Source organism: Alnus glutinosa, chromosome 13 (assembly GCF_958979055.1).
Source record: "Alnus glutinosa chromosome 13, dhAlnGlut1.1, whole genome shotgun sequence".
In the NCBI taxonomy this organism is placed as follows: Eukaryota; Viridiplantae; Streptophyta; class Magnoliopsida; order Fagales; family Betulaceae; genus Alnus; species Alnus glutinosa.
In genome coordinates, this window is record NC_084898.1 from 590,759 (window position 1) to 734,937 (window position 144,179).

The following is a 144,179-nucleotide window of genomic DNA, read 5'->3' on the forward strand; positions in this document are numbered from 1 at the left end:
TGTACCTTATGTTTTATTTTTCTTAAATCACATCTACCTTATCTTAGATGACCAAGAGTTTTGTAAATGACCAAATGTATGAGCTCATGAACACCACCTTGCTATAAAGAAGACTTCATAATGACCCTTTAGTAATATTCTTCATGGAAATTACATAAGATTCATACCAAATGTCCATAGTTGTAAAATGAAGTGAAAAATGGTTTTAAAAATGAGTAATGAGTTTGGATTTTAGATTTTAGATTGGGTCATAATCTTTTATAACCAAAAAAGTCTTATAATATGGTTCTTTTGAGTGATAAATTATTTCTAAACATTAACATTTAAAGTGATGTTAAAACTACTTTAGGAAAATATGATATTTCTCGTATATGACAAAAAAAAAGAAAAAAAAGAAAAGAAGAAGGTTTGAATTAAATCTGGAAAATTAATTTCCATGGCATGTTTGAGTGGTTGTTGATCCAAAATTTATTAAGTGAATAGCCTTAGGTGTTTTGGGCCAATGGCCCAAGTAGGTTAAGTGAGGAAGCACTAGTTTAGACCTATTTAGTGAGTTTTGGGCCTTAGTACTTAACCTAGTTAGGAGGATGTCAAAATGGACCATTCTTGACCCAAGCCCCCATATATATATATATAAAGGTTAATTAATTAATTAATTAATTATTTATTATTAAAAAAAAATATTTTAATAAGGGGAAAGGGTCAGGATGGTTGTGTAAGAGACGACATACTCCTAATTAGGATATTTGAGTAGCTAGCTCTGGGCTAACCCATATGAACGTTATTGTTCAGGTCTTAGCAGATTCTCGCATACCTTACCACATTAGCGAGGTAAGTGGTACTCCTTACCCCTTCCAAATGTATTTTAATTCTAAGGATTCTCAACTCTTTTTACTATACATGTTATGATGGATTATTTTAAAAGTTTAACTACTCTGCAAACTGCAAAGTAATGTTTTATTATTAGGGTTAAGTACTCCTTTAGTCTCTGAGTTTTGGAAACTTTATTTGCATCACAGATAATACCTCAGTTTTGGGAAATGACTGAATAAGTACCCCGGTTAACTTCTCCGTCCAAAAACTAACGGACCGCCACGTGTCAACCTCAAAGGTTGACACATGGCACTATATAAAAAAATTAAAAATCTTTAAAAATGAATTAAAATAATAATAATATTAAAACAAAATTTAAAAAAAATTGGAAAAAAAAAGGGGGGTTTTTTTTGTCAAGGGGTGGCCGAAAGCCACATATGGACGCTGCTTCTCGAGTACTTAGATACTTGAAGTCTTCTCCTGAATAGGGTGTTTTCTTCCCATCTGATTCTGATCTCAAGCTGAAAGCTTTCTGTGATTCGGACCGGGCGAGTTGTCCTGACACTCGTCGTTCAGTTACTGGATTTTGTGTGTTCCTTGGAGACTCTTTGGTGTCATGGAAGTCTAAGAAGCAGCATACTGTCTCCAGGTCATCTGCTGAAGCCGAGTACAGATCTATGGTTGCTGTCACATGTGAGATCTCTTGGCTCCTTGCTTTTATTCGAGATTTGCAGCTTCCCCACTCTGATGCAGCTTTGGTTTTTTGTGATAGTCAGGCTGCTATTCACATTGCAGCCAACCCCGTATACCACGAGCGTACAAAACACATCGAATTAGACTGTCATATTGTCCGAGAAAAGATTGACCAAGGCATCATCCGAACTCTTCATTTGAAATCTGCTCATCAAATTGCAGATCGACCTCATGACAAAAGCTCTCCACCCACCAGTTTTTCAAGGGTTGCTATCCAAGATGAATGTTCTTGATTTATTCCATTCATCACATCCATCTCGAGGGGGCCTATTAGATAATAAACAGTTTCTGTTTAAGTTGTTAAGTAGTTCGCTTAGTTCGTTTGTTATCCACGTGTAATCTTATTATTAGTTCAATTCTTGTATAAATACAAAAGTCTTTGTATTTGAAATCAAGTTAATCAATTCAGATATTCATTTCCATAATCTCAAACTCTTTCTCTCTGTTTCTGTTCTTCTCTTCTTCCTTATCTTAATTACATCCGAATCTCTAGATTCTGATATGGAGCAATCCTCATGGAAATTGATTCAGCTGCAAAGATTGGACCTATTGGTCATTGATTATCTTTGTTACAATATGGAAAATGTAGCGATATTGTTTGTAGTTGATCGTGGACCCTACTAGCAACAGATGGCCAGATCGTGGCTGACAAGCTAACTGCTAAACACCACATGCACGGTAAGATCTGTAAGAAAATGCAGAATTCTGAGAAGCATATATATGATCATACAGCTCAGTTTCTGCTCTTCATTTACTTCCCATGTTTGTGGTTGAATATTAAACAAGCACTATATCCTGCAGCTAGCCCGGCCATCGATGACTTTTCTTACTACTCAACAGCTCATCTCTGTTCAGCTTCAATGCATGTCGACGTGTTATCGTTTTCCATACTATAACACACCCACAAACACTTTCGTTTCTTGTTTTATTATCAATCTTAAAGCATCGGGAAGCCAAAATCATGCTGCATATTAAAGAAATAGGTCAAAACACTGTTTTCTGTGTTCTTCAGTTGGCTTATTTTTTACAACTTTGAATTGGGTTTTTGCAACTCGCTCATCTTTATTCATGTGTTGGTGGTAGTTGACAAACAGAATAATACGGGGCAGAGCAGTGGTCAACCCCATTTCTTCTAGGGAAGGCACTTTGAAGAGTGTGGAAAGGGGTTGACTTCTCTTGATCGAGGGAGTTAAGAGCTGTGTCAGAAACCTTTGCTGCTAGCTAGAGTTGACCTTTCTTTATTGTATTTAATTAAATGCTAGGAAATATTCTAGAGTACTGATGCATCTTCTACTATCTGTTAAATAGTATACAGGTTCAAAGCTTTGGCTGTAGCAACTATACATCAAGGACTTCTATCACTCGATCAAGACAGATCGAAAGCTTTGGTTTTATTCTAAAGCCAACCCAAACATAAGGGTTTGACTTCTCAAGAATAAATTCACGATCAGCATCGATAAGAAGCCTAATCTAGCTAGATCTTATTTTCCTTCATTCATAGTGATTTTCTTGAACACCTTTGCAAATTAAGTATTTATTAATTTGTGTGCGTCGCAAGATCATCATTTCTTTAACTACAATGTTAAAATATTAATTAAATGATCAAAATTTATCATTTTTTATTAACTTAAACTTTTAGAACGAGTGATATATACTCATTTAACATACCCAACATAATCGGATTTCTTTGTTTCAAATTCTACTCTTAAAAGAGGGCTCAAGTTCTTGACCAATTTTCACTACATGCACCTCTCATATCAACATGTCCAAGTGTACATTTATTGAGATGATGGGTCGTTATAAGATTCGACTGAAATTTTTCAATTTTCTTCTTTTCAACGGGAATCAAGTACGGAGCGACACTTGATAGCTTAGTAAACCTGGTAGCATACAGCTGCATGCTCCATAGTCATGTTGCCCTCCTCCAAGTCTCCTGAGCCCATGAAACTCCAGAAGTTCGGTAGGGGTGGCTAGGATAGTTGTCTGACCACCCCTTAATAACTCATTAGGCAATGTCACATGAGCGCGTAAGCTACCCGTACATAAAATACAGGGATAGATGGCATTTTTCTTTTTTTATAAGTAAGCTAAGAAATAAGAGCAAAGATTAAAAAATAAAAGGATCCAACGTATGGTCTAGTACGTACATAACATGTCTAAAAGGACAGGTTGCAATTTATTTATGCGGATTACATGTTTTGGATCATTCAGGTTGCAATTAATCATCCCATTAATTTATAGGTCATTAGGGCTTGTGGTTGTAAAGCTCCCGGATATTCATAGGAAAGCTAATGCTTTCATCACCATCGAGTAACACTTTGGCAATTATGATATTCGCAGCTTCTGTTGGGTGATATGCATCCCAAAACACATACTTTGATCGATCTTCACATAGAGCTGATCTAGAGCTTTTGTTTGCATTTCGGTCCTCAATGCAAACGAATGGCGGTGAGTATCCTCCGCAACAGGGTTTATCGGCTTTCTCAAATCCTGTCAAAAGATATATAACTACTAAATTAGTGGGCTGCTTGAAATTAATTCTATGGAAAATCAATCAAAAATTAATGCAATTATTAATCTAAGAATTAAGCTCAAGCTTTTAGGCGAACCGTATTGACGATAATTTAGCATGATCCTCTGAAAAACATCATAGGAATTTGCATATACAAAGATGGCTTCTGGTCCCAACTGCTGATTTAATCGATCTAGCGTTGTATTCAGCTTCTTGTTGTACCCTTTGATCAATCCATTCACCTTAACCGAGCATTTTCCACTAGCTAGAAGTAAATTGGTCGCACGCACAAATGGTATGCATCCTAGTGGTCCAACCCCAACCACAACGAATTTTCTAGCCCCCAATTCGTGCAATCGCTAAACAAAAAACCATAGGGTAATAAAAATGAGCAAGGCTCGCATTATGTTTCCGGTGGATGTTGTGAATACACGACGTAAGTTGGGTGTGTTATATTAGTAATGGGGATGTGCGACACCCTTAGCATACGTCTTGTGTACACAAGCACGCACAACACAAATCAAATTCATTAAAAAAAAAAAAAAAAAAGAGTAAGACTTGCGTCGTGTGAATACAGGACGTAAGTTGGGATAGGAGTGTGATATTAGTAATACCGTCAGCTTGTGTCTTGTGTGCACAAGCATGCACAAAACACAAATCAAAGCCCAAAAAAAAAATATGAGTAAGGCTTGCATCTTGTGTACGTCCTGTGAATATTGTGAATACAGGACGTAAGTTGGGGGTGCCGTATTTGTAATTGAGAACACGTGACACCCCCGGCTTACATTTTATGTGAACAGGCGCAGAACATAAATCAAAGCCATAAAAAATCACCAATTTGGGGAAGAAATATCAAATGTTAACAATTGCGTACCTTAAGCTGTGAGGTGAAGTTAGAAACCATACAATCTTGGAAGGAGGAGGGGGAAACCTTGATACCTCCAAGAAAGGGTATGGATGGTTGGAAATAGTTCAATATGTCATTGGACCCAGTGGTTAGAGAGAAGATTGCATTCTTCAAGAGTTCCTTTGTACGAGTCTCCCCCATTACACTGACCATGTAGCTTCTACTTTGTTCGAAATAGTTCACTTGCTCCCTTAATGGAATTCTTCCTATCTGTGTTAATTGAATTAAAGAGAAATAGAAGTGTTATATTCTAGTCTGTAATTTAGAAACTCAAGTTAATTTTCTTGTAAAGGAAATAATTAGTCCTATAGTTAACATGTACTTACGAACAATAATCCTGTTTCATCCAATATGCCCGAGGCTCCGGAAGCATAATTTATTCCTCTGCGAATTGCATCAGCTTGAGTATTTGGGGCTAGGTAAGGTGGAGGAAATGACAAAGCTCCAAGGGCTTGACCTGATTTCACCACATGCACTCTAAGCAAACTTAACTATGTCTATAAAGGTTAATCAATAGAGAAATTAATCAGGTTATAGGCATGCATATTTGAACCACATGCATACCTCTTTCTTAAGAAAGTATATCATAAAGATAAGAAAGTTTATCATAAAGATACTGCATGCTCATATACATTTATCATACTTATTTCATATCGACTGATCATGTAAAATTAAGAGATAATTGCATCAATGGTCTCTGGGGTTGGCCTAAATTACGAATCACTTCCTGTGGTATAAAAAGTTCATAGAGAGTCATTGTTGTAAACTATAATTACGAATCACTCCTTAAACTCGTTTTTTCGTCCACCAAGTTAACAAAATCCGTTAGACAACCTCTAAATATTATTTGTATTGTAATCTACTAACGGACTTTGTTTACTTGGTAGACGAAAAATAGATTCAGGGAGTAATTTGTAATTATAGTTTACCACAAGAACTCTCCATAAACTTTTTGTACCACATGGAGTGATTCGTAATTTAGGCAAACTCTAGAGACCAGTTGTGCAATTATCCCAAAAATTAATTTGTGTGATAAATATGTGTGAAGATGAGTAACATTACTCATACCATAAAATCCAATGACAAAATATGTTACAAGCCAGAGACGGAACTAAGGGTCAGCTGGTAGGGGCAATGGCCCCTCGCTTGCTTCCACTTCTAAAAAAATGTTAATTTTTTTTTTTAATATTTAAATTGGTTAAAAAATATTAGGATTTTTTTTTTTTAATTTTTTTTTTACCGTCCAGCCCCTTTAAAATTTGAATTTCTAATTTTGTCCCTGGTTACAACATAGGATAAGAGAAGTGTTACGTACTACACTCACATCACACCCGTATTTAATTTATTGGGACGTGTGACCATGTTTATCGGCCATTAAATTTTTATTTTATTGAGAAGAACGGATCTAACAAGAAAAAGAGGTGCAATATATACCATAAACTTAGGATAATGACCTTTAAGAAGAAAGAAAAGCATACCATAAACGCATACGTTAAATATCATTTTCAAGGACAACGAAGGTCATGGCACATGACCTTGGCATTAATGGCTTTTAACTTTTGGCAGTTTTCTTTTCCTAATCTTTTTTCCACAACACATAAATGTTTTACGTACATATATAATACCAAATTTCAAAGAATAGTCTTAATCAAAGTAGTGGAATGGTTAATAGCTTAGAAGAGTATTCTAAGGTTTAGATTTTGTTTTAGAACATTTTATGGTATATATGTGTCACATCAATTAAAATTGTGCCACACCATCATCGACGGCTCAATAAATTAAAATTGAGGTCTAAAGCATAAAGTTAAAATAGACCTTGTTAATTTCAAAATACTATATTAAATATTAAATATTACTTTAAAAAACTAATTTTAATTACCTATTTATAAATGCAAAATTACTAATCAATTAAATTTCCATGTTCAACTGTTGTTAATATATATATATATATATATATATTTCTCTCTATAGAGAACATAACTAATCTATTGTGTCCATATTGTAAAATAAACGATTGTAAATAGTAGGATTAACTAATTAAGTTGTGTTCTAAAATCAACGACCAACTAAATTCAACAGCGTCCGATGATTAATAAGTATAACACATAAAATATCGAAGAAATAAAGAATGCTAGAAGCAAAAGATTAGAGGTAAACAAAGAAAATAAGAGAAAGAAAAAACGTGGATCACGTTTAGTTTGAATTTTTTTAGGCTTTTAAACATTCGATGTCATTTTTTGTTTTACTTTTTTTTTTTTTTTTTTTTTTTTTTTTTTTTTTTAAATTTAATTTGAGGCATTTTATAAATTAGGAGCCTTAGACAGTAGCATACGTAATTGGACTAACCATAGAGCTGGCCGGCCTTGCACATCATTTAAAATTGTAAATAACTATAGTAACATATACACCATTAAAGGTGCAAAAAATAGATCATCTCTATTTCAAGTGCTAATTATATAGCTTTGGAAATATATATGCCTTCCTAACGAAAGAAAATTTTAAATTAGCAAAAGGGTTCAAAATAAAGAAAAAAAACTCAATTAATGCCTAACATAATGTTTTAAAGGAGCACAATGGAGCAGTACTGCAAGGAATTCAAACACTTAATAGGATTACCGACTATGTCTGGTATGGTTCGACCATTGGTGAATCTTCCGGTGGGCTGCCCACCAGAAGGCTTGAAGTCAATGCCGTAAGGAGGTGAATCCGCCTTAGAGAGGGTGAAAAGATAGTCGTTGTTTCCAGCATCGACGAGGGAGTCTCCAAACACGAAGGAAGTAAAAGAAAGACAAGGCAAAATATGCAACGACACAAAAACGAATACAAAAAGGAAGATGAAACGCTTTGAAATCCCCATTGTTTTGGGAATTAAGCAGACTCATGTAGCTTTAACGTTGTTAAATAAAAAATCCGATGGTTTGATCAGTACGTCGGTATTATGACATAGTGCTCAGAGAAGCACCATTCGCATGGCCTGCCAAAGCAGGTTAGAAGATCGTTGAACAAGCCTCCTGGTAGACCGGGTCCATGAAAATAATTTATTACTCACAATTACTTAGACGACCCGCGAACCTGACACAAAAATAAAGGGTTAGGTTAAGAATTTTAATCTGTTTTATTAAATGAGTCGAGTTATGATTGACCTGTATATATATATATATATATACCCATTTTTCGACACGAAATTATTATTTTTTTCTTTTTATGAATAAGAATCAATTTCACTAAAACACTAAATCTGAGTACCCTCCATTATCTTATTAATTAAGTGAGCTCCCACAAGCAAGACTGATGGGGGGAAAGGTGTATATATTCATCTGTCTGCTGTTGGCCGGGCAAGCGAGAAATTAATATGAATGAACCTTTTGAGAGACGTGATCAGTGGGTCATTACATTAATTTCATTGCCGTCCTAATTGACCTGTACGTGCATGCATAATCTCACAACCATAGGGCCACATCTTTATTGATTTAAGTAGTTAATTGGTTCGCACATAATCTACGCCTTCACCGATCAAAGTCTATAGATTCCTCATTCCTGCCTACCCAATTAAGAAAAGAAATTAATTAAGAAAGAATAGTCTATACATTCCCACCTTTAATTTATTGATCTAAATATTAATTGGCCCGCACATAATTGGCGCCTTCTCCGATCAAAATCGATCTATACAATATTCCCACCTGCAAAAATAAAATAAAAAATTAAAAGAAAGAAAAAGAAAAAGAAGGTCTATAAATGCATTTCCATTTAGTCTTTTCTTTCATAGTTATTATACCTTTGAATTGGGTGGGAAACCATATTTGCTTCGTGTCGAAACATTAATATAAGATACGATCAATTTAATTAAACCAGTTAGATCATCAAATCCGAACAAGTTTAACCTGTTAATTTTGTATTGAGTTCGTGTCGGGTCAAAAATTGACAGCCCTTAGGTTGCAGGGTCGGGTCGTGCCGATATATTGATATATGACTATATAGGTCAACCCTAACCTGATTCATTTAATTACACTTGTAGACTCCTTAACCTTAACCCACTAATTTCATATGGGTTGTGTCAGATTTCTAAGTCATGTAAAACATCATCAACATTATATATGTAAAAGCTCGTTGATCCCCTTCTACCCCCCCCTCCCCCCCCCCCCACCCTTTTTTTTCCTTTTTTTTTTGTTGGGTTTGATTGTCTTCTTTTCTGTTTTGGTTGTTTTCTCTATATATTTGCCAAAAACAAAAACAAAAACAAAAGCAAAAACAAAAATCACTAGACAAAGGTTTGCTTCTAGACATCCATAGATTTACAGGTCCCAGTGGATCATATTATAGTGCATGTTTCAAATATATTGATGATTTATACAAGGTTATACATGACACATTCATTTTTCATTTGAAGACACCACAATTAATTAACTGTTATTATATATTATCAAATCTGCAAATACCCTTTCTCCATTCGCAAAGGAATCAGAAAGGAAACCAGAAAAAGAAAGAAGAGAAAAATGAGTAACAACATTCAATGTCATGCAACATCTTCTCTTTATTAGGTTCATCCTTCACCGGCATCTGTTAAATCCTGTCAAAATTTTCAAAATACTCATTTTTTTTTTTAGGAAAAAAAATATTAGGATTTAGATGTTAGTCAGAATTTAACGGAATTTGTAAAAATACCCAGCCTGAATCTTTGAAAAATTTTACAATTTTTTTTTTAAAAAAATAAACACAGAGGTATTTTAGAAATTTTGGCAGAATTTAACAGCAAATCCTAACAGAGTACCATTAAGTAAGACGTTTGGAAACTTGGATATACTAGGCAGTGTTTCTTTAAGAATTCCTGTAAAGAATTCCATTGTGCTAAGAGAATGTTTATTAGGCATAAACGTTTATCTGTATCTCTCTTAGAGTTTTTTGTTTGTAATTGTTGTAACCGTTCAACTGTTGAAATCTAACTAAAAATGAGCTACATTTAAGAGATCAATAAAAGCTCCACAAAGGTCTGGGAGAGAGGCAGACAAGTATACGATTGTTATAATTCAAGAGAGTGACTACTGCAAATGGTTGTGAGTATGAATTTCTTGTAATTAGCTATTTCTTCTGATAATTGATTTCCTGAGTTTGGCTGCTCCGGAGTGGTTTTTCTCTTTGGTGCAAAGAGTTTCCACTTCGTAACCAAATATCTGTGTTAATTCTTTTTACTGCTTTACATATTTGGTTGAGGTTACTTAGGAGTCTAAGTTTAATTTCAATTGATATCAGAGCAGATTCACCCATTTTGGATTAATTTCCTGAGAATGATCCTAGACTCCTCTTATTATGTCTCTTCTTCTAAATTCTGTTCCTTTCTTTGACAGATCAAATTATGGCTATTGGAAATCTCGCATGAGATTTTTTTCTAAAATCAATAAACGTTGGGTCTATTGTTGAAACTGGATGGACTCCAACAGTGACGCCAATAGCTGAATGACCTGTTCCTTAATAACAAACTCTTGTTGTGAATGACAAAGCTATAAATGCTATATGTCAAGCACTTTCACCATCAAAATTCTCACGAATTTCTCATTGTGAAACTGCTAAGGAAGCATGGGAGGTCCTAGAAACCACATATAAAGGTAATCAACTTGTAAAATCTGCAAAACTTCAAATGTTGGTTTCTCAATTTGAAGGAATTAAGATGTTGGAAGAAGGGTCTTTTAATGAGTTTTATACCAAGATAAGTGATTTGCGAAATTCTATGATTAATCTTATAAAGAAAATTTCTGATGCTAAACTTATTAAAAAGATTTTAAGATATTTGCCTGAAAGATTTAGGATAAAGGTTACCACTATTGAGGAAAGTAAGGATCTTGATAATATGAGAATTTAAGAATTGGTTGGATCTCTTCAAATTTATAAATTTTCTTTGCCTCCCCTTAGGTAAACTAAATCCGTTGCTCTCAAGACTGCTAAAGAAAAATCTGAAAAATCCTCTGATGAGGATGAATTAGATATGTTTGCTAGAAATTTTAGGAAATTAATGAATTCTAGTAACAAAAAATTTAGGCACAAGAATGCTAAATTTTCTAAAAATTCTAAGGGAGATTCCAAATGAATTGATCGAGAAAAATTTGAATATGAAAAAAAGGAACCACGTGGTCCTAGGTGTTTTGAATGTTCAGGTTGTGACAATCCACATCACCTAGGTATGGAAATTGGGATGTGCTTATATGTATAAACACACTCTTCTTGATACAACGCATTTTAAAGTCGTGATGACTATGAATCTATCAAAACTCCGCAGTTAAGCGTGCTTCGGCGAGAGTAATACTAGGATGGGTGACCTCTTGAAAAATCTGGTTTGGGAGAGTCAAAATCAAATAATATTATGTCATTGGGGGTGGGTCGTTACAAATGGTATCAGAGCCATTGCCCAGCCTGAGATGGGGACAGCTTGCACAAGCTCATGAGGATCGCCAGTGGGCACTCACTAGGACGCCAAGAATAGGGTGATCCTATGAGGGTCGCCAGCGAAGACGCTGGGTCCCAAAAGTGAATGATTGTGACGTCCCATAAGTGGATGATTGTGACATCCCATATCGCCTGGGTATGAGAATGGGGATATGCTTATATGTATAAACACATTCTTCTTGACATAACGCATTTCAAAGCTGTAACGGTCATGAACCTATCAAAACTTTGAAGTTAAGCGTACTTTTGCAAGAGTAACACTGGGATGGATGACCTCCTGGGAAGTATGATTTGGGGGAGTCAAAAGCAGACAATATTGTGTCATTGGGGGTAGGTCATTACACAAGTTATGGTCATACTCGTGCTGATTGTGGAAATTTGAAGCAGTCCAAAGGTAGTGCTTTTAATACTACCTTAAGTGATGATTCTGACGGTGATGAGACTCCAGGTAAGGACTCAAATTATTTAGCTTTTACTGCTTCATATGATAGTCCAAATGAATCTAATAATTACTATTCTAAAAATAGTGGTTCTGAAGATGAACAAAATGATCTTCAAAGAGTCTATAATAAATTGTTTGTAAAAGTCTTTGAGTTAAGAGAGGTAAACAAACAGCATGTTAAAAGGCTTAATGAATTTGAAATTGAAAGAAGCAGACTGATTGAAAAAGTTAAGTGTCTAGAAGATGAATTGATCGAATCACAGAGGCATTTGAAAAGTTTTTCTGGTGATAAGTTTGTTCAAATGCTAAAAGCTCAAAAGTGCTCATCTGCTAAATCTGGCTTAGGATTTGATAAATTTGCTGCATCTTCTTTACATGTTGCTTCTACCTCCAAAACTGTTTTTGTTAAGCCTGAAATTTCTGAGACTCATATTAGTTGTTTGGATAAAGGTAAGAATGTTATTGTTCATGAGCATTTTAAAACTGAATCTGAAATACCTGTTAAGAAGCAATCTAAATCTAAGTTCATTCCTACTTGATTTCCCTGTGGTATTGTTGGTCATACTCGACCATACTGACGTCAGTTTCACTCTTAGAAGTCTTGGACTAAGAAACATGATCCCAAGAAAGGTAAGACTGATAAAAAATCTTTCATGCCTAAATATGTTCCCTGGAAAAAATCCCATGAGTATAAGCACGATAGTTCCTATTCTACGAAAAGCTGTGAGGGGTTGTTTTACAAGATCGATGATGGATATTTTGAGTAGGTTAGATAAATTGGATAAGGGTCACAACATTGGACCTAGTGTTAAAAAGGCTTGGGTTAAGAAGGTTGATATCATTCCCCCTTGGATTCACCTAGAGTTAGGTGATCACATAACATGCCTAGGATAATTGGTCTTGTTTTTATCCTAGAGCATGTCAGGTTCTATGCATTGTATCTTGCTAATATTGCCTTACTTAGAAGATCGTTGAACAAGCCTCCTAGTAGACCGGGTCCATGAAAATAATTTAGTACTTACAATTTTTTACACGACCCGCGAATCTGACACAAAACTAAAGGGTTAGGTTAAGAATTCTAATCCGTTTAATTAAATGAGTCGGGTTATGATTGACCTATATATATATATATATATATATATATATATATATATATATATATATACCCAATTTTTTGACACGAAATTATTATTTTTTCGTTTTATGAATAAGAATCTATTTCACTAAAACACCAAATCTGAGCACCCTCCATTATCTTATTAATTAAGTGAGCTCCCACGAGCAAGACTGATGGGGCAAAAGTGTATATATTCATCCGTCTGCTGTTGGCTGCGCAAGCGAGAAATTAATATGAATGAAGCTTTTGAGAGACGTGATCAGTGGGTCGTCATTACATTAATTTCATTGCCGTCCTAATTGACCTGTACGTCCATGCGTAATCTCACAACCATATGGCCACATCTTTATTGATTTAAGTATTAATTGGAGCGCACATAATCTATGCCTTCACCGACCAAAGTCTATAGATTCCTGCCTACCCAATTAAGAAAAGAAATTAATTAAGAAAGAATAGTCTATACATTGGCCCACCTTTAATTTATTGATCTAAATATTAATTCGCCCGCACTCCTTCACCGATCCAAGTCGATCTATACAACATTCCCACCTGCAAAAATAAAAATAAAGAAAAAGAAGGCCTATACATGCATTCCCATTTAGTCTTTTCTTTCATAGTTATTATACCTTTGAATTGGGTGGGAAATCATGTTCGGTCTGTGTCGAGACATTGATATAAGATTCGTTCAATTTAATTAAATCGGTTAAACCATCAAATCCGAACAAGTTCAACCTGTTAATTTTGTATTGGATTCATATCGGGTCAGAAATTGACAGCCCTTATGTTGCAAGGTCGGGTCGTGCCGATGTATTGATATTTGACTATATACTTTCTTTCTTTTTGACATGTCCACACAAGAGGGGGAGGGAGGATTCGAACTAGTGACATCTGCTTCATGAGGCGTGGTCTCCAGCCAATTGAGCTACCTATTGGGGACCGATATATGACTATATACGTCAACCCTAACCTGACCCATTTAATTACACTAGTAGACCCCTTAACCTTAACCCACTAATTTCATATGGGTTGTGTTAGATTCCTAAGTCATGTAAAACATCGTCAACATTATATATGTAAAAGCTCGTTGATCCCCTTCTACCCCCCTTTTTTTTGTTGGGTTTGATTGTCTTCTTTTCTGTTTTGGTTGTTTTCTCTATATATTTGCCCAAAATAAATAAATAAATAAATACAAAACAAAACAAAACAAAACAAAACAAAAATCACTAGACAAAGGTTTATGTCTAGACATCCATAGATTTACAGGGTCCCAGTGGATCATATTATAGTGCATGTTTCAAATATATTGATGATTTATACAAGGTTATACATGACACATTCATTTTTCATTTGAAGAGAAAAATGAGTAACAACATTCAATGTCATGCAACATCTTCTCTTTATTAGGTTCATCCTTCATCGGCATCTGTTAAATCTTGTCAAAATTCTCAAAATATTTATCTTTTTTTTTTTTTTTTTAAGAATAAAAAAAAAAGAAAAAAAAATGTTAGGATTTAGATGCTGGTTAGAATTTAACGGAATTTGCAAAAATACTCATACGTAAATCTTTCAAAAAATTTTTAATTTTTTTTTTAAAAAATAAACACAGGGGTATTTTAGAAATTTTGGCAGGATTTAACAGCAAATCCTAACGGAGTACCCTTAAGTGAGACGTTTGGAAACTTGGATACACTAGGCAGTGTTTCTTTAAGAATTCCTGTAAATAATTCCATTATGCTAAGAGAAGGTTTATTAGGCATAAACGTTTATATGTATTTCTCTTAGAGTTTTTTATTTGTAATTGTTGTAACCGTTCAACTGTTGAAATCTAACTGAAAAGGAGCTACATTTAAGGGATCAATAAAAGAACTCTCCACAAAGGCCTGGGAGAGAGGCAGATAAGTAGGCGCTTGTTATAATTCAAGAGAGTGACTACTGCAAAGGGTTATGAGTATGGACCTCTTGTAATTAGCTATTTCTTCTGATAATTGGTTTTCTGTGTTTGGCTGCCCAGGAGTGGTTTTTCACTTTGGTGCAAAGAGTTTCCACTTTGTAACCAAATATCTGTGTTAATTCTTTTTACTACTTTACATATTTGGTTGAGGTTACTTAGGAGTCTAAGTTTAATTTCAATTAGTATCATAGCGGATTCACTCATTTTGGATTAATTTCCTGAGAATGATCCTAGACTCCTCTTATTATGTCTCTTCTTCTAAATTCTGTTCCTTTCTTTGACGAATCAAATTATGGCTATTGGAAATCCCGCATGAGATTTTTTCTAAAATCTATAGACGTTTGGTCTATTGTCGAAACTAGATGGACTCCAACAGTGACGCCAATAGCTGAATGACCTGTTCCTTAATAACAAACTCTTGTTGTGAATGACAAAGCCATAAATGCTATATGCTAAGCACTTTCACCTTCAGAATTCTCATGAATTTCTCATTGTGAAACTGCTAAGGAAGCATGGGAGGTCCTAGAAACCACATATGAAGGTAATCAACTTGTAAAATCTGCAAAACTTCAAATGTTGGTTTCTCAATTTGAAGGAATTAAGATGCTGGAAGAAGAGTCTTTCAATGAGTTTTATACCAAGATAAGTGATTTGCGAAATTCTATAATTAATCTTGGAAAGAAAATTTCTAATGCTAAATTTAATAAAAAGATTTTAAGATATTTGCCTGAAAGATTTAGGATAAAGGTTACCACTATTAAGGAAAGTAAGGATCTTGACAATATGAGAATTTAAGAATTGGTTGGATCTCTTCAAATCTAAAAATTTTCTTTGCCTCCCCTTAGGAAAACTAAATCCGTTGCTCTCAAGACTGCTAAAGAAAAATATGAAAAATCCTCTGATGAGGATGAATTAGATATGTTTGCTAGAAATTTTAGGAAATTAATGAATTCTAGTAACAAAAAATTTAGGAACAAGAATGCTAAATTTTCTAAAAATTCTAAGGGAGATTCCAAATGAACTGATCGAGAAAAATTTGAATATGAAAAAAAGGAACCACATGGTCCTAGGTGTTTTGAATGCTCAGGTTGTGACATTCCACATTACCTAGGTATGAGAATTGGGATGTGCTTATATATATAAACACACTCTTCTTGACACAATGCATTTTAAAGCTGTGATAACCATGAACCTATTAGAACTCTGCAGTTAAGCATGCTTCTGCGAGAGTAATACTAGGATAGGTGACCTTCTGGGAAGTTCGGTTTTGGGGAGCCAAAATCAAATAATGTTGTGTCGTTGGGGGTGTGTCACTACAAATGGTATCAAAGCCATTGCTCAGCCTGAGATGGGGGGAGCATGCACAAGCTCGTGAAGGTCGCCAGTGGGCACTCACTGGGACGCCAAGAATGGGGTGATCCTATGAGAGTCACCAGCGAGGACGCTGGGTCCCAAAAGTGGGTGATTGTGACGTCCCACATCGTTTGGTATGAGAATGTGAATGTGCTTATATGTATAAACACACTTTTTTTGACATAACGCATTTCAAAGCCGTAATGGTCATGAGCCTATCAGAACTCCGCAGTTAAGCGTGCTTCTGCGAGAGTAACAGTAGGATGGGTGATCTCTTGGGAAGCATGGTTTGGAGGAGTCAAAAACGGACAGTATTGTGTCATTGGAGGTGGGTCGTTACACAAGTTATGGTCATATTCGTGCTGATTGTGGAAATTTGAAGCAATCCAAAGGTAGTTCCTTTAATACTACCTTAAGTGATGATTCTGACGGTGATGAGACTCCAGGTAAGGACTCAAATCATTTAGCTTTTACTGCTTCGTATGATAGTCCAAATGAATTTAATAATTACTATTCCAAAAATAGTGGTTTTGAAGATGAACAAAATGAGCTTTAGAGAGTCTATAATAAATTGTTTGTGAAATTTTCTGCGTTAAGAGAGGTAAACAAACAGCATGTTAAAAGGCTTAATGAATTTGAAATTGAAAGAAGCAGACTAATTGAAAAAGTTAAGTGTCTAAAAGATGAATTGATCGAATCACAGAGGCATTTGAAAAAATTTTCTGGTGATAAATTTGTTCAAATGCTAAAAGCTCAAAAGTGCTCATCTGCTAAATCTGGCTTAGGATTTGATAAATTTGCTGCATCTTCTTTACATGTTGCTTCTATCTCTAAAACTGTTTTTGTTAAGCCTGAAATTTCTGAGACTCATATTGGTTGTTTGGATAAAGGTAAGAATGTTATTGATGCAATCATTTTGCTTACCAAAATATATCAATAATAAAAATTACCACTCGCAATAGGACGAATCCTTATAGGATAAGGCTATAGAGAGGGTGTCGAACCTCAAGGACTACAGGGGTATTATTATCAAGCATTTCGAGATTAAATATAACTTAATTTAGAAGATGTTTGATTTGATTTTGTTTTCTAAAAATAAATACATAAAAGTAAAAGACATAAATATAAATAGAGTAGGGATAGGAGAAAGAATAGGGGATTGATTTCACCACTCACCGCATAACAATGGTCAATCATAAATTAACAAGGAAAATTCATACTGTGCATGATATAGGGCTTGTCTCACTCGAGTAGTCAATAAATTACCTCTAAAAAATAAGTATAATCCATCTTCGGTTGGCACGAACCGTTCACCTAACCACTATGATGCAGTATGACCAATCTTCCCTAGGTATGGATTAGCTATGTCTTTAATAGGATACACACAATCAATAGAAAAGTATAACCCATCTTCAGTTAGTACGAATTGTCTACCTAAATTACACTAAGGTAGGGTGTAGTATAATCCATCTTCCCTAGGCATGGCCTATCTAACCCTCTTGTTCATATGCCAATTAAAACCGTTGTATAACAATCATTCACATAATCACAGAAAATATGAAAGATTGAGTTCAATCAATATAAAATACTTTCTAAGACAAGATAAGAAATTCATAAAGATTGAAAATAAACATTAGGATCAATTCTCACAGTTATACAACCATCATGCATATAGAAAATTTCAAATTAAAATACAATCAAACCATTGTTACTTGGAAAAGGGCTACATCAACACCCTAGTACGAATTTAGCTGCTCATCGTGGTGCTGGGATGGCCTCCTGCCATGTTCTTCTCCTCTTTAACTTATCAAGCCTCCAATAAGAATTTACTATCTAAAACTAAGCACAAGCACCAGCACCAGCACCAAGCATAACTTCTCTTGAAGCTCAGGAGTATATTTATAGAGACTAGGAGAGGCCTAGAAGCTCTTGGAATTCCAAAAAAAATCGTCTCTTGAGTCTTCTTGTCAAAGTAGGAGATTGGAACTTCAATCCAAGTAGGAAAAGGATTCCAAATTCATCCAGAAGTGCGGTCTTTTATTGCAGGGTGATTTTAGTATAGCAAACATTAGAATTAGAAAAAAGATATTTCTGACATATTTGTTGTATTTTTTATTAGCTTTCCAATGCCACCAATGTTATTGCAATCAGATAATGGAGCCAAAAGTTATGATTAAAACACTGAGACATGTGCAAAATTCAAATTTGAATCCAATCCGATTTTGACTCTTAGTGGAGAAATTTCGTTTTAATTATTCCCTTGATTTGATTAAACTTAACCACATCATATAGGTCTTCTATTATGATTGGTTGAGCTTAAACGTCTCTTATAGGTCTTCTCAAAATGTGCTTTAAGCCCAAAATTAATGGAATTAATTGCATCTTTATTTACAACTTGAAAACAATAAAACAACACAAAATCAAACAAATAACAATGCTAAGGAATTAACATATATAAGTTAAGGGGCTTGAATGTGCAACATTCGACTCTTATCAGTTATTGTTCATGAGCATGTTAAAACTGAATCTAAAATACCTGTTAAGAAGCAATCTAAATCTAAATTCATTCCTACTTGATTTTACTGTGGTATTGTTGGTCATACTCGACCATACTGTCGTCAGTTTCACTCTTAGAAGTCTTGGACTAAGAAACATGATCCTAAGAAAGGTAAGACTGGTAAAAAATCTTTCATGCCTAAATATGTTCCCTGGAAAAAATCCTATGAGTATAAGCATGATAGTTCCTATTCTAGGAAAAGCTGTGAGGAGTTGTTTTACATGATGAGGGATATTTTGAGTAGGTTGGATAAATTGGATAAGGGTCACAACACTGGACCTAGTGTTAAAAAGGCTTGGGTTAGGAAGTTTGATACCATTCCCCCTCGGATTCACCTAGAGTTAGATGGTCACATAACATGCCTAGGATAATTGGTCTTGTTTTTATCCTAGAGCATGTCAGGTTCTATGCATTGCATCTTGCTGATGTTGCCTTACTTTTATTATTTTGCATATGCTTTGCATCCAGTCTTGAGTATTTCTTGTGATTGATCTAAGTTTCTCTATCTCTTTGCTTCTAATAGTTTGATCTTGTTTAAGAGAACAGTTAGCATGTCTAATTTTACTTTCAGAGTTATTTTAATGCTGATCGGGCTGGTAATAAGGATGACAGAAAAAGCACATCGAGCGGCTGCTTTTCTGTTTTGGTTGATTTTTAGGTGATATCAAACCTCTTAATGGAGGCAGGTTTGATTTTCTTAAGCTCTCCTTTATTGCTTGTGACATGTTCTAAACATGTCTTCTCACATGCTAGGAATAAGACTCAACTGTGTTCTTTAGCCTTAAAGCATGTCTTTTTATTTGCTTTGTTTGTTGCCTTTATTTATTTATTTATTTTTTTTGTGAAGTTTTTTTTTTTTTATAAAAGGGGGGGGGGGGGGGGGGGGGGGGAGATGTAGTGTATTTTTTTTTTTTCTTTGGACAACTTTTCTGATATCTCATGTCTTTTTAACTAATATCTCAGTCTTTGTACTTTGATGAAATATCCTTACATCTACATGAGATAATACAGTTTGATATCTATATTAGTTTTCTACTGCATCTGAAACTTGATACTTTATTCCGCTCACACTATTGCTTTTGTGCACTATCAAAGCTCCCTTAAGAAATTCTTTCTCTCGTTTTACTCAGAATATCCTTTTTGAGAAAATTTTGGGTGTGTTAGTCAAATTGACAAACTCGCTAGTTGAACCTAGAACCCATAAATTCTAGCATCCTCTCTACGTTGCAGCACCAAGAAAGAAAGCAATAAATTCTTAGAAAACATGAAAAATAAAAAGTCCACTACTAAATATGCTCTTAAAAAACTCTTGCGCTTGTCCCTATAGAAAGAGTTAGTGATCAAATTATTGTAGAAAGAGACGGTTACTAATGGATTAAGTAAAAGAAAATGTGTTGTTTCTTAGGGGGGGAGTATATCAAATGAGAGTGACTAGGCCCTAGTAAGATAAGGTTTGACTTTAGACTGATAAAAACTTCTTCTTCTTCTTCTTCTTCTTCTTCTTCTTTTTTTTTTTTTTTTTTTTTTTTTTTTTTTTTTATAGGAAATTTCGGTGTTATAACCCAATTTGTGATCTTTTTATCTTATTGGCTAAGCTTTCATACATTACACGCATGGCATGAGTTGAGTAAATTTTCTATTTTTTTGTTTTTTTTTAGAAAAAATTTGCTCATGATTACTTAACTCTCATTTATATTTTTAGATATTTTTTAGTTGCTATTTGATTGTTTTCTCAGTTTTAAATACATGCGTATTTTGGAAGCTCACATTGGAAAATAAAAAATTTACACTGATTTTCTGCCAGAATTATTTTATTTTATTTTATTTTTGAGCTTTGTCCGGACAGCCCTGACCTGTGTCCGAACACAAGTGTTAGTAAATTCACTATTGAACGCATGTTCGGACACGTGTTCCCTCTGTCCAGACACGTGTCGGGAATTGTTAAATTTTGCAGCTGTTTCTTCTTTTGGCACTTGTTTGGCTTGATTTTTTTTTTTTTCAAAATCTTCCTTGGCTCTCCGATTTCTCTTGTGCTTTATACTTGTATTCACTTGCTAATTCAAATTCTCAAAACATCAAGGTATGCTCATTACACTATATCTTCAATCCTTTTGGGATAACTACATTTTCCCCCCATGAATTACTAATTTTTGCAGAAATCCCCCATGAACTACCAACTTGACCAAAATAGAGCATTCAACTACCAAAGTTACTCGTCTTTCCCCATTCCGTCAGTCAGAGGTGTTAAGTCCAACGATCAACAGCTCATGTGCGGGTTACATGCCTTCTAAGCATTTTTTCATGCCCATTTTGCCCTCAGTTGCGGTTTTGAAAAGACAAAAAATACCCTCAGTAATAAAACTGTCAGAATTTGAAAATACACCCCTGTTGAATTAAGCATATGCCCTTACTTTATCATCCAAAATGTTTGAAATGCCCCGTGAAGAATTACCCTAAGCACCCATTGGGCCACACAACTCGTCTTCTACATACTTGGAAAAAAAAAACCCCGCCTTCTACACTCAGAAACCCGAGAAATCTTCTAGCACCAAAGATTTGCACTTTGAACGTGACGAACGGTGGATTCGCACTAAAAAGTCAGAACAAACCTAGATTCGCACTAAAGTTGCACTTGTTTCAAGTATCGTCCGAATTCACTCTTTCATTAAAATAAAAATGTGTTTTTTTCTTGGTGTGATAAAGTCGATGGGTTTGTTGATTGTTAAAGCTTTTGGGATTTTTTTTCATGTAGTGGTCTCGCCTGATTTTTTTTTCTGTAGTGGTCCCGCATGGTTGTCGGTGGTCCCCTTTGTTTGTTTGTATTTTTTTCTCTTAAGTGGTCCCGAATGTCTATGGATTCGGGAGAAACACCCAAAGAAAAGAAACACCCACAAAAAAATATATATATATATATCACAACCGAAGAAAAGAAACACCCACATAAAAGAATCACACCCGAAGAAAAGAAACACCCACAAAAACTGATATACCGTAATGTTGAAAATAAACCTATAGCATTTTTTATGTATAAGAAAAGGAAGAAAGGAACAATAAAACATAGATATGTCATTATGTTTTAAGTAGAAAATGCATTAAAAACAAAAAGGGAAGAAGAAAATCTATTGGGGACAAAATTTTCCTTTATCATGGATTTATGGGCTTGACTCATAAGCTGTTTCCAATTTCAATTGAATCTCACTAAAACCTTCTAAAAAGATTCCATATTCAGACTGTTTAATTCTTGAGCTAATGCAGTTTATGTTACAGTAGGAGGTAATTAGTTTTCCTTTATGAGTGTCGTGTTAGGATACTACAAATTTTATTATAATTCACTTATAAATTGACATGCGACATTTACCAGTACACCAACTGTTGTCAAATAAAGTTGAAAACTGCTATGAAGGGGATTGATCCTTAATCCCCTTCTCTCTCTCTCTCTCTCTCTCTCTCTCACACACACTCTTTACAAGTACTGCCATTATGTTGAGATGCATGTGATATGCAGTTAAATCCCCCATGAAAGTATATTTGACTGACTTTTTTACTTTTCCAGAAATATATGTATACTAGACCTGGAGTTATATATAAGTATGCAGCTTTAAAGGATGACATCATCCTCAAATAAACAAGTGATTATTGTTGTTTGAAGAAATAAATTTTAAATCCCACAAAATGACTAACAATGGACTGTGGACCATATCAGAATTTTTAAAATTCTAGGTGTTGAGTTTTCTAGAGATTGTGGGAAGATAAAAGTAGTTAGAGGAATTTTATATGAAATAGATATTTAGTACTCTAAACTAGCTCCCTATCTTCAACTGCTTATTTTGATGTCCAAAATTTCTCATTTCTTCTCAAAATCTATGTCCTTTCCAATTTTCAAACAACTGCTATGAACATTATTTGAAAGTCATAATGTATAGTTAAGAAAAATACATCTAATCTAGGGTTTGATAACACAATGATATTTTCATATGTAGCTAATAGGTAACCATATGTAGTGCTAGTTAGCCCTAACAACAAAAAATCAAAAACTTAAAAACTTAAATTAACACAAACATGAATTCAAGTTTGTCTCAAAAACTTGGTGAATGAATCTGTACATAGCAAGTTGATTTGTTTGTTATCTGATTCTCAGCAAAATTTGATTTGTTCTTCAAATCTTTATTATTTCTCTATTTTTGGTTAAATACTGTTACTCATACACAATTATTTATGCACAAATACTCATATTAATTAATATGTTATATGTGCAGAGTCAAGCAATCGACATATACAATGGCAAACAATGATGTGATTTTTAGGGTTCATGATAGGGGCCGGTTTGATCGGCAACATAGGTGCATGTATGTTGGAGGAAATATAGGGTTGTACGAAGATTCTTGTGACCTGAATTGCTTGTCTTTAATTGAGATCAAAACAGTAGGTAAAAAGTTTGGATACCGACCAGGTGACTTGGTTTACTATCGTGAACCCTATAAAGAATTAGATAATGGGTTGGTTCTATTAACATCTGACAAGGATGTCGTTAAAATGGCTGATGTCTTTTTAGGTAAAAAATTTGTTGTGTTGTACACGGTTTCTTTTGCAAATTATGGTGATGAAGTAGGCCCAAATGAGGGTGAGGGTGAAGATGGTGAGAATAGTGGATATGAGGAAAGGAGGAGGAAGGTTTTAAATGACCCATATTGGAAGTTAGTGATGAGTGATGATGACGATGCATGTGATACTGTTGATGAACCAATAGCTAGTACATCAACCCGTGGAGATGAGACTTCCACATTTAGAGATGATTGGCATTATTTTATTGATTTTCATGAGGAGGCTGGTGGTGAGAATGATGGAGATAGCGGTGAGAGTGATGGAGATGGTGGTGATGAGGAGGGTGCCCATGAGGAGGCAGCTCAATCAAAGACCACTCATGTTGGTGGCTCAAGCGGTTTAACTACTTCGGATGGACGATTATTGGATGACGATGAAGAGGATGAGGTATCCTCTAAGTTGGTCAGAAATGATATTTTGGTAACTCCTCCTAAAAGTGATGAGGAGTATGAGGCGATTAGTGGGGCTCAGTATGTTACTAGGACTTCTCAGTTTGAAGATGTAGGCATGGAAGACCCGCATTTAGATGTGGGCATGTCATTTGAGTCGACAGTTCAGCTCAGGAAAGCTGTGAGGGAATACAATTTTAGGGGGAAGGATGTATTATTCACAAAAAATGATAGGGACCAGGTGATTGGAGTTTGTAGGAATAGGGTCATGGGTTGTCCTTGGAGAGTTTATGGTTCATTGGTACCGGGTGAGATGACTTTTATGCTTAAGTCACTGAACCCTAACCACCAGTGTACAAGATGTTACAAGTTTTTGATTGTAAATTCTAGGTGGATTGCAGGTAGGATGGTCTACAAATTCAAGACACAAACACACTATCTACTTGCAGCTCTCTGTGAGGATGTAAAAAGGAGATGGAATGTGAAAGTCAGTTTTAGACAACTATATAGGGCTAAGGAGAAGGCTAAAGAACAGATAGAAGGTAAGCACCAATAGCAATACAAGTGGTTATGAGATTATTGTGCAACTGTGAGGCAAACGAATAGAGGGAGTACAATGTTGATGAAAGTTGAAAGGCCTACTTTAGATGTCCCACCTACTTTTCTACGGTTGTATATGTCTTTTGTAGCATGCAATGACTGTTTTAGACAGGCTTATTGGCATGCGATAGGTGTTAATGGCTGCTTTCTTAAGGAACGTTATGGGGGGCAACTATTGGCTGCTGTTGGGAGAGATCCGAATGACAACATTTATCCCATTGCAATGGTTGTAGTTGAAGCTGAAATGAAGGATAGTTGGAGTAGGTTTCTAGAGACATTAGTGGCTGACCTTGGTCCAAATGGATCTAACGGGTGGACATTCATCTCAGACAGGCATAAGGTATGTTTGTTTACTTAGTTTGAATATTAAATTATTGTTTTTTCTACATACATTTTCACTTGTGCATTGACATTCGTGGTTGGAGTTAACTCTGTTGTTTTTTTTTTTTTTTTTAATTATTTGTCTTATGTTGTTTTGTGTCTGGGGTTTGATTTCAACTTTCAAGGCAGTGCTACCAAGGGTCCCGCATCGCATATGTATGAGACATAAGTATATGAACTTTAGGGGTGATGGGCACAAAGGATTGGTGCTGAAGGAAACCAAACAGCTGTAAGTAAATACAACTTTACACATATACCCCTGGAGGTAAATAGGCTTTGAATTACTAACTCATCATGGCTTGCACAGGCAGGGAAGCCCACAACTGCCCGTGTTAGACAGAAGACATTAGACCTTAAATCTGGTGCTGCAGAATCTACCAGGAGGTCTGGTAGGTTGTTGGCAACATTTAAGGAGCCCAATCCCAACAAAGAGATACCAACTGTTGACCTCACAAATGATGCTGGTCAACCAGCAACTGCACCAGTAGTTGTCACTCGGGAACTGATCAGGGCATCCGGAGTTGTCATTCGAGAACCAGCAAGGATGTCAACAAGAGTTGTGGTACCAACAATGGAGAAATGTCTACAGCGAATGGAAGCTAAAAACAAAGGAAAAAGACCAATATGGCAGCCTTGATGGGCTTTTGGAAACTGTGTTTGGTTGATGTTTCAGTTTGTTGGAAAATAGTAATTACCTCTATTTTGGTGTTGTTTGTTGTTGGAAGTATAAAGTGACAAATTTTGGTGGTTGTTGTGTTTATGAAGTAACATTTGAAGTGACAATTTATGTTGTTGGTTGTGTTTATGATGTAACTTTTGTTGTTATTTACTTGTTGTAATTATGGACTATGTTGGTTTGGTGTTGTACAATGTTGTTGGATACAATTTGTTGTTGTTGGTTGTGTTTATGAAGGAACTATTTGTTGTTGTTGTTGTTGTAGGTAATAGACTTGATGGGTTTTTGAGAGGACCATTTCTTGGTGTTGGTTGTGTTTGAAAATTAGCTATTTATTGATTGTGCTTATGAAGGAACTATTTGTTGTTGTTGTTGTAGGTATGGACTTGATGGGTTTTTGGGAGGACCATTTGTTGGTGTTGGCTGTGTTTGGAAATGAGCTATTTGTTGATTGTGTTATGAAGGAATTATTTGTTGTTGTTGTAGGTATGTACTTGATGGGTTTTTGGGATAACTATTTCTTGGTGTTGGTTATGTTTGGAAATGAGCTATTTGTTGATTGTGTTTATGAAGGAACTTTTGTTGTTGTTATTGTTGTAGGTATGGACTTGATGGGTTTTTGGGAGGACCATTTCTTGGTGTTGATTGTTTTTGGAAATGAGCTATTTGTTGATTGATTTATATGTGGTGTTTGGAAATGACACTTTTTTATTTTTCTTAAAATCCTGCTTAGGTTTGTTGATTGATTTATATGTCTTGTGATTTTTATACAACTATTGTAATTGTTTGAGAGCAAGTTGCTGAATTTACAGGGAAGAATGAATCGATTTACAATCACCAATACCAAATTACATGCTATATAATGCTATGGAGTAATTACATTTTTTCCCCCATAAACTACCAGTAATTGTTAAAATGCCACTATCAACTTACAACCCTCACCAAAATGCCACCATGAACTACCATATGCTACCAGCCGAATTCCTATTAATGCTACCAATTTGTTGTTTCATACAATAACATACTCCATGAACATACCATGATGTAAATCTATGCCTTATATATTCATTACACGTTTACGAATACACTATTAATTATAAAGTTACAAACCCAATTGTCATTCCAAACACACTCGTCATTAGAAGGTTACAAACCCACTTGCCATTCCAAGCAAACATATTTAAGAACAAAAGACAAGATATTTTTTTTTCATGGTAGTTGTTTGTAGGAAAAATGTCCATTACATGTACCATAATAGTTGCCCCAAAACACACCTACAAAGACAACAAAAAAAATCCAAGAAAATGCCAAAAGTTGACTATTTGTCTTCGAAACTTTCACATGCATGTCATATCGAACTGCTTCAATCTCTAGCTTGGCCTTCAGTTCTGCATCCTCTTTGTTCAGCCTCACATCCTTGTGTTGCAGACGATCCAACACTCATTTCGCATAGTCACACATCTCAGTATCTTTTCATTGGAAGAATTCACACGAGCGACCAGCCTATTCAAATTATATGTCATATATAAATAAGGGTTAGTTCAAAATTCAACAAAATCATACATTCTAAAGTCAAGACATCCATCAACTTTGCACCTTACATTTAAACATACCTTCATTTGTTTACCAAAGTCTACGAGAATTTGCTTATGAATGCAATTTGTGCTACCCTAAGCTATAATCCCCCATATCACAGATTTGAAAGCAAAATATATGCAGAAATTCTACCTAAAAGATGGAAATCTAAATTGAAGAGTATAATACCTTATATTAGCACAATGATGCAAAATTTTTAAAAACATGAAAGAATAAGAATAAAACCCTAGGCTAGGTTACCTGAGCTTATTAATTTAAGAAACATGAAATTCTAACTTAATGTTTGAGTTGAATATAATTTATCCACCACAACTTTAAAATGATATGCATACCCAAACAAATGAAAATATGGCTTGGATCCATCATGGTTTATCAAGGTTTGAATGCATCTAAACAAATGTTTGGACTTTGTCATAACACTTAAAGAAACTGAAGTATATGCTGAGTCCCACAATGACAAATCAATATGGTGCTTTTGTCATCGGTATGTTTAATGTTACTTCTTCTTTATTTTTTATTATTTTTTTTCCAGTAGGTAGATAATACAATTTGTTATGTTTTAAAAGGGCAAAGGCTAATTCATCAATATTAGCAGTCAATATTAGCAGGATTACTTATGTTCATCTTGTAAACGCAAGTGTTTAAAAATTGAAACACATTAAAAAATATATATATCATGAATGTGTTATAGTCTGTATTGTACAGATGGTTAACCCCAAACATATTCATTCACCCCAAATATCACTAATTTCAATTCAAACTACATATTGTCCGATAGCATACTTGAAAAATATCACTCTATTCTCCAACAAATACTGATAACAACTAATAACTTTTTTTTCTTAAAAAAAAAAAAATAGTCAATGAATCAACTCCAGAAACGACATTCAAAAACACATGAAAAATTCAAACAGTATTCGGCTCATAGAGATAGTGGTTAAAAATTCAAACACATGAAAATCGCTCAAAAACAGCTCAACTTCAAAAACTTCACTTACCCAATGTCCAGAAACAAGAAATAAGGAAAAAAAAAAATCTAAACTTTCAAACCCTAAAAAAAATTACCCATTGTCTACAAAATAAAAGAGAAGAACCCATCACTTCCGTATAACACAACTGGCCAAAATTATCTAAGATCTAAACTTTCAAACCCTAAACAAAAATTATCCATTATCTACAAAATAGAAGGGAAAAACCCATCATGTCCATCGAACACAATCGGCCGAAATTATCTACAAATTTTTTTTTTTACCTCATAGTTAACACAATCATAGAACAATCGGCCGAAATTATCCTTAGCAAATGAAGTATTAAAAGGTGCAGGTTCTCCACAATGGCACATGGGCTCCCCAGAGGTTGCTTCGCTCTTCAGTGAACATGACATTGTTGGTCCTCAGAAAGTTGCCTCCTCCTCTTCTATCGGGCTCTTGCTGTTTGAAGTTGAAATGGGAGACAAGCTTCAAAAAGAGACATGCAGCTTGTTTTGTTTTGTTTTCTTTAATTTTTTTTTCCTTTTTATTTTTTTATTTTTTATTCATAATTGTTTAACGTCAACGGCTAAGGGCAAAAATGGCATGAAAAATGCTTAGATGGCACGTGACTCGCACATGACCCATTGACCGTTGGACTTAACACCTCTTGGGGAAAAGCGAGTAACTTTGGTAGTTGAATGCTCTATTTTGGTTAAGTTGGAAGTTCATGGGGGATTTATGCAAAAATTGGTAGTTCATGGGGGGAAAATGTAATTACCCCAATCCTTTTTGTTTCATGTTTGAGGCATAAATTTTTTTTCTAGGGTTTATGAATTTTTTTTTTTTTTTTTTTACATTCTTGAGATTAATGGATTGAGTGATTATCTAAAAATGTTTTTCTGTGGTTGGGATTTTCATATTACTCTTGAGATTTTAGGGGGTTATTTGCATACACTTGATTTTGTTATTCTAAAAAATGCTTGTGCATACCATGTGTTCGATGAAATGCCTAAGTGAAGTTTTTTTCCTTGTTTGGCATTCTTTTTGGCTCTATTTGTTTATTAGCCCTTCATGAGACTAACATGTGTTTTCATTATAATTTTGAGGGTTTTTGGGTTTTTTGAGTGTTTTTATTTTTTTATTTTTTATTTTTTTGTATATTTCTTTTGTGTATGATTCTAGAATATGTCTGCTTCCTATATGGGTCATGGGCTCTCCTGCAAAAGGTCTAAGGCAGAGGCGGCTGCTGCTATTTAACAAATTGGTCACAGGAAGATCGTGATTGAGCGTGGGGTTTTGAGGATGATCTATCTTCTTCTGTTCCCTCTACTCCTTCGACTTCCTCTTCCTCTACTGAGCCATCAAATGCTGCAATTTTTAGGCTCCTGACTCAAATGAATGATCGGCTTCTCTCCATGGATGATCGATTTTTTACTATGGATCAGCGCTTACAGCTCTTAGAGGCAGATGTTGACAAGATCAAGATTAATGTGTGGAACACTCTTTATAACATTCTTCCGAAAGACCCGCGGGATCAAGTGCCATGACACTTGTTTTTATTTTTGTAATAATGGTTTAGCAATTTTTATTATTTTCTAGCTTATGATACTTTTTGGATATTCTGGACTATGGAACTTTTTACGGGGCTAATTTACTCTGTTTTATCCTTTGTTCTTTTGTGACAAAAATTGGGAGTAATTTTAATTTTAATAGAGTAACCGTTTTTGTTCCAGAATAGCCAAATGGGGAGTTTGTTGGTTTTTATTATTGGATAAATTCTGTTGACAAAAAGGTTACTATATTGAGACATAAATTACTCAGAAGGCTTTCAGAAGAATCTTGAAGGAATATTGTTTAAGAAAGGAAAAAGCCTAATCAGAAGAAATATTGTAAGAATATTAATCAAGAAAGGAAAGAGCTGAGCAAGCAGAGTATCGAAGAATATTAATCAAGAAATGAAAGTGTATTGATTTGAAAAATATTTTGAAGATCAAATTGATCCAAAAATCCGGATTCCCTGCCGCATGTTTGGACAGCGCGTCCGGACGGGATACCACATCGTCCGGACAGTTGATTGATCTTCCCTTTCTTGGAACTTGGAAAGAAATCAGAAACTGATCGAGTACTGGGAGGCGTCTGGACATGCTGCTGAAACGTCCGGACGGATGCAAGCTGGCACAGAACCTTCTCGATACAGTATGGGGTCCGGACGGAATGAACACTTCGTCCGGACGGATGATGCTAGTCTGTCTAGCGTCCGGACGGGATGACACGTAGTCCGGACAGATGGAACAGTGGACAGATGGTCGTCCGGATGGCTGACAGGGAACTTGAATTTCTTCTGACTTGCAGACTCTGAATAGTGGAATCCCTGTTTACAGCATCTTTACATTTAAGTGATTTTGTCCAAACACAGAATGAGGCCAAAATACTAACAAACTCCCCCTTTGGCCATTCTGGGACAAAAATCACTTGACCGGTTTGGAAATACATTCCCGGTCGAAAATAAAAATTACTCCCCCTTTTTGTCTCAAAGGGACAAAGGGTAAAATAGAGTAATAAAAACTAACTGTCATAAAAATTACTCCTCCTAACGATCTCAGAAGGACCTGGGAAACAGAGTAATATTATCCACAGACAAAAAACTTTCTAAAATTCAAAACAATAGGAGAATAGAGAAAAGTCTGCAAGTGGCCCAAAAGAGAGGAACAAAAATCCTCCAAGTATCAAATCCCAAGACTTTTGGAAATTGAACATCCGACTTCAACAATAGTCAGTTTTCCAAAGGTTGCATCTGTCAAACATTGTGCTGGCTGCCGCTGGATGTCATATTCCTGAATCAAAACCAACCAGAAGTACTTCCAAAAATTCCATTAGATCCTGTTAGTTCCAAAAATAATGTGGTATTTAAGACGGCTGTCAAATGGATGCCAAAGAGAAATATAAGCAATGCAACTATTCATAAGGCATAAAAGATCAGCCCAGCACACAGACAGAAAAGGATTTTCATGCACAATATCTCATGAAAATATCCCAACAAATGTTCCAATATTCTAAAAACACAAAGACTTAAAAAAATAACGGAAGACTCAATGAAGATCATGGGATGAGAAGAGATGTGCACAGAATGCCAAAATTTCGGAAGAAATCCACGAGAAAAACACACAACATGCCATAATAAATCAATAAAAATGCAAAGATGTGTGTATGGCAGAAAAAGAGACGCAAGTCTTAAACCTGTAGAGATCCCATCCAGACGTGTCATTTAACTATTCGGACGGCTACTGCTAGGCAAGACTGCGCTCATCCGGACATAAGATAAGGTCCGTCCGGACGCTTCACACTGAAAATCTGAAACTGGAGAAAAATTTGCAGAAAAATATTTTTCTCAAAAGTTAGCTTCAGAACACGCATGTATAATTAACAGATAAAACAATCAAATAGCATTGCAAAAATATGCAAAGATATAAATGAGAGTTAAGTATTCAATAAGCACAAATTTCCTTGCAGATAGAAATTTTAAATAGATTACTCAATTCATGCAATGCGTGTGTGTGAAGACTTTCTCAATAAGGTATGAAATTCACTGATATGACAAAAAGCAACCAGATTTTCCAAACAAGAGAGAAAATCAATGAAAGATCAGCCAAAAGTCAGACCTTATCTTACTAGGGCCTAGCCACCCTCATCTGATACACTCCCCCTAAGATGCAGCACCTAATTGTTTTACTTGAACCATGAAGGACAAAGTAAAATTTTTACTTGCACGTAGTGGGCAAGGCATATAGCAAACTCAGCACATAAGCAGTGAATATACAATTTAAAATGGCATAATGTATATGATTTACTGCTTGATTCTTATGGTGCTGCAATCCTAGAGGGTGCCAGAATTTTTAGGATCTAGGTTCAACTAGCATGTGGTCAATTTGACCATCTTAATCAAAGACCTCTTCTCTTATCTAGAATTTTTAGAAGCAAAAAGTCAGAAAAGGAAAAGATGTACCTTAAGGGAGTCTTAGATAGTGCACATTTTCATCGCATGAGGAAAGTAACTATCTATCATTAAGATGCAACAGAAAAACTTAGCAGATATCATGCATAAACTCTCAATCATATATAAGCAGATTTAATCAATGCACAATGAACTGAGATATCAGGCAAAACACATGCAAAAACTGAAAAGCTATCAAAAGAAATGAATAAAGTTCCGCATCTTCTCCCCATTTTTTTTTTTGTTGAAAAACAATAAACAGAAAAACAACAAAGACATGCTTATGGAAAAGGAAATGACATCTAATCCCAGCATGTAAGGTAAACCAAACCTGTCCTCATGGAGAGAGGTTTAAGAAATACCAAGACAGAAAAGCAGCCGCCCGACGTGCTTCAACTGTCATCCCCAAAAGAGAATATCTGCAGATGTTTCTCAAGACAATAAGAGAAAATATGGGGATAAAATAAACGGTTCCTCAAACAGAATGCAAGGCATGAGTACGATATGACAAGATAAACAATGCAATGCAAACATACCTGACATGCACTAGGATTTAGGAACCAAAATCCTAGGCATAGGAGACCTCACCTACTAGGTGAGTCCACTCCCCCTTAAGGGGTGAATTGTCTCATCCTCCCTTACCCATACCTTCTTTACCTGTGAGGCAGGGGTGTGAGCCATGTCCCACTTGATCAATCTGACTAGGACATTCTTCATCATGTTGACAAGCCCTTCATTGGTCTGATTCTTCTTGGGCTTGTGAGGCTTCACTTTGAAGCATTCGGCTTTGAGGATAATGCCGTTGTTGCTGAAAAACATGATGAGGCTTAGAAGGTTTAGAGCTAGACTTACCTGTCTTTTGCTCTGTTTTCCTGATCCGAGGCTGCTGATGTCGGATTTGAGGACAGTGTGGCCTGATGGGTCCAGAGACACCAGAATGATAGCAGGTAGGCTGACTTCGTTTGCTGAAATGCTTCTTGAAGGGCTCTGCAAATTTAAGATTAGCATTTTCACAAACAACAAAATCCTTACCTCTTTGAGATGTATGCCTCCTATGGGGCGGGACATATTTATCTGAAGATGTTTTCTCAATAACGCCCTTTTTGGAGTCCTCCTGCTTCTTCCAAGGTCTGTGAGATTTTAACACAACACAATTTGGTCTAATATGACCAATTTTTCCACAATTATCTAAGCAAGAATTTTTAGAACATGCTGCATCTACTATCACATGCTTAATACCAACAGAGTCTAATTCAGAATCAGAAGCATGTGAAGTAGAAGTATTTAAATCAGCAGTCAAATCAGGCTTGTTCGAAATATCTGAATGAATACACAGCATGCTTTTCAAATTATTACTTGAGAATTTTTTCAGGAGATCTTCAGATTCTTTTAATTTATTCTCAAATGTATCAATATTGTCAAATAACATGGTATTCTCAGATCTCAAAGAGTCAATCAAAGCATGAGATTCAGATAACTGAACAATCAAAGACTCTTTTTCTTGCTTCACCTTTTTAAGCTCTTTAGAATGTTGAGCATTCTTCAATTTATTAAAAACCTTAAAGAGCTTAATATCAGAATCTTCATTAGAAAACTGAGAAGAATTCATGATAAAAGGTGTAATAAAAAAATAGAAGTCACAAGAGATGAGGATCACACTCAGGAAATAAATCCTAAACAGAGTGTATCAGCTCTGATACCAATTGAAAAACGGAAATGACTTCTAAAAATAAAGTGTGTGCATAAGTGTCAACAAAAATTAAAGCACAGCGGAAAGTAAATGACACACAGATTTTTGTTGACGAAGTGGAAACCCAGTTAAGAGAAAAACCACTCCGGGGCAGCCAAAGCCAAGAATTTCACTATTCAGAAGACATAGCTAGATACAAGATAGTAATACTCACATGTACCGATGCAGTGGTCGTACCTTGATCTCTGACGTGTAACCCAACAAGAACGCTTCCCAACCAGATTCACCTACCTGATGGGGTCTTCAATGGAACTCCTTACCTTAGAGCCGACCTCTAAGATAGACTTCGGTTTACAGCACAGCACACTTGTAAAACGGCTTCAGAGGGATTGATAACTTCTCTGAGCTCTAATGGAATTCACACCGAATTCTTGCAGTTCTTAGTGCCCAGGGGCCTCTATTTATAGGTTGGGGGCTCAAATGAGCGTCAGGCAAAATATACCTAGGCACCGTCCGGACGGTGGACATGGGCCGTCCGGACGGATAACTGTGCGAACAGATTTTTCTGAAATTTTTGCGGAGAAATCTTTCTTGTTTAAGGACATCGTCCAGACGAGATGGCACATCGTCCGGACGGTCGCACTTCCGCTGCAAGTAATTTCCTTATAAGGCACTCGAGCGTCCGGACCATGGGGGATGAGCGTCCAGACAGCTATTCTTCAACACGCAATTTCCATATCGGTAATGTGCGCGTCCGAACCATGATAGGCAGTCGTCCGGACGGTTGAAGTCGAATCGACAATTTCCTTCTTTGATGCATGTGCGTCCGGACCACAGCTGTCAGACGTCCGGACGATCATATTTGAATTGCGATTCTTGCCTTACAGAGACGCGCGTCCGGACGATTGATTGATCTTCCCTTTCTTGGAACTTGGAAAGAAATCCCGGACATGCTGCTGAAACGTCCGGACGGATGCAAGCTGGCACAGAACCTTCTCGATACAGTTTGGGGTCCGGACGGATTGAACACTTCGTCCGGACGGATGATGCTGGTCTGTCTAGCGTCCGGACGGGATGACATGTAGTCTGGACGGATGGAACAGTGGACAGATGGTCGTCCGGACGGGATGGCTCGATCGTCCGGACGGCTGACAGGGAACTTGAATTTCTTCTGACTTGCAGACTTTGAATAGTGGAATCCCTGTTTACAGCATCTTTACATTTAAGTGATTTTGTCCAAACACAGAATGAGGCCAAAATACTAACAACATATATGGTTAACTGTTTGGTTGAGGTTACATATGAGTCTAAATTTATTTTCAAAGACATTGATATAAGATTCAACCAATATAATTAAATTGGTCAGAACATCCAATCCTAACGGGTCTAACCCGCTAATTTCGTATTGGCTTCATGTCTGGAATTGACAGTCCTTATGTTGTAGAGTCGGGTTGGGCTGATGCATTGATATATGTAGGTCAACCCTAACCCGACCCATTTAATTAAACCGGTCAGACCCCTCAACCTTATCCCACTAATTTCGTGTTAAGTTCGTGCCGGATTCCTAGATCATGCAAAACATCGTCAACCCTAGATCATTGATCCCCTTCTGCCCTTCCCCCCACCCTTTTTTTTTTTGTTGGCTTTGATTGTCTTCTTTTTTTGTTTTGGTTGTTTTCTCTATTTGCACTCCCGCCCCCCAAAAAAAAAAAACCAAAACAAAACAAAACAAAAATCACCAGACAAAGATTTGCATCTGGACATCCATAGATTTACAGGGTCCCAATGGATCATATTATAGTGCATGTTTCAAATATATTGATGATTTATACAAAGTTATACAAGATATATTATCAAATCTACAAATACCCTTTCTCTATTCGCAAAGGATAAAGGAAATAGGAAGGAAACCAGAAAAAGAAAAAAGAGAAAAAGGAGTAACAACATTCAATGTCATGCATCATTTTCTCTTTATTAGGTTCATCCTTCACTGGCATCTGTTTGGTTGCCGTCATAATTATTAACTTGCTTGAAAGTGAGGGTTTAAAATAGGGTTGAAGGACCTTTCAAAAATTGTGTTCTTTCTCACGTTTCTTGAATTTACCTCAGTACGTTATCGCTTTCAACCGCCCTTACAGAAAAGATCGCGTCATTATTTGGCCAACTTTTTACTATTTATGCTCCGTTTGTTTCAGCGTAAAATGATTTCTGGAAAATGGTTTCGACATTTTACGGTATTTGGTAGGGGCGAAAATAATGGTCAACGAAAAATCATTTTCGGTTTGACCGTAAAACCTTCTTTAATTTTTAGAAAATGATTTACGATTTTAAAAACCGTAAATCGTTTTTCGAAATTAAACTTTTCGTTATTGCATGCACGTTTGATATCCGATTGCTAGAATCTGGCAATGGTCGGTAGGAGTGAGCAAATCCCCGCAATCCCCGCACCTCCCCGCAATCCCCGCCTCGCCCCTCCCCGCAAAGACTAAAACCCGCACCCATGGTGCAGGCCACGAGGCCTTATTTGGGCCCCCCGCATGGTGCGGGGCGGGTTGCGGGGGGAGCCCTTAAAATTTCGCGGGTCCCCGCCCCACCCAGCAGAATTTGAAAAAAAAAAAAAAACGAAAAAAAAAAAAGACACATTTTGGTCGAGAAACTTCACTTTCTTAATTCTTTTTTTACTCTCCTTTCCTTCGGTCCTTCAGTTCTAACCTAACCGGCTAGTTTTGTTTGCCCATTTGATTGGAAACATGCAGGTACTCTTACACCGTTATTTACTGCATTTAACTTCATCACAGGGCTATATTTCTAATCTAAATTAATTGTTCCATGATGCAATTAATTTATGTTGTTCTAGCAGTTGAACGTGGAAATGATTGACTAGATCCTTAAGAACAAGATTTTTATTTTTCCAATGCCTCTATTTTTATTCTGATTGACTCTTTGAAGCTTCAGAACCTTTGCCTTCTTATGTCTTTTGCTTACATTAGCTGAAGAGTATGAAAACTGCTTGTTTGATTTCTTTAACAGTATATAGGAAGAAAGATATCTTTATAATCATTAAGCTTTATAGGCTCTGTTTAAGGTACTTGACAAGTACACATTTGCATGGGCCTACAAGGCAACAATTTTACCTAAAAAAATTTGTATTATTCCTTTTTCAAAAAAAAAAAAAATCTGTATTAACCCGTGGGGATCCCCGCCCCGCACGGTTTCAATAAGTTTTTCACGAGTTGCGGGTTCCCTTTGGGGAACCCGCACCCCTGCGGGGCGGGGTCAAAAAAACCCCTTCTCCGCCCCATGCTCAGTCCTAATGATCGGTCGTCGAAATCCAGGGGGCACCGGAATCCGGCAACATCCAGTCACCGGAATATTGCCGGCGCCGGAATCCAGCGACATCTATCCACCGTCGCCGGATGCCGGCGGATCAGATTCCGGTCGAATCTGGTCGGAATCCGGCCATGGTCAGAAGCTGGCCGGATCTAGCCAAAATGGCCGAGATTTGGCCGGATTTGAATGGATCTGTTCACTGATTCGGTCGGATCTGGATGGATTCGGCCACTGATTCGGAGGAGTCCGGCCGGAATACGGCAATTTTGGCCAGATTCGGCCAACCGTGTTCGCCGGAATCCAGCAACGGCGACTGGACGTTGCCGAATTCCTGCGACAGTTGTATTTTCTTCTTTTGTAATTTTTTCGTGCAAACCAAACGCCGAAAAATATTTTCTAGAAAATTATTTTTTTTTGAAAATGATTTCGTCAAAAATATTTTACGACGGAAATCATTTTATGTCGAAACAAACAGAGCATTAGTTGCACATTCTGTAGTACTGTATATCTTGAATTTGTTGTTAAGAAGCCCATTCTTTTTTCAGTGTTTTATCCTATATGTTATATGGTCTAAAGAAAGTTAAAAGGAATTAGAATTATGGTTGAAAGGCTAAAGAAAAGTAAACAAAAATATTTGCCAAATGAATTAAGTAAATACTGACTATGCTACCGTCTCTATTATCTAAATTTATCATGTAGATAACCTAAGAATTAATCCGTGGTGCCACTAAAAATCTGTAGTATAATCAGTAAATATTCAGGGATGAAACGTACCGGAAATTCTGATAGAGGAGGCCAAATAAAAATACTAAAATTGAAGACTAAATTAATATATAAAATAAAAAATAAAAATACGTACCCATTCAATGTTAACAAAACACAAACAAAATATGAGGATGTTGAATGGATAACGATCGATTATATAAAGTTTGGGTGAGAATTTTTATTGAACTTTCAAGAGTCAAGGTAATTGTTTAGTTAACTAATGAACTTTCACTCATATATTTTTTGAAATGACTCTTATAGAACACAGTTAAAAATTGAGAAAAATTTTAATGGGTTCAAAATTGAGACTTTCACGTGCGCCGTACAGGGTTAACCGGCCAAGTATGTTAGCCGCCAAACTATTAATTTTCACCTAAATACAGTGTACATAATTTCACTTTTTTAAGGGAGTTTTTTTTTTTAAAGAAAGAGAAAAGAGATGACCATGGCCCCATCCGACCTGATCCGTCTCTAATCAGTATAACGCGCGTACTGATCAAGTAAAATAAAAGGAATTTACTTGTAGTCTAAAATATGGTATAATTACACCATTGATATTTGGAGTTGTTCTAAATTACGAATCACTCCATGTGGTACAAAAAGTTCATGATAGGTCCTTGTGGTAAACTATAATTACGAATCACTTCCTGAACCCGTTTTTCGTCCACTAAGTTAATGGAGTCCATTAGTTTGCCACATCATAGCCAATAAGAAATCGACACGTGTCTATTACAATTAAAATATATATATAAATAAATAAAATTATTATTATTATTTTTTTAAAAAAAAAATGGTAAATAGTGAAAGGTGGCTGCTGGTTGGACGGCCACACCCAAAATGGTTGTCGCGCGCCTACCATAGAAGTGGTGCACGGCCATGCATTTAGGGGTGGCCTTCGGGCCAACGCTAGGCCCATGGAAGGCCACGTACCACCCTCAGGCATGGCTAGGGGTGGGTACGCCCAGGTGTTGGGTCGTGACCTCTTTCTGGCATATCTAACAAATATAACAATAAATGATTCGTAATTTAAGTCGACCATAAAGTCTAATTATATAATTATTTCTTAAAATATTTAGGTGCATTGGCACATTATGAATATCTTTGACATACAAAGTTAATTAATGCTGCAAACCAAAAATATTAGCTTTAGCATAACGTAATCAAGCATTAATTAGTAGTACTACGTACTATTGTATGATATATATCAGAAATGTTTGGTGACAAACATAACAATTTTATCCATTCATTTTCGCTTTTTTAAAAAATAACCAATTTCAAAATATTTTAATTTTTTTCACCTTTTATATTAAATTAATAATTTTTTATTACTATTTAAATAAAAAAAATTCACTATAATACAATTTTTTTTTACTTTTTCATATAAATTCTTTTTACTTATTACTACTATAAAAAAAATAAAATTATACTCAACAACCTTTAATCCTTTATCAAACAAAACCATCATGACTTGCCGCACCACCCACACTAGGTGTAGCTAACATATTTTCAAGACACAAGAACAACTGCACGTGTGGCGAAGAATATAATGTGGTAATTAATATAATTAATTATTATTGTTGACGAAATATTTGCTTTAACCTACAAATTATATAGGCATTTAAAGAATGGCATGTGTCCTCCTATATATATATATATATATATATAGGCTTTTAAATAGTGGCATGTGTTCTCCTTTCTTGATCTTAAAGCTTTTAAAGCGACATTTGTTTTTAACATTTTTCACTCTGTTTTTAACATATTATATATATATAAATGGTTAGAGTTCTTGCAATTAACGTGAACGTATGATCAGCCATACCCGGCCATATATATCACAATTTTCCTTGATATATCCCGCAACAGATCCAGCAACTGATGTCATCTAAATATAGTGATCATTGTTAGGTGAACAAAGCAGGAAAAAAGAAGAAGAAGAAGAAGATGTATATAATGTTTAAGCGATATATAGGCCTGAACTCCTTGGCATTATATCAAGACACTTGGCACAATTACTTGTTACATGTTAATTAATCTATGATCGTCCTGCCAGCAATCACATATATAGTATCTGTTGAATCATGGGTCCAACTAGTTATTATTTACAAGTATTTTAATTCCATGATATTTACAAGATTAAACTTTGTACATTCAGATAAGCCTAAGATTATACTGTGTTAATACCCGACAGAGAGGGGTGTTGTGCTGCTGTAGTGCAGCAATCAGTGCCAAAAAAAAAAATAGTCTCTAATATTACTCCTTCAAACGACAACTTAATTGATAAAAAAATATCAATATCTCCCTAATGACGAAAATACCCTTAATAAAATAAAATTAAAAATAAAAGTTCTTATAAAAAAAACTAAAACTAAGAATTAAAAAAAAAAATGAAAAAAAACAAGGGATGAAGATTTAAAAAGTTTTCTTTTTCTAAAAGAAAAAGAATTATAATTTTTAGTTTTTTTTTTTTCAAATTTATAAGATAGGTTTGTCTTATTCAAAAAATAATAATTAGGGTCATATTTTTTTTTTTTTTTTTTCTTTTGCTAACCTTGAGAGACATTGACAATTTTTTGTAGATTGGGGGGACATTGTAACGATTAAAAGTTTGCAAAAACATTGTCCATTGGATATTAGTTTAAAGGGTATGCAGACTTTTTCCTATATAATACCAAAATATAAAATTAAGAAATTAAAATTGATGGGACTAGGAAGCTTTTTTAAATTTAGATAACAAAACTACTTTTTATCTTTTTAGTCAAATACACTTTACAATAGCTTCATTTATCGTTTCCTATATCAATTAAATATTATTTCTTTACAAAGTATAAGTTCTTACCAATATATGCGTGCTCACTTTTTCACAAAATTTAAACACAATCTTCAATAAAAGGCAAAGATATGAGAGATGAGAAAAAAAAAAAAAATTGTATTAAAATAATGAATAAAGAAGCTTTTTTAGTTCCTGATGCATTGGGTACGTAGAACTGTAATATTCTCGATACTCAGAGAACCAATAAAATATCTGTTGTGAGTGATTTTTTTTTTTTTTAATATTTTCTGTGTATATATATAAGAAGGAGAAGAGGATATAAGAATGCTCTGAGTAGTCAGCTCGTCAACTGGTAGACGACTAGACGTCCTTTGTCACGATGACTATCACAATTAATTCAAAGACTTCCTAGTCTTTTACGTGTTGAGTAATGATTCACTACCACCTAAATATACAACTTTTCACCACCTTGTCTATGTGGCAAGGTGGTCCCTCACTTTAATTTATTTTTAAAAAATAAAAAAACTCAAAAAGTAGTGGGGGACCACCTTGCTACATAGGCAAGGTGGTGAAAAGTTGTATATTGAGGTGGCATTGAATCATTATTCTTTACGTGTTACACTGTTTAAGCAGTCATTTTCTACTTTAAAAGTCTTCCAAGTCTTGTAGTAATCTTTACGTCAAGCTCCGAAGGCAATTTAAGCAGCCAATCCTTTTCAAGGGATTAGTGTTTCGAGTTATAAGCACTAAAGGCTCAAACACTACCGCTTTTAATGTAATTTTTAAAATTATTATTGAATCAAAATTCAATAATAATTTTAAAAGTCATGTTCAACGATGAGAATATAAAAATGAAAGTGCGTAACATTCCTATTGTGAAAATTAATCATTGAATGATTGAAATCACATATTATGGCTGAAATATAAATAGGGCAATATAGGGAGGTTTTCTCACTTTTAAGCGTGCAAAAGATGTTGCTATCAAAATTGGTATCTTTGATTGATATATATATATATATATATATATATATATATATATATATATATATATATATATATATATATATATATATATATATATATATATATATATATATATATATATATATATATATATATATATTGGAAAAATATGGTGCAAGACCTTTCTATTATGAAAGACAAAAGTAACTAGGCCCAAGATTAAGAATACCTAATCCCATCAAATATCATTTACTCTATTGGAAAAATATGGTGCAAGACCTTTCTACTATGAAAGACAAAAGTGACTAGGCCCATTGGAAAAATATGGTGCAGGACCATCAAATATCATTTGTTTTATTTGGAAAAATATGGTGCAAGACCTTTCTACTATGAAAGACAAAAGTGACTAGAAACACTACAAAAAAAATTGTTTTTCGCCACTTGCAGGTCGCCACGTGTACGGTCACTGTACACGTGGCAAACTGTTGGCCGCGTGCAAGTCGCCACGTAAATACACGCGGCCAACCCGGTTGAGACTAACTGCGCAATTAGCCTCGTGTATTTTAATACGCGCGGCCAATTGGCCACGTGTATTAAAATACTCTCGGCCAATTGGCCGCGTGTATAATAATACACGCGGCCAACAGTTGGCCGCGCGTATTAAAATACACGAGGCTAATTGGCCGCGCGTATTTTAATACACGCGGCCAACTGTTGGCCGCGTGTATTATTATACACGTGGCAATATGTTTTTTTTAAAAAAAAATTAAAAAATAATTTTTTATTTAATTTAAATCTGTATTTAATTATTTTTTAAATAATTGATTGTATTTTTAATTTAGTTCTTTATTTTTAGAGGAAAAAAAATATAATAACTGGAAGAAAAAAAAAAAAAAAAAAGAGGAAAAAACACGTACGATCAAGTTCAGTAGAGAGAGAGAGCGAGAGACAGAGAGCGAGAGACAGAGAGAGAGAGAGAGAGAGAGCGAGAGAGAGAGAGAGGGAGAGAGCGATACACAGAGAGAGAGAGAGAACACACCGTGAGAGAGAGAGAGAGCGAGAGAGAGAGAGAGAGAGAGAGAGAGAGAGAGAGAGAGAGAGAGAGAGAGAGAGAGAGAGAGAGAGAGAGAGATACAGAGGAGAGAGAGAGAGAGCGAGAGACAGAGAGAGAGAGGGAGAGCGAGAGACAGAGAGAGAGAGAGAGAGAACACACCGTGAGAGAGAGAGAGAGAGAGAGAGAGCGATAGAGAGAGAGAGAGAGAGAGAACGTGTATATTTAACTTCTTCTTTTTTTTCTTTTTTTTTTTTTTTTTTTCCGTTTGAAATTCTTGTTCAGTGGCGCGCGGGACAATTCCCGCGCGCCACTGCCTTCAGAAATTCTGGAAGCCACGCGGCCAATTATATTATATTATATATATATATATATATATATATATATATATATATATATATATATATATATATATATATATATATATATATATATATTTAATAAAAACAATTAGCCACGTGTATTTAATACACGTGGCTACTTGGACGCGTGTAAGAAATACACGCGGCCATATACAAAATTTAATAAAATTTGTTTTTATTAATATATATTTGATAAAAACAATTGGCCACGTGTATTAAATAGTTGGCCGCGTGTAAAAAATAGTTGGCCGCATGTAAAAATACACGCGGCCAACTGTGATGCGCCCCCTTCTAGCCACGTGTACTGTATACACGTGGCTAATTGGACGCGTTTCTACAGTAACAGGTACTGTAGACACGCGGCCAATTGTAGAGTTTTTTGTAGTGAAACCGCGTTCCCACGTTGTACAGATGGCTTATCATCATGGCTTAACCTGAGCATTTGAATCGTTCGGCACCCAAACACTAGATGAGTCAAGAAATTAAGCCTAGTTCCCATATAGAAGGATGTCCAATTCCCCCCCACTTATTTTGGCTTAAAATCATAACGGTGGAATATATATATATATATATATATATGCAATATTATTAATTTGTAGTATATATTTGAGGACGGTGACTGGTTGGTAACAAAGAGAATGGGTGTCATGTGGCTAAGCCAGCATGCAATAAATACTAGTCGTTAGGCTCCGGAGACCTACTCATTTACATTAATGAGTTAGTCTACTTCTGATCAGTAATGAAGAAAGAGTTCCAACTTCTAACCTAGTGGATGAGAAAAAAAATAAAAAATCTAGAATTTGTGAATCATGGGCAAGAAAAGTGACCCTTTTCTGATCTCTTGGGTATAAGAAAGAAAGAAGAAACATTTGTTTCTTTGTTATATATAGACTAATTCTATTGGAAGAAGTATCGTATGGAAAAGAAAACGACCCATAGGGCGAAATATTTGCTGAGGAGAATTTGTTTCTTCAATTGGGGGTGGGGGGGGGTTCAACTACCACCCGACCTTCTCCTTGGCCAACAAACGAGGTTAAATGAAACAATGAATTCATCTCTCTCTCTCTCTCTCTCTCTCTCTCTCTCTCTCTCTCTTTAAGATTTGAAGTTTGATCGAGAGAAAGCATTCCCACACGCTTTCATTCCATGCGACATCATTTGGGAGGTAGCTGTTTCCATGGCCCATTTTCAGAATACCCAAAGAACCAGAAACCCATTCGGTTGGCTTTCTCTTTTTCTTAGCATAGCATTTGCCTTCCAAGAGAAGATGGAGCTATTTACACTGAGCCTATCGGTACTTCCAATGACACTGTCAACTTATTAAGGCAATGGCTGCCTTCACGTTTTCATTGTAATTCTCTCTCTCTCTCTCTCTCTCTCTCTCTCTGGTTCAATTCTTGGTGGTCTTGTTTAATGGCTGCCATGGGCAAAACCAAAACGGTTTTAATAGTTACTGGCAGAGTTATAAACGAGGCTGTGAGCTTCATTGTCTTCTCTTTTCTAGACCTTCTCGATTTCCTTCTTTGCTTTGTTTACAAGTTAGCTGACTTCTTCATTGAAGCCGAATGGAAGCCATGTTACTGCTCGTCCGGCAAAGAAGCCATCACTTGCAGTGGGAAAATCTTGGTCTCCGAACAAGGCGGATCCAAGATTGTTTGCCTTAGCTCAAGCAAGCTACAATTGGAAGAGATCTCCGACACCCTCTACACACGTCCTTCCTTGGTGTCCGAGGTGTCTAGCTTGACGGTTACCGAGCTCAAACGGCTCAAAGTGGCCGACAGGACCACCATCGTACAATCTTGTGAGAAGATCAAGAAGGGCACCGTCCGTTCATCGTTCACGGTTAACTCCACCATTGTTGAAATGCTTCAAGGAAAGATTGGACGGCACGGCCAATTACATCCCATCCCAAGATGGTCCGATTGTAATTGTAGATTTTGCACTTCTTGGACCTCCTCTAGCAAAGAAACTCTATTTGTTCGAGCTGAAGGACGCAAAGGTAATAACACAAACACAATTTCATCACCAACAACATTTTCTTGATGAACCCACTAATTTCTTTTTGTTTTTTTTAAGCCAAATCCATTCTTTAATCAGAAAATAACCTGCTTTCTTCTCATAAATAAGCTCAAAGTTCATATATATTTACATTGTTTATGGTGGTCAGAAAAAGCACGAGAAGATGTGCTGTTCATTCATGGCTTCATTTCATCATCAGCATTTTGGACGGAGACATTATTTCCAAACTTCTCCAGTGTGGCCAAATCAACTTATCGCTTATTTGCCATAGATTTGCTTGGATTTGGAAGGAGCCCTAAGCCAACCGACTCCCTTTACACGCTAAGAGAGCATGTAGACATGATAGAGCGGTCCGTGCTCGAGCCAAACAAAGTTAAATCCTTCCACATCGTGGCTCATTCTTTAGGCTGCATTTTGGCTCTGGCGCTCGCAGTTAAGCACCCTGCCTGCGTCAAATCATTAACACTACTCGCACCTGTAAGTAATTCCTGTTAATCAAATTTCTTTGTGGGTATAACATATAGTATATGTTTATGATATTCTTTTTGGATATATAACATGGCCGGCAGCCATATTTCCCGGTGCCAAAGGGTGAACAAGGTGCGCAATATGTGATGAGAAGGTTGGCTCCAAGGCGTGTGTGGCCATTGATTGCGTTTGGGGCTTCAACTGCATGCTGGTACGAGCACATCAGCCGGACGATTTGCCTGCTCATATGCAAGAACCACCGGTTGTGGGAATTTCTCACCAAACTTGTCACTAGAAACAGGTAATTGATCACCAACCCCTCTACCACCTTTGACTGTGTCAACGCTTTGATCAACCTTTGCATTCCCATCAATAAATACCAAACAACCCACCGCCTTTTTCTTTTTTTCTTCAAATTAGTGTATTAAAAGTGGGAAAAAGAAAAATGGTAGTAGAAGAAGAAGACGAGAAGGCTATAAAAAATCCTAGGCGCTAGGCTACAGCCACTTCCATATGGCTCATATATCTTCTTATGATCCTGTCCCTTGGACTCTCCCATTTAGGACAGTTGGATCGGGCTTGGGTCCAGTTCCAGACTGTTACGAGATATGTCACAATCTCAACGGTTCAGTTCTAAGGGGAACTGGACCCCGGCGAGAAAAAGAGAGCTAGTGGGGGCAGATCCATTATGGTGCAGTGGAACACAAAGTGTCCTATTGATATATGGTGGGGTTGCCCGTATTCAGTACACTAGAACACAGGTGTCCTATAAATCAATTAGGTTGTACGTATTCAGCAATATTTTCAGCAACTTTATTGTTCAATTGTTAGCAATTTGCAATAAATATGAAAGGAAAAATGATTATTACACTCACATTACACAACTCCAACTCCAACGCTCACACTGGGTCTCACTTCCTTGTGTCTAGTGTGAGTGTTGGAGTTGTGGAGTGTGAGTGTAACAATCACTCCTCGTATGAAAGAGTATCGTAAAAAAAATAATATTAATTTCATTTGAAATACATACGAATTTTGTCCTTAGGAGATAGATAAAATCTCGAGCAATTTTACCGTCCGAAGAAAGTTAATATGAGGCTCACGTGTTCAAACAAATTTTGGGTTGTTCATCAACTTGTTTGGATATGTAAGCTACAAAGAGACATTTACCATTTGAATTACCAGCAATCCGGACAACAAATTACTAAAAATATCTAGACTCCATGATTAGATTATAATGCAAGTGCCTTTGCAAAAGGACTGCATTGGCTTTTACGATTGAGGAAACGTCACATTTTGATTGGATAGTTTGAAATGAACACAAAAATAGCAATAAGGAGGAATATAAAGAGGGATTGTGATTTTTAGCAATTTGAATAGTATATTGTTAGTGAGTTCATATGAGACTTATTTGTCCAAATAAACTTTGAACTGATTGACCAGCGACCTATATATTCAGACAGGTAAATTTTATGTGGATTCTCTCAAATGCAATTTGAACAACAAATTATTAATTAAAGACCCTTGTCATGTAAAGAGGCCTCAAACGTAGTCATAAATAAGATCGATGGTTATTATGCATTTTCAATGACGAATATCTAGATTTCGTCATTGAAAGCAACACGTACACATATGGAAGCTTACAATTTATGTTGAATCTTGATCAAAATTGGCTTGATTCTCCGTTAATTCATACTTTAACCTTGGATGAAAAATCTTGGATATTTCTGTACCTAAAAGCACGGTGCATGTTGCTAGTACTGACAGATATACACATAGGCCAAATTGAAGTTTCTTATTACGCGCCATTCGGGGGCCGGGCTTAGGTCAAATGTTGGTGAGAAAGTCACCACTCACAACTAACAGGGAGAGAATTCAAGACTGAAATTAATTTGGCTCTTCATTTAATTAATGTACGTTGTTGGGAGCTTTTTGACAGAGACATGCATGTATCTACTTATGTCATAATTAAGCATATATGACGTAATTAATTAATTAATTTTGGTGAAATATAATCTTTGACAGGATGAGGACATTCTTGCTTGAAGGTTTCTTCTGCCACACCCACAACGCTGCATGGCATACCCTCCACAACATCATCTGCGGCACCGCCAGCAAAATCGACGCATACATGGATGCAGTCAGAGAGCAGCTGAAGTGCGAGGTCACCATCTTCCATGGCAAAGATGATGAGCTTATCCCAGTTGAGTGTAGCTACAATGTCCAGACCAGAATACCTCGTGCCCGTGTCAAAGTGATTGAGAAAAAAGATCACATAACTATCGTTGTAGGAAGGCAAAAGGCATTTGCAAGAGAACTAGAGGAAATATGGAGGAACTCATCAAGTGGTTAATTATTAAAGAGACCTCCTGGCCTTTTTTCTACTTTCTTTCTTTTGGTCTAAATTAAGTCACCATAAATTCTAGCTCATCCAGTCAAAAGTTGATAAATGAATGAGTAGCCTGAGGTTGGCGGGTTATTTACTGCTTCTTCAAGTGTGAAGCCTCAGTTAGGCCCATGAAATTATTATCCACTATCATTTTGAGGTGTGAAAATACTTGCTTTAATTTTATAAAGATGTACTTAATTTCATAAAGTTAATAAATAAACATTAAGTTGAACATCTGGCTTATTTCCTCCGCTCGGATCGATCGGAACCAGTTTACGGTTACGGTGCCTCCTAAAATGATCATTTTCGTTTCATTTGAAATAGAGAATTAACCATTTTACGATTCAGATTTTGTTTTGTTATATTTCATAGTGTCCTCTATAAGGATTGTCTCGGTTAATTTAAATTGAAATAGATATGAACTATTAGACTGTTTATATATGTTTTTTTAAAATCTCACAGTTTATATGGTGCTGCGTCATTTAAAAATTTCAAATGGAGTGACAACATATATATATATACCATACAATTAAATCCATAAAATCAAATCTGGAGATCATGTTCCTCGTTTGAACCTTTGCTACCCCTTTTAATTTTGTCTTGGACAGAATTTTAATTGTTGAGTTGGTTGAATGGTTGAAACAATAAATCTTGATTACATGAAAGAGTTAATGTACAGCTGACACCCTTATGGCAGATAAACAGCAGTGCTACATAAATGAATAATAATTAACTTCCTATATATTCTTGCTCCCAATATGTGGGCAATTTCTGCTCTAAATGCCTTTATTGATTCCTAATTTTTTCATCTATTCACAAAAGAAGATATCAATTCTCTCCATATTATCAAAGGACAACAATAGTTCCTCCACCATCAAGAACCAGTACTGAACCAGTATTTTTCCTTTTGCTTTTGCTAAAGACTGAATATTTTTCTAATATATCTTTTTTAAAATATTTTTGGGTATATACCAATTGATCATCAGGATTCAAGCATGCATCCAATCATGTTCATATGCCATTTGGTCACAAGCTTCACATTTTCGAGTACCCTTTTAAATTAATTTTTATATTATATTTTGATTTTTTGATTTTTTTATTTATTTTTTGTGCTTTTGCGATTCATTGTTATTATATATTGCTAGTAATAAATAATTTGTTTAGAAATTTCCTTTTCAGATTTAATTAAGCTTTTGATCAAAACCATCACATGAGTGAGCCGGCATCCTCGATCTGTGATTAAATCTGGATCTATGATGAAGCACAGGGGATCACTGAATTCCTGCCTGTGGACAGCTAGCAATGGATATAATTGCAACTTGAAGCATTTATTAGGCAAGGAGAATTCTAGGCAATCTGGTAGGTGTGTAGCTCCAAGTCCGGTTAGGTTGTTTCTCAAGAATTTTAGATCGAACTGACCGTTTCGGGTCGGGGCGGGACTAAAATTTAGGTAGGAGGTAACACTAAAAGGATTTTTTTTATTTTATTTTTAAATTTGCGGGGTGTAAAAATTTGATTTGAAAGGGTTACAGAGAGTTTTTTTTTTAAAAAAATAAAAACCCTCCAAACCCCAATGCCGTTCCACCCCTGATCTCATGCTTAGAAATCAGATCAACAATCGAACTAAAATTTACCTCGGGTTAGTGTCATGTAGTTATGAAGAACTCCTCCATGTAACTAGTTCTGTTAAAACAGTTTCCGGTAGGTGATGTGTCGATCAAATATTTGCCTTGTATGCTCCTGGTCCACCTGAAAAAGAAGACTGCGTCGGGGGGTTCTGACAACCCCGCTCCAATGCTTAAGTGAGTATATGGTTCTGAGAGTAAATGTGCAGAATAATGCCAGAAAGATTAATTAGCATGTACTTTAATATCTGAGAGGGTTCTAGTATTTATAGAGGTTGAAGAGCAGTTCAATTAGCCTCTCAATTCGTACACGAGGCGGTTGGAGGAGACGTGGCCCTGGATGAACGGATATTTCGGGTTTCGCTTACCTCGGAAGCACCATCAAGTTTCATGTCGTGCGTCGTGTCCCTTAGATTCCGGGTACTGCCGAGGCATACGCGGATGTGGATATCAACTAGTATTTGGGTCGGCAATTCGAACCAGTTGTAACAGATTGGGCCCAAGTGGTCTTAACGGGTTCGGGTGGATTATGCTCTCTTTAATATTTGGACCTGGTCGGGTGGACCAGAGTGGGCCAAGTTCTCGGGTTGGGCCCGGTACCCGAGAAGGTCAATATTCTTTCCAACAGCTACCCCCTAATTCTCTTACACAAATTTTGTGCTTAAGAGAATTTATGCACAATCAACCGTTATTAAATCGCGTTTTATTTTGAGACTGGGCCGGAGGAATACTGCCGAGAACAATAGACTGGCTCTATACCTGGATCGGTGGCATAACTGGATATTTTCATTTTATTTGTTGCTTCAACCGAGTGGCATCAACCCGAGAACCTCTGGGAGCCATTTTCGAAAATCTCGCACTTTTTATAGAGTCCCGCGCTTTTCTAATTTTAAATTCCAAATTTCAAATCTTCTTCTCTCATCGAAATCCGCAAGCCTCGGGATTTGTTGACGTACGCCGACTGCGCATTAAATGCAATTGGACGTTGGTTCATCTTTTGAGGCGCGTTGCAGCTGTCAGGCTTGCAACCGGGGGCTCTTCCGCTGCCGGTTTGGAGGGAGGAAATTTGGATGAGACCCTTCGACTACCGGTCACTGGAAACCGGCCAACCCGGGTTACCTGCTAGTATCAATACTCATTCCACACTCTGCCCATTTTCACCTCGAATTTTCTTTAGACTTCCAATCCTCTCTCGACTTCCTCCGAAATCATACCGCACATCATTTCCTCATTCTCTCTTACCAAATGTCTAACGCGGAGGAATTCGAAATAGTCGACATTCCGAAGCTTGAAGAAGAAGATGCTCTGTCAGACGATGAGGTGATGCCCGAACGGGGTGACAATCCCGGTTCAGGGAGGGATATCCTCCGGCCTCTTAGGCCCCTCGATCGTCGAGGGGCTTCAAGGATTCGTATTGGCCTATTGGGGACGAGTTCCGCCTCCGGAACAACTATGACATTCTTCCGCCAGTTCTTCTCCACTTCCAGAACCCAGTCACCCTGGAGATCCAAAGGGGTGACATAGTTATTTACGAGAAGATGCTTACAGCCGGGCTTCGACTTCCTTTTCCTGACATAGCTCGGGAGATGGTGTTATACCTCGGGGTTTCCCCGAGTCAAATCGCACTAAACGCGTGGAGATACCTCTTCGCGTCTTTCATCTTATAGCGTACGGTGCTGGAAGCCCGGATGACGATTCCGAAGTTCTTCAATATATACAGAGTCAACTATAAAAGGGAAGGTGTTGTTGAGTTCACCGTCCGGGAGAACCTGATTTTCATTTTCCTCTCCCAGAGTTACTCAAACAACCGGGGATGGAGATCTGAATTCTTTAGGGTCTCGGGTGAATGGGAGTCGGCTACACCCCTGGCGGAGGACCAAAGGATGTCTCAGGAGTGGAGACCAATCCAAATTGACCTTAGGGAACCTCCGGCCCTGAATGCAACCGGGAGGAGGAGGGTTGCCACAAAGTTGACCTTCTCCCAAATGCCGACCAACATCTCGAAGATTGATTATGACAACATTGTTACCGATGAGAACATGCGAAAAGTTCTCAAATATCAAATTCCCACCGGCAAAGTTTGGTACGACTGGAAGGGAAAAACAATGGTGAGGAAATCCGGGAGCGAGGCTGCTCCTACCCCCCGAGCTAATGTCTCGGTGGCTTGCCCCAAGCCAAAGAGGAGCGCTAAGCCGAAAACAGACGCTCCCAAATTGAAGGTCGCGAAGCAGACCATTATTCCGAGAGTGGGTGACCACACCCCAACCGTCTCTGTCCGTGAAACCGTTCCCCAGAACAAGTCAATCAGAAGTTCAGGAAAAGAGCTTCCAACTACTTCTTCCCCGACTGCCCCACCAGAATCCTCTACACTTGCGAAGGATTTGGCGGAAGCGTCCGGGAAAGAGGTCCCCAACGCTTAGTCCGAGGATCGCCTGGCCGGAGTCGACAGTGCTCCCGACTCCGATGTGATTGAAATTGACGGCGAACCTGAAGAGCTGGAGAGGGAGGTTCCTTCGGTTCAAAATGCGGCCAAACGTAAAGGAAAGGAGAAAGTGCAAGGGTCAACAAAGAGGACTCGCTTTGCCTCGGATCCTCGGGAGTACGCGCTGACTCGGGCCAATGAAGCCGAGCTTCTTTTTGGTCACCCGCGCTTTGTTTTGCCAACAGCGCCGGTTACAAAGGAGATCCCGGCAAAGCCTTCCCTTCCAGACTCCGATGCTTTAGCTGTGCCATTTACTGGGGAGCCTGTGGATCAATCACCCGTTGCCAAGACCGAGGCTCGCTCGGAGTCTAGTGCAGGCTTGATATTTGAGGATCGACTGCTGGTGGAACCCAAAGCCTCGCTAAGTCCCGGAAATGCCTTGAGGACCCAGGATCATATGGAAACCGAGACAGCGAATTTATTAAAGCCGGTTCAAGAAGGATCAAATCCGACCGAAGCGGTGGTTTCGCCAAAGACCAACAGACTTGGGGAAACCAACGCCTCCCGACCGGGAGCGTTAATAGACTCCCTAAGGGAGGACTTACTGGCCTGTCCCTTAGAGGCTTTGAAGGAGGTACTCCCAGAAGGGTCTTCATCTGTGCTAGGGATTGGGTCCCGGGAAGAACTTGCAGAGGCTATACTTCACGCCCAACTTCAGGTAAGTTGCACGCCTAACTTCTCATACCCATTATTTTCCATTTCTTACCCTTTTTTTTTTTTTTTTTTTAAATGGTATAATAAGGACGGTTGCCCTGTGGCGAACCCACCGGGAAGCTTCCGCGAACCAACCCTCTTTGGCGGCCAAGGCTACCGAGATGCAGTCCCGAATTCAGGAGCTGGAATTCGACGTGTCTAGGACCGAAGATTTGGAGTCCTGGATCGAGACCTTAAAAAATGACATTCAACTCCGAGATCGGACAATTAAGGCTCGGGACAAAGATCTGGTTTTGGCTCAGAAGTAGGCAGAGGAGGCTCGTGTCCAGGCCACTGAAAATGAGAAGACCCTCGACCGGGTGTTGACTAACCTTATTGAGGCTAACGAACGCAAGGCCGCTCTGACTGCCCGGGTGGCTGAGATGGAAACGGAGAAGGACTCGCTGGTAGCCGAGAAGCTAGCTTTTGCGGAGAAGCAAAAGGAAGCTCGTGCTCCGTGCAAGAAGCTTCGGAAGAAGATTCACCATTACAAGTCCAAGTCCAAGCTCTTGAAGAAACAACTCGATTTGGTTCCTTGGCTCCGAGGCCTTAGTTGGGGCCAGGGGTCAAACTGGGGTTTCGAGAGCTTGAGAACTATGCTCCTTCATCCGAAAATTTTCGAAGTCGATCTAGAGACTGTAACTCCCGACCTCATTGAGATGCCAGAGAGTGCTACTAATGAACTTCAAACCTTGGGCGTGGAGTTCTTTCCGGATGTGACAGATTGGACCGAGGACGCTCCCAATCCATACCATGATGACTTGACATCCGGGCCTTCTGTCTCGGACTGTACTCCCGAAAATGAAGATGCCATGGAAGTTGAAGCTGGTGACGAAGTTGACTCGCCAGGCAGTCCAAACTTATAAAAAATATATATATTTTTTTTTTTTCGGTTGTATTTTGAATTGAGATTTTAAATTTTGCAGCCGGGTTGGCATATAAATAGAATTATCATTTTGAGCGGGTTTGATTTGAACCGAGTCATCTTCCAATGACTTGGACAAATTTTGGATCTGTCCGAGTCATAACCGAGGAATACGATCGGTGAGTGTGTTTCGAGACGGTTGTCTTTCAAACCGAGGAACACAACACTTGATTTGATTTGAGCTAGTTTGATCCGAGTCACCCCCCAATGACTTAGACAAATTGTGAATTTGTCCAAGTCATAACCGAGGGACATGATCGGTGGTTGTGTTCCGAGACGGTTGTGTTTCAAACCGAAGAACACAACACTTGATTTTATCTGAGCTGGTTTGAGCTTGTTAGATCCGAGTCACCCCCCAATCACTTAGACAAATTTTGAATTTGTCCGAGCTATAACCGAGGAACATGATCGGTGGTTGTGTTCCGAGACGGTTGTGTTTCAAACCAAGGAACACAACACTTGACTTGATTTGAGCATCAGTGGTTGTGTTTCGAGACGGTTGTGTTTCAAACCGAGGAACACAACACTTGATTTGATTTGAGCTGGGTAGATCCGAGTCACCCCCAATGACTTAGACAAATTTTGAATTTGTCCGAGTCATAACCGAGGAATACGATCGGTGAGTGTGTTCCGAGACGGTTGTGTTTCAAACCGAGGAACACAGTACAGTTGATTTGATTTGATCTGGTTTGATCTGAGAAATAAGTTGTATAAAATTTGAGCTGTACAAACTCTAAATTTGAACTTACTGAAATCATAATCGGTTACATGTGATTCACATAAAATACTTCTTCAAATGCTCGGCATTCCATGCTCTCGGTAGTACCCTGCCGGTTGTATCAATCAAATGATATGCCCCCTTGCCGTGACACCATATCACTTTGTATGGGCCTTCCCATTGGGGTCCGAGCTTTCCTTCAGTTGGATCTTTGGTCATCGGGCTTACTTTCCTCAAGACCCAATCCTCGAGTTGGAACATTCAAGGATTTACTATCTTATTAAAATGACGGGCGGCTCGGTCCTGGTATGCTGCCCATGTGACCTGTGCTTCATCTCTTCTTTCTTGTAGCAAATCCAGATTGAGCTTGATCCCTTCATCATTTAATCCTGGATTGTAGTGTGACACTCGGAAGCTTGGTGATCCGACTTCAGCAGGGATGACCGCTTCGGAACCGTATGCTAAAGAAAAAGGAGTAGCACCTGTGGGAGTTCGTGTTGTGGTACGATAGGACCAGAGCACCTCGGGAACATACTCGGCCCAAGCTCCCTTCTTCTTGCCGAGTTTCTTCTTTAGTGTTTTAAGGAGTGTTTTGTTGGTGGCTTCCACTTGTCCATTTGTCGGTGCATGAATCGGAGTGGAATAGTAATTTCGAATTCGAAGTTCCGCACACCATTTACGAAACGGTCCGTAGTCAAACTGCTTTCCGTTATCGATGACGAAGGCATGGGGAATGCCGAAACGGCATACGACCGAGCTCCAAAGAAATTTTATCACATTGGCGGTGGTGATGGTAGCGAATGTCTCGGCTTCAGCCCACTTCGTGAAGTAGTCTACAGCGACAAGAAGGAATTTCCGTCCTCCTTTTCCCGGTGGCATGGGTCCGACTATGTCAACCCCCCATTTCGCGAATGGCCAAGGCGAGCTGATCGGATTGAGTTTTTCAGGGGGGTTTTTCATCACCCGAGCAAACCTTTAACACTTGTCGCATTGTTGAACTAGCATGAACGAGTCCTTGTTTATTGTTGGCCAATAATACCCGGCTCTTATTGCTTTGTGTGCTAGCATCCGTGAGCCTGAATGGTTCCCGCAAACTCCTTCGTGTATTTCCTTCAGCACATACTCTGCCTCCGAGTTTGTGAGACACTTGAGAAGTGGCTCGGTGTACCCTCTTCGATAAAGTATTCCTCTAATAAGCACGTACCGAGCTGAGTGCGTTTTTACCTTACGAGACAACAGTTTGTCCCTGGGTAAAGATCCGTCTCGGAGGTACTGAATTACATCAGTAGCCCATTCTGGGTCGAACGATCTTTCTTCGGTTTCCATCACGTCTAACTTAGGAGTAATTGATGGTTCGGTTTGTATCACCACCCCGTAGGCTGATGTTTTGACATCGGGTCCGGTACCCGAGCCCATCTTGGAGAGGGCGTCTGCCTGTACATTTTCCTCCCGGGGAATTTTTGTCATGGAGGTCCTGTCAAAGTTAGATTGATGTTTGCGTACTTTGTTGAGGTACTGGATCATTTTTTCTCCTTGAGCCTCAACAATTCCCTGTATGTGGCTTACTACTACTTAGGAATCGCTTCGGATTTCTACGTTCTTCGCTCCCATTTCCCGAGCTATAGAGAGCCCGGCCAACACGGCCTCGTATTCTGCTTCATTGTTAGTAGTAACAAAATCTAATTTGATCGTGTACTGAAATTTTTCTCCATCCGGGCTTATTAGAGCAACGCCGACTCCACTTTTCCAGTTGGCTGAGGAACCGTCGACATATACCACCCATGTCTCTTTCTTGGGCAGCTCTTCGCTTTCGAGTGTATTGTTGAATTCCAGAAGGAAGTCAACTAGTACCTGACCCTTGACGGATGTTCGAGGATGGAATTCTATGTCGAATTGCCCGAGCTCTACTGACCAGTTCACCAGCCTGCCCGAGAGGTCTGGTTTTTGCAATATTTTTTTCATTGGATACTCGGTCAGTACCCGTATGGCATGTGCTTGAAAGTATGGCTTGAGTCTTCGTGCTGAGACAATCAAGGCGAATGCTAACTTTTCTATCTGGGGGTACCTCTCCTTGGCTCCATGAAGTGCTTTGCTGGTGAAATACACTGATTTTTGGACCCCGGAATCCTCGCGAACCAAAGCAGAGCTTACAGCCGAGGGCGATACCGCCAGCTAGAGATAAAGTATTTCTCCTTCATCCGAGCGGCTCAGGAGCGGGGGATTGATCAGGTATTCTTTCAACTTCCCAAAGGCCTCCTCGCACTCACTATTCCATTCAAACGCTTTTCTCAATATCTTGAAGAACGGGAGACATTTGTCTATAGATCTGGAGATGAACCGGTTTAAGGCTGCTATTCTTCCGGTCAATTGTTGCAGTTGCTTGGTCGTTTGAGGTGGTTGCATACCGAGGACTGCGTTAACCTTCTCAGGATTTGCCTCGATTCCTCTTTGCGAGACCATAAACCCCAAGAACTTCCCGGAGGAGAATCCGAAAGCGCACTTTGCCAGATTGAGCTTCATCTTGTGACTCATCAACGTCTCGAAGGTCTCCCTCAGATTTGCTGTATGGCTGGCGGTTCGGATGCTCTTGACAAGCATGTCATCGATATAAACTTCTATGTCCCGCTCGATCTGATCTCGGAACATCTTGTTTACTAGCCTCTGGTACGTGGCCCCTGCATTTTTTAGACTGAACGGCATCATCTTGTAGCAATAAAGGCCTCGGTCGGTAATGAAAGATGTTTTTTCTTGGTCAATCTCATCCATGTGAATCTAGTTATACCCCGAGAAAGCATCCATGAACGTGAGTAGTTCATGCCCGGATGTAAAGTCTACCAGCAGGTCGATCCGAGGCAAAGGGAAGCTATCTTTGGGACATGCTTTGTTGAGGTCAGTGAAATCGACGCACATTCTCAATTTTCCGATGGTTTTTTTGACTAACACCACGTTGGCCAACCACTCCGGGTAATCTACTTCCCGGATAAACCCGGCCTTCAGGAGCTTCTGTACCTCCTCGGCTACAGCCTGATTCCGTTCAGGAGCAAAACTTCTTCTTTGCTGTTTAACTGGTCGGTGACTTGGGTTGACCATTAGTTTGTGGACAATCACAGATGGGGGTATTCCTAGCATATCTTCATGGCTCCACGCAAAAACGTCTTGGTTTCGTCTAAGGAATGCTACCAACGCCATTTTTATCTCCGGGGAAAGCTGCGAGCCTACACGGATCGTCTTCTTCGAGTCACCGAGCTCGAAACTTTCCAACTCTTCTACCGGCTCCCCCAACGGTGATTGCTATTTTTCGTCGTCTTTTTTCCTCTCTTCGAGTCTTGCAGCTTCTGGGAGCTTTTTCAAGCTTGTGTTGTAGCATTCTCGAGCCATCCATTGGTCTCCTTTTTCGACACCGACTCCTTCTTCGGTGGGGAATTTCATGCTCAGGTGGGGGATTGAAGTTACCACTTTAACCTCATTGAGAGCTATTCTTCCAAGGATGGCGTTGTAAGCCGATGGACGGTCTATTATTAAGAACAGAACCATTATCGTATTTTGCCTCGGGTACGTTCCTGCTATCACCGGGAGCTCAATAGAACCGAGCGGGAGCACTTGTTCCCCTGTGAATCCCACAAGTGAATGTCTTGCCAGGATCACCTTGTTTCGATCTATCTTCATTTGCTCGAAGACTGACCTATAGAGGATGTTATCCGAGCTTCCTGTATCAATCAAGATACGATGTATTTTATGGTTGGCAATGACCAAACTTAGTACCAGAGCATCGGTATGGGGAAGAGATACCCCCGCATAATCATCATCCGAGAACCCGGTCACCTAGGCATCTCGTTTCTGGGACTTTGGAGGTTTCTGCATCAAGTATACCTCGAAATCTTGTAAATGCCTTGCATATGCCTTCCGTGCCGAGTTAGACTCTCCTCCTCCTCCAAAACCCCCCGAAATCATCTGTATCTCTGGAAGGTTTTCTTGTGGTGCTGGTCTGGCTCGGCTCCTGCTTCTTTCTCGTGCGAACTGAGGGTCCGGCCTGCGTTCTGGTTCCCTGCCCCTTTCCTGATCTCTTCCTCGGTCATTCCGAGGATTGTTCCGATTCTGATGGAACCGATTGTAGTTTTCCTGGGGGCAGTTGCCGTGCCCCGGATCTTGTTGAATTCTTTGATCTGCGAGGAAACGTACGAGCTTTCCAATTTCTATAAAACGTTCTATCAGAAGTCTCAAGGAAATACAAGCTTCGGTGCGATGCTCGGTGGTATCATGGAAAGCACAATACTGATCTGCATTGGGTGAATTCGAGTTCACCAGCACTGGCCTGGGCTTCCGGTACATGGGGTCTAGCTTTATCTCCAGGAGAACATCCATGATGGGAGCATTGAGGGGTGTCCAGTTATGACCCCTTAACGACTCCTGATCTCGCTTTGGCCTAGCCTCCTCTTCTTCCGGAACACGCTTGGGCTCTTCTTTCCGATGATCCTTTTTCTTCTTTTTGTTCTCGGAAGTGGAAGTGCGATTCTGATCGGATCCTAGCAGGGCTTGGAGCATTTCCTCTTGGTTGATGTACTTCTCGACTTTATTCATGAAGCCGTCTATATTCTGTGGAGGCTTTCGGGCTATATCAGCCATAAGAGCTCCATCTTTCCGTATTCCCTGGAAGAGGGCTCCATATATGAAGTCATCGGTTGCGGTCTCAGCTTCGAGCCTCGCCTGATTGAATCTCAAGAAGAAGTTTCTGAGAGACTCCTCGGGTCCCTGGTGTAAGGACATCAAGGATCCGGATGGCTTCCTTCTAACCCTCTCGGCCATGAACTGCGTCAGGAACATCCTCCCGAGGTCATCGAAGTGGCGGATGGAGTTTGGAGGAAGCTTCCGGAACCAGTCACGAGCATTACCCGAGAGGGTCAGAGGGAAGGCTCGACAAGCTACCATCTCAGGCGTTCGATGAAGGTCCATGTGGGTGCGGAAATTGTCCAGATGCTCCACAGGATCTTCAAGGCCTGTATAAAACGGAATCTTAGGGATTTTAAACTTCTCGGGGAGACGAATGTTGGCCACATCCTCGGTGAATGGAGAAGTGGTTTTTTGTAGAAGATTCTCGACTAGGGAGGCTTTTCCCTTGTCATTCCGTTCTATAGCTGCAGTCAGAACATTGCATCTCTGTTCTAGTCGGGTGATCATGCCTTGCACCGCCCTTTCGGCCTCGATTTGAGGAGGGGGAAGGTGCACGGGAATCTCTTCTTCTTGGTTGTTTCTTTCTCCGGATTCCTCGACTCGGCTGCCTCCGGGTCTTTCGTCCTCCCGTCGCTCTCCGATATGACTATTGTGGACCTCTTGGACTTCTGGATCTGTGACTGCCCGGTGGATTTCCGGAACCCGAGCCTGGAGAATAGCCTTCATTGTAGCCAAATCCTCAATACTTTTGGCCATTTGCTCAATTTTCTCATTCATGCGGGTGAGTTGGGGATCGTTTGAGTTTCCTTCCTCTCGGGTGTTTCTATCATCCCGAGACGCTCTGTTCGCTTCTGATCTAGTGTTCACCATAGCGGATTTGTAGTAGAGAAACAACACAAGTCGTTCCCACAGACAGTGCCAAACTGTTAAAACAGTTTGCGGTAGGTGACGTGTCCATCAGATATTTGTCTTGTATGCTCCTGGTCCACCTGAAAAAGAAGGCTGTGTCGGGGGGTTCCGACAACCCTGCTCCGATGCTTAAGTGAGTGTATGGTTCTGAGAGTAAATGCGCAGAATAATGCCAGAAAGATTAATTAGAATGTACCTTAATATCTGAGAGGGTTCTAGTATTTATAGAGGTTGAATAGCAGTTCAATTAGCCTCTCAATTCGTGCATGAGGCGGTTGGAGGAGACGTGGCCCCGGATGAACGGATATTTCGGGTTCCGCTTACCTCGGAAGCACCATCAAGTTTCATGTCGTGCGTCGCGTCCCTTAGATTCTGGGTACTACCGAGATATACTTGGATGTGGATATCAACTAGTATTTGGGTCGGCAATTCGGGCCAATTGTAACAGATTGGGCCCAAGTGGTCTTAACGGGCTCGGGTGGATTATGCTCTCTTTAATATTTGGACCTGGTCGGGTGGACCAGAGTGGGCCTAGTTCTCGGGTTGGGCCCGGTACCCGAGAAGGTCAATATTCTTCCCAACAAGTTCCATCATGGACGGAACGAGAAATTCTTATGAGCAGGGATTAGGGGTAAAAGAAAAATTGTTATAGTGATCAGTAAACTAATTTTTTTTTTCTTATAATTTTGTTTTTCTTTTTCAGAATTGAGGGGGGCCATGGCCCCTATCACCCCCTAGTTCCATAATTCCCTGGTTCCATGGTTTCTTTCTGGCTTGAGAGTATATATATTCACCCTGTTAAAACATATTAGTAAGTCAATTAATTTGTACGTGTATCTTTCTTTCAATCTATCCATTGAACATGTATATATAATTAAGTAAATACATACATATAATACCTAGATCGAATTTATTTATGTAATTGCATGCGATATGCCATTCAAAATGGAACCTTTCATCTCTAAGGCTCATGACTAGACGTTGCTAAACATCATTTCTGTTTGGTCTTTTCGAAAAGCTCATAACAGTATTTTCAACTAATTAATCAAATTGAAATGAAAGCAATTAATCTCGCTCATTTCATCGATCTCCTTCTTATACTTTTTCATTTTGTTTTCTTTTCCTTCGTTTGTTTTGTTATGTGCTTTTTTAGTGTTTGTATCACTTTCTTCTTCTACTTCTTCTTTTTTCTTTTTTCTTTTTTTCTTTTTTCATAGTAACTGTCATAATCACAGCACAAACTCTACCCAGTCAGTCCACAAGCATTGTCTTGTAAGTGCAAACGCGCCTCACGCAATTATATATGCTACTGTTTGAAAAGGGAAAACGTGTATCTTGGCCTAAGCTATATATTCGTCAAGCCTAGCTAGAAATAATACAGTTAAACCTATGCACATGGAGTACTGATCGAAGATCCAAATGCGAGTGGAGGGGGGGATGTTCTAATTATTGGTATGCCCAAGTCCATAAGCAATTGAATAATTTTTCACTTGATTTTCTTTTATTATTTCAATAATATCATTAGAAAACACAAAATATTCTTGCTTTCCCATCAAACTCATTATTTCAATTCATAAAGTAACATTTCTTAGACGTAGCGAAAGATTAAGGTAACTAATCAAAGAGCAGCATTTTTTATTCTGCAAGAAAAAGCGTCTTCGTCTTCTACCGAAAAAGATAAAAACAAGCTCGTAGGCTAAAAAAAAAGATAAAACTCCACAGAGTATTTGAAAGAGAATTATCTGATTTTATAATAATTTAATGGCTTGAGTTTTTACATAATAAGTAAGCATATTTATAGAAGAGAAATACTTATAGAGAAAGTAAACATAATACTAGTAGTAATAGTAAACCTATTCTTTGTAGCAATAGTAAACCTATATAGTTTTAGTGGTAATAGTAAACCTAATCCCAGTAAGAAAAATAAATAAATAGGCAAATTTAGTCATAGTAAGTAAATGAAATAAAGTCTTAATTCTAAATAAGAAAAATAAAATAAAATAAAATCCTGGCTTAACGATTAAGTCTTCTTTTTTTTTTTTCTTTTTTTTTTTTCTGTACTTTCATTGTCTGAAAACAAGTAAATTTCTAATCAAAGGGCGATGTTCCTATATTATTTTTGAAATTTTTTTTTTCGCAAAAAATATTAGTAAATTCTGTCTTACATCAGACACTCCCACTTGAAAAAAATCCGTCCTCGAGTTTTCTTTGCGATATGTCACGCATGGCTCTTTTGAAGAAAGATACTTGAAGAAACCTACCTGAAAAGTGAAAACGTGTATCTTGGCCTAAGCTATTCGTCAAGCCTAGAAATAATATAGTTAAACCAATGCGCATGGAGTCATGAAGATCCAAATGCGAGTGAAGGGGGGATGTTCTAACTGGTATATATATATATATGCCCTAGTCCATAAGCAATTGACTAATTTTTCACTTTATTTTCTTTTATTATTTCAATAATATCATTAGAATTAAGACACAAAATATTCTTGCTTTCCCATCAACCCATTTTTTCAATTCATAAATTACCATTTCTTATTATTTTATTCATCCTTTTCCTCCAATACTTGCAGCTGTCACTTGGATCGATCTACCACTTTTTAAGTTAATCTGTTCCTTAAGTATGAACATAATGATTTCTTGGCCAATTTCTCTTGATATGTTCTTTAGAAGATAATTAAGGATGAAGATAAGAACAAACATAAAAGGAAGCTATTTCCTTATTTGGTTTGGGCCGTGTCACCCAACTTTGACTACATCGAGCTTTTCAGAATTCAGTAGTAATAATAATCAGAAACGACAACGCATTGTGTAATTAATCCACCTCTAATATTGTGGGCTGTTGGCTGACCTAGGAAAAGCAAAAACATCATATTACTCACTCATCGTGGGTAATATTGTCCACACGACTTGCTCTCATGCAGGTTGGTGAAAGAAACAACCTAACAAATGCTAGCTGTAAGCTTAGAGATTGGGGAGGACCACCGACCAAAATACCACAACAACATTATTCATTCATATGGTTATACTTGTGATAGTACTGATTGCTCTGAATAGCATGATCGAGACAACTCCATTTAGTTGCCATGATAAGTAGTAGTTTGGGAGATACGAGAAATGCATTTGGTACACAGCAATAGGTGAGTTTGTAGAATATATAGCTAGATTAGCTTAGAATGAGAATTATGTCTAGAAGCATGAGCTTTTTAAGACTGAAGGAAATCAAATCTAAATACCCTTTCTTATTTCCAACAAGGTAAATCGAATATGGAATAGGCTTTGTTAAATTTTACCAATAGAGATAAAAATGGACAGGTCATGGCTGATCGAGCACACATGCCAAAATTAAATCAAAGGATCGGGATTGGTTGCAATTCTTTGTCTGAATTGCAATATACCCGACTACAATTGTAAGAGGCTCTCGATGGAGTTCACATATCCGAGTAGATGTTCAGACAATCTTAAATTTGTTTGGGCGTGTGGCCCTTCTCTCAATATCTTGCTTAATTATAAGGAAGAGACAATTATAGGAAATCCCCAATTGTAGGTAACCCCAGTCCTAAACTAAAACTTCTACCCCGAGCTATTTGGGTTTCTATATATTGTATATGTTTTAAGAAGTGGTGGCAATTCAGGTTCGTGTCGTGTCAAACTATGAGTATACTATTATATGGGTTAATCCAAACTCGACTTATTTAATTAAACGGGTCAAATTTCTTAATCCTAACATAACTCGTTAAAATGAACAAATGACACAACACAACTGGCCCACATAACCATTTAATAAACAAATCAATTAAGTTGGGTTGATTTGAGCATGACACATTTCAAGCTGTTTTGACATGTTTAATATAAATTGATTAATTAAATTGACTCAAATACTTAATACGGCCTGATTACCACACAATTTCATACCTTATAAGCATAAATTATATCAACTATACACATTTACAACTAGATTAATGACAATCAATATCCAATTAATCATAACCATAATTTATAAACATAACCCAACTTCTTAGTGTAATATCCAACCAGATAATATTGCAATTCAATAAAGTTCATCTCCACAAACAAATACATAGCAATAAAAGAAAGTAAGATTACATGTCTAATTGGATTTACACTTTAGAGTTTGCTAACAAAGTATGCGAGTCATCTACGAGTTAAGTGGGTTGACCCGAAATTGAGACCAATTATTAATTAGGGTCTTAACAGGGTTGATCCGGTTTGACACGAATTATACTTTATTAAACTATAATCTGCTAATTTCATGTTGGGGTTCATATTGTATTCGTGGATCGTATTAAAAATTGTGACCCTAAATTAAGTGCAATGTCTCTCCAAAAAAAAAAAAAAAAAATTAAGTGCAATCTGAAATTTATGGTCTGGTGGAACTTAATTTCGGCCCATGGATGCTTCGTCCAAGATACTCTTTTATGGGTCTATAAACTTTTAGAGTTACATGGATAGAGATGTGGGTCTTGGGCCTTGGCTGCTCCAACTTGGAGTACTATTGGAATTGGGCCTTGGCTGCTCCAACTTGGGTCTTGGGGCTTGGCTGCCTTCGAAGGGTCTTTCCCAACTTCTTGTTCATATATGTTCAGGCGCGAGCTCGATCTGACCAACTCAATGGTGTTCTCATTTCAGTTGACACTCAAAAGTTTATGATTAATTCGAATGACAATCAATTTTCGTATTCTTTATTTGTCTCCAAATAAATTAAGTCGACAGATATTTGGAAATTATTGTTATATATATATATATATATATAATGTTGATGTGAAGTCATGACAAGAATGTATAATATATACAATATCTTGTTATTTGTCAATTAGAGGTGATTTATTGAGATAAACTATGTTAAATTAGATCTTATTTCAAAAGGTTTAAACTATTAGAATATAATGAATTTAATCAGTAAGTCTAATAATAGATTGATGTAATGGGCTCAAGCAAAAACCTGTCTAGCACTTTATATTGAGTCAAATCATGAGCTAAGCTCCATCTTTCTCCATAAGATCATAAGTTGATAATTTGGCTATTCCAAAAAGTTCGAGTTTTTAATCATTTTTTTCTTAAATTTTATTACAAATAAAATCAACTAATTAAGGAAACATTCCAAAAACAAGATTGAATCTTGATCTTTTGCTAAAAAGTGAGATATATGTTCACAATTCTGTACACTCCATTTTCATTTTGATAGCAGATTCTCAAATATTGTTTAATAACATTGAGAATACATGTCTTAACCTTGTTAATATTGATTTATATTAAGAGATTTTCAATTCAAATTTTATGCAGTTGTTATTCTTTTCTCTCTGTAACGCTCCGCTTTTACAAAAAGCGTAAGTGAAATTTTTTTTGATTTCCACGTGACATTACTAACTCATCAGAGTTATAAATTAGCAGCGGAATATAATTTTTTTTTTTAACAATGACACATCAGAGCTGACTGAATAACCTCAATATACAAAAATAATAGCATTTTATTCTGATATAATAATTACATCCAAAATAATAACATATGTGCCACAAGTGGCACTTAATAAATACATGACTATTGTCTTTTCCAACATAACAAATATTACATTTTAAAATAATTATTCCAGTAGTCTTAACCTTTGATCCACCCTGCAAAAACTCGCATGAGATTGTAGTTATCACTACAATCTCATGCTGTGGTTAAGTGAGTCAACAGTCCTTGACCACAGTGAAATACTGCATTATTTAAAAGTACACTAAGCAATCAAATGATGACAGTTATATAGATATGTGCACAACCTTATATACTTCTTGCTTTAACCTTAATAAGAACCTATGTTCCATTCATCTAAAGCCTATGCTTTACTTATTATGAACTTATGCTCCGTTAGATTGAAGCCTATGCTTCTTTCATTACGAGCCTATGCTCAATGCTTATTAATGGAAGCCTATGCTTCATTAAATCTCTCAGGGGGCCTATGCTCCCACTGGTAGCCTATGCTCACCAGCTTTGTTATTATTATTTCTTCAACCTTTGGTTTATCCGTCAGTCTTATCAGTGTATTGATGCCTTGGTACTTAAACTTCGGTTTACCCGTTGGTCTAGTCAATTGTTTGACGCCTTGGTACGTAAACCTCAGTTCATCCGTTGGTCTCCTCAATCACTGACGCCTTGGTACCTAAACCTCTGGTCTTTTCATTAACCCATTTATAACTCATAACTTTACCACAATATAATCATGCAAACAACATCATATACATAATTACAACCAGAACATGTTAAACATACCAAATGTCAAACCATATGCATACAATTAAATAAAGCAGACTTCAACATATAATCAAAAACCACCACACGTATCATTCACAGTGAGTAAGAAATACTCACAGTAATTCTTCTGGCTTCAGGAAAACGTTCACAGATATAATCACTGCAATATATACACATATAATACAAGTAAATAGTGAATTAGTATAATTCACTAAAAATTCATTTTAATCCTATTATAATTTCTGACCTTTAATTCTTAATATAATTTCATATTTAAAATTATCTCCATAAATACAATTTGTCCAATTACATTTTATTACTAATCTTTTATGCGAAATTTATTACGGCATTTATTAAGACCTTTAAATATCTATTTATCCACGTAGATCCCGTAATACCCATTTTATAAAAATAGATATAATAGTTAAAACTCACAATTTTTATAATAAAGTTTCGCAACCCGAAATAATAAAACACTTTATTAAAATAATATTAAGGCAGGCGCTGTTTCAATAATTCTAACTATCATAGATATAAAATAATTTCAATTATAAAAAATTGAGCAAAATAACGGCATAAGTATTAATAGTGCCTAATATTACTTTAATATATTTGGGTAGCGTACCGGTACTTTTGAAAAATAGTGACTTTTTTACTCGGGCATTATAACGATGTATTTATTAATTAAATACTCTGCTTGAACATGATTTAAAACCAACATTAAAATGTTAAATACTTAAAATAATAAGAATCGTAAAATCACAAAACATTAAAACAAAACTTATAAATTAGAAATTTATAAAATAAATTAAAGCTTCACCAAATATCTCAAAATGATATTTTGAGATATTAAAAAGTCTCTTTATTTTATTACTTTTTATATTTTTCTTTTTCTTTGCCTTTTGCTACTTTTTACCTTTTAAGTTGAGTAAGTTGACTAACAAAAATAAAAGGTGGACTTGCGTGGAAAAGAGAACGATATGGTCCATCAAGAATTGTTCCTTACTTCCTTTTTGTTTCTTGTTTTTCTTTGTCTTCTTCTAGACACTTCATGCTTTTATTATCCTTTTTGTTCCTTTTCTTCTCCTCTTTTTAACCCACTGGACACACACACACACACACCCATATGGTTCTAGAGCTTCATTTTTTCTTCCTTATCTCATTTCTTTACTTTGTTTTCTTACATGCACACACACAGGGGAAGAAAAACAAAGGACTAAAGGGAGAGACTTACGGTGAGAGAGAGAGCAAGAGGTTTGATTTTTTTGCAGCTTTAAGAAGGAATGAGCTGTTGCTCTGCTTTGGTTTCTTCACCGATTGAAGGAGGGGGAAGGTTTCTGGGTCTCCTTCTCAGTTTCTTCTCTCCATCTCAGGGTCTCTCACTCTCTCGTTCAGTCTCCCTGTGTCTCTCGGCAAGAGAGAGTAAAGGGAAGAACGGGAAAGAAGGAGAACAGAGAAGAAAGAAGAAGGAGAGAGTTGCTACGGGTTGGAAGAGAAACATAGAAGATGAAGAGTTTCTGGTTTCCTGCTGTATACAAAGAAGAGGATGGGTTCTTTGGGGTGCTCTAACTGCTTGCTGTGCCAACAGAGAGAGAAGCAGAAAGAGAGAAGAGATCGAGAGCTTTTTCTGATTTCTTCACGTACTACACTAAAAATGGAGAGAGTCTCGACAAGAGGAAGAAGCTTTCGGCTTGGTGTGAGGAAGACCCATCTCCAAGCTTCCTTTTATAGGAGACCCGAACGGTGAAGATCAATCCCAACACAAAAACAATCTACGGATAGATGATACACAGGTGCTTCAACAATGATTATAAGATAAGAATATAGCTTAATATCTCTTATCTATATCTAAATGGGAGTTAGTTTCTAACTTTAGAAACTTAGTTTGCTGTTTTCCTGTAACTAACGAAGCTGTGTGTGAACTGGGTTTACATGTGAGAGCTGGGCTGTCATGGGCTGGGCTGATTTGATCATATGGTAATAAAATGGGCCCACAAGATTATATATTAATTTTCGTCCTATTCAGAGATATAATGTTTCGCGGATGTTTTCGGGTACTATATGGAGTCCAAAAATTATGAAATTCAGAGGTTAGTTAGAGGACTTCGAGACGAGCGTTCTGGCTTTTGAATCAACCAAAACAGAGTTCGTTTGATCCTGTTTTCAATATTCCAAAGTTTGAGGTTCGTTTGAACTCTTATTAATCCAAAACTATAAAAGTTTCTTAATAAATGAATATTTATTTTCATAAATATTCATATTTATTCTTTTGCTTTATTACTAGGTCTTAAATCATATTTTAAGATATTTTATTCAATATCTTAAAATACGAGGTATTACATCCCTCCCCCCTTAACAGAATTTCGTCCCCGAAATTCGTAAACGTTATATCGCAAAAAAAAGTTTACATTAAGGAAAGATTTAGATTACTAATCTTTATGTCTACCAATACAAATATCATGGGAAACATTTTTATTACTAATCATTAGTTATCCTAACCTTGATCGTTACGGGAGAGAAACGACATAAGAAAATAATCTTCCGATCGTTTGTTTCATTAGAAGTCATTTATCTTATTCTCCTATTGTTAAAATTTCATCTACTATTTTAGAAAGAAATTTATCATAGACAAAAACTCTGACAATGATAAGCGGTTGTTCTTGACCTTACAAAAATGGTGTAAGAAAATAATATTTTATATAGTACCATGATCTATTTTATGGGTCGATTTACTGACTATGGCACGAACGAGTACTAACCTTTATATGGTGTCTATTTTCATATTTGCAAATTCCTCTCTATCAACATCATCAAGGACAAGAGAATATACTCGTGCTTGGGCAGGTTCTTGTTGATATCCACCTCCTTGCGGCCTTGGTTCTTTAGGAGGATTCATGGGACAACTTTTCAGGAAATGGCCAGGCTTACCACACTTAAAACAGTTTGGGCTTCCCATTCTATAGTCTCCCATGTGCGGTTTTCCACACTTGTTACAACGAGGTTTCTGATTTCTTGATACAGGCGGGGAACTTCTATCGGCATCCGGCTTAGAATCATACCCTATTGTTGGCCTCTTTTCTGAATGTGATGTTTGTTGCTTTAGTCGTCTCTTCAAGTCATTGGCTGCTGCTAATTCATGGATTCCTCTTTCCGCAAGAGACCCTACTTCGAGACGAGCGTTCTCGCTTTTGAATCAACCAAAACAGAGTTCGTTTGATCCTGTTTCCAATATTTCAAAGTTTGAGGTCTGTTTGAACTCTTATTAATCCAAAACTATAAAAATTTCTTAATAAATGAATATTTATTTTTATAAATATTCATATTTATTCTTTTGCCTTATTACTAGGTCTTAAATTATATTTTAAGATATTTTATTCAATATCTTAAAAAACGGGGTATTACACTTTCATCTAAGAGCTCAATGACGTTGAACCTATGAACTTGGGCTAGCATTCAACACTCAAAATTTTACTTAAAAAAAGTTCTAAGTTAACACTGAAAATTTTGTATTTTTATTTTTTATGAAGAAGAGTACATGAGAATTAATGTTGGTGCAAGAAACACAAAACATTTAAGCACATACCAACGTTAGCTTTAAATTTAAGAAAGAACAAGTGCAAAATATACCATGTTCCTTTCCTTAAACTGGCCGTTTATTAAGCATCTGAAATTCGACTCATCAGAAGCTTGTCCTATTTTCTACGAAACCGAAAGTGCTCATCATGTAGGATGATTAACCCCCATGAAGTTAAGATAAACTAATTAATTCTGCATTCTTTGAAGAATAGCAGTTCTCATGACCTCCTCACTTTTCAATCCATCCGGAACTTTAACCACAACGTTTTGAAGCATCATCTCCTTCACGTTTGATATGCTTGCATGATGAATTTGAAACTCAAGATCTTTAAGCGCGTTCATCAATCTTGCAGAAGGGTAGTTCACGCCGGGACACTGAACTCGGATCAACGCTTCTGATCCAACAATCTGCACCTTCATTTCCATTGTAGTTACAGTGAAACTGCTTGATGATTGCCGCCTTGTGTGACCAACCATGGCGTTGATTCTTTGATTGTAAAAAATATTGGCCTTTTGGGATGGTCGTTCTTTAAGTTTGGCCTCCAAGTCTTCAATTTTTGCCTTGAGATCATTGATGTATTCTACTGCATCAGCGAGTAGAGATGCTTTGTCCATCTTTGAAACATTGGGAACCACTGACCGCAGCGCATAGAATCGACGGTTGAGCTTCTCTCGGCGCTGCCTCTCCGCTTCCACTTTGTGCCCAGTGATGATTGGCTTTCTTCCTCTTTTCTTCCTCTGCTCGGACGCAAAAAGACTATTAGAGTCAGAAGGCACCGAGTCAGGCGATGAACGGCCAAAACCCGCCGGCCCTTCTTTTGCATCACCCTCTGATTGCACCTTCTCTTGCAACTGAGCTTGTGATGACGTTGCCATATTTAGAAGATAAATATCAGAGATGGAAAATTGTACCTGTTAAAATATAAATTAAATTATTAAATTCATTCATTCTCATCATTTTAAGCTTTTAAGATTATTGGTTATCCTTGAACACGTTATCATGACATAAGTTATGAAATTCGTATCTACTATTGATTGCTTATTTTAATTAAATATTACATTTAAGCTTAAACTTTTAAATAAATAATGATTTTAGTAGCACCTGATTGTCGTGGTTTTCCTCGTTGCAGACCGGAGAAGAAGTAATAGTTTCAGAACCAAAAAGCAACTTCACTAGCCGCACCAAGCTCCAATCTTCGTTGATGACATCGGTAGAACCCAATTCAACGACCCCACGAGAAGTTGAAACACAAACCAATGTCCGAAAGCCATGCATACGAGCTTCTTCAACTCTCTCGCACTCGTAGAATTGAAGCTCGTCGTACCCTGTCAACCAAATGTACGCCCCGCAACTATACGCGCGGCCGAGAACGCCATCAGGCAGAGCAAATGACCGTGTCACAGAGACGGTGTAAAACCATTCAGAGTCAGTGATATGGCCGTCCACTAGCCTATCTACGTCCATGTCTTCATCAAAAAGAACTTGGAATCCTTTGGTGATCGCATTGTTTTTGGTTTGGTCTTCTTCGGCTTTGGAAGCGACGCCGGCGTCCTTGGTGCCACGGAAATGACCATCGCCCCAGGAGAAAACAACACGACCGTCGCTGTCTTTGGATGTTTGCCAAAAGATGGCGTAGACCCACCATTCAGGCCGGCTTTGAACTATGAGCTGGAGGTGGTGTTGAAGCGTGGGTGAGGCTTCATGCAATTGACCAGCGGCAATAAGCGATGGTGAAGAAGAGGAAGACATAATCTCTTCGATTTTGGTTCTATTTGTTGCTCCTTATCTCTAGTGTCTTTGACAGATCGAGTAGGCAACTGATAATTGAAGCGAATGTTAAAAAGTATCAAAGAGGACGAGAAGCAGCAAAGAAGAAACTAAACGACGACCGATGCCATGCGTTCTGAAAAAGATGCCACCGGTATTTAATCTCGGAGTTGATTACCTTTTTACTGTTGGGGTAAGAAGTAGCGAGGAAACTACCACGTGATAAACATTTAGGAGTCAAGAGCGGCCAATGGGTGAGTTTTTGTGGGTCGTCACAATTTCTTGAAAACATTGGTTGTGGACAGCCACGTTTTCGTGAAGGAGTAGTACTTCATCGTCCTTTTCCCGTTCGGTTAAAGGCTGGTTGAATTTTGAACAAAGAGTATACTTCTCCTGCACACTTTGTGTACTAAGTGTGATACTTCTCCTGCACACTTTGTGTACTAAGTGTGCGTCCAGCAAATTTACACTGCAATTGCCCGCAATGGAGTATAGATGCATGTTTTTGGCTTCATTTGAGGTGGCCGGGTTTAGCTTTAATTTATCTATCTAATGAAAGGAAAATTTTATAGGTAAATGGTGATTATCAGTTCTAGAAATCACTTTTTTACCATATGATTATTTCAAAATACCGACGAGACAGTTTTAATAATTAAATCGTTTTATTGAATAAAACGATTTACAAATGTATTAGACAAGTTGAATTAGCATATGATGGCTCGTGGTACGTACGTATAAGATACTTATGCATCCAGACAATTTATAATTGACTATTCAATTTTTTATTTTTTTATTTTTATTTCATTTTTTATTTTTTTATGAATAAAAGCTTTCATTGTGAAGAAAAAGAGAATAGAATACAATTATGAAATAAACTCGTATTTTTGAAATATATTGTTTGTACAATGAAATGACCTATTTATAGTTAAATGATGCCAAAAAAATAAGAAAAATAATGTAATTACATTATACAATAATATCTAATAATATCATAATTGATGGGAAAATATTTCCGTGATATGTTGATAATATTACGAAAATATTCTTCCACAAATATGGCAAGTATCTTATTATTCTAACATCCCCCCTCAAACTCGATATGATGAAGTCAACATGAGTTTGGAAACAAGATCACGTAGCCGACCAGGAGGATGAGATTTCGTGAAAATATCGGCAAGTTGATCTTCAGATGAAACAGATCGAAGATGTAGAATGCCCTGTTGAAGATGGTGCCGAATGAAGTGATAATCAATCTCAATATGCTTGATGCGCTCATGGAAGACGTCATTGTGAGCAATTTGGATGGTGCTTTGATTATCACAATAAAAAGGAGAACTAGACGTCTGAGGAGCACCCATGTCTGTCAAAAGCCATCGTAACCACAGAAATTTAGCTGTAGTATTGGCAAGTGCACGGTACTTTGCCTCAGTAATGGATCAGGCAACAATAGTCTGCTTCTTACTACACCAAGAAATAAGAGAGGTACAGAGTAAGAAGCAATAACCCGTGGTGGAGCGACGGTCAGTAGGATCACTGGCCTAGTCCGCATCAAAGTAAGAGCGGAGCTCAAGAGAGGAGTATGAAGAAAAGTGAAGGCCATGAAACAAAGTCATAGCGTAAGATACGAAGAACAGCAGCATAGTGAGTAAAGCGAGGTGCACTCATAAACTGGCTAACCAAGTGAACCGTATAGGAAATGTCTGAGCGAGTAACAATGAGATAGATGAGACTACGGACCAGTTGTCTATAGAGAGTAGCATCTGGAAGAGATTTACCATCAGTAGCAAGAAGCCCAATATTAGGTTCAAGTGGAGAAATGCATATTTTGCTGTCCGTCAAGCGTGCTTTGGAAAGCAAGTCAAACACATATTTAGCTTGAAAGAGATAATATCTATCTGAATCTGAAGTAACCTCAAGACCAAGAAAGTAGTTAAGCTGCCCTAAGTCCTTCATCTCAAAATTCTGACTTAGAAAGTGTTGAAGATCTTGAATACCAGAGAGATCATCCCCTATAATGATCATGTCATCAACATAAAGAATGATAAGAATAATACCAGCACTAGTAGTCCGAAGAAAAAGTGAAGAGTCATAGGCACTAGGGACAAAGCCCTGCTGAGCAACAACACAACTAAATTTAGCAAACCAGGCTTGAGGAATTTGTTTGAGACTGTAAAGAGCACGACGAAGACGGCAAACTGTGTGAGAAGGATGGTCATAGCCAAATGGAGGATGCATATAAACTTCCTCAGCAAAATCACCATTCAAGAATACATTTTTGACAACCATCTTAAACAGTTGCCAATGACACGCAGCAGCTACTGTAACGCCCCGCCCCACCTTTTACAAAAAGACGTAAGTGAAAATTTCGATTTTCACGTGACATTACGACAATCATCAAAGTTAAATATTGGCAGCAAGAAGTTTTTTTTGTTTCTTTACAATGACACATCAGAGTTGACAGAATAACCTCAATATATAAAATAATAACCTTTGTTATGATAATATAAATATGATAAGTGCTTAAAAGTGCATATTTTCTCTATTAAAATAAGCATTATCATATTATGTTTTGTTATAATTCTTGCATTTAATACTTAATTGTGGAATAATGTTTAATTATTAAATTTGAGCTTAAATTGATATAAATGCATTGAATTATATTTCTTTTTGTAGGAATTGTTGTAGCTTTCAAGCGACTGGACCACTTGGTGGAATTGACAAATAAGCTAGGAAATAAGATTGAGGCAGCAGCTCTACACGTTATTGGTAAAAAGGTTTTGGAAGAAAATCCTTCAAATTCCAAGATTTTAATGAAGTCGGCAAAATCTTTATTTATGGAAAGAATCCAGAATGAGCTCGTCATCTTATTTTCGTCATAACTTTTGGCTCAAAAATCTGATTGCGTTGATTTTGGTGGCGTTGGAAAGATAATGAAAAATGAAACAAATAAGTCTGAAATAGATTTTTCCTGATTCGGACTTTTGCCATGTCCAAAGCAATTTCCTTCCATACACAAGTTGATTTTCTTTCCATATATAATTGGTGATGGACGTGTGGAGCACAAATCAGAATGACTTTACATGATTTCTTTCCATGATTTTTACCAAGTCACACATATTCAAGATCTGATTCATTTCCATACTTGGGCTGCTGTGCAATTAACGCAAGACTTGATTCTTTCCTTAGCTGGACCACCAAGAAAGTACCAAAAAGACATCGCAAGCACTATAAATACCATGTTTTGGTCAGAGACGAAGCGAGAGAGCCGAGGAGAGAAGCGAAGGAGGAAGCGAAGAAGCGAAGGGGGGAGAAGCAAGAGGAGAGGGCAGTTATGGAGGCTCTAAACTGGTTTTATTGTTTGAGCGGCTAAATCTCTAGCTAAGGCTAGGGGTGAAGCCTAGTTTTTTTTATTATGTATTCTTGATACTCTTATATTATTGATTAAATTTGGGATTGATTTTTATTTGAGAGTAATTTAATGATACAACTTTATTTTGATTCATTATGATTTTTGTTTATATCCAATGCTTACTTTGTTTGATTTGTTATGATTCGAAAATATTTTGAATGCTTAATTTATTGTGTCATGTTTATGAAATCAAGTTCTCAATCAACCCATGTTTGATCTATTGTATATTATGTGTCAAGAATATGTAATAAATTGCTAGGTGGATACCTGAAGCCTTAGTGTTTTCTTTTAATTTTTCTTTTTATTAATTTAGTTTAGTTAATTTTAGTTTAGTTTACCATTTATCCATTGCTCCACTTTTTAGCGGAAAAACCAAGTCAATTTACTTTTCTGCACAATAATAGGGATTTTACTTAGTATCTACCATTCCCTGTGGATCGACCTCATACTTACCGAGAATTATTACTTGCGAAAACCTACACTTGGGTTTGCACCCTTTGTGGTCCAACAAAATACATCTCAAATAATAACATACGTGCCACAAGCGACACTTAATAAAGTATTAGTAATACCAAAATATCATAGCATCAAAGAGACATATAAAAAGAGTTTGACATATGTACATGAAAGGATAGACTAAGCAGGGTAGTCCATCACATCCAAGAGACCACAACACATCCATCTAAGCATCCGGATAATCCTGATACTCTTCATCTTCAAATCCTGTATTAATAAATAATACAGATAGAAACAATAATACAAAAATACTTAAATGAGTCCGCTGTTTCCAATAATATAATGAATGCTGATATATTTATAAAATGCAACATAATGAAATAAATTAAAATAAAGATTATATATATATACAATTTATAGCCTATTGCAATTCATAATCATAGATTGAATAGGTATATGTATATATAAACAAATTAAGAAATGGCGTGACAGTTTTATATACAGTTATATCTTTGAAGCACTCCTCTCGTGATGGATCCTTCGGTCCGTATTAGCGTGTTGATTGGGATTCTACGGTCCCTCTTTTACGAATTATCTCACCAAGTTTTATTAATCTTTTACTGAAATCCTGTGGTTCCAGCATAACTAAAATCCTACAGTTTCAGTGGCTTGTTTATTATTCTTCTTTTCGATACTTCTACATTGACTGCACCTAGGCAACCTGTGAATCTTCATGTACCACTTTGAATCTAGATCCCCAGCTTGTTATTAAACATATTATTAAAATAATAAAATATGCAAAGTCACATGCGCAAACAAGTAAATAAAGCAGTTAGCACAATTTTTTATTTTTTATTTTTTATTTTTTATTTTTTATTTTTTATTTTATTTATTTGTTTTTTTGTCTAAGGAACTCCCAAATAGGTTGATCAGATTCACCTATAGGAATCTCAGGCAACCGACTTTGAATTTGGACAAGTTGATCCGAACGAGTAGCCGACCAATACCACTCTCCATTTCTAATGATAGAAGAGACACAGGCATCCACATGACTACCTACATCATACATTGCTCTATAACCATATTTCTCCAAAAGACACCCATCCGGATGCCAGTGATCCCACCAAAGAAAGACTTTGCTTTCGCTACCTATGAAAAACCAAATACATTTCTGAGCAAATTCTCTAAGCTTTAACAATTTCTTCCAACTCCAAGAACAAGTGCTTGGAATGGGGATATGCCAAAAGCTTCTCCCCCTTAAGCCAAGTTGTCTCCACCCAAGCCACCTATAAAGAGACTGCTTGAGTGAACAAACTCCAGATGTGATTTAGCATAGCTGCCCTATTCGAATATTTGACTGTAGATCAAGCAATCAATCGACCAAGTAGACCCTATTCTTCAAATTTTTAAACAAATGAGTCTCATTAGAGCCCACAAATTGCAATTGCGCCAGCAATTTAAGGTGATTATGATCTTCTACAATTATTTGTCCATCTTTGAGAGAATTCGGACAGGTGATTGTAAGAGACCATTTATGAGACCCACCTGACCGGATAAATGGTTGGACAGCCCAATGTAAGAGTGAATTTTGAGTTTATTGAGATTTTAGATTTTGAGTAATTTTTTTTACTACTTTTTGTACTTTATTTACATGTGGATGTAAACTTATTAAAATGAACTGTTATCTTAAAAGCTTAAACTAATAATTAAGAATGAATAAATTTAATTATTTAATCAATATTTTAACACTCTTTCTCACGTGTGTGGGTTCAAACTCCCTTTTAATTGGTGAGGCTTAATACGTGAAATATTTAATTGAAATGTGAGTGAATAATAATAGAGTCAGAGTTCAAACTCATGACATTTGACTCTGATAACATATTAAATTACTACATATCTCAAAAGTTTAAGATCATTTAATCAATACAAACTTCGTAAATCTTAGTGTCATGTTTTGTTGTGTTATTTGTATTAAATTGATGGGATGATTACCTTTTGCTCTTATGATCTCACGTTTACTCGAGGTCAAAATCTTGTTTGTGCATGAAAAAAGAACTAAAGTAAACTAAAGTAAACTAAAGTTGATAATATATATATTATTGTAGTAATTTTTTTTATTTAAATAGTAATAAAAAATTATTGATGTGATATAAAATTAAAATGTTTTAAAGTTAATTATTTTTTACAAAAGTGTAAAAGAAAAAAAAAAAAAAAAAAAAAATTTTATTTTCTTTTACCAAACAATTCCTAAAGGAAACAGAAGTTGATAATTTTCAACCGTTCTTTTGATTCTAAAACTTCACTTTTGGAATATATGATTCCAAACGTAATCCCTCACATCTGCATGAGTCCATGACTGCATGCATTTTTTGATTTCTTCATCTCTACGCACAATGACTTTAGGGGCCTAAATCCTAATTAATTATGCTCTTTGCGGCCACCGAGATTCCTAATTAAGGAGTTGCCGCCGGCCTCATGACATGCAGCAAGTGTTGGAAAAGTCAATCGCAGCAAAAGTTTTGATTCGCACTTGATTTTGGTACATGGACCATGGTCACGAATCGCGGCAGAAATAGTAAAGAATCAATGAATATATTGATCTTCCCAGCCTGTTTTCCTCTTTTCTTGCCATGGCGGAATTATTAGCGGCACGGCATCGTGAAAATACAGTTATCTGCGCCTACCCATTACTCACACATGTAAATACTGTAAACAAAAATCGATATCTGCATATATATATATATATATATATATATATAAACAGATACCGGTTTTAAAAAATGCATGCGGCTAATAATCGCATTTACATTCTTTTATATATTTAAATTCACTAAAACAACATCGTTTTAAATTTGGTAAGTTTAGGACTATTAGATTTTATTACGTCTTTTTTACTATCATCTCAAAGTCATACTTTATTGTATTTATTTTTCTATTTTATTTTCTTTTATTTGGTAATTCAAATTTCATTTACTCTATGAGACAGTAACCCTTTATGAGGCTCTCGATAGAGTTCACATATCCGAGCAGGTGTTCGGACAACCTGAAATTTGCTCGGGCATGTGGCTCTTTTCTCAATCTCCTGCTCAATTATAAGGAAGAGACAATCACTACAAAAAACCTTACAATTGGACGCATGTCTACAGTACCCGTTACTGTAGACACTCGTCCAATTAGGCACGTGTCTTTTTGACATCGTGGCTAACTGTATAATCTCCCCAATTGGACACGTGTAAACATAACAAAGTTAAAAAAACCTATAATTAATACTATATATATAGATATGCATGTGTAATACCCCATATTTTTTTTAAATATGAATATTTATGAAAATAAATATTTATTTACTAAGGAACATTTACCTTTATTGTTTTAGTTTAATTATAGTTCAATGAAGGTTTAAACGGGCCTTAAACTTTGAAATTACGAAAATGTGGTCAAATTAACTCCGTTTTGGTCGATTCAAAAGTCAAAACGCTCGTCTCAAAGTCCTCTAACTACCCTCCGAATTTCATAATTTTTGGACTTCGTTAAGGATACGAAAACACCCGTGCAAACAACTACCACTGTTTTGGACGAAAATTAGCATCAATAAATTTGTAGGTTCATTTTATTTCTAGCACAGCCCATATGAATCAATATACATCAGCCCACCTAATTCAAACAACCCAGTACAGCCCACACGTTACCCAGCCCAATCCAGCTTAGTTTGATCACAAGAGGAACTCAACTACTCAAGTTAGGAAATTAGTTCTTAAGTTGTCCAGGTGTTGCGTTTCCCCTCAACCTACGGACGTCATGCCTCAGCTCACAACTTGCTGCCCACGAATTCTTCCTAGCCATAGATCAGACCCCACCCATGTCATCCTAGCTGTCCAAAGCTTCTCCCTAAAGAGATACAGCCCTCTTTCGTCCACCTCTCTTTTCTTCTTCCTTCTTGGATCCTTGACAACGCAACACTCATCTAAACTTGCTGCCCAAGGAGTTGAATCTCAGCCTTTGATCTTTCTTGCTCCCCAAGCTGAATTCCAGCCATCAGATGAGATCAAAAGGGGGCCATCCAATTCGGAATAAAAGGAGGCAAGCACCCCCTCTTTTCACGCCAACTTCTCCTTCTTAATTCTCTCGGCTTCCTATGTTTTTTGCAGCAATGAACCAGCAGCACTTATCTTCTTTACTGCTCAAAAACAGCAAGTAAAACTCTCTGTTTTCTCTCCCAAAACAGCAGCTCTTTCACGGACAGCAACTCCTCTATCCCTTTTCTGGTTTTGTCTCATGTATAGTAGCAAGTGAAGACCCTTTCCCTCTGTTCTTTTGTTGTGTTTTCCTTACTGAGTTGTCAAACTCACCCCTTTTTCCCCCCAAATCTTTTCAGATGACATTGTAGACCGGAGTCTTTTCTTTATAGATGGCATAGACCCCACCCTAAGAGCAATAGATCGATAAAGACAGGTCTAACTTTTGTATTGTACATATTTATTTTGAGATGTAATAACTCAAGAACTACTATGTATATGTTCTTATAATGAAATATAGTTATGCGCTATTCCTAGGAAAATGTGTACATGTTTTAAATTATAGAGATGTTTTATAGCTCAAGTTCGCGTTTCCCTTATATTCCAAAACAGGGGCGTGACAAGATGGTATCAAAGCAAAGTCAACCGTAAGTTGACTTGATGTAAACCTAGGGAACGACATGGAAACCTAGACTTCGGATAGGTTGCACCATTACGCTTATGATTCAAAATTTTTTAACAAAATAGGAAGCTCTAAATCTGGACACGTTGCAGAGTTATGGAAGACGGAGGTGAAGGATCATCGCAAGGCACGAAAACCGAAGCTACCCCCAACGTGGCCCAAATGTTCCAAGAAATGGCTAGGCAGTTCATCACAGCCGTAACCGATTTCAGTGGTGAGGTACCTCGTGACGTGGAGCAAGGTTGCCCATTCAAAAGATTTGAAAGGCTTAACATCCCTATGTTTGACGGAAAACAAGGTCCTGTAGAATCTGAAAATTGGCTAGTAGACGTTGAAGAAATATTACAGTTGGCAGGATGTACAGAGGAACAGAAGGTATAATATACAGCTTACAGACTGTCTGGTGAAGCTAAACGATGGTGGAATGCCAAGAAAGTACTACTAGTTCAAGAATTAGGAAGTGAAAGGGCAATCTCTTGGGAACGTTTTCAAAAGGAGTTCCTTCAGCATTACTTCCCTAAAATCCTCAGAGACGCTAGAGCACGGGAATTTATGGACTTGACTCAAGGGAATATGACGGTTGCTCAGTACGCTGCTCGTTTTAATGAATTAGCTCGATTTGCGCCATACTTAGTAGTAGAGGAAGAAAACCGAGTGAGGAAGTTCGAACAGGGCCTCAATCACCAAATTCTTGATCGAGTCGTATGTCTTGAAATTAAAGATTTTGTGGAATTGGTCAACAAGGCCTCTCTAGCTGAGGATAGCATTAAGAAAAGTACTTTGGCAATGATGGATTCACGGAAGAGAACAGCACCCCCAATAAACGATGATCAACCCTCTTGGAAGTGAAGGCAGAATGGAGGCAACCAAGGAGTTAATTTTATAGGGGACAGACCAGCCCCATCCAACGGCATATTCTGCCCGAAATGTAACCGTCCTCATCAAGGGCAATGCCATATAGGAAGCAACGTATGCTTTTGGTGTGGGCAGACCGGACACTTCGTAAGAGACTGCCCCACAGCAAGGGTAGGAGCCAAATCCGAGCTGAAGGGAAATGGACAAAAGCAGGGTATACACTCTCACACTAGGCAAGGCGGAGACAAATAATAAAGTGGTGACAGGTACTCTACCCCTATTTTTTTTTTTCTAGCAAAGTATTAGTCACACATATTTAAATAACGTAAGATTAGGCTCCACTTCCGAAACTGTTTAAATCGCGTCGATCATAGGCATTGAATTGGAACGACGGACTACCTAGGATAACTTGGCACAAGGTTCCACTTTTATGGTGTAGTTATGATAGATACTACTCGGGTTGTAAGTATTGGATAAAGGTTAGTACCCCGCCTAAGTTGGTAGATCGACTTATACAATAGATCATGGTACAATATAAAATATTATTTTCTTACACCCTTTTTGAAATGATAAGAGCAACCGCTTATCATAGTCGAAGTTTTCGAGTATAGTACGTTTCTTTAGATTTAGAAATCTAAATCTCTGTTGAAAACTTCATAGTTTTTGAATTTCGAGGACGAAATTCAATAAGGGGAAAGATTGTAATACCCCATATTTTTTTTAAATATGAATATTTATGAAAATAAATATTTATTTACTAAGAAACATTTACCTTTATTGTTTTAGTTTAATTATAGTTCAATGAAGGTTTAAACGGACCTTAAACTTTGAAATTACGAAAATGTGGTCAAATTAACTCCGTTTTAGTCGATTCAAAAGTCAAAACGCTCGTCTCAAAGTCCTCTAACTACTCTTCGAATTTCATAATTTTTGGACTTCGTTAAGGATACGAAAACACCCGCGCAAACAACTACCACTGTTTTGGACGAAAATTAGCATCAATAAATTTATGGGTTCATTTTATTTCTAGCACAGCCCATATGAATTAATATACATCAGCCCACCTAATTCAAACAACCCAGTACAGCCCACACGTTACCCAGCCCAATCCAGCTTAGTTTGATCACAAGAGGAACTCAACTACTCAAGTTAGGAAATTAGTTCTTAAGTTGTCCAGGTGCTGCGTTTCCCCTCAACCTACGGACGTCATGCCTCAGCTCACAACTTGCTGCCCACGAATTCTTCCTAGCCATAGATCAGATCCCACCCATGTCATCCTAGATGTCCAAAGCTTCTCCCTAAAGAGATACAGCCCCTCTTTCGTCCACCTCTCTTTTCTTCTTCCTTCTTGGATCCTTGACAACGCAACACTCATCTAAACTTGCTGCCTAAGGAGTTGAATCTCAGCTTTTGATCTTTCTTGCTCCCCAAGCTGAATTCCAGCCATCAGATGAGATCAAAAAGGGGCCGTCCAATTCGGTATAAAAGGAGGCAAGCACCCCCTCTTTTCACGCCAACTTCTCTTTCTTAATTCTCTCGGCTTCCTATGTTTTTTGCAGCAATGAACCAGCAGCACTTATCTTCTTTACTACACAAAAACAGCAAGTAAAACTCTTTGTTTTCTCTCCCAAAACAGCAGCTCTTTCACGGACAGCACCTCCTCTATTCCTTTTCTGGTTTTGTCTCATGTATAGTAGCAAGTGAAGACCCTTTCCCTCTGTTTTTTGTTGTTGTTTTCCTTACTGAGTTGTCAAACTCACCCATTTTTCCCCCCAAATCTTTTCAGATGACACTGTAGACCGGAGTCTTTTCTTTATAGATGGCATAGACCCCACCCTAAGAGTTTAAGGGACTTAAAAAACAACAATCTTTTCTTTATTAAATACACGTGTCAAACAGTTAGACACGTGTATTTCAATACACGTGTCAAAATGTGCAGTTAGTGACTTCCACATCAGACACGAGTCGCACGCGTGGCAAAACGCACGTGGCAAACTGTTCGACACATGTACAGTACCCGTACACGTGCCGAACTGCACGTGGCGAATTTCACCAATTTTTGTAGTGAATTATTACAAGAAATCTCCAATTGTAGGTAACCCCGATCCTAAACTAAAACTTCTACCCCAAACTATTTGGGTTTCTATCTATTGTAAATGTTTTAGTAGGGGTGGCAATTCGGGTTTGTGCCGTGTCAAACCATGGGCATATTATTATATAATTTATTTAGGTCAACCCAAACTCAACTCATTTGATTAAATGAGTCAAATTTTTCAACCCTAAGATGACTCATTAAAATGAACGAGTAATACGACACGACCGACCCACATAACTCGTTTAATAAATAAATCAAGTTAGGTTGATCTGAACATGACATATTTCAAGCCATTTTGACCTGTTTAATATAAATGAGTTAAAGTGACTAAAATACTTAGTATGACCTGATTAACATAAGTTCACATCTTATAAGCCCATTTATTAATAGGGTCTTAATAAGGTCAACCAGGTTTCAAGTGAATTATACTTTATTAAACTGCGATATATGTGAAACTTATGGTCTGGTGGAACTTAATTTCGGCATCAACGCGCGCAAGCCCATGCATGCTTCGTCCAAGATATAAAAGAGTATAATGGGCCTATAAACTTTAGAGTTACATGGCTAGAGATGTGGGTCTTGGCTGCTCCAACTTGGAGTACTATTGGAAGGGTCTCTTCCAACTTTTTTTTTTTTTTGAACAGAAGAATAAACTTCCCATTAACAACTGAAAAATACAAAGGGTCTTTTTTCTCTTTCTCTTTCTCTTCTCCTCTCTACCATCTCTCGAACCCTTGACCTGGTCCAGGTAATAAATGCCACCGACCAAGGGTCTTTTCCAACTTCTTGTTCATGTTCAGGCGCGAGTTCGACCTGACCAACTCAATGGCGTTCTCATTTCAGTTGACACTCAAAAGTTTATGATTAATTCGAATGACAACCCATTTTCATATTCTTTATTTGTCTCCAAATAAATTAAGACAGATATTTGGAAATTATGGTTATATATATATATATATATGTTGATGCATGTGAAGTCTTGACAAGAATATATAATATACATAATATCCTTCAATTCAAGTCAATTAGAGGTAATTTATTGAGATAATAAGGTAGAACATAAGATCTTTACTCTAATATTATGTTAAATAAGATCTTATTTTAAAAGGCCTAACCCTAATAGAATATAATGAATTTAATCAGTAAGTCTAATAGATTGTTCGAATGGGCTCAAATAATAACTTGTCTTGCACTTTATATTGAGTCAGATCATGAGCCAACCTAGCCTCCATCTTACTCCATAAGATCATAAGTTGATAATTAATTTGGCTATTCCAAAAAGTTAAATTTTCAAGGAGATTCTCATCAAGGCTGTCATCCAAACTATTCCTATGTAATGCATGAGCGTCTTCCTATTATAATTACTAGTGGGTTTGTGTAAGGAGGTCAACTCCATAATGCAAAAGTTTTGGTGGGGGGCATAAAGAGAATAATTCTAAGATCCACTAGATGAGCTAGAAGAAGCTGGGTTTTCCAAAATTCAAAGGCGATACAGGCTTTCGCGACTTGAGGTGTTTTAACACAGTTTTGCTTGCAAAAGAGGGTTGGCGAATTTTGAAAAATCCTTCAAGCTTGGCTAGTCAAATTTTGAAAGCTAAATATTTTCCTAGGGGATCTTTTTTGGAGGCTAGTCTAGGGAGTCGACCTTTTTTTGCTTGGCAGAGTATTTTTTCTGCTAAAGATCTTATCAAGGATTGCATTGTATGGCGGATCGGAAATGGGGAAGTAGTCCAGATTTGAGGGATAAATGGCTACCACAACCGACTACTTATCAAGTTCAATCCCCAAAGACGGTACTTCCCAATAATGCTATGGTGTGTACTCTTATTGATCCGATTACCAATTGGTGGGATGGTTTATTACTGAATTCTATTTTTTGTAAAGAGGAAGAGGAGGTTATTTCATGGATTCCAATTAGTAAGTATGGACAATCTGACTTTATGGTATGGAAAGGTACCTCTATGGGCGAGTTCTCTATGCGGAGTGCTTATCATTTAGAGAAGGAGTGTCAAGAGGTTTCATTGGGTTATTGTTCATATACTTCTAGGTGAAACCATTTTTGGAATCTGATTTGGAGTATGAAGGTTCCGCGTGAATCTAGTTAAGATGTTTTTGTGGAGGGCTTGCCACAACGTCTTTCCTACCAAAGATAATTTAAACAAGAGAGGCTTGGGATTGGATCCATTTTGAGTTTTCTGTCTGACTGAAAGGGAAACTTCTACCCATATTCTATGGGACAGCCTTTCGAAATCTAATATGTGGAGCATTTGTGGGAGAAAAATTCAGAAGAGCTGCTTTGTTGATTCGACATTTGCAGATGTTTTTGAGCATTTAGTTGAGTTTTATATGTTGAAGTTTCTTGCAAGTTGTGGTTCAGACGTAATGGAGTACGTTCTTCATGGTGAGGTTTTTCAACATCCACGTGTTTAGCTTTGTTCGGCTTTTGGCTATATTGAGGATTATAGACATGCCATGGTTCGTGAGGAGAATACAACGGTGACTGGGATGGATCATGGTTCTGCAGGATTAACACGTTGGAAATCACCTCCTTTTGGACGTTTTAAGGTTAATTAGGATGCGGCTATGGACACTCATAATGGGAAGATGGGGTATGGTCTTATTGTTAGGGACTTCTCTGGTAAGGTACATGTTTGCCGTTGCTAGCTTTACGACTTACTCAATTTTGAAACCGGTAGTAGTCGAAGCCTATGCTGCATTGCGAGCGGCGAAACTTTGTAGGAATTTAAGGTTCACAAATATTATTCTGGAAAGCGACTCTCTTCAAGTTGTAACGGTCATAAAAAATTATGGTGTTAGTTGAACCATGTATGGGCATACTTTGGAGGATATTAAATTGGTCCTTAGTTCCTGTGAGTATTGGGAGATTTGTCATACTAAGCAGTCAAATAATTGGGCTGCACATTTGCTAGCTAGGATTTCGTTTGATTGTATTCTTGATTGTATTCGAAAAACTGTAGCATCAGAGCTTTCGACTCTGGTTATGTAGAGCATTATGCTCTTGTTTGTTTTCATGATATTAATAGAATCAGTATCTCCTTTTAAAAAAAGGGAAAGAGGGTGGGGGGTGAACATACCAAAAACAAGATTGAATCTTGATCTTTTGCTAAAAAGTGAGATGTTCACAATTCTGTATACTCAATTTTCATTTTGATAGCAGATTCTCAATTGTAGAACAACGTCGAGAATACATGTATTCATCTTGTTAATATTGATTTATATGAAGAGTTTTTCAATTCAAATTTTATGCAGTCGTTATTATTTTCTCTCATATAGGAGTTCAATGTTGAACCTATGAACTTGGGCTAACATTCAACACTCAAAATTTGACTACAAAAAGGTTCTAATTAGAGAAGTATGTCAACACTGAAATTTTGTATTTGTATTTTTCATGAAGAAGAGTACATGAGAATTAATGTTGGTGCATGCAAGAGACACAAAACATTTAAGCAAATACCAACGTTAGCTTTAAATATAAGAAAGAAGAAGTACAAAATATACTATGTTCCTTTCCTTGAACTGGCCGCTAAGCATCTGAAATTAATTCGACTCATCAGAAGCTTGTCTTATTTTCTACGAAACCGAAGGTGATCATCATGTAGGATGATTAAACCCCATGAAGTTAAGATAAGCTAATTAATTCTGCATTCTTTGAAGAATAGCAGTTCTCATGACCTCCTCACTTTGCAATCCATCCGGAACTTTAACCACAACGTCTTGAAGCATCATCTCCTTCACGTTTGATATGCTTGCCTGATGAATTTGAAACTCAAGATCTCTAAGCGCGTTCATCAATCTTGCACTAGGGTAGTTCACGTCGGGACATTGAACTCGGATCAACGCTTCTGATCCAACAATCTGCACCTCGATTTCCATTTTAGTTACAGTGAAACTGCCTGATGATTGCCGCCTTGTGTGACCAACCATGGCGTTGATGCTTTGATTGTCAAAAATATTGGCCTTTTGGGATGGTCGTTCTTTAAGTTTCGCCTCCAAGTCTTCAATTTTTGCCTTGAGACCATTGATGTATTCTACTGCATCAGCGAGTAGAGATGCTTTGTCCATCTTTGAAACATTGGGAACTGCTGACCGGAGCGCATAGAATCGATGGTTGAGCTTCTCTCGGCCCTGCCTCTCCGCTTCCACGTTGTTAAGAGGGAATTCTCGCCCAGTGATGATTGGCTTTCTTCCTCTTTTCTTCCTTCTTTTGCATCACCCTCTGATTGCACCTTCTCTTGCAACTGAGCTCGTGATGACGTTGCAATATTTAGAAGATAAATATCCGAGATGGAAAATTGTACCTGTTAAAATATAAATTAAATTATTAAAGTCATTCATTCTCATCATTTTAAGCTTTTAAGATTATTGGTTATCATTGAACACGTTATCATAACATAAGTTATGAATTCGAAATTCGTATCTATTAGTCCTTGCTTATTTCAATTAAATATTACATTTAAGCTTAAACTTTTAAGTTAAATAATGATTTTAATAGCACCTGATTCTCGTGGTTTTCCTCGTTGCAGACCGAAGAAGAAGTAATAGTTTCAGAACCAAAAAGCGACTTCACTAGTGGCACCAAGCCCCAATCTTCGTTGATGACATCGGTAGAACCCAATTCAACGACCCACGAGAAGTTGAAACACAAACCAATGTCCGAAAGCCATGCATACGAGCTTCTTCAACTCTCTCGCACTCGTAGAATTGAAGCTCGTCGTACCCTGTCAACCAAATGTACGCCCCGCAACTATACGCGCGGCCGAGAACGCCATCAGGCAGAGCAAATGACCGTGTCACAGAGACGGTGTAAAACCATTCAGAGTCAATGATATGGCCGTCCACTAGCCTATCTACGCCCATGTCTTCATCAAAAAGAACTTGGAATCCTTTCGTGATCGCATTGTTTTTGGTTTGGTCTTCTTCGGCTTTGGAAACGACGCCGGCGTCCTTGGTGCCACGGAAATGACCATCGCCCCAGGAGAAAACAACACGACCGTCGCTGTCTTTGGATGTTTGCCAGGAGAAAACTGGATGCACTCTCCCTACACTGGAGAAAACAATTGCACTATCCTTAGGACAGGAACTACATGCTACAACCCAAGTCTATACACAAAGAGGAGACCAGCTATACAGAAACACAAAGAACACAACCTACTGCAGAAAACAGAGAACCTAAACAGCAAAAACTAAATCAAAGAACTCAAATTCCATAGTTTAGCAAGCTTCTCATTTTGAGCAGCCCTCTTGAACCTCCCTTTAGCCATCACCCTGGTTCGGACCTCCCATCTAATATTCTTCACTATCACCGCTTCTGTCCTAGGGGTGTTTCCATGACAAAGATCATTTCGGAGCTTCCATAAATGGTAGATTGATGCAGCTAAGCATAATCTGCAGAGATTAGCCATTAAGCTTCTGCCGGTGAACTTAGCTTCATACCAGTCCTTCACTTTCTCCCATTCAATTTCAGGTCTTGTTATACATCCCTCCATAGCAGCTCGCCATACTCTACGGCTGAAACTACATTGGAAGAACAAATGCTCAATATTTTCCTGAGTGCTATAGCAGAAACGGCACAGAGTGTCTCCACCAAATTTCCAACCACACATTTTTTCTTTAGTGACAAGGGCACCTCTAAAAACCAACCAAAGCATAAAAGCATGGCGAGGTATTGCCAATGGAAACCATACAACCTTAAACCAAGTAACTTCAGTTTTTTTTTTTTTTTTTTTTTTTTTTTTTTTTTTTTTTTTTTTTTTTATTTTTTATCTAAGGAACTCCAAAGTTTCTGTGCATGAGTACAAGCCTTTCTTGGAATTCCAAATAGGCTGATCAGATTCACCTATAGGAATCTCAGGCAACAGACTTTGAATTTGGATAAGTTGATCCAAACGAGCAGCCGACTAGTACCACTCTCCATTTCTAATGATAGAAGAGACACGGGCATCCACATGACTACCTGCATCATACATTGCTCTATAACCATATTTCTCTAAAAGACACCCATCCGGATGCCAATGATCCCACCAAAGAAAGACTCTACTTTCCCTACCTATGGAGAACCGAATACATTTTTTAGCAAATTCTCTAAGCTTTAACAATTTCTTCCAACTCCAAGAACAAGTGCTTGGAATGGGGATATGCCAAAAGCTTCTCCCCCTTAAGCCAGGTTGTCTCCACCCAAGACACTAAAGAGCATGCTCAAGTGAACAAACTCCAAATGTGATTTAGCATTGCTGCCCTATTCGAATATTTGACTGCAGATCAAGCAGTCAATTGACCAAGTAGACCCTATACTTCAAATTGTTAAACAAATGAGTCTCATTAGAGCCCACAAATTGCAATTGGGCCATTAATTTAAGGGGATTATGATCTTCTACAATTATTTGTCCGTATTGAAGAGAATTCGAACAGATGATTGTAAGAGATCATTAATGGGACCCACCTGACCGGATAAGTGGTTGGTCAGTCCAATGTAAGAGGGAATTTTGAGTGTATTGAGGTTTTAGATTTTGAGTAATTTTTTTTTACTACTTTTTGTACTTCAATTTTTTTTTTTTTGGAAAACACAGATTGCCTGCTTTCATTGAAACAACGAACCCAAAGGGTTCAATTACAACATTTAAGGAATTCAACGACTCCCTAAACATAAAATCAGAACTAAAATCTGATTTGGGAGCAAACTACCTAAAAAATACTCAAAGATTACAAGAACATACATTGGAAGCTACTCTAAACAAATACGCATCACTACTAAAAATAAAAGAGGGCTGATCTACACTATGAAGCGAAAAAGTCCAATAATATCCAAGCATCTACAAGGCAGCTTGCAGATCTTAACTAACAAAGAACCAAAAAATCTACATCTAAAGAACAAAACAAAAACAACAAATGAAAAACCAGCAAACAGAGGCCCGGTGAGGGGAGGGGGGAGCCGCCAAACAGGAAACACCAGAGCATCCGAGAATCGTCGTCAGACGGGGGAGTGGAAGGCGGGAGAGTGGCGCGTGGCTGTCACGCGCCAGGGAGAATCCAGGCGCGTGAACGCCACGCACCGATGAGGAGAAGGCGGTGAGAGACACACCGAACGTCGGCCGACTTGGAGGACGCCGGTGAAACCAATGGTGAGGCCTGTGATGTGCAATAATGGCGAGAGAAACGTAGATCTAAATCCGAAAATTTCGACCCAAAACCGCTCCAAAAATGACACAAAAACACGGTGAAATCGGCCCCAACACAAGAAAAAGCACTGCCTGCACAAAGAGACAACAGAAAAAACAAAGAAACAAACCAACAACCTCCACCGGGTCAAAAAACCGGGAGGAACAAAACTTCCAAAAGCCCGAAAAGCTTGGAGAATACGACCATTCACCCTTGGAAACAAGCCCACGGGGGAACAAAAGCCACCCTAACCCTAAAGACTAAAGGGAGACACGAGCACCCGGAGAGGAAGGCAAGAAACCTCCCCCTCCGGGCGAAACAACATGCACAGGAGGGGCTCTCTCTTTCCCGGGGGGGGAGGGGGGGGGGGATTTGAGCGAGAGAGAGTTTTTTTCATTTACATATAGATGTAAACTTATTAAAACGAACTGTTATCTTAAAAGCTTAAACTAATAATTAAGAATTAATAAATTTAATCATTTAATCAATATTTTAACACTCTTCCTCACGTGTGTGGGTTCAAACTCCCTTTTAATTGGTGAGGCTCAATACATGAAATATTTAATTGAAATGTGAGTGAATAATAATAGAGTCGATCAGGGTTCAAACTCATGACATTTGACTCTAATAACATATTAAATTACCACATATCTTAAAAGTTTAAGATCATTTAATCAATACGAACTTCGTAAATCTTAGTGTCATGTTTTGTTGTGTTATTTGTATTAAATTGATGGGATGATTACCTTTTGCTCTTATGATCTCATGTTTACTCGATGTCAAAATCTTGTTTGTGCATGAAAAAATAACTAAAGTAAACTAAAGTTGATAATTAAAATATATATATATTATTGTAGTAAATTTTTTTTATTTAAATAATAAAAAAAAAATTATTGATGTGATATAAAATTAAAATGTTTTAAAGTTAAATTTTTTAAAAAAAAGTGAAATTTTTTTTTTGTTTTACCAAACAATTCCTAAAGGAAACAGAAGTTGATAATTTTCAACCGTTCTTTTGATTCTAAAACTTCACTTTGGGAATATATGGTTGACGCGACGACCCGGCCAAGTCGTGGGGTTCCAAACGTCATCCCTCACATCTGGACTGCTTGCATTTTTTGATTTCTTTCATCTCTACGCACAACGACTTTAGGGGCCTAAATCCTAATTAACTATGCTCTTTGCGGCCACTGAGATTCCTAATTAAGGAGTTGCCACCGGCCTCATGGCGTGCTCAAGAAATTCCATACTCTACCACGTCAGCGAGTAGTCATCTTCTTTTACGGTTGTACCTTTTAGGCAGGTCTTTAGAGATGAAAATTCTCAACAATTTTATTGGTCGGACAGTTAATAATTTAGAAGTTAAAGTTTTTATGAAATTCCCGTATCCGCGTAAATCTTGTACAGTCCATCTGTCCTCGATTGGATCGGATAAATAAATTCCTTTAAAAAATTTTGTAAATTGCTGAGAATTCAAAACCGTTTGGACAGTGCACATAAAACATAGTCGGAGGTGTGTTTGGTAACATGAACTTGTTTGACAAATACATGTACAGAACAGAGTAATGGATTGTTAGTTTTGAAATTAGTAAAAAGTGATGATATGATATAAAATAAAAATAATTTGTATAAAAAAGTGAAAAAGTTTTGTTTTGTAGTGAATTTTTTTATTTGAATAGTAATAAAAAATTATTGATGTAATATAAAAAATGAAAAAAGTAAAAATGTGTTGATGTTGATTTGTGGTAGAAAATATAAAAAAAAAAGTGATAAAAAAATTATATGAACAGTATCAGCATTATGCTGTTCTGTTCTGTAACCTATCAAACAAGTCCATAATTTTAAAAAATAAATATCATTCTAATTTTAACTTTTTTTAAAAATAAATTATATTTTATCCAACTCATTTTAAAAATTTAAATTTCAAAATTTAAAATTTACGTATCAAATAAAAATTAAATTTTAATTTCAAAAATTTAACAATATAGTGTATGAGCAGTTGTACGTCTTGGGATTTGCAAAAACACGTTTTGTCCTTTAGCAGCAAGACAGCAAGTGTTGGAAAAGTCAATAACTGCAAAAGTTTTGATTCGCGCTTGATTTTGGTACATGGTCACGAATCGCGGCAGAAATAGTCAGGAATCAATGAATATATTGATTTTCCCATCCTGTTTTCCTCTTTTCTTGCCATGGTGTAATTATTACTGGCTGGCTGGCTGCTTGGCCACGTACAGTGGAGTAACGTTTTTTACATTATAAATGAGAAATGTTAAGGGTACTAAACTTTTATAAAGAGAGTTTTATTAACTGACGTGACATGTTATATAAATACAAAAATACCCTTCATCAGTTCTAAGAAAAATGGGTCAGATCCTCTTCCCATAGCCAGATCCAGTTCTCACCGGCGACCCCGTTCTATGGCCAAAATAGCCGGATCCCGTCCAGCCGAGCGGGATCCAGCCGTTCCCTGAACAGAACGGCCGGATCCTGCTCGGCTGGACAGGATCTGGCCGTTCCCCGGACAGAACGGCCGGATCCCGCCCGACTGGATGAAATCTGGCTGTTCCCGGCCAGAAAGTCCGGATCCCGGCCAACTAGCGGGGATGGCCGGGATTTGGCCCTTTCCCGACTAGACTGGCCGGATTCCGGCCTATTTGGCAGGGGATTAGGTCGTCGAGGTGAGTGGTCGGGAATTTCTGGCGATATGCTGTGTTTCCGGCATGGTATATTCACCGATAGATGGAAGGGGCAATTTTGTCTTTATGTACTAAAATATTTTTTAATTCATTTTACTATTAAACTGATGTGGAGCCACTTATGAAGTTCAACATCAGTTAGTAAAACTCTTTTGGTAAAAATTTAAGTACACCTAGCATTTCTCGTTATAAATTACACAAGAGGGTGAAAATGCCGGTAAATAATATCCATATATATTTGCTATCTGTACCTAACCATTACTCGCACATGCAAATACGGTTAGCAAAAATCAATATCCACATATGTGAAAGCAGATAACGGTCTTAAAGAATGCATGCGGCTAATAATCGCATCTACATTCCTTTATATATATATAAATTCACTAAAACGACATTGTTTTGAATTTGGTAAGTTTAGGACTATTAGATTTTATTAGGTCTTTTTCACTATCATCTCAAAATCATACTTTATTGTATTTAATTTTCTATTTAATTTTCTTTTATTTGGTAATGCAAATCTCATTTACTCTATGAGACAGTAACCCTCTATGAGGCTCGCGATAGAGTTCACATGTCCTAACAGGTGTTCGGACAACCTGAAATTTGCTCGGGCACGTGGCTCTTTTCTCAATTTCCTGCTTAATTATAAGGAAGAGACAATTATTACAAGAAATCCCCAATTGTAGGTAACCCCGTTCCTAAACTAAAACTTCTACCCCGAGCTATTTGGGTTTCTATCTATTGTAAATGTTTTAGTAGGGGTGTTAATTCGGGTTTGTGCCGTGTCAAACCATGGGCATACTATTATATAATTTATTTGGGTCAACCCAAACTCAACTCATTTAATTAAATGAGTCAAATTTTTCAACCCTAACATGACTCATTAAAATGAACGAGTGACACGACACGACCGACCCACATAACCCATTTAATAAATAAATCAAGTTGGGTTGATCTGAACATGACATATTTCAAGCCATTTTGACCTGTTTAATATAAATGAGTTAAATTGACTAAAATACTTAGTATGACCTGATTAACATAAGTTCACATCTTATAAGCATAAATTATACCAATTATACGCATTCACAACTAGATTCATGATAATCAATATCCAATTAACCATAACCATAACCATAACCATATATAATTTATAAACATAACCCAACTTCTCAGTGTAATATCCAACCAGATAATATTGCAGTCTAATAAAGTTCATCTCCACAAACAAATACATACCAATTATAAAAGAAAATAAGATTACATGTCTAATTGGATTTACACTTTAGGGTTTGCAAACAAATTTTTTCTTTCTTTCTTTCTTTTTTTAGGAAAAAAAAAAAAAGAAAGCATTTTAATTTTTTTCCGGTTATGCGGATCACCTAAGAGGTAAGTGGGTTGACCCAAAATTGAGCTCATTTATTAATAGGGTATTAACAGGGTTGACCCGGTTTCACGCGAATTATACTTTATTAAACTATAACTCGCTAATTTTATGTTGGAGTTCATGTCATATTCGTAAATTGTATGAAAAATTGTCCGCCATAATTTTAACTGCGCGCAATGTGAAATTTATGGTCTGGTGGAACTTAATTTCGGCATCAACGCGCGCAAGCCCATGCATGCTTCATCCAAGATATAAAAGAGTATAATGGGCTTATAAACTTTAGAGTTACGAGAGCTTCTACACATCCTCCCCATACCCGTCTTATCACCCTTTTATAATAAAAATCATTTTTTTTAAGAAAAAGAAGGTGATAAGGGGGGGATCTTTAGCATTTCCCTAGAGTTACATGGCTAGAGATGTGGGTCTTGGCTGCTCCAACTTGGAGTACTATTGGAAGGGTCTTTTCCAACTTTATTTTTTTGAACAGAAGAATAAACTTCCCATTAACAACTGGAAAATACAAAGGGTCTTTTTTCTCTTTCTCTTCTCCTCTATACCATCTTTCGAACCCTTGACCTGGTCTAGGTAACAAATGCCACCAACCAAGGGTCTTTTCCAACTTCTTGTTCATGTTCAGGCGCGACCTCGACCTGACCAACTCAATGGTGTTCTCATTTCAGTTGACACTCAAAAGTTTATGATTAATTCGAATGACAACCCATTTTCATATTCTTTATTTGTCTCCAAATAAATTAAGACAGATATTTGGAAATTATGGTTATGTGTATATATATATATATATATATATATATATGTTGATGCATGTGAAGTCATGACAAGAATATATAATATACATAATATCCTTCAATTCAAGTCAATTAGAGGTAATTTATTGAGATAATAAGATAGAACTTAAGATTTTTACTCTAATATCATGTTAAATTAGATCTTATTTTAAAAGGCCTAACCCTAATAGAATATAATGAATTTAATCAGTAAGTCTAATAGATTGTTCGAATGGGCTCAAGCAATAACTTGTCTTGCACTTTATATTGAGTCAGATCATGAGCCAACTAGCCTCCATCTTACTCCATATATAAGATCATAAGTTGATAATTAATTTGGCTATTTGAAAAAGTTAAATTTTCAAGGAGATTCTCATCAAGGCTGTCATCCAAACTATTCCTATGCAATGCATGAGCGTCTTCCTATTACTAGTGGGTTTGTGTAAGGAGGTCAACTCCATAATGCAAAAGTTTTGGTGGGGGGCATAAAGAGAATAATTCTAAGATCTACTAGATGAGCTGGAAGAAGCTGGGTTTTTCAAAATCCAAAGGCGATACATGCTTTCGCGACTTGAGGTGTTTTAACACAGCTTTGCTTGCAAAACAGGGTTGGCGGATTCTGACAAATCCTTCAAGCTTGGCTAGTCAAATTTTGAAAGCTAAATATTTTCCTAAGGGATCTTTTTTGGAGGCTAGTCTAAGGAGTCGACCTTTTTTTACTTGGCGGAGTAATTTTTTTGCTAAAGATCTTATCAAGGAAGGCATTGTATGGCGGATCGGAAATGGTGAAGTAGTCCAGATTTGAGGGATAAATGGCTACCCCAACCGACGACTTATCAAGTTCAATCCCCAAAGACGGTACTTCCCGATAATGCTATGGTGTATACTCTTATTGATCCAATTACCAATTGGTGGGATGGTTTATTACTGAATTCTATTTTTTGTAAAGAGGAAGAGGAGGTTATTTCATGGATTCCAATTAGTAAGTATGGACAATCTGACTTTATGGTATGGAAAGGTACCTCTATGGGCGAGTTCTCTATGCGGAGTGCTTATCATTTAGAGAATGAGCGTCAAGAGGTTTCATTGGGTTATTGTTCATATACTTCTAGGTTAAACCATTTGTGGAATTTGATTTGGGGTATGAAGGTTAATTCCGCGCGAATCTAGTTAAGATGTTTTTGTGGAGGGCTTGCCACAATGTCTTTCCTACCAAAGATAATTTAAACAAGAGAGGCCAGCTTGGGATTGGATCCGTTTTGAGTTTTATGTCTGACTGAAAGGGAAACTACTACCCATATTCTATGGGACAGCCTTTCGACATCTAATATGTGGAGCATTTGTGGGAGAAAAATTCAGAAGAGCTGCTTTGTTGATTCGACATTTGCAGATGTTTTTGAGCATTTAGTTGAGTTTTGCACTTATGAGGAGTTGGCTTTATATGTTGAAGTTGCTTGCAAGTTGTGGTTCAGACGTAATGGAGTACGTTCTTCATGGTGAGGTTTTTCATCATCCACGTGTTTAGCTTTGTTCGGCTTCTAGCTATATTGAGGATAATAGACATGCGATGGCTCGTGAGGAGAATACAACGGTGACTGGGATGGATCATGGTTCTGCTGGATTAACACGTTAGAAATCACCTCTTTTTTTACGTTTTAAGGTTAATTAGGATGCGGCTATGGACATTCATAATGGGAAGATGGGGTATGGTCTTATTGTTAGGGACTTCTCTGGTAAGGTACGTGTTTGCCGTTGCTAGCTTTACGACTTACTCAATTTTGAAACCGGTAGTAGTCGAGTGGCGGAATTTTGTAGGAATTGGAGGTTTACAAATATTATTCTGGAAAGCGACTCTCTTCAAGTTGTAACGGTCATCAAAAATTATGGTGTTAGTTGGACAATGTATGGGCAGACTGTGGAGGATATTAAATTGGTCCTTAGTTCCTGTGAGCATCGGGAGATTTGTCATACTAAGCAGTCAAGTAATTGAGCTGCACATTTGCTAGCTAGGATTTCGTTTGATTGTATTCGGGAAACTGTAGCATCAGAGCTTTCGACTCTGGTTATGTAGAGCATTATGCTCTTGTTTGTTTTCATGATATTAATGAAATTAGTACCTTCTTTTAAAAAAGGGGAAGGGGGGGAGGGGGAGAACATACCAAAAACAAGATTGAATCTTGATCTTTTGCTAAAAAGTGAGATGTTCACAATTCTGTATACTCAATTTTCATTTTGATAGCAGATTCTCAATTGTAGAACAACATCGAGAATACATGTATTCATTTGTTAATATTGATTTATATTAAGAGTTTTTCAATTCAAATTTTATGCAGTCGTTATTATTTTCTCTCATCTAGGAGTTCAATGTTGAACCTAGCTATGAACTTGGGCTAACATTCAACACTCAAAATTTGACTAAAAAAAAGTTCTAATTAGAGAAGTATGTCAACACTGAAATTTTGTATTTGTATTTTTCATGAAGAAGAGTACATGAGAATTAATGTTGGTGCAAGAGACACAAAACATTTAAGCAAATACCAACGTTAGCTTTAAATATAAGAAAGAAGAAGTACAAAATATACTATGTTCATTTCCTTGAACTGGCCGCTTAGCATCTGAAATTAATTCGACTCATCAGAAGCTTGTCTTATTTTCCACGAAACCGAAGGTGATCATCATGTAGGATGATTAAACCCCATGAAGTTAAGATAAACTAATTAATTCTGCATTCTTTGAAGAATAGCAGTTCTCATGACCTCCTCACTTTTCAATCCATCCGGAACTTTAACCACAACGTCTTGAAGCATCATCTCCTTCACGTTTGATATGCTTGCATGATGAATTTGAAACTCAAGATCTCTAAGCGCGTTCATCAATCTTGCAGAAGGGTAGTCCACGTCGGGACACTGAACTCGGATCAACGCTTCTGATCCAACAATCTGCACCTCGATTTCCATTTTAGTTACAGTGAAACTGCCTGATGATTGCCGCCTTGTGTGACCAACCATGGCGTTGATGCTTTGATTGTCAAAAATATTGGCCTTTTGGGATGATCGTTCTTTAAGTTTCGCCTCCAAGTCTTCAATTTTTGCCTTGAGATCATTGATGTATTCTACTGCATCAGCGAGTAGAGATGCTTTGTCCATCTTTGAAACATTGGGAACCGCTGACCGGAGCGCATAGAATCGATGGTTGAGCTTCTCTCTGCGCTGCCTCTCCGCTTCGACGTGATTAAGAGGGGATTCTCGCCCGGTGATGATTGGTTTTCTTCCTCTTTTCTTCCTCTTTTCAGACGCAAAATGGCTGTCAGAGTCAGAAGGCACCGAGTCAGGCGATGAGCGGCCAAGACCCGCCGGCCCTTCTTTCGCATCACCCTCTGATTTCGCCTTCTCTTGTAACTGAGCCCGTGATGACGTTGCAATATTCAGAAGAGAAATATCAGGGTTGGAAAATTGTACCTGTTAGAGTATAAACTAAATTGTCAAATTCATTCATTTCTTCCGGTTTAAGATTTTAGAATTATTGGTTATCATTTAGCACGGTATTACGATATAATTCATGAATTCAAACTTTGTTTCTGTCATTAAACTTTTAGAATAAGTAACAATTTTAACGGTACCTGATCTTCGTGGTTTCCCTCATTACAGATTACAGGAGAAGTAGTATTTTCAGAACCAAAAAGCGACTTCACTAGCGGCACCAAGCTCCAATCTTCTTTGATGACATCGGAAGATCCGAATTCAACGACCCCACGAGAAGTTGAAACACAAACCAATGTCCGAACGCCATGCATGCGAGCTTCTTTAACTCTCTCGCACTCGTAGTATTGAAGCTCGTGGGACCCTGTCAACCAAATGTACGCCCCGCAACTATACGCGCGGCCGAGAACGCCATCGCCCAGTGCAAACGACCGTGTCACAGAGACGGTGTAAAACCATTCAGAGTCAGTGACATGGCCGTCCAGTACTAGCCTGTCTACGTCCATGTCTTCATCAAAAAGAGCTTGGAATCCTTTCGTGATCGCCTTCTTTTTGGGTTGTTGTTCTTCGGCTTTGGAAGCGACTCCGGCTTCCTTGGTACCACGGAAATGACCATCGCCCCATGAGAAAACAACACGACCGTCGCTGTCTTTGGATGTTCGCCAGAAGATGGCGTAGACCCACCATTCAGGCCGGCTTTGAAGTATGAACTGGAGGTGGTGTTGAAGCGTGGGTGAGGCTTCATGACCAGCGGCAATAAGCGATGAAGAAGAAGAGGAAGACATAATCTCTTCGATTTTGCTTCTATTTGTTGCTCCTTAATTATCTCTACTGTCTTTGACAGATCGAGTAGGCAACTGATAATTGAAGCGAATGTTGAAAAGTATCAAAGAGAACGAGAAGCAGCAAAGAAGAAATTAAACGACGACGGATGCCATGTGTTCTGGAAAAGATGCCACCTACGAAAGAGGTATTTAATCTCGGAGTTAATTACCTTTTTACTGTTGGGGTAAGAAGTAGCGAGGAAACTACCACGTGATAAACATTTAGGAGTCAAGAGCCAATGGGTGAGTTTCTGTGGGTCGTCACAATTTCTTGAAAACATTGGTTGTGGGCAGCCATGTTTTCGTGAAGGAGTCTATCTTCCTCTTCCCAAATGGGAAAAGGCTGCTGGTTGAATTTCGAATAAATTTACAGTACTGGAATGTCCCGCAATCGAGTATAGATGCATGTTCTTGGCTTCATTTGAGGTGGGTTTAATTAGCTCTATCTATCTAATTAACGAAGGGAAATTTTTACAGTTAAAACGTGGTTATCAGTTCTAGAAGTCATTTTTTTATCATATAATTATTGAACTAGACGATTTGCTAACGAATTGGACATGCTGATTTAACTCGATGGCTCGTGGTATAAAATACTTATCCATCTGGATATATAATTTCTAATTGACTACTTGAATATTTTATTGTAGATCATGCAGTCAATGGATCAGGTAGACGCTATATTTCGAACCGTTAAACAAATGGGTTCCATTGGAACCTACAAATTTTAGAATTATTTGTTCGAATTTAAAAGAATTCAGATAAGTAATTGTAAGAGATAATTTATAAGACCCGATCATTAAACCAGATAAGTAGTTGAACAGCTTAATTTTTATTTGATCAAGTGAGTCTTATAAATATTCTCTCAAAATTACCTGCTTAAATTTTTTTAAAATTAAAACAAATAATTATAAAAAATTCTTATCTTAATAAGGTTGGAAAAGAGAGATTCTTATAATGTGCATATCATGACCCTACAAGGGCCCCCTTTCATTATGCTGAAAGTAGTAATGGGTTTAGTACTTTAATCAAACGTTGTACGATGTAGCGTCACTTGACTTTCACGTGGGGTCCAGTTATTTTTTGCTTATGGTTTTTTACTTGGATTGATCTTCTTCTTCAATTTTGGCCGATTTTTATTTTATTTTTTTAGAATTTTATCCCTCAAATAAAACTAATTAAATTTTTCAAGTTCATTTGAACGGATCAGAAGATCTTTGTCCAAAATACAAAGAGTAGACATTTTCTCGTACTTTTGTAGTGCATAACAACTACGGAGTTAGAAAAAGTTTGTCTTTTGTTACGTTTCTTTTTTTTATGTAAGAGCGAATTTAGAGTGTATTGAGGTTTTAGATTTTGAGTATTTTTCTCTTATTTTTTTGTTTTGAACAAATAGCATATGTTATTATATATTACTAATTTATTGAAGAAAACCCAATGGCAAATTACAAAAAATAAATGTATAAGATCCCCTACATCTTAAGTCAGATAAATCTGACTTAAACCAGCAACCTAATCAAAACACAAACATTACATGAACATCATTGAGCCACTCTTTACATTTAAGCACAATCAACAAATAAAATAGGGCAGATCTAACACCTATGCCAACAAATAGTCATGTAACATTTGGGCATCACAAAGACAGACTATGAATAGAAAAAAAATAAAACAAAACAGCACAACGTCGGAAACGTCATCACCAGTGATGGCGCGTGTTCTACACGCGCCACCACCAAGGACCGTCCTCTGCCTCAGCCGACCGCCAGAACCACCGAAACCACCAAATAACCACCATCCACGCCCTATAAGACAAGCCGTGACCCTCACGCGCCGATCCAAATTCTCTATTTTTTGTACTTCATTTACTTGTGGATGTAAATTTATTAAACCCAATTATTAAATCATTATTTATCTCAAAAGCTTAAACTAATAAGAATGAATATATAAATTTAATCATTTAATCAATACTTTAACATTACTTTTCACGTGTTGGCTCAAATTTCTTTTTAATAGGTGAGGCTTAACACGTGAAATATTTAACTAAAATGTAGGTAAATAATGGAGTTAAGGTTCAAACTCACGACTTTTAGCTCTGATACCATATTAAATTATGTGCCGCTTGTCTCAAAAGCCGAAGCTTATTGAAGCTAACATGAACTTCATAAATCTTGGTGTCATATTTAGTTGTGTTATTTGTATTAAATTGATGGTACATTTTTCCCCTATGAATTTACGTTTACTTGAGGTCAAAATCTTGTTTGTGAAAGACGAAAGAACTAAAGGATTTAAGGGAACATAAAGTTGATAATTTTCCACCTTTTTTTTTTAATTCAAAAACTTCACTTTTGGAATATATGGGTTAATTTCCACAAGTCATGGGATCCAAACGTCATCCCTCACATCTGCATGAATTTTTTTGATTTCTTCATTTCTGCGCATGCGCACAATGACTCTAGGGTCCTAGATCCTAATTAATGATGTTTCTGACACTCAGGTTCGTAACTAAGGTGTTTCCACCGGCCTCATGGCGTGCTCAAGACATTCCGTACTCTATCATATTCCCTCAAATTATTTAAATGAATCCAAAAGAATTCAATCAGATAATTATAAGAAATTATTTATACGGTATATTTGACCAGATAAAAATTAAGCTACTAAACCACTTATCCGACTAAGTGCGTCTCATAAATAGTCTCTCACAATCATCTGTCTAAATTCTCTTAAATTTAAACTAATAATTTGAAAGGATCATAATCCGCAAGTAAGTACTCATCTTCTCACACGGTTGTACCTTTTAGGTAGGCCTTTAGGGATGGAAATTTTTAACAATTTTGTTCTTCCCATCGTTAATAATTTAGACGAGAGAGTTTTGAGAGAACTTCACTTATAACTCCTGATCATTTATCACTTTTAAATAAATATACTCAAACTTTAACAAATGTCATATTAGAGTATCCATATTTTAATTTTTTTTTTTTTTTAATTTCAACCCTCTGTTAGAATTTTTCTTCAAATCTTGTTAAAATTTTAAAAATGCCCATTTTTTAGAAGGAAAAAAAAAATTTGCTAGGATTTAGGTGTTAGTCATAATTTAACGAAATTTACAAAAATATCATTACCTGAATGTTTAAAAAAAATTATATATTTTTTTTTAAAATAAACACATGAGTATTTTTATAATTTTTCGTATAAGCCTACCTAAAAAGGTAGGCTTTAGGATTGGAAATTTTCAACAATCTTATTAATTGGATTGTTAATAATTCAAACGAGGGAGTCTTAATGAGATTTACATGTCCGAATAAAATAATATATCTTGGTACACAGACCATCTGTACTCGATCAGACAAATAGATTCTATAAAACATCGCTGTAAATTGCTGAAAATTCAGACCCGGCCGTTGGACAGGGCACGTGAAACATGGCCTAAAAACATTCCAACGTATGAGCAGTTGACGTCTTGCGATTAGCAAAAGATGCTTTGTACTTTAGCAGCAAGTAACGAGACTCACGCGCGACTCCCGGCAACATGCGTGAGTCACGACCCGACTCGGCGGAAATGGTCGAGAATTAATACAAAATATATTGATCTTCCCGGCCAGCCTGTTTTCATCTGCTTTAGCCATGGTGTAATTATTAGGAGGCAAGATTCGCAGGGGACGAAACCGTCCCCCACCCGGAACTTTTCACTAAAAAAAATAAATTTTTTATATAAAAAATAAGTTTTGATGTCTACTTTTTGATAAAAAAAAATATATATATATTTTTTAATTAAAAATGCCGGTTGAGAGACGGAAAAACATCTACATAAATCATTTTCCAATTATTAGTGGCTGGCTGCATGTGCAGGTACAGTAGAGTAACGTTTTGTACGCTATTACACAGTACTATATTAATAATGCACTAGTTAATAGTCCTATGATGTTTTTGGACGTTTTTAACTTTTAAGGCTAAGGATTCTGCGAAAACAAATTTGAATCGAAAATATAAATATCACTTACAACATGTGATGCGGGATGAGGGATGAGAAATAAGTAATTGGGACTTTTAGTTTTATTTAGGTTTTATGAATTGATTAGCTTCTTTTTTTCTTTTTTGTTTTTTTATATACTCCAATGGAGACATTTTTTTTTTAAATCTTTGAAACAGCCTTCTTCATTTCTGAGAAATACTCCCCAAAAGGATTATACAACCAGAGAAAACGATACAGGAACAAGAGCACAAAATACAATTACAACGCCCAAAAGCGAGAAACAGAGCGCGAAGGTCATCGTAGTGAATTAGAGATAAAGAATTTTTACCCACAAAACCAGAAAAAACCTGGCTTAAAGCAGTTAACAAACGGTAGACTGTGAACACAAGCAAGAATATACAAACAAAAAACCCAGCATATAGGCACAGGGAAAGGAACGACCGCTGGAGTCGGCGCGTGTAAAGCACGGGCCTTCTCCGGGAACCCCTTTAGCGATGGACGACCTTCACGAGCTTAGATCGACAGCTTCCGAGACCAAAGAAAACAGTTGTAGCCCACACGCACATAAAACAGAAGATTTAAACCACCGGCGCGTGCGGGTCACACACCGACCAGAGACAAACCGCACGACCTCATTAAGTGACCATCCAAACCAGAAAAGGCCGGCTACCGCACCTGGACAGTTCTTGTTGAAGAAAAGCTAGCCGAGAATAAAAGATCTAACTTTGAACATATCTTCACCGGAAATCTACCAACACCCACCGTTCTTCACGGGCCAACGCTTGAAAATCACTGCTTGTAACAAGAAAACTACAGAAAAATAAAAGAAAAACTCAACATTCTCCACCAGTTCAAGTATAGGAAGGATCAAAAACTCCAACATCCTAAAAGCTTCGAGACAAGACCACTATCTCTGGAAAAACCAAGGGGGGAACAAAAACCACCCTTGCCCTAAAGGCCAGGGGGAAGCACCAGCACTAGACGGGGAAGACGTGAAGCCTCCTCCCTCCCCCCCACCAGCGAACGAAGCTCTCGGGTTTCTCCCTCTCTCTCTCTCTCTAGAAACTTAAGACGTTCTCTCTCTAGAAAAAAAAAAAGGGGAAGACCCAATGGAGACATATTACAATTGATGAAGAAACAGATTTTGTTCTTGGAGTGTTATGGTTACTCTTCTCTTGTGGTGAGATATCATTCCTCTGGTGTGACGCCAAATTTCTTTGTTAACCGGTGAGACACCAATTCTTTATCTTTCTTATTCTGTTTGTGAGAAAATCATTCCCATACTGCATCAATATGTTTTTCGAGTGTGTGAAGCATGTAGAATAAAGGTATCGAGTTACTGTTATTCTATACTTAGGACTTAAATAATGTCCAATATTCTCAGTCTAATTGATAGGATCCCCATAATATTTCCCTTAATATTATTCCTTAATATTTTCCATAATTATAATGTTTGCATATTATAACAATCTCTTTATTTTAGTCATTATTCTATAATATTATTTTCTTCGAATAAGTTGGCAATTCAATCAAAGAAGTTTATTCACAAGAGATTCTATAGATATGAGTCCCATCCTAAATGTGAGTGTGTACAAAGTGTAGGAAAAATGATATTTGTACAACACATCTTGTACACACACTCACAATGGGTGAGACCCATACATTTGGAATGGATCCCACATGCATAGGTCCCAAATCCATTGAGTGGGTGCACAATGTGTGTACAAAATGAGTGCGTACAAATAACACGACTTTAAGCCCCGTTTGGCAACCCCTTCCCTTCCCTCCCCTTTTTTTTTTTTTTTTTTTTTTTTTTCGCTTAGCCCATAAAAATATCAACTTCAAAACAAAAATTGTCGATAAAGGTCACCATATATTTGTAACCACTGATAGATAACCTTTTTTTTTTGTTCTTTTTTTTTTTTCACTTTTTACATCACATCAACAATTTTTTATTACTATTTAAATAAATAAAAAAAATTTACTACAATAATTTTTTTTCTTCACTTTTTCATATAAATTCTTTCTACTTTATATCACATAAATCACTTTTTAATATCACTCAAGAAAAGAAAAAAAAAATCCTCATACTTGAGGGGAAGGAGTTGCCAAACAAGGTCTTACTATAAATATCGATCTAAAAGGTGATTATTACACAACAACCGTACATAACAATTACACAACTCTACTCACATGGGGTGTAACCCATGTAGTAGGTCCCACTCACATGGATCCCACCCCATATAAGTAAAATTATGTAATTGTTGTGTATGGTTATTATGCAAGAAATATTTTCCATCACGCTTCCCGATAGAGACTCAGATTGGTCCGTTTGGGTGTTGAATTTTTTAAATTAGAATTAAATTTTTACTTTGTTTGCGAATTTCAAAATTTGATTTTTTAGAAAAAGTAGAATAAAATTTGATTTGTTTTAAAAAAAGTTGAATAAAATATAATTTATTTTTGAAAAAATTGAATAAAATATAATTTAATTTTTTTAAAAAAAGTAAAATGAGAATCACATTCTATTTTTAAAAGAGTAATAATTCACTACCACCTAAATATACAACTTTCCACCACTTTATCTATGTGGCAAGGTGGTCCCCCACTTTAATTTATTTTTAAAAAATAAAAAAACTCAAAAAGTAGTGGGGGACCACCTTGCCTGCAAGGTGGTGAAAAGTTGTATATTTAGGTGGCATTGAATCATTATTCTTCTTAAAATTCTTAAAATTCTGTTCTCAAACATATCATTGCACGCGGTGTGTGGTCTTGATCACTGACAAACTGCAGTGATCACACGGCACATATAGTCAAGAATGCATAATTGAAAGGACATAATTGAAAGGACATATATTCATCTTTTCTAGTCTGGCCACCAAATCTGTGAAGGGACAAATTCTGTGTAATTAAAAGGACATATATTCCAACTTCTGGTATCATTTAATTGAAATCTTCCATTGACTTTACTCTCTTTATATTTTGATTATATGTGAGTTTAATAGATTAGGTCGTAGAAAATTTATCCATAATTATATTGGCCAATTCCCATTGGGTAAGGAGTTTTTCAGAGACCTTTGCCTGAATTTTTAGAGAATTCAAGAGAGAATGAGAGAGGTGAGTGCGGGTTTTGAAGTGTCCGAACAGTTAGATTTTGCACCCCGAGCAACATGGAGACATGTTTTGACCCTCCGGAACCTAGTCTCCTCTTTCGCATAGTCTGATAAGGAATAATTGAATGCTATATATATATCAACACTATGAGCAACGAATAGAAGATCTTGCTCATATGCCTGAGGAGGGTAGAGAGTTTTGATTAAGTCAACGTTGTACAAACAAAGAACTCCATGAAGTGTCGCGCGGTTGCCTTGCATGTACGTCCCAATTCTGTCTCTTTTCTGAAGCATATTAATGCCTTAGTGGAGAAGGAAAGCATCCACCTGTTGGAAATAAAAAGATGTGCAACGACACAAATTGAAGAAAGCAACAAAAAAAAAAAAAACAGTACGAAAATTCACTGAAATTTTAGACAATAAGGCGAATATTAATCTGTCTCTTAGAGAAATAATGTCTCCAACTTAAACGATAAGTTTTGCAAAAGGGAATACAACAATTTTGTCCTTATGATATAATACTGCCCGAATGTAATGTGCAGATTGTAAATTTTGAACACTATTTTGAATAAGAAATTCTGTAACAATAGAAAAGAAGAAGAAAAGGAAAAAGATTAACCAAAAAAATGCTGAAAAAATATCTTTTAATATAAATTGCAGAAAACAGTTTATAACTGTTGAAAAACAATTTCTAATTATTGAAACAGCAGTTAGAAAATATAGTTTCTAACGGTTGAGAAAACAATTAATTATTCAAAAAATATTACTGTTAGAAAAGCACTTATACACGTGATCATAAAATAATAAACTCATGTGTGACGATGCGCACGTGTGAAAAGTGCGTCTAAAGTCCATTGGGGGTGTTGAATCCGAATATTACTCGAATTCACTATGCGAATTACGAGGTTTGACTTTATGAGATAAAATTTGAAAAAGTTAAATAAAATATAATTTATTTTTGAAAAAAGTATAACATTATTTCGAATATTATTTGAAACAAACACACTAAAGCGTCAAAGCAACACGCGTACGTATGACTACCAGGGTGAAGCAACTCGCACATGTGTACTCAAAATCCTACCTACTATAATAGCAATATAATGCTTATAAATTAAAGCACACAAAAAAATTCATAATTTTGCAATGTGAAACAAAGAATAGCTAGTTGAAAAAGTAGAGAAAAAGATTTAGAAACATAGTAGACTTAAAAACAGCCCCAGCTAGGTGAGAATTAACAAGAGTTGCTGCAAGACAGGGACGGAGCTATAAGCTCTTATGGGCAGAGGTCAAAGGCCAAAAAAATTTGTTAGTAGGAATCAGTAAGCTATTTTTTTTTTTTTTTTACCTTATAATCTTTTTTTACCTAATATTTTTTTTTCTTTTTTGGAATTGAGGGGCCATCGCCCCCCCCCCCCCCCTTAGAGCCGTCCCTGCTGCAAGATGATTTGGACTGAGAAAAGTGAGATGAATGAACAACATGCACAATTCTCTCATACGTTGTCGTCTCTCTATTTTAAGGGACGGTGCGCAAAAGCTGAGCCAAAATTGCCCATTAATTCAGATGAAAAGGCAAGCACGCCACAGCAGCAGTTACATTTTACATGTACTGAAAGAAAAACTAGAATACACATGATTTATGTGGGCGGCTTCAGTGACGTGCCATTTCAGAATCATCGTAAGTTTTTTCTTTTGAAAACAACGTTGTACGGTATCACATATTACACATGCTTATTTAATTTCACATCCCACCAAACACCGAAATAATTATGGGCCCCGAATGTTCCGCAATTTGTACACCTCAACACGACGAGTGGAACTTTGAAAATACTATATATGTTAGCCGCGTGGAGATATTCTTACCGGCTAGCCTAATCAAATTTTACTAATTAAGAATTATTTTTTTATTTTTTATTTTAGTCGTTCATTATTTTAAAGCACTCACACTAATCTCATCATTTTAGTTATCTACTATCACTATTTCATTTAAATAATATTTTTCAAAATGGAGATTACGTGTGTGATGAATGAGAGAAAACAGTGCCCACTATTATTGGTGAGTACTGTTCTCTCACCAAATTGGTGAGGTTGCTGGAGAGCCATTTTGAACACTTTCACCAAATTTGCTCATCAAAATAACCAAAAGTCTACTAGCTAGGAATGCTTAGTTACCTCACAAAATAGCTTTTTAGTGAATTAATTTGATGAAAACACTAAAAAATCACTCACAGCAGCTTCATCACTTTAACCAAAAAGTTTTGGTGAGTGAAAATATTCACCAATTTTGATGAGTAGTATTCACTTACCAACTCTTTTACCAATTTCGTTTCTCCTTTCTCTTTCACATGATCACAACACATTTTTTTTTTCTTTTCTTCTTTCATTTTCTTCTCTCATCTCTCATTTCTCTCACACGATGATGTCACTATTTCATGGACATGAAGATTTCTTTATTCCTGGCATAAACTTTGTGGTTCTTTCATTTATCTTTTCCTTCTTTTTTTCTTGAATTTAGTTGAGAAGCAAATGAAAACTTCTGTAAATTTCTTAGCAATGATCTAATCTCAAGATAAAAATGTATGGTAGCTTGTTGTATAAAAAGATTAAATAGAGAAAGAATAAAGAAATCTGAAAAAATATTATTTAAATGGAATAGTGATAGTGAATAGTTAAAATGGTGAGGTTGCTGGGGGAACTTTAAAGAAGTGGCTCACCAGAATAGAGAAAAGTAATTTTTAGCTACTTTGGTGAGTAAAATTTGGTGAGACTACTAGAAATGCTCTTAGCTAGGGAGAAAATTTAGCAAAAGCTAGCACTTATCGAAGTGGGTCAGTGAGAGATAATTTCAATGTTTTAGTCAATATATATGAATCTTAGGAAAAATAAAAGTAGTGTGTAAAGGAAAAAGACGAAAGTCCCATTTTATCTAATGTCAGCCATCCTTACTATTAGACATGTGTACGCCTTTATTGAAAATTTCCTTGTTGCAAATATTTCATTTCCTACATCGTACTACCCTTATCATGGGAGCGATTACTACCGTGACAGATGATGGGATCTAGTGTTGTGCCATGTAGCGATTCTCAGTTAGTTGGTTGATGGATTGAGTATTGGGTCTATATATAGGCCTAACATACTATAATACTATATTAGGAAAAGTGTTGTTAAGAACACTACAGTTTTTACTATAAGAAATATGTGATAAACTAATTTGACAGTCCATACATGTCCAGTTACTACGTCAGCCACTAAACAATTAAATTTACTTTTTAACTTTTATTGCTTAACTTTTTTGACCATATTGTCACCTAAGTTTATAATTAAGATAACTATAGTAAAAATTGTATTACTTCGAGCATTTTCCTCTTAAAAATGGTTTCTTCACACTTTCATCTCTCATGAAATAAATCTTAATCCTATAAGATTCTTTGCCTACATCAACAGCAATTTGTAGGATTGAACACAAGTTAGAATTTTGACCGTTATTATAAGTGTGGACCTTAACCCAATGAATAGACTCTATGAACGTTTTCATACTATCTTTCTTCATAAAGTGGCCGGATTCAATCACACGTGCATAAAAGAAAGAAATTACAATACACAAATATCATTGTCCTTTTTAAAACATTTTGGAAGAATATATTCGAATTGTAATTGATTTGGATAGTCAATTAATTAAAAGAAAATCTCAATAAAGTTTATTTATCGAAACAGAATTTTGAATTGTTCGAACACCTGCTCAAAGAAATAATTCCGATCGAAATAGACCCTAAACCCTAATTTTGAAGGCAATATGAATTAAATTTTGAGGTTTAAACTTTTGATTCAAAATGTTATTAAATTCCCATTTTCTTTTTTGTTTCTTTCGTCAATTGGGTTCTAAGGATTGGATAATTTGTCAAACCGACCCAATTGGGCTGAGAAATATTTCATGGACCAAAACGAAATATTCGTAAGCCCAACCCAACACACCCCCATTGAAGTGGTTCTGGCAAAAAGACATAACATAACAGCTTTAGTTCACGTTTACCGAATTTTTGAACTTGAAATTGTTGTCGTTTACCGAATTACTACACAAAATGACACCATTTTTTATTTATTTTTTTCCAATTTCCTTATTGTCGAACGACAACAATTCTTATTGATTTGTTAAAATATTAAATAAATAATGGTTTGCTGAAGTGCTACACAAACGACACCAATTTTTTATTCTTTTTTCCTTACAGTCAAACAACAACTATATTTATTGTCTTTGTTAACTTTTACTTGTTAAAATATTAATTAAATAATTTAATTTATCATTATTTATTAATTTAATTAAATTTTTCTCATAGACAAAGTTGAAAGAGCAAAAACCAAGGGGCCATAGCCCCCCTTGTCCATTAATACTTCGGTCACTGTCCGTAAGTCAATAGTCTATATAAAAAGACAAAGCAAAGTTTTTCTCCTAAATTAAGTTAGGTGAATTTTTTCTTCAATCTGTATGACAAATGTTAAGAATGCATATGATTTCCACACGTATTTTAAAAAAGATTACATAGCAATTTAAGAAGGGAGAGACGACCCACTTTTGTCTTTCTTATGAAAACGATTTGCTCCAAACAACACATAGATTACATTAGAAGAAGGCTTGGTTTTGACAGTATTTTTGTGGTTGATCCAGTTGGTAAGAGCGGGGGGCTTGCTTTTTTGTGGAATTCGGGGTCCAATCTAGAAGTGTACAATTATTCCAGAAGACATATCAATATTGTTGTCAAGGATGGGGAGAACAATCCTCTATGGAAGCTCACGGGTTTTTATGGCAATCCTAATCTAGCTAGAAGAGCTGAATCGTGGGAGCTTTTGCAATTCCTGAACACTTGCCATCCGGTCCCTTGGTTATGCGCGGGCGATTTTAACGAAATTGTAGAACAGGTGGAAAAGGAAGGTTATAACCTTCGTAAGGAATCTCAGATGAAAGGCTTTCGGGAGGCTATTGAATTTTGCCGCTTAGGCGACTTGGGTTATTTGGGATCTATGTATACATGGTTAGGGATGTAAACGAAGCAAAGCTACCCGTGAGCTCGCTCGGGCTCGGCTCGATAAGGCTCGGCTCGTGCGCGACTCGGTTATTAAATGAGCTACTCGTGGACACAAAATTATACTCGATTATTAAACGATACATACCCGTATAAAACCTGGCTCGCTCGTTTAAAGTTCGTGAACATACTCGTGAAAAGGCTCGGCTCGCTTATTAGCTCGACTCGTATATATTTATTAATAAATGTATGCATATATATTGATAAAAATAAATTATTTAGTATATCACTTATTAATTAACAATAATTAATTATTGTTCTACAATATATAATTTAATTATAAAAGATAATTAATATGATTATATCTTATATGATTTAAGAGACTAAGACTCTAAGTCTAATAATTAAATATCTAATGATTGTTGAATTAACAATAAATTGTTAATCATATGATTTAATGAAAATCTTGATACTTAATCATATTATTTAAATAATCATATCATATACAATGACAATGTAATTGGTATAATCCCAAATTAACCAATTGATTAGCAATAAAATTAGCAATGTGTTTCTTATAATTACAAAATAAGTATAATTATTAGAATTTATTAGATTATATATATATTGAGAAATCATAGATCTTTTATAAAATCATCTAGGAAAGTCTTGCTCTGCAAGTAGATATGATCATATGTATTATTACTAGAATTTATGTGAAATGCATATGGTCTAATAATTTATATGATATTAAATCTTATGTGATATAACACATTATATCTTTATTATATAACATAAAAATGATATCAACAAATACTTATTTTGTATCATTATATAATTAAGTGTGATCCAAGTTTTAACAATGTATTATGATTTAACAACAATAGCTAGATGATATGATCTAACAATTCATTTTATTAAATTTTAAGTATGATCTAATAATTTATATGATATTAAATCTCATGTCATATGGCACAATGCATAATGTAATAATGATATTAATAATACTTATGTTGTATTATTGTATAATTAAGTGTGATCCAAATTCTAACAATATACTATGATCTAACAATTTATATGATATTAAATCTCATGTCATATGGCACAATGTATAATGTAATAATCATATGATCACGACATTCTTACAAATATAATTTCATATTTAACACATGAATTACAAAGTCAAAATTATTTACTATACAACAACACTACCAATAGTAAAAACATCAAATTAAAAATCAACGTATTTCTTATAATTACAAATTAAATACAATCATTAGAATTTATATCATTAGATTATATGATCATTCGTATAATCACTAAATTTTATATGAAAGGCATATGATCTAACAATTTATATGATATTAAATCTTACGTGATATGGCACATTATATCTTTATTATATAATGTAAGAATCATATCAACAATACTTATTTTGTATCATTGCATAATTAAGTGTGATCTTTTATTATTTTTTTTTTTAAGAACTTAAGTGTGATATAAGTTCTAACAATGTACTATAATCTAACAACAATAGGTAATATGATTTAACAATTCATTTGATTTAATTTAAGTATGATATAATAAATTATATAATATTAAATCTCATTTCATATGGCACAATGTATAATTAATGTAATAATCATATCAACAATATTATATCATATAAATGTTATTATTATATACTAAGGAAATTAGGATAAGTAATTAAGTATGATCCATTATTTTCATATCATATTATAAATAATCTCATATCATATTATATGAATTATAATTCATAACTATATATAATTAAAAATTAAGCTTTAACAATATGATCTAATCAAGTAAATTATATAATAATCTATCAATTCATATGAATATGATATAAAGATTCATATGTGATATAATTAAGTGTGTGTGTGTGTGTGTATATATATAAATTATAGTCATATAATGTCACATAATTCATAAATTCTAACTCATAAGTATACAATTCATATTAATGTAAGCTATAAAGATTAGGAACTAATGGTAACTAGATCACTTTACCACAAAAAATCGATATTTCTTTTTTCGAGCCGACTTGAACTTAATTTTTAATTTTTAAAACTCGTAATATGAGCTCGAGCTCGATTTGAGCTCGTGATAAATAAGCTCGAGAGCGGCTCGAGCTCGGCTTGATCTCGTGATGAAAAAGCTCGGGCTCGTGATAAGAAAGCTCGAGCTCGTAATAAATTTAAATGAGCCAAGCTTGGACATGCACTACTCGCCCGAGCTCGGCTCGTTTACATCCCTATACATGGTCCAATCGGAGGGCAGATGGATCCTTCACCAGGGAAAGATTAGATCGTGCTATGGCTAATCCGGAGTGGTGTATTTTGTTCCCCTCTTTTTCTGTCTTGACTATGGCGGCGAGAACGTCCGATCACAGCCCTATTCTGGTTAGTTTTTCTCCTCGTCAGTTGGACAGGCAGGGCCAGGGTCCGGTTAGAAGGGGCTTTAAATTTGAAGCTAGCTGGATGAGTGATGTGGAATGCGGGGATGTTATAAGCGCAGCCTGGAGCGATGATAACACTGGAGAAATTCCCTCGGAAGGGATTCAGAGGAGACTATTATCCTGTCAAAGAGCATTGTTGAGCTGGAGCGGGCAGAAATTTGGTAAAGTGGAAGATGATATCAAGAGGAAATCTGAGCAATTGGCAGCTCTCCAACGAAATGAGTCCCCTGCTTTGGCTGTTCAGATCAAATCACTCCAGCAAGAGATTGAGGAATTGCTTGATTTTCAGGATCTGAAATGGAAGCAGAGGGCTAAACAGCATTGGCTTCGCTAGGTGACCGGAACACAGCCTTTTTCCACTCATGGGTTCAGCATAGGAGGAAAACAAACCCCATCAGGAGCGTGGCTGACGAGCAGGGTAGAACATGGAGGAAGAACAAAGACATTGGCAGGGTGTTCCTAAGTTATTTTGAGGGGCTTTTCACCTCCCAAAGTACTGGTTTGGTGGAGGACTGTACAAATCTGATTGGCACCCGGGTCACCAATGAAATGAACATCTGGCTTCTCCACAATTTCTCTGAGGAGGAAGTTCAGAAGGCGCTTTTCCAGATGCATCCTCTTAAGTCCCCTGGCCCGGACGGCTATCCGGCAATCTTCTACCAGAAAAATTGGTCCATGGTGGGCAGAGATGTTTGTAAAGCTGTATTGTTTTATCTCAGGGAGGAACAGCTTGATGAAGAGATTAATATGACCAATATTGTTCTCATCCCTAAGGTAAGCTCACCTTCTAAATTGTCGGATTATAGGCCAATTAGTTTATGCAATGTTTTGTATAAATTGATCTCTAAAGTTTTAGCTAACCGGTTGAAGCTTATTCTCCCTAATATTATTTCCCCTGAGCAAAGTGCTTTTGTCTCGGGTCGTTTGATTTCTGACAATTGTCTTAGTGGCTTTTGAGACCCTTCACACTATGGCTACCAGACTATCGGGGAAGGAGGAGTATATGGCTCTTAAACTCGACATGAGTAAAGCCTATGACAGATTGGAGTGGGACTTTTTGGAGGCTATGCTCCGGAAGCTTGGATTTGTGGACCGATGGGTCAATCTTCTGATGATGTCTGTCCGGACCGTGAACTACTCCATCCTTATCAACGGCAGGCCCTATGGGAGGCTCGTGCCTTTGCGGGGCCTGAGACAAGGCGACCTTCTATCGCCCTACTTGTTTATCCTTTGCGCCGAGGCCCTTAGCTCCCTAATTCGAAACTCGGAAAGAGAAGGAGGAATTACAGGAGTCCCCATTTCCAGGGGTGGAACCCGAATCCATCACCTCTTTTTCGCCGATGACAGCCTATTGTTCTGTAAAGCTAACCCTAGAGAATTGGGACACATTGAAGAAATTCTGGAACGCTATGAAAGAGCTTCAGGGCAGAAGATCAATAGGGAGAAAACGTCTATTTTTTTCAGCAGAAATACTCCTCCAGGGGCCAAAAAGGAGATTCTGTCAAGGGTAGGTGCTGGCCAAGTGCATAATTTTGAATGGTATCTAGGACTCCCGGTTTTAATTGGTCGGTCGAGGATTTCTTCTTTCAACCATATTAAAGGAAGGATATGGGCTAAATTGAATGGATGGAAGGAAAAATTTCTTACGCACACAGGGAAGGAGGTTTTGCTGAAGGCAGTAATTCAAGCGATTCCGACGTACACGATGAGTGTTTTTTGCCTTCCAAAAACCCTAACCAAAGAGATCAACTCCATTATGGGGAAATTCTGGTGGAGTTTTAAGGAGAATTTCAACAAAATAGCATGGATGTCATGGAAAAGAATGGGTCGAAGCAAGGACACTGGGGGCTTGGGCTACAGAGATCTTGAATGTTTCTATAGGGCTATGCTAGCAAAGCAATGTTGGAGGCTGCTGAATTGGCCTGACTCTTTGGCTGCTCGTGTTTTGAAGGAAAAATACTACCCGGGTATGGTTTTTTTGGAATCCAATTTAGGGAAGAAGCCTTCCTATGCCTGGAGGAGTATTTGGCAAGCTAAAGCCCTTCTTCAAGAAGGCCTCATATGGAGGGTGGGGAATGGCTCGAGGATTGATTTGTGGAAGGACAAATGGATTCCTGCTACCCCTCACAAAATTCTCGACCCTGTGCGGATTATTTCAAGGGATGCAAAGGTAGCTGAAATCATCAACCGGGAAGCCAATTGGTGGGACATTCCCATTATTAAACAAATCTTCTTGGAGGAAACAGTGGAGCAGATTTGTAGTATCCCTATCAACCCCCGGCTTCAGGAGGATAAATTAATTTGGGCAGGGACCAAAAATGGTAGGTTCTCGGTTCGTAGTGCCTATCATTTAGAAGTGGAGAGAAGGAATAGGGGAAATTGGAGTACTTCTTCGGTGCAATCTGCTATTCCTATTTGGAGACGCTTATGGAATCTTAAGCTTCCCCGTTACATTCTAATATTCATATGGAGAGTATGCAACGAGATTCTTCCAACAAAAATTAATCTTTACAGGAGAAAGATAGTTACTGACCAGCTTTGCCCGATGTGCAACTCCGAGGCAGAATCCAATGGGCATGTTCTCTGGAGGTGCGACTCTGCCAAAGCGGTGTGGGGCTGCTGCAGGGGCCCTATTCAAAAGACCCCGGTGGAGGTGGAGGAGTTTTTCGACATCTTCACTTTTCTCTGTGATAGACTGGAGGATAAGGACCTGGAACTGTTTGCCTCTATCGCTTACAAAGTTTGGGCCCGCCGCAATAAGGTGGTTTTTGGGGGCGCAGTGTTGCCCCCTCCCATCCTGATCAGAGAAGCCACCGAGATTATTGAAGAATTTAGGAAGTCCCGAGAAGTCAATTCAGCTTTAGGGCCTGGGGGGCAGATCTCGCATGATAGATGGTTGAGACCTGCGGTGAACAGCATCAAATTCAACTGGGATGCCGCGCTGGATAACCGGAGGAAAATCATGGGCATGGGTATCATTGCGAGGGACTACCATGGGGAGGTGAAGGCTGCCATGTGCGATGTTATCCCCTATATTAGGGATCCTTCTGTAGCAGAAGCCATAGCGGCCCGTCGCGCCGTGCAATTCGCCCACAACATGGGAGTCCAATCGGTGGAGCTGGAGGGCGACGCCCGTGAGATCATCTTGGCTCTGGGGAGTTCTGCGGAGGTCGATTCCAGTGTCGGGAATTTGATCCTTGAAGCTAGGCGGATGCTGGAGACTTTCCCCTCTTGGAGAGTCTCTCATGTGAGGCGAGATGGGAATAGGGCTGCACACTTACTGGCAAAATTTGCTACCTCTTAGCAGTCCCAACATGTGTGGTTTAATTTGTGCCCCAGTTGGTTGTTGAACATTGTAATTGCGGACTTTACTTAATGGAATCTACTGTTTCCTCTAAAAAAAAAGATACAAAATTTTCTAGCAATTTTATTACCCAAATTCTTAAATATAAAAAAAATTCCACCTAAATTTATCGCTTTAAGCAACAAAATCTATTGAGCCGCGCCGTGTATGCTGTCTAATATAAACTATAAAATAATTATTCTTTCATTTCCCGTTATAACCCTTTTCAGTTTTCACCATTAAGAGTACCTGTGGACTAATTTATTGGAATTGACAAAGAGATACTGGACGGGACTACCACGATGATGAAAGCCCAATCACCAGAAGTCAGCTCCATGTTAGTTAAAGGCCCAAAGGCCCCAAATGGCAAATGGTAATCTTCATCATTCTAAACATTTTTTTATTTTTCTTTTTTTGCCCCTAGTTAAATAATTAAATTACGATTATGATTAAAACCTTCTCTGTTTATAGAACTCAAATATTTTCTATTATTTGGTTTCCAAGCATTGCCTTCCAACTATTTTCTTTTTTCTGAAAAGCCCCCACCCCAACTCTTAATACAAATTTAACGCCCATAAGATTAATTAATTAAATCTAGTAATTAACTCTGAGCACTTCCTACAATTACAAACATCATAATAAAATGCAGCGGAAAGAAAACTTTTGGTCTGAACTAAAAGAGAAAATACCTTAGGGTCATTTCTATCATCAAGACCAATCAGAGCTTTCAAGTACAAACAACAACAAATACACAAATTGACATACATAAATCTGCTTCAAAAGCCTTAAAATAAAAATATTTTACAGATAGAAAAATAACTGTGTAAGTCCGTGACATAGGAATTAAATCACCAATGGAACTTTATCCCATGCAGTGAGCCTGGTTTAGTTGGAAGTATAAAGATTGTGCGTTTGGAAACATCATGAGTTTGAATAAATTATACTAGGGATCGTTATCTTTGTAGTTATGCCGGCATACGAAAATAATATGTTTTTTTAAGTAGACAAGGCATAATTCCAAGGGCAACATATTTCAAGTTAAGGCAAAAATTATGTTGATGAAGTGTACATTATAATATTAATATTTAATTAATAGTCCGTAACCGTCTTTCACATGGCATATCTGTACCCTTAACCCTCTTACGGTGAGGTTTGCAAATCCCATAGGAATAAGGTACAACACTGGTGCGTGCCTTAGTGAAGTATAATAGTCAACCATCACTAATTGTTCGACCAAGTCCGATCTTGAGTGATCCACACAATTGGCGATGCCGTAAGGCATGACCGCCATCTATGGATGGTTGTGCCGATCATTCCAAGTTTTTAACCGTTTGATCCAAGACAAACAACATTAAACTAAAGCTTGGGCCATAAAGTTGGCCATATACCAGTGTGTATGTACCCCCCATATTCTTCACCCATTTTCCATGACGATACCTCGCACAACAAAATATTTTCTATTGAGAAACATAATTTATTTCATAGGTAAAATAATAGATATCAATGCATTTGTAAATCAACATTTATAAAATGTTAGGGCTCATGACAAATTTTTATGAAAGACACAGTTTGTAAATAAAATAATCATGCTTGATGATATAGTATTTTGGCGTTTTCATGGACGATTATTTACCTCGAACACTCAAATCCAGCCTCGGGCATACTAAAGGGAAAACTTCCAATTAATTTTCTGCAAGTCCGTACTCTAGCATTAGCCAAGATGCTAAGCAAATCTCTAATCTACTCTTAAAACCTTAATCCAACACTGAAAACCCTAATTCTACACATTTTGCCCAAAATGTTCGATCATTTTGCTCCAAAATGTGTTTTTCCTAAATTCACCCAACCAAAACCTGTTCTAACATTTCCCTAAGACTCCAAAAGGTTATAACACTCCATGTCCAAGGATACCATACAACATGTATAAATTAAACAAACGTTCAAGGACAACTATAGACACAAACACCACTGATCAAAAACTCCAAATGTCTCAACTTCCTCTCCCATTACCATATATCCGAAGTTAAATAACCAAAGAAATGCTCTAAGGTATTGAAAGATGAGTGGCTAATTACACACTGCTTTAAGGTCAAAATGGAGGCTAGCTAGCTAGTCCTCAAAGCTCATACATTTCATGTACGGATCTAGCTTCTCTACCTGAAAGACCTAGCTAATATGAAAAATATCATATATATATGCCCCAATGTTCTTGTAAATTTTCATTGTAATTTGTAACATAATTTTTTTAGGAGAAAATTTATTTAATTAATTCAAATTCCGATAAACAACACTAGAAACTCTTGTAATATTTTTTTTTTAGGTTCACAAGCAATTGCCTCTCTTTCTTCTTGGCTTATGATAAACTTTTCAACAGACGACTGTACGTCCAGCTAATGGACTAATGGAAAGGACTACAAAAATAAAATTAATAACATTAATGAAGCTAGCAAACAAGCAGAAAAAAAAAAAATCATAATTTACATCAATTAAGGGGAAAAATGAACGTCTTTATACAATTAGTAATGCCAATAATTAGTATTGCTCTTCTATTCAGATGAGATTAAGTAGCTGAAAAATACGTATAAAACACAGATGGCATGCTTGTGTCTATCCTCCAAAATCCATTAACCAATTTATTATTTAAACCCCAGGCCACCGACCAAATATCCAAAGAGAATAAAAGAAGTATTGCACTTAATTGATCTCTCTTTAGTATAAAATAGACTCGCATTTAATGTTCAATCCAAGACTAATTAAGAGGCAAAAACAGAACAGCACGTACAGAACAGCACACAAAAGCTCCTGCTTCTTCTTCTTCTTTTTTTATTTATTTATTTATTTTTTATTTTTTAAATGAATACGAAAGAATATATGTTAATAAGAAAAAACACACAAAGTACGGCTAATGTCAATTTTTACATGACTCGCAAATCAGATATGGACTCAATACAAATTAGTAGGTTAAGATTGATGAGTATGACATTTTTAGTTAACTAAATGTGTTTGGTTAAGGTTAACCTATATAGTCATATACTCATGTCTCAACGTGACTCGAACCTGATGTGACGCCCCACATCGCCTGAGTATAGGAATGAGAATGCGCTTATATGTATATTTGCACCCTACAACTCGTTTTAAAGTTGTGATGGTTATAAACCTATCAGAACTCTGTAGTTAAGCATGCTTCTGCGAGAGTAGTACCAGGATAGGTGACCTCTTTGGAAGTCTAATTCGAGAGAGCAAAAAGCGAACAATATTGTGTCATTGGGAGTGGGTCCTTACACCTGACACGTAATACTAGGACTGGCAATTTTTTATAGAACCCCACAAAATATACACGAACTCAACACGAAATTAACTAGTTAGAATGAAGTAGTTTAACCTGTTTAATTAAATGAGTCGGATTATAGTTGACATATATAGTCTTAAACCTATATATTGACATAACTCGAACGTAACACGCGAATACGAATTGTCACCTTAAGTCACAACGCCTTAGTTGAGCGAAATAAGATCATATACATTTTAAGTGAAATAGAGATGATGCATTTCATATTTCAAATTTTATTTTATTGCATTTAATGATGTAATTAATGTCATGTAAAAATTTTAAATAGCGTGACAATATATATTCTATTAAATTTATAAAATTTAATCTATATTATAAAATGAATCGTTCCGCTCAACTAAGGTCATAATTATCTAGTTCCAAAGCGGAAGAACTTGACAGGAATGGTACTCTCCAGGATATATAGAACTCACACACTTGGTCTCAACAAAAAACATGGCTCAATTAATTTAACAAAAGTAAAGTACAGCTTTAATCTTACTTGCATGTGTGGAATCTTTTCTGGGATAAAAAAAAACATATATCCTATTCCTTTGTGTTACTTTTTTTTCTAGGCTATTCCTTTGTGTCACTTGAGACAAGGATGTTATGGATGATCATATATATATACACAAAGAGATTATAATTATTAATCACTGAGCACAAAAACCACTGTGTAGCTGATTCCATGTCCAACTTTTGGGATGCTTTTGGTCCATCTAAAAAGCTGTCCATGACTTCTCAAAGGTGGCATTCAATAATTCAAGAAAAGTTGCAAGAAAGTATACCCTCACCCTCCCTCTCTCTCCCCCACTCCCCAAGACTCCCCTTCCATTTCACACACCTTGCCCACGCACACACAAACCTCGAGGTGATCAGAAAACCAAACCAAGAAAGGTCACGCTCTTGCATATTTTTTAAGTCAATTAATATTTTAATATCAATACTACACGTCAACAAGAAGGAAAATGTTACAAATTATACTGTATTTCATCATTTTTATATTACTGGTTTGATCTAGTTAAAAAAAATAAAAATAAAGAACTGATGAATATTGTAATATCAGTGAAATGAAATGTAGCATGTAACATTTCTCTAACGAGATCGAATAAATGCATTTCAAATATGCATCTTCATCAGATGTAGAGCATCGATCATAATAAAAATGATATATATATCTTGGCTCTTAAATCAACTTACAATACTTGGCTTAATTTATCTTTAAGATGCATTTTATATTCGTGAGTTAGCTAGAGACAATGTTTGGTGGGTTGGGAGATGTAATACTAAGTTTACTAGCTATAGCTAGAGTCCCAACCTAGAATTGAAATATTGGAATTTAGATCTCGTGCAATAGGACTGTTTTGTTGCAGTGAGAGTCTGTTCGAACTCCACTTGCTCGGATCGGCACGCCGACACCAGAGTAGTTTATGCTCTACCTGCTCGGACTTCAAATGGGGCCAAACAGCCTCTCACTCTAATTGCCTATTACACGAAATTCCCATTCAAAATACTAAACGTTGGGTTCATTTGCACATAGTTTTGCTATAAAGTCCATGTTAAACACTGTACAGAGGAATCCATGCTGTAACTGCTGATGTTGACTCAACTGTATTATGGTAAGCGATACAGAGAGAGAGAGAAAGAGTCAGTCCATTAAAGGCATTCAGTGTTGCTTATGACTCAGCTTCAGAAATTGATGACAGAATGAGGCACAACACTCCACACAATGCCACAAAGGCGCTAGAGACCCATCACAGTTGTCCTCTTTGGTGACGCTTCTCTCATTCATCTTTCTATTCACCATTTAATTTCCTTTGTATTTCCTTCTGTACAGCGCGCCCACTTTTGCATTCTAATCTTCACTGTACAACTTCTTCCAACTTAAAATTGCAACGCATTCTGGGAATGCTAATTTATTTTTGATTTAATAACGCATAACTATTCCCAAAAAGGGTTAGAAATCACAGGGCATACATAAAGCCATACTTTTGTTGTTATATATGTAAGTAGAAGAACATTCACACCTATCTAATTATGTTCACGATATCTAGATTTAATTTAGAGGAAAACTGCATACATTTTCAGTTTATGAAATCAAATATTGCAGAAAAATCAAAGAGATTAATAAGTCACAGATCTAGACTGTAACTTGCTCAGGATGTATAAGACAAGACTAGAAGGTGTAAGCAAAATCACACATCCAATCTATCACGTCATTCTTTTTCTTTTACTTTTCTGTTGTATGTAAATATTACTCCCATACAATCATAATTCGCATTCACACTATTGCTCTAAAGAAAACCTGGTAGATGATAGAAGGGCTGAAAATAATAGTGTGTGCTATAGCTCTTGCAAGTGGGGTTGCTTCTCAAATACAGCTTAGTCATACATCTGTCAGCCTTGAGAAATGTTATTCTTTCACCTTTTCTTGAAGCAATGGAAGTAGTGTGAAACACACGCATTGCAAAAGCTAGTAACATCTTTGGATCATAATATCTTGCAAACATAATTAAGTTCAAATGATCAATAAAGGACATGATATATCAAAGAAATCAGCTTTGATATATCAGCTACTTGCATAAAGTAAGACTGATCAGCATATATAGTAGAACCTAACCAACCCACATATAAAATATAGTAACCTAAGCATACCTCCAAAAGACTGAGTGCTAAGGCCATCTCTTGAGCCATGAAAAGATGAGTTGGCCAGGCTCAGAGATCCAACCATTAACAGAGAACTACCTGGTTAATCAGAGATAAAGCCAGAAACAAAACAAAAAAGAGGCGGAGATCACACGTACAGCTCCAACAATATTCCCCCCCACTATCACTTGCAGTATAAAAGACAAGGATGAAACCAGATACCCACAGAATAATATTTTTGAAAGACCATGATCTGTCATACAATTGTTAATGTATATGATAAAGAAAATCTCAAGGGGTTAGGCATGAGAAGGTCAAATCCATAAAGAAAAAACCCTAACGAGAAATGTTAAGGGGTTGAGGCTTAGGAGTGGAAGTGCAAGAAGAAGCCAATTTGGAAATAGATCAGGTAAAGAGCAGAAACGGACAGAGAAGATTCTTGAAGCCATCATGAAAAAAATCAGCCCAATGATGAACCTGAAAGAGTTAAAGACTGACAGAGAGAAGCACAACCCTGCCTGATCCATGAAATTTAGAGATAAAAATAAAAGAGCAATGATGATCCTTTCCCTCTTCAGTCAGAAAAAGGGTGGAAAAAGTAGTCAAAATCTATCATCATTACACCAATCTGCTCATGCCCAACGACCCTGATTTCTCTAATTACAAAAAAACCCACATATAAAAACAGTCCAAAAAGCGAACAAGAACAAACGAATACTTAAGAACAAAAACATAAGGCAAGGATATCATGATACTCACCAATAGATCAAGGCAAAACCACGAAGAACGTACAAATCAAAGGAGATTGCGATGATCAGAGTGATATGTGTGGAAGCAATAATTGGGGGGAATGAAGCCTGGTCCGACGTCATTAACTCATGATCAATGATTTGATCTCTCTCAATGGGTATCTCAAAGATCTAAATTTTGAATAAAAATCTGATAAATTGAGATAAACATCATAGATCTAGTTGGTGACCTCGAGCCAGACAACATTCCCCTCAAAACAAAAAGCTTCTTTCTTCTTCTTCCTCCTCCTTCCTTCTCCACTCTTTCATCATAAACCCAATTATCCCTAGACCCTCAGGCAAGAGCGAGAGAGAGAGAGAGAGAGAGAAGACATGGGTCTCTGTGATCATGGTGAAATGGGTGAGTGAGTGAGAAGTGAGAAGGAGGAGATAGAGATAAAAAGGGCAGGGGAAGGAGAGATAGGTGGTGAAAAGGACAAACAGAGTAATAAAAGCAGCAGACCCCCCTGACCCTACCAACTGGGTCTTGGGTTCCAGAAATGACCACGACTCCTCTCTCTCTCTCCCAGCGTCTCATCTATCTCATCGTCTCTACCATGCAGTAGTATATATATAGAATTCAGCTCCTCTCTCTCTCTCTCACGCGTACTTTTTCTTTACACGTTGATGATATCAAATCCCATGACTACCGCGAGATCATCATGACCTAATCACTCCATCAGCTACAAAATTTATCTTAACAAACCTATTTATATCAAAAACTCTGAATTCAAAAACCCTTATAACACCCCCATTACTAGGTTTGACATATATTTGCAATTTCGCAACGCTAAATATAAAGACATGTAGAGCCGTATGATTGATTGGGAGACATCATGATGATGTTGATGAGACACCAAACAAGTAATCCAAGAATGAGTCAGAGAATTAGTTCAGCTAATTTTACCGACCACTAGTGGAAATCTTCCTTCTTTCTTTTCTTTTTTCTTTAACGTTTTTATTTGTACCGTAAAACTGGGCACCATTATAAATAATTTGCGTGAAAAAGGGAACCCCCTCGTTCAGTGCATTTCACTTCTTTTACTACGGTCGCGGGGGATTCGAGATGACGACAGACACATGACAGACACACAAAAGAGTAGAGTAGTCAGCGTAGTGATCTATATATGTTTAGCTGCTCTCAGGTCCACCCTTGGCTGCATGGTCCTCCCAGTTTGATTCCATGAACTTGAGGACCACTGTACGTAGTACTTATTTCCATTGAAATCATCTTTTCAGCTACCAAGCCATTTTTGAATTTGGTACCGCTATGCAGAGTCTAAAATTCCACCAATTCTGCTCACCAACGTTTTGAAAACTCTTACTTAATTGCTTTGAGCTACAATATTTTGAATGAGTGTTGTTAGGGGCACCGCAATTTGTAATATAATTTTTGTATAAATTGACGTAGCATTCTATATTTATAATTCGTGAAATGTAGGAGTGATAATTCATGTTCGTGTGCAAGTTCGGACGGTGTCCAGGCCGGTAAAAGTATAAAATTATATAGGTCAACCTTAATATGACATATTTAATTAAACGGGTTATACCACTCAATCCTAACCTATTCATTTCTTGATGGATTGATATTAGGTTCGCGAGTCGTGTAAAAAGTTGTCAGCTCTAAATGTTACGTATCAGGTTCATGTCGTATCGAGGTATAGATATAAGACTATATATATAGGTCATCTCTAACCCAATGATTTAATTAAAAGGCACATGTCCATCACCCATAACCTGCTAATTTTTTATTGGAGTTATATCGAGTTTGCAGATTATATCAAAAATTGACAACCTCAGTTAAATGATTAAGCAAAAAATTTAACATGTTCATTTACTTTGTTAGTTGCTGACTTGTCAACTATACAATTTTAATCGTTTTACCAATTATAGACGGTCATAATAGTTTGTAAAAAAAATTATAGTAATTCCAAAAGTGCCAACATATCAACACAAAATTTAGCTCAATGAACCGTTTTATATAATATATATATATATATGGACTCATTCCCGTATCTCATTTTTTCTCATCTATAATCAATAGAGATAGCAGGTATGATCGATCCATTCCCTCTTGATATGTTATAATATTCTATATATTGTTCATTTGCTCCTTAGAAAAATCAACAAGAACATATATTTCTGAATCAATTGCTTACTTTGCTATGTTTGTTAATGGAATTTATTATTCAAATAAGTTGTTTGTGTAAAACATAGTAATCCAATTTAATTGTTAAATCATAATTTATCCCAAAATCTTAAGTTAATTGGTAGGAAATGGTTGTGGGGAAAATATATATAAAATCAGTTCATGTAGTTGCACTGATTTGCAATAAGCTCTCTGGGGTTTAAAAATGACTTAAAACTCCTTATGGTAAGCATAACTGGCAAATAATTTCCAATGTTGACTTGCTGTTTGAAATCCTAACGGAAACCGTTAATGTGCCATGTCATCCCCAAGTAGAATTAGACATGTGTCTCCTATAATAAAAAATATAGAAAAATAAACATTTAAACAAATTAAAAAGGAAATAAAAGGAAATGTTAAAAAGGAAAAAAAAAAATAGGGGGTAGCTCGGTCACCCCAGATTCTCGAAGAGGGGGTGGGATATCGAACCACCCCCTATTTTTTTCTTTTTTCTTTTTTGTCAACCAAAGGGATTGGTTGTGTATTCGTCACAATTATTTAATTAATATTTTAACATTTTCCTTCATGTGTGTGCTTAAACTTCGACTCAATAAGTGTATCTCAAAGTATGAAATATTTAGTTGAAATGAAAGATAAATTGTAAAGTCAGAGTTTAAACTTATAACATTTACCCTGATAATATATTAAATCACCACTTATCCTAAAAGTTTAAGCTGATAAGAGATTGTTGATTTAATAATTTAATTCATATTCTAACATTTATATAGTCTAAGTTTACTAGTACACTATCAATTATGTGAGACTTGAAACATATGCGTCTATAATAATATAATTTACCTATCCAATATTGTGGAACTTTTACATTCCTGGATAACACAGGTACAAGCCCCTTATCACATGACAATAAAATGTTGAAATGAAAGCTCATGCTTATTTGGTTATGGAGGATTTTAGCGTTTAGCTACTTAGAATAATTTGATTTGACCCATATTACTTTGTGAAGAAAAAGTTTTTACCCGAATCGAACAAACAAATAGTGCATAATACAGTCTATACAGATTGACCTATTTAGTGCTAGCAACGCCATAAACATGTTATAATATGTTTGTTTGTTACTAATTGATTTCCATTTACTAGAATAACTTTCAATTGTTACTTGGGAGTAAAAGAGAGAAAGAAAGAAAGATAGTTGTCAAATCCATGCCAAGTTGCCAACCACCACCAATTTGATTGTGTCATGTAGTAAATCTTTATATGAGAAATGATATTTGACCACCCCACGACATAATTATTGATCACTTTTGCCTTTTTTTTTTTTAATTTATTTATTTAATAAAAAAGAAAAAGAAAAAAAGTGATCAATAGTTTGTGTTATAGAGTGTCCAAATATCACTTCGCGATCATCTTTATATATACTTGAGATGCAAGTTTTCTAGCTCCTAAACAAAAAAGAAAAATTATATAGCAATATGGATAAATAATAGATAATCGTGTCTATAATAATAAACCACCCTAAGAGAATTGAAAATAAACGAGTGAGTTAAATGGATGCTTATGAACTTGACCTAAATGGAAGGGATTGGACCATTATCGGGTCATACTCCATTAATCCAGACGCATAAATAATTTCGAAATTCATAATTACCATTTAATTAGTTCTTACTACATTTTTACACTTACGAGTCTTTTTTTTTTTTTTAATTTTTTTTAATTCCTCAATTTCTAAATTTTGTTCACTCTTCAAAATAATCAATTCTGACGTGTTTATTCCTCCCCTTTTCTGATTAGATTCTACCTAGTTTTTTGCCAAATGGCATAAATGAAAGGAACATGCGTTATATGGGGAATTAATATATAGTTTTGGAACCATAAATTTTATCGGTGAGTTGATGATCACATTTATCATTCACTGCCAATATTGGACTTTTATTAAATGTTTCAATAAATGTCCGCACGATCGACAACCCATTCTTCGCCAAATATTAATTTTATTTTTTTATTGATATTATAACTTTTATTACAATTAATTTTCTTATAAATTATTTACGATGATAATCTACGTTTTTGGAAAATGAGTTTTAGGTGATAGTTTGTATTTTAATGGTTTACGTGATAAGTGCGTGTCATGTTAGTTTATAAACGTAATGAGTTATATGCATGTGTTAGAATATGGTCCGTATATTTCATATTTAGTTGATATTGTAATATTTTCTATTTACTGGTTAATTCTAATCAAATTATGGTGATTTGATTACCATACTTTATATTTATTCTAAACCCTATAAATATGAACTTTTGTATTGGACACAAATAAGTCAATGACCACAATGCAGCTTTTAAGGCTAATTCGTAGTGATAGACGTAGGTATCTTACAACGAACTGTCCGTAATTATTTCTATTCTCTTTTCGATCTCTTGCTTCCGCTTTTATTATTCTATTTTAGATTTCATCAATATGTAAATTATTGTACGACATTCTATATTTTAGTGATTAATTTATTAGTATTATATAAATTGTCACGTCAATTTTTAAAATATTTATAATATATATAAACTTATAAAGTTGGAGAACATGGAAACATCTTAATTGGTTGAATCCGCATACGAGCCCGCATTGACCTGATGGAAGTCACCTTTTTGACCCAGAGCTTATGAAAAATATGAAAGCATCTCCGTTGATTTCTCTTTTCAAAGCACCCTAATTTCATGGTGATTGACCTAACCCCATTAGGCACCAAACTTTACCTAGATTTTTGTTCTTTCGCAATTCCCACCAATATGTTAACGGCATTGTCTCCTCCTTTATGAAAGTTTAGTAATTTTTTAATGAACTTTTTATTATTATTATTTATTTAAAATATTAATTAAAATTTTTAAATTCAAACTTCGTTTCATTATTTACTTTTCATATCAATTAAATATTTCACGTGTCGGGTCTCATTTATTATTAGAGAAAAAATTACAATGTAATTGGTTCCCTTTGACATATTTTGCTCCAATTACCATGATTAGGTAATCTGTGAGTGAATCATTGTTGTCACTAGAAAGTGTAAACTACTTCCTTTAAAATAGTGAAAAAAATCTGCTTGAAAAGATTAAAAAATCTTGTCCTCTTTCTAATGTAAATAACCCTTAAGAAATGAATGTGCAGGAGTGGTTGAAAAGTGAAAAAGGTGAGGACCCTTTTGTGTTAGCTTTTTCGCCACCCAACCCAAGTAGGCCTTGATTGAGAAAAGAAGATTCTTTGCAAACTAGACAACGTAGAAAATAGAACCAAAGTCTAGGTGGAGGGTTTTTTTTGATGTTTGAAACTTCATACTCGAACATACATACCACGACACATTGAATTTCGTTTCCAATTTTAATATAATTGAACACTGTGTGAGCAGGTGTTGGGGACTGTTTTTATTGCCAATGCCAGGAATATTATTAAAGCTTATAATACTATTTTAATTAAAGCTAACTACCAGTCAGCTATAACTGTCTTCAGTAGAAATTTGAACCCATTTGGAAGCCATATCTAAGCTTACCCCAAATAACTCGGTAAAAAATAAATTGAAATTCTACCCCCAAGCTGATCGAATGATTATTTTTATGGATAAAGTTTTTTTTTAAAAAAAAAATTATAAGTTGAATATTTTCAATTCAATTTATTAAATTGACATGTGTTTAAAATACACTGTTATCGTCCTTCAATCCCTAGAAATCCACGTAAGAGAACATCTATTAAAATAGATGTCTCGGTGTTATGTTGAGTCTTAGTTTGAGTTGAAGACAAGTTAGAATCCTTGTTGGAAAATATCCAACTTGAGTTAGAGTCCTTGCTGGAAGGACTGTACAAACGGGTAGTTATTCGCTAACCAATTAGGGCGATGCAGCTAGCAGTGATAGAGTAAGCGAAGACAGATAATAACCGTTAACCGTCTACCCTTATATATATATATAACAAAATGACGACGTTTTGGTATAGGGTTTCATACCAAAACACTAAAGCACGCAATCCCAAAACCATCTGAAACAAGTTCTAAAAAGAGGCCCAAAACACCAACATAGGCCCAAAAAGCCCATACTTGAAAGACGATTACCGTGATGCAATTTGCGTAGATTTAAACGCTAATAAGCGGTTACTCAAAACTGCTAGCCGCCTAAGACAATGCTACTAATTACGCAAAATTGTTAACTGCTTAAGGTGGTACTGTTAGCGGTTAGAGACAATAACTACGAACTGCTTAAGACAGTACTGTTATTACCGCTTATACGGCTCTAGTGCTTATTGGGATCGATGATCTTTTAATTTGTGAACTGCTTAGAGCGGTACTGTTATTACTGCTTATACGGCTCTAGTACTTATTGGGATTGATGATCTTTTAATTTGTTTTCTAGTAGAAGTCTCGAGTTGATTGTGAGTTTATTTAAGAGAGTCATAGAATAAAGTTGGGCAGAGAATCATTGCATATCAACGCTTGCGTTGTGGGTCTTGAGGTCCCTCTAAACATCATCCTCCATTATCACTCACTTTCTTGTTAATTAACCATAGGTAAATTACTTTAGACTGATCTTAATTGCAAATTTACCCATAAAACGTCTTGTTAGGAGGTCCCTAGCTCTCAAATGCTCGTAACAAGACATCAGTTTAATTTCTTCTAATTTAGTTTGGAAAAAAAATTTATCCTTATTTTATTTAGTCATCAATTAAAAAAAGAAAAAAAAAAAGGATTAACCATGTGGAAAGCTGGCAAAGTTTGAACCAGGCTCGTTTTTAACTTCCAACACAATCTTTGGGCTTACCAGTAAGGCTCAAGTATGCTTCTTAGGTTACGTACAGGCCCATTCCCTGCCATAGGCCGGCCCATTAAGACCCTAAAAAGAGTTGGGGGTGAACTAAGCCATAACTGACCGTAGGGAGTGCTACGTGGGCCTTAGCTGGAAAGGCCCAAAGTCATACAAGCCCATTACAGTGATCCAAGACCAATATTTCCGTTTAAACCTGGAGTAAGGAAGAATAAAGCCCCATCTTATGTTGATAAACCCAAAACATTGACGAATAGAAAACCAAAAAAAAAACCCAAAATATTGGTTTTTCACGCATGTAGTGTCGGAAGCAATCCCCACCATTCATTTTAGAAGCCCAGACACTTGTCAAAGTCAGGGTCTCCCATATGCTCAAGCATGCTCCTACTTTACATCCTTTTACCCAACAAATTCAGACATTTGATTTAGGGTTTAAGGCTTTTATCATTTGTTGACACGTGTTTGTTTGTGATTAGGTGTTAATTTTTTTTTTTTTTTTATTAGCTGATATCGTTTCAATATCATATTAACAAGTGTCAGCAAGTTGTAAAAAAAATTTTATATATATATATATATATCCTCTTTCATCTTCTAGTGACAATTACTTTAGAAAATGAGACTTCCTTCTTCGAAACAAACCAATTTGTAAGAAATTTATGTCCTTCTACAATGTCCATTATTTGAAATTAATAAGCCTTAAGCTGTCATCATCTCTTAAGAAACACAATTTACTTAACTTAAACAATAAGCTCCGTTGATTTCTTCAATGATTTTTCCTCTTTATCCTATCTATAATTAAATATCACTTACTCTAGAAGCTCCAATGATTCTAAACAATGATCTTAATTCAGCTAGGTAAACCGAAAACCTTCTTAGTCTGAATTGAGTAGCATGATAACATCATATGATTCCCCTCCATTTCACATAAAATAGACATGAGTAATTTTGCGGTCAAGATTAGATTTCACAAATATAACAATGAATATGTTGCTCGATTCAAATTCCAACAAATGTGAAAGAGTCTACTATGGGGTTCACTTGTCCAAGTAAATAGGTGGATAATCCAAAATTTGCTTGTACAAGTAGGCTTCATATTAATTCTCTCACATTTTTAGAGAATCTCTAGCCATATGTTAACGCATGCTAAATATATATTCACGACATCTAATTTTTTTAAATAAAATGACATCATATATATACTATTAAATATAACAAAATAAGATCTTAAACATGAAATGGCCTCATCAAGGTAACCATTTCATAGATGCCATTTGGCAAACTTACCATTAATTTTTTATTTTTTTTAAAAGAAAATTGCATTCATTTGATTATTGTTAAATAAGTGTGAGTCATTGAAATTTGTAATAAAGACAAAAGATAAGCCGCCCAAAAAAAAAAGAAAAAGAAAGGCAGCAGCCCACCGACCATCAAATGACCGTGTCACCATGGAATCTTCAAGAATCACCTTTTATATCTCTTATCTCTTTAATTTTTGGGTTAAACATTTTTTTTTCCTAAGTTTTGATAATTTTATGTTTTAGTCTTTGAATTTCAATTCACATCACAGATGATAACTCAATTTAAAAAAAAAAAAAGATCAAATTAGTACCTCAATTAAGTTTTCCATCCAAAAACTAACAGTCCAGCACATGTCAACCTCTGAGGTGTCACTATATAAAAAAATTTAAAATCTTTAAAAATTAATTAAAATTAAAAAAATAAAATATATATATATATATAAAAACAAGGGAGTGGCTTTTTAATAATTTTTTTAATGATTTTTAATTTTTTTTATAGTGCCACGTGTCAACCTCAGAGGTTGACACGTGGTGAGCCGTTAGTTTTTAGACGAAAAACATGACTGAAGTATCAATTTGGTCTTTTTTCAAAATTAAAGTACCATCTGCGATGCGAATTAAAATTTAGGGACTAAAAAATAAAGTTGTCAAAACTAAAGAATCAATGGTGTATTTAATCCTTTTTTTTTTTTTTTTTATGAAACTGGAACTTTGTCACAGTTTTAGGGCGTAAAGCAGCCTGTTTTCTGCTCCAAATTCATCTTTAAAATATTTACTCTCTGTTTCAGTACATGAAAATTAAGAAACGATATAAAGTGCATTTTTGATCTTCCAATTTTGCAGGCTAAATGCAGGCTTGTAAATAAAATTGCAGAAAACAAGTCATTTAAACAATTTATAATTAAATTATATGTTTTAAAACTACTGAACCAAACTAACAAAAATATTTTTTTAAATTTTTTTCAAAGAATCTCTTCTTAAAATGGGTTAAGAAAAGGTCGATTCATTGATTCAAAATATCTTTTAGCTCACGTGTCTAAAAACAACCGGAAGGTCGGATTGGCAAACCAATGGTTGGTGCCACGTTATGAGGACCAAAACATATTGAATTTTCGAAATAAAGCCACGTGGGTGGACCCATTACGTAGACCACAAACCGTGTGGTGCAATGGGATTGGTTACTTGGGGGGACAGCCAGCTACGCCTTTGTCCTAACGCATTGACTGGCTGGTGCTGCTGTTTTCAAAGTCACTTTAGAACAACGTGGCAATTACACCTTTAAAGAGGACAAAAGACTTTTCTAATCTCATAGTGCACTAGCATATTATCTTTTGCCTTTTGCCGATGTGTGTAAATGCAATGTACTCGCTACTCTTATGTGACATGTTTATAAGAGCGGTCAATTCTTGATACGATGGATCGTGAATTTATGAAATTAGCAGATTAAAATTAAAAAATTTGACCTGTTCAATTAAGTAGTTCAGATTAAAGTTCATCTATATAATTCTATAGACGTATCTCAACACAACCCGAACCCAACACTTAATTTCAACATAATAAGAGTATCACCGTTGATGTTCCGAGGTCCCAATGACGCTCACTTGCCTGAGCAGGAGATGAATTGCACCAGCTCGAGCATGCAAGCTTCTGTTCGGACAGGCTTGCCTCTCATATTATCTGTCCAATAATAAAAGACATACAATTGTAAGAAATTCTCAGTTGTAAAGGATCCAATCCAGAATTTATAGGAACAGGCTGAGGGAGCTTTTACACCCAAGCAAAGAACCCTGTTACGCACAAAGAGAGGTAAAGCGTCCAAATGAACAAGCGTCCAAATTATTCAGCAAGTAGAATTTATCTCTGCAGCGAGTAGATGTGATAAATCTCCTACCAATGCTTCAGGCCCCACACCCGAGATTCTCATACCACTATATATGTCTCTCAAAAGTCCAAAACTCCTCCTTCAGTTCACACTCCCTCTACCAAAAAGATGCCACTTTATTAGAACTAGTGAATGTTGGGAAAGTTTGTGTGCATCATCAGTAATCGAGAGTTGTTTTTCAAGCCAGAATCTTGACTTACACAATATGACAAGTAGGAGGAACAGCAAGACCAAGCGAAAATTCAGTGATGAACAAATCAAGTCGCTGGAAATTATGTTCGAGGCAGAGTCAAGGCCAGAGCCTCGGAGAAAACAGCAGCTAGCTAATGAGCTTGGTCTGCAGCCTCACCAGGTTGCAATATGGTTCCAGAATCGGAGAGCCAGATTGAAGACTAAACAGATTGAGCTAGAGTACCGCATATTAAAAGCTAGTTATGACACTCTAGCTTCCAGCTTCGAGTCACTAGAAAGAGAGCATCAGTCATTGCTCCTGCAGGTACACTATAATTCTAAACATAAGTAGCTAATTACAGGCAATTCTTATAAGTATTTTATGGTTTACAACAGTCCCAGAAACTGAAAAGCCTGCTGGGTGAGCCACATGGGAGCGAAAAGGGGAACAGCAGTGAAGGCATATCGGTGAAAAGAGAACCTGTGTTTGAATCAAAAGAAATTGCCGGAGTTCTATCAGAAAGTGACCATCACCAAACCAACATGCTGATGAGTGATGCTGCTGAGTACACTGCAGAAGAAACTGGCATTCTGAACATGGTAGAACCAACAGATGGTTCCCCAACATCATTAGGAGATTGGTGCAGTAGTTTTCTTGATGAATCTAGTGTTAATTCAGAGTGGTGGGAGTTATGATCTTTGATCGATTGCACCACCACCATAACTACCATAGAAGTAAATGTATGTAAGTAATCTTCCTAAAGAGTAAAGAATATGGTAGCATTGCATCAAAGTGAAACACCTCCTCTAATCAAACATGATAATTCCAACTACCTGGTCAGATAACTTCTATGTAGTTAAGACTCCAGACAGAAGTGTCCACCACTAGAATACGGTCATCATAAGAATAGCTACATCCAGGACCTTTATAGTAGTCAGTTATATAAGTCTATCTAGCTTCTCCACCTTATGTCTAGTTCGTATGTTTCGAACTAATACAAGCAAAAGCTAATAGAAAAGGATTAAAAAAAGAAGTTAGTAAGCAAAGGGAACATGAAGGCATTGCAGCAGTAGGAAGAAATAGGAATATCAGAGATGCGTGCTTCCATGCACATGTTGTGAATGCATTAGTATGAATAGTGTCGAAAGTTGAAACAAACAAAAACTCCCTAAAAAAATCAGTTAGAAGTTCAATGTATCAAATAATCTCAGAATTATAAGCGAGAAGACTCAAGTCCAACTGACACTGAGGATGTGAAGTTCAAGCCTAAAAAAACAATAGAATCTTTCGTATGGCAAAAGTAAATTTGGATCTCACCTCTAAATTGGGATTTCTTTCAATTGGATGTAGCTGTTCTGATGGATTTAAGAAAGGCCATATAAAAGAGTCTATATATATGGACTCTCTTGCCTTGAATATATTACCTCTAATCTTGCCTTGAATTATTGAGGGTATGGAATAAGAGAGAGGTTAAAGTGAGAAGGAAAAAACAAGGCTACAGTGATTAATGATTTGGAGAAGACAACTCTTTCGGAGGAAGTGAGTTGTAGGAAAAAAATCAAAGGCGTTGTGGTTAAGAGATGGTGACAAGTGCACAAAGTTCTTTTATCGATGGGAAAATTCGAATAGAAGGAATAATTCCATTGAGCAACTAGTGGTTAATGGTACAATTCTTTCAAATCAGTCTGAGATTAGACAACACATTGTCCAATTCTACGATAAATTGTTTAAGGAGGGGTTCAGCAGGCAGCCTAGGTTAGATGGCCTTACTTTTGATCACATGGGAGGGGGAATTTGGTTGGAGAGACCCTTCAAGGAAGAGGTCTTTAAGGTGGTGAAAGCCTTTAACTGTGACAAGGCTCTACGCCCTAACAGATTTACTGTGGGTTTCTTTGAAGCTTGCTGGGAGGTGCCCAAAGTAGACATCATGAATGTTTTCCATAATTTTCACGCTAAAGGTATGTTTGGAAAAAGCCTCAATGCCTCATTCATTTATCTTATAACGAAGAAATCAGGGGCTGGGCTATTGACATTAAATATTGTTACCTATTACCTTGCTGGGTTGAGTTTACAAAATTGTCGCCAAAGTTCTAGCTAACATGTTGAAAATGGTAGTGGAGAAGATCATTTCCAACCCTCAGAACGCTTTCATTAAGTGTAGGATTAAATCTAGGGAACTAGGCGTGTTGTGCGGACTGGATATTGAAAAGGCTTATGAACATGTCAATTGGGACTTTCTATTGTATTTGTTGAGGAGATCCGGTTTTGGAGAAAGGTAGAGTCACCCTTATTAAGAGTACTCTTGCCAATGTGCCTACTTATTTTTTGTCTTTGTTCCCTATTCCAGGGAGTGTTGCTTCTCGCATTGAGAAGTTACAACAGGATTTTCTTTGGGGTGGGATGGGTGAGGAGTTAAAATTTCACTTGGTAAGCTGGTCGGAGGTTTGCACCCCAATCTCAGAAGGGGGGTTGGATATTCGGAATTTGTTGAAGTTCAACCGTGCTTTGCTAGGCAAATGGTTGTGGCGATATGGAAGTGAAAGAGATGCTTGGTGGAGAGTTGCGGTGGATTCCAAGTTTGGTAGTTTGTGGGGTGGGTGGTGCTCCCGCGAGCTTGTAGGTCCCTATGGGGTGGGGTTGTGAAAGAATATCAAGAAAGGGTGGGAGATTTTCTCCAGCTTTACTAGGTTTGAGGTGGCAGATGGGACTAAGACAAAATTTTGGCATGATCTGTGGTGTGGGGATAAGGTGTTGAAGGAAGTTTTTCCTATTCTTTTTGGTATTGCTCGGGAGAAGAATGCTTCCGTTGCGGATAATATTGAGATTTTGGGCGGCTCTATTCAATGGGATGTGAGCTTTGTTAGAGAGGCGCACGATTGGAAAGTGGATGTCTTTGCCTCCTTCTTTCAGGCGCTACAATCAGCCACGGTGAGTCGAGATCGTGCAGATAGGCTCTGTTGGGTCCCTTCCAAAAAAGGTGTGTTCAAGGTCAAGTCCTTCTTCTGTTCCTTGATTGGCTCTGTTAGTAGACGCTTCCCTTGGAAGGGTGTGTGGCGGACTCAAGCTCCTCCGAGGGCGACGTTTGTTGCGTGGACGGCAACCCTAGGCAAGATTCTAACAGCGGATAATCTCAGGAAACGGAAGATCATCATTGTGAATAGATGCTACTTGTGCAAGAGAGATGGAGAATCTGTGGACCACCTTCTTCTTCACTGTGATGTGGCTTCCACTTTGTGGAATCTTGTTTTTTCTCGGTTTGGTATGTCTTGGGTTATACCTAGTAGAGTTATCGACCTTTTTGCCTGTTGGTGGAAGGCTGGAAGGCCAAGAAGTGCTGCGGTTTGGAAGATGGTACCCATTTGTATTTTTTGGTGTGTTTGGAAGGAGAGAAACCTTAGATGTTTCGAAGACATAGAGAACTCCTTGGAGGATATTGTTGCCTCGTTCTTTCGTATGTTGTATCTTTGGACAGTAGCTTTTTTGTCACCCTTGTCGCTTAGTTTTTCTGATTTTCTTGTTCGTTTTTCTTTGCCTACTTAGGCGTTTCCTTGTGTATACTGCCAATGTACTTAGGGGCGCCTTACGCTTTCAATAAAACTTATTTACTTATCAAAAAAAAAAAAAAATTTGGTGAACGACACTCCAACAAGTTTTTTTTAGTAGCTCTTGTAGCTTGAGACATGGTGACCTTTTGTCTCCCTTTCTATTCGTTATTGTTATGGAGACATTAAGTAAAGCGATTTCGGCTATAGGGAATGGAGGTCTTTTATTAGGCCTTCTCGATGGGGTCTAGGAGTGGTGGTGCCATCAATATTTCTCATCTTTTGTTTGCAAACAACACTTTGATTTTTTGTGGTTCAAATCCGGATCATCTTCGCAACTTGGGTTGTTTGTTTTTATGCTTTGAAACGGTTTCAGGTTTGAAGATAAATCTAGCGAAGTCAGAGTTGGTCCCTGTTGGCAATGTCAATAATGTTGAAGGTTTGGCTAGCATTTTGGACTGCAGGGTATTTTCTTTTCCTATGAAATACCTAGGTCTTCCCTTGGAAGCTTCGTTTAAGGCCAAATCTATTAGGACGACATTATTGAAAAGATAGAGCGCTGCTTGGCAGTATGGAAGAGGATGTACTTGTCAAAGGGTGAGAGAGTTACATTGATTAAAAACGCTTTATCTAATTTGCCTACTTACTTCATGTCTCTTTTTCCCTACAGGTTGGTGTTGCCAATCGCATAGAGAAGTTGCAATGGGATTTTTTATGGGGCGGTATTGGTGAAGAATTCAAAATCCATTTGGTTAGCTAGTCTAAGGTATGTACTTCGAAAGTGGATTGGAGGTCCAAAATTTACTTTTGTTCAACTGAGCTGTTTTGAGGAATTGGCTTTGGTATTGTGCTCTTGAGAGAGAGAGGCCTTATGGAGGGTAGTTGTGGATTCTAAATATGGTAGTGCATGGGGTGAGTGGGGTTCAAATGAGGTCCATGGGACGTATGGTGTGGGGCTTTGGAAAATATCATGAGTTAGGGGAAGCTCTCTAGTCATGCTAGATTTAAGATGGGTGAGAGCTCCAAAATTAGATTCTGGCATGACGTGTAGTGTGGGATGAAGCCCTCAAGATAGGTTTTTTTTTTTGGACTTTTTCAGTATTGCCCATCGTGGCGAAGCATTTGGAGCTTTCTAGTGCCTTTCATCAATGGAATGTAAAATTTTTTAGAGCGGCTCACGATTAGGAGGTGGATCACTTTACCTAGTTCTTCAATTTGTTGCATTTCTTCAAATTGAGACGGGGCAGTGAAGACAAGCCTTGTTGGGTTCCTTCCAAGAGATGGTTATTCGATGTCAAATCATACAACAATGTCCTTGTTCTCCATGATAGTATTCATTTCCCTTGGAGGAGTATTTGGCAGAATAAGGTTCACTTGAGAGTGGTATTTTTTGCCTAGTCGGCTGCATTAGGGAAGATCCTTACCATGGATAATAAAAGAAAGAGATATGTCATTGTGGTTGTTTGGTGCTGCATGTTAAAAAAAAGTGGGGAGTCAATGGATCACTTCTACTCCAATGTTAGATTGCCAGTGCTCTTTGGAATACTATCTTCAACAGTGTAGGGCTATCTTGGGTAATGCCTGATCGGGTGGTAGACCTTTTTGCTTGCTAGAGAGTGCAAGGTGGTAGTCCTCAGTTTGATGCAGTATAGAAGATGATACTGTCCTCCTCATGTGGTGTCTTTGGAAGGAAAGAAACGATCGGAACTTTGAGGACCATGAGAGAACATTGGTAGAATTAAAAGCTTTATTCTTTAAGACACTTTACCTTTAGGCTGCTGCCTATGACTTCAATAATTCCAACTCTCATATTTTTCTAGATCTTTTTTCTTCTTTTAGCTAGATGTCTCTCTTGTATACTATATATACATATATAACCTCTAGCAACTCTCTAGATATTCCCCAAATTAGGATTCCCTTTGCAATGTACCAAAATTACTAATTGTGCCAAGTCTTTCCGTCGCTCTCTTTTTCGCTCTAACAAAATTACCAACACTAACTAAAAAGCTTTGACATCATGCATTCTATGCATACCCACAAACTTATTTCCATATTTCTTCCGCTAGTCATTGTATATCCAAATTTATGGATTATTCCAATTAGTTTGGGTGTACTTATACCTCAACTCTTTCAGAGCAACTTTTAACGAAAAACATGGTGGGCTTCTTAGCCACATGTTTCAACAGACAACAATCAGAAGGATAATAAAAGTTTACAAATGCATCCACTTCAAACATTTCCCTCCTAAATAATAGTCATAAGCAGGGGGGGTGGGGGGGGGGGGGGGGGGGGGGGAGAGAGAGAGAGAGAGAGAGAGAGAGAGAGAGAACAAAATCTATAAAATCTAAGTTCATGTTACTTGAGTAAGAAAAACCTGCAACTGCAGGACATATTTTCTTTATAATACATCAGTTAACCATATGAATAGTACATGCACTTATCTAAAAAGGATAGTATACAAACTAAAATCATGAGGAAAATCAAAGCCATCACATTCCCAAATTTATGATCAGCATGTACTGAAATGGAAATTAAGCCAAAAAAAAAAATTATGCTACATTAGATCAATGTATCCATTTGGCTTTTATCAACAATCACAAGATCATAGACATGCTAAGAGACGGACATTAATAACCAGATGCAATACTGACATGGGCACCTAAAGATCGGATTAGCCTTTCATATCTCCATTTGGTAATATGCTTTGTGCTTGTGCAAGCCTTTTTGATTCCTGCATTAGATGTGAAGAGCTTAAAAGCTTAAGATAGTTAAACCAAAAGCAAAATAACATTTTCTTCCAGATCGTATCCAGCACCGTCTACTTTAAGTTATATGCCCTTTAACTGTTGACTAATATCATGAATCAAAATTAACTTAAAAAGTTGGGAGTTCGAATTTTGTGTGCCATTCAATCACCAATCTACATTTGAGATTATGCACATAGCTGCTTCTAGCATTTCATTCTTCTCATTGATAGCTCGTGACTTTGCCCTAGCTTTGGTCTTATTTGATTAATGAATTATTTAAACTCATTACTGCCAGTAACAAACCATCCCTCATGAATAACATAATCATTCAGGGAATGAGAGATGCACATCCAGTATGTTCAAGGGAGACATGTGCTTCACATTCTACGCAACAACAGAAGATTATAACAATAAAACACTGACAAAAAAAGTGGTACCCTTCACAAATAGTGATTTGATCTTCAAACAAAACAGAGAGGGAATTTTGGAGAGGGTGGTTGGGAACTTGGGAGGAGGTTCTTGTAATTTTGGCAAAACAAAAAATTAACGTTAAAAGAAGAAAAGTAATGGAGGCAAATCTGTAGAGAAAATCATTCTAAGAAATTGGAGGTTCAACGAAACATTACTTACAGCAGCAGAGGCTGCACGTATCTCTCTGTAAGATTCAACTTCATCAGGAAATGTTTGCTCAAGTTCTTCTAGAAGATGTCGGCGTAAACCCTGAAAAATAAAACCACACACAAGCCAAAAATTCAATAGTAAATCTCAAACTTACTTGAAGCATTGAAATAGATAAATAATTATATAAATGTGTCATATCAAGATATAAAGCCGACCTTAAAGGCATCAGTTTTGCCTTTTGTGATCTGATTTTTGGTGATACAGCTGTTTATGACATCCCTCGTGAATTCATCTGGATTCTTTCCATCATCAATCAAACTAAAAGCGAAAGTAAAATATCAGTTATCAGAAAATAAATAAAAGCTCGAATTAGGTCATAAAAGAATAATTGCAGTTGAAGAAGAGGCAATCATGGAAAAAAACTTACTTAAGAACCTCCATAGGAACCTGAATGTTGCACTTCTCAGCTAATTTAACCATGTTGTCGAGCTCCATAACAAGAGAATTGCTGCAGAATCAAGCCCACAGAAATAAATTTGTTGGTAAACCTAGTAACAAATAAAAGAATTAATTGCAACAGATAGGATTGCAGAAAGGTACAGGCGTTGGAGAAGAGGAAGCTGAGAGGCAGCATTGAAGGAAGAGACAGTAAGGTTGAGCTGGTGAAGAAGGCCCAAAGTTTTCTGGATAGAGTTGATGACGTGGTTCAAGTTCTGCTTTGGATCGTCCCCAGCAGTTGTTGCTGTTGTGTCATTGGCTTGAGAGATGATCATCCCATTGCCGCCAGGCCCGCCACCGCCAGTCCCTGCTGTTGCTGCACTCTGTGACGAATCCATCCTTGAGTTTTACTTCAAAGACCTCTCTAAAACCCTTGAAAATGAATCTGTCACACAAAAATAAAGAATGTTTAATATGATTGTAAAGAAAATAGCGTAAATCAGTTAATTGTAAAAAGTTTATCTTTCCTCAGATGTCAAAAAATGATAACTCGTCCATCGATATAATCCAAGAGAATTATCTGTGCATCAAACATATGTATAAAAAAAATAAAAAATAAAAAAACCACACTGTTTTAGAATTATATTCAAATGGGCTTCTCTTATCTAATCCTCTTTTTCAATCTTTCAAAAGAAACAAAAGAAACTTAAAAAAATCTCAGACTCAATTTTTGGCGATTTAGGAGTTATTTAGAATATTATCGATACTTCAAATGAGCCTTGTTGGAACCAATACTGCATAGTGTGGGCCAATTGGGTAACATCGGGCATCACTTTATCTCTAAACAATAACAGCAACATAACAAACTCTAGGCTTTTCATTTTTTATTTTTTTTTGACAGGATATTCTTAATAAATGAAGAAAGTATATGAATAACATTCCGCATCCAGTCATGCGTTTGTTACATAAAAATGGTAAATCATTAGATTATCCAAGTAAGATATAATGCGAATAATCACCTTGGCTTCTTAGACTCTTCATCGGCCCCCTAACAAAGTAGCCAAATCCTTCACATCCTCCCCACCAAGATTTTCAATTCTAATCATTCTATGTTTTTCTTTCAGAAGATGATTAAATCACTGCACCGCAGATGATGTTGCATCTTTTTCTTTTTCTTAAGAAAATATATAAAATAAAATAATAATAATAATAAAATCAGAGACATAAGCTCTCAGTATATCTTTAGCTTTCTCTTCCTTCAGGTTTTAAGCAACCAACCAGATCTGTTATCACTGCACACAACTTATTCAATACCATTTCTATGAGACGGTAATCATGTTGAAGAATTACTCAGCAGCATTTACACCAGACTATCAAACCCCAGGAATCAAATTACCCTTTAAAATATAAATTACACATTAAATACTAAAAAACCAACCTGAAAAGAGTAAACCACAGAAACAGGTTCAAGAAACCCACATAAAAAATCAGAGAACGGTGCTAAAATAGCAAATCCAGAAGCTCGAAAAGCTAATTAGCATCTAGGTAACATGAAAAGTCTTCAAATTGATCGTAAACCAAGTAAATTTGAGAAATACCCAGATCAGAAATTGCTCCAAACAATCCAAAATTGAACATATTTTTTTTTGTTGCTAAAAACCATGATTAGAAACAATCCCCAAAATAAAAGAAAATCAATCGAACTTACAAAGTCGGTTCAACATAAAAAGTGGCCGGAGCACTCCTGTGAGCATTGGAGAACCAAGAAAGCTAATTTGGGTTCTACAAATTATAAGAGTTTTGAGTCCAATTATAAATCCAATGGATTTTATTTTGGGCCTTAGAGCATTCCTAGTTAACTAGCTATTCTTTAGCTAAAATTTGGCTATTAAACTCAACTTTTCTAGTTTAACTGACCACTTTTCAAAAGCACCCCAGAACAAATTCTGTAAATCTCACTATTCTATTTAAATATTCTTTTTATTCTCTCTTTATTCTCTATTTATTTTCATGGAAGTTGGAAGGATTTTGATTCTTTGGAGCTTCATCAAGATCCCTAGAGGCTTGATCTCGTGCAACAACTGCCCCTACTATACTTGACACTAATTGTGTTGCTGAATAAATAACTTGTAAAGCATCCATTGCTATAAGAACCAAAATGCTATCCGTTTTCCATATTTTTACTAATCAAAAAAATGTTCTCAAAACAATGATCAAAGTGATCCTAAGAAACCTTGATGAGCACACTAATTGATCCAATGTGAGACATACATGACAGATTACCTTACCATAATTCATGATGATTAGTTGTGGATTGTAATGCTCTAACAAAATTGAGAAGACATGTACTCACCTAGAACCTGGAAATTAACCAGCAACAATAAGGACCCGATTTGTCTAAATGGAACAAAAAATAAAATTATGCTCAAAGTTCTTCGCAACATTCAAAACAAATTTTATTCAAAATAATAACTCCATTACTGTCGCTCTCGGAGCCTATGACAATCAATCCAACAAGCAAAAATGA

At 36.7% G+C, this 144,179-nt stretch overlaps 6 protein-coding genes and 1 pseudogene across 9 annotated transcripts in view; 2 read left to right on the forward strand and 5 right to left on the reverse strand.

Annotated features, from left to right (window-relative positions):
* Positions 1–3,811: 3,811 nt before the first annotated feature.
* Positions 3,812–7,842, reverse strand: LOC133853753 (GDSL esterase/lipase At5g41890). Its single transcript, XM_062289770.1, has 5 exons — positions 7,602–7,842; positions 5,312–5,442; positions 4,953–5,195; positions 4,176–4,437; positions 3,812–4,056 (listed from the first exon to the last, which is right to left on the reverse strand). Exons 1-5 carry the CDS (start codon positions 7,840–7,842, stop codon positions 3,812–3,814), a joined length of 1,122 nt encoding a protein of 373 aa, XP_062145754.1.
* A 36,061-nt stretch (positions 7,843–43,903) lies between these two features.
* On the forward strand, positions 43,904–47,891 carry LOC133853741 (probable lysophospholipase BODYGUARD 3). The gene is made up of 4 exons (XM_062289762.1): positions 43,904–44,976; positions 45,145–45,473; positions 45,566–45,765; positions 47,487–47,891. The coding sequence occupies exons 1-4, from the start codon at positions 44,391–44,393 to the stop codon at positions 47,812–47,814; spliced, it is 1,443 nt and encodes a 480-aa protein (XP_062145746.1). The 5' UTR covers positions 43,904–44,390; the 3' UTR covers positions 47,815–47,891.
* Positions 47,892–69,888: 21,997 nt separating this feature from the next.
* On the reverse strand, positions 69,889–71,458 carry LOC133853720 (transcription factor MYC1-like). The gene is made up of 2 exons (XM_062289741.1): positions 70,805–71,458; positions 69,889–70,614 (listed from the first exon to the last, which is right to left on the reverse strand). Exons 1-2 carry the CDS (start codon positions 71,450–71,452, stop codon positions 69,889–69,891), a joined length of 1,374 nt encoding a protein of 457 aa, XP_062145725.1. The 5' UTR covers positions 71,453–71,458.
* Positions 71,459–86,637: 15,179 nt separating this feature from the next.
* Positions 86,638–88,607, reverse strand: LOC133854511 (transcription factor MYC1-like; annotated as a pseudogene).
* Positions 88,608–97,607: 9,000 nt separating this feature from the next.
* LOC133855011 (transcription factor MYC2-like) lies at positions 97,608–99,549 on the reverse strand. The gene is made up of 2 exons (XM_062291300.1): positions 98,647–99,549; positions 97,608–98,485 (listed from the first exon to the last, which is right to left on the reverse strand). Exons 1-2 carry the CDS (start codon positions 99,289–99,291, stop codon positions 97,745–97,747), a joined length of 1,386 nt encoding a protein of 461 aa, XP_062147284.1. The 5' UTR covers positions 99,292–99,549; the 3' UTR covers positions 97,608–97,744.
* Positions 99,550–133,653: 34,104 nt separating this feature from the next.
* LOC133854195 (mediator of RNA polymerase II transcription subunit 10b) overlaps positions 133,654–144,179 on the reverse strand; it is a 12,344-nt gene continuing 1,818 nt past the window's right edge. Inside the window, exons 2-7 of one of the 4 annotated variants that reach the window (XM_062290279.1) lie at positions 141,815–142,097; positions 141,642–141,722; positions 141,430–141,532; positions 141,224–141,313; positions 140,498–140,577; positions 133,654–133,927 (exon numbers count right to left, since the gene is read on the reverse strand). In XM_062290279.1, coding sequence (XP_062146263.1) covers positions 140,518–140,577; positions 141,224–141,313; positions 141,430–141,532; positions 141,642–141,722; positions 141,815–142,050 — 570 coding nt within the window. In that variant the 5' untranslated portion in view covers positions 142,051–142,097 and the 3' untranslated portion in view covers positions 133,654–133,927; positions 140,498–140,517. Of the gene's footprint in view, positions 133,928–134,629; positions 135,028–135,198; positions 135,215–140,182; positions 140,578–141,223; positions 141,314–141,429; positions 141,533–141,641; positions 141,723–141,814; positions 142,098–144,179 lie in introns of those variants that run through there. The other 3 variants (XM_062290280.1, XM_062290281.1, XM_062290277.1) reach the window with 3 other exon arrangements.
* LOC133854513 (homeobox-leucine zipper protein ATHB-7-like) lies at positions 134,185–135,102 on the forward strand. The gene is made up of 2 exons (XM_062290750.1): positions 134,185–134,628; positions 134,700–135,102. The coding sequence occupies exons 1-2, from the start codon at positions 134,185–134,187 to the stop codon at positions 134,997–134,999; spliced, it is 744 nt and encodes a 247-aa protein (XP_062146734.1). The 3' UTR covers positions 135,000–135,102.

Bases quoted from the DNA above. Each gene is read 5' to 3' on its own strand.
- LOC133853753 (XM_062289770.1), bottom strand. From the start codon at position 7,842: ATGGGGATTTCAAAGCGTTTCATCTTCCTTTTTGTATTCGTTTTTGTG. The intron at 5,196-5,311 runs GTAAGTACATGT...CAATTAACACAG, and splicing joins ATGAAACAGGATTATTGTTC to ATAGGAAGAATTCCATTAAG. The intron at 4,438-4,952 runs GTACGCAATTGT...TTTTTTGTTTAG, and splicing joins ACTTCACCTCACAGCTTAAG to CGATTGCACGAATTGGGGGC.
- LOC133853720 (XM_062289741.1), bottom strand. From the start codon at position 71,452: ATGTCTTCCTCTTCTTCACCATCGCTTATTGCCGCTGGTCAATTGCAT. The intron at 70,615-70,804 runs GTGCTACTAAAA...ATATTTTAACAG, and splicing joins AGGAAAACCACGACAATCAG to GTACAATTTTCCATCTCTGA.
- LOC133853741 (XM_062289762.1), top strand. From the start codon at position 44,391: ATGGCTGCCATGGGCAAAACCAAAACGGTTTTAATAGTTACTGGCAGA. The intron at 44,977-45,144 runs GTAATAACACAA...TATGGTGGTCAG, and splicing joins TCGAGCTGAAGGACGCAAAG to AAAAAGCACGAGAAGATGTG. The intron at 45,474-45,565 runs GTAAGTAATTCC...CATGGCCGGCAG, and splicing joins CATTAACACTACTCGCACCT to CCATATTTCCCGGTGCCAAA.
- LOC133855011 (XM_062291300.1), bottom strand. From the start codon at position 99,291: ATGTCTTCCTCTTCTTCTTCATCGCTTATTGCCGCTGGTCATGAAGCC. The intron at 98,486-98,646 runs GTACCGTTAAAA...ATACTCTAACAG, and splicing joins AGGGAAACCACGAAGATCAG to GTACAATTTTCCAACCCTGA.
- LOC133854513 (XM_062290750.1), top strand. From the start codon at position 134,185: ATGTCTCTCAAAAGTCCAAAACTCCTCCTTCAGTTCACACTCCCTCTA. The intron at 134,629-134,699 runs GTACACTATAAT...GGTTTACAACAG, and splicing joins ATCAGTCATTGCTCCTGCAG to TCCCAGAAACTGAAAAGCCT.